At 52.6% G+C, this 138,443-nt stretch overlaps 5 protein-coding genes, 1 long non-coding RNA gene and 1 other non-coding gene across 16 annotated transcripts in view; 3 read left to right on the top strand and 4 right to left on the bottom strand.

The window, feature by feature from the left end:
- Positions 1-14,740, top strand: part of ASAP3 (ArfGAP with SH3 domain, ankyrin repeat and PH domain 3) — an 18,920-nt gene extending 4,180 nt beyond the window's left edge. For both annotated transcript variants that reach the window (XM_074925894.1, XM_074925895.1), the window contains 23 exons: positions 1,786-1,860; positions 2,166-2,215; positions 2,475-2,601; positions 4,831-4,916; positions 5,708-5,783; positions 5,893-5,979; positions 6,292-6,401; positions 7,320-7,389; positions 8,542-8,629; positions 9,045-9,093; positions 9,197-9,384; positions 9,479-9,612; positions 10,212-10,306; positions 10,600-10,780; positions 11,053-11,138; positions 11,264-11,379; positions 11,474-11,541; positions 11,684-11,791; positions 11,918-12,161; positions 12,263-12,551; positions 13,086-13,230; positions 13,443-13,565; positions 13,816-14,740. In XM_074925894.1, the coding sequence (XP_074781995.1) occupies positions 1,786-1,860; positions 2,166-2,215; positions 2,475-2,601; positions 4,831-4,916; positions 5,708-5,783; positions 5,893-5,979; positions 6,292-6,401; positions 7,320-7,389; positions 8,542-8,629; positions 9,045-9,093; positions 9,197-9,384; positions 9,479-9,612; positions 10,212-10,306; positions 10,600-10,780; positions 11,053-11,138; positions 11,264-11,379; positions 11,474-11,541; positions 11,684-11,791; positions 11,918-12,161; positions 12,263-12,551; positions 13,086-13,230; positions 13,443-13,565; positions 13,816-13,890 (2,670 nt within the window). In that variant the 3' untranslated portion in view covers positions 13,891-14,740. The remainder of the gene's footprint in view (positions 1-1,785; positions 1,861-2,165; positions 2,216-2,474; positions 2,602-4,830; positions 4,917-5,707; positions 5,784-5,892; positions 5,980-6,291; positions 6,402-7,319; positions 7,390-8,541; positions 8,630-9,044; positions 9,094-9,196; positions 9,385-9,478; positions 9,613-10,211; positions 10,307-10,599; positions 10,781-11,052; positions 11,139-11,263; positions 11,380-11,473; positions 11,542-11,683; positions 11,792-11,917; positions 12,162-12,262; positions 12,552-13,085; positions 13,231-13,442; positions 13,566-13,815) is intronic.
- A 942-nt stretch (positions 14,741-15,682) lies between these two features.
- TCEA3 (transcription elongation factor A3) lies at positions 15,683-23,138 on the top strand. 2 transcript variants are annotated; one of them, XM_074925971.1, is made up of 14 exons: positions 15,684-15,973; positions 17,658-17,720; positions 17,841-17,946; positions 18,285-18,453; positions 18,773-18,841; positions 19,057-19,125; positions 19,211-19,294; positions 19,591-19,668; positions 19,770-19,924; positions 20,334-20,395; positions 21,344-21,493; positions 22,046-22,192; positions 22,299-22,370; positions 22,505-23,138. In XM_074925971.1, the coding sequence occupies exons 1-14, from the start codon at positions 15,905-15,907 to the stop codon at positions 22,511-22,513; spliced, it is 1,302 nt and encodes a 433-aa protein (XP_074782072.1). In that variant the 5' UTR covers positions 15,684-15,904; the 3' UTR covers positions 22,514-23,138. The 2 variants fall into 2 exon arrangements, with proteins under 2 accessions (XP_074782074.1, XP_074782072.1); XM_074925973.1 differs by lacking the exon at positions 17,658-17,720 and having other exon boundaries at positions 15,683-15,973.
- Positions 23,139-40,352: 17,214 nt separating this feature from the next.
- OPRD1 (opioid receptor delta 1) lies at positions 40,353-51,219 on the top strand. 2 transcript variants are annotated; one of them, XM_074926247.1, is made up of 3 exons: positions 40,353-40,630; positions 46,204-46,553; positions 47,252-51,219. In XM_074926247.1, exons 1-3 carry the CDS (start codon positions 40,428-40,430, stop codon positions 47,782-47,784), a joined length of 1,086 nt encoding a protein of 361 aa, XP_074782348.1. In that variant the 5' UTR covers positions 40,353-40,427; the 3' UTR covers positions 47,785-51,219. The 2 variants fall into 2 exon arrangements, with proteins under 2 accessions (XP_074782348.1, XP_074782347.1); XM_074926246.1 differs by having other exon boundaries at positions 40,353-40,645.
- Positions 51,220-56,341: 5,122 nt separating this feature from the next.
- RCC1 (regulator of chromosome condensation 1) lies at positions 56,342-64,266 on the bottom strand. Its single transcript, XM_074925984.1, has 10 exons — positions 63,901-64,266; positions 63,121-63,205; positions 61,925-62,112; positions 61,451-61,630; positions 61,268-61,364; positions 60,091-60,213; positions 59,719-59,874; positions 59,253-59,372; positions 58,684-58,836; positions 56,342-57,779 (listed from the first exon to the last, which is right to left on the bottom strand). The coding sequence occupies exons 2-10, from the start codon at positions 63,191-63,193 to the stop codon at positions 57,604-57,606; spliced, it is 1,266 nt and encodes a 421-aa protein (XP_074782085.1). The 5' UTR covers positions 63,194-63,205; positions 63,901-64,266; the 3' UTR covers positions 56,342-57,603.
- Positions 64,267-67,538: 3,272 nt separating this feature from the next.
- Positions 67,539-68,924, bottom strand: LOC141969970 (uncharacterized). Of its 2 annotated transcripts, none has more exons than XR_012635124.1 (4): positions 68,859-68,924; positions 68,583-68,631; positions 68,116-68,158; positions 67,539-67,929 (listed from the first exon to the last, which is right to left on the bottom strand). It is a non-coding gene; the product is annotated as an uncharacterized LOC141969970 (long non-coding RNA). The 2 variants fall into 2 exon arrangements; XR_012635123.1 differs by having other exon boundaries at positions 67,539-67,912.
- On the bottom strand, positions 68,284-68,488 carry LOC141970070 (small nucleolar RNA SNORA73 family). Its single transcript, XR_012635150.1, has one exon. It is a non-coding gene; the product is annotated as a small nucleolar RNA SNORA73 family (small nucleolar RNA).
- Positions 68,925-69,191: 267 nt separating the features above from the next.
- On the bottom strand, positions 69,192-137,801 carry PHACTR4 (phosphatase and actin regulator 4). Of its 6 annotated transcripts, XM_074926121.1 has the most exons (15): positions 137,752-137,766; positions 112,750-112,796; positions 110,872-110,942; positions 84,862-85,038; positions 84,340-84,420; positions 81,035-81,199; positions 80,558-80,917; positions 76,667-77,267; positions 75,766-75,986; positions 75,157-75,307; positions 74,454-74,509; positions 73,542-73,603; positions 72,634-72,771; positions 71,261-71,337; positions 69,192-70,659 (listed from the first exon to the last, which is right to left on the bottom strand). In XM_074926121.1, exons 4-15 carry the CDS (start codon positions 85,001-85,003, stop codon positions 70,644-70,646), a joined length of 2,070 nt encoding a protein of 689 aa, XP_074782222.1. In that variant the 5' UTR covers positions 85,004-85,038; positions 110,872-110,942; positions 112,750-112,796; positions 137,752-137,766; the 3' UTR covers positions 69,192-70,643. The 6 variants fall into 6 exon arrangements, with proteins under 6 accessions (XP_074782222.1, XP_074782220.1, XP_074782223.1 ...); XM_074926119.1 differs by lacking the exon at positions 110,872-110,942 and having other exon boundaries at positions 137,752-137,801; XM_074926122.1 differs by lacking the exons at positions 110,872-110,942; positions 112,750-112,796; positions 137,752-137,766 and adding exons at positions 135,588-135,679; positions 137,045-137,096.
- Positions 137,802-138,443: the final 642 nt, after the last annotated feature.

The raw sequence follows: 138,443 nt of genomic DNA, 5'->3' as shown, positions 1-138,443 counted from the left end.
CGTCCTCCTGGCACGCTGCCGAGATCAGGGGGAGGATTTAACCACCCAGGGGGGATCGCGGGGTTCATGGAGTCTCCAGTGCAGCCTCAGGCTCTTCTCTGCATCTGGCTATTGCTAAGCCAGGGGAAATCTCCAGGATCCATCTGGATTTGCAAAAACCACCCAGTGCAGCCCCACTCCTCCCAGTTTAGCTGCCCTCTACCACAGGCAGCAATCCCCAGCTCCCATCCCGGGCTCAGGAAAACACTCCCAGTGCTCCCAGGCCATCTGATACCCCTGTTGCTGGATTTACAGCTCATTCCCAGCTCTGCTGGGAACACCAGCGCTGGGATTCGATGGGCGGTTGGAGCTGCTATTTTCTTTTTTCCCCTTTCTTTCTATTTTTTTTTTTTCTCACATCAATTGCATCTCTGATCTCCTCTGCCAAGAAGCAAATCAAAGCCACGCCGAGCTGCGCAGCGGGGCCTTGGGGAGCCGCGGCCGGGCGGGAGGCAGGCAGGCAGGCAGGGGCGGCTGCGAGCTGAACCGGCAGCACCTTCCCCACCACGGGAATGGCTCCGGCAGAGGAGTCGGCTCCTGGAGGGAGCTGGGTCTGTGCACGCCCAGCGGTGAAGCCCTTGGGGGGTCCCATGCTGTTGGGCCCCTCTCGCTGGGCCCCTCTCTGGTCCCTTTCGAATCCCTCCCCAAGGGGTGTTTTTGGCTGCTGGCTCTGCTTAAGGAGGAGATTTATTTCTGCTGCCCTTCCCCCAGCAAGAATTTCAGATTTCGGCGCCTTCCTCTCCCAGTTACCCCAGTCCGGGCCTCCCCGCTCCTCCCTTTCCCCATCCCAGCTGTCCCAGCCCGGCCGGACCCCCGTGCTCTGGGGGGCTCTGCAGGATCCGTCCTGGTGGAGGAGTCAGACCAGTGCCTGGGTGAAGGCAGTGCTGGCCCCCCACCTCCCACCCCACTGCTGCTGTCATGTTCCCCCTGCTCTCCCCAGAGCGGGATTATGTGCTGGGACCTCAACCAGATCCGAAAAGTCAGGTTTTCCCTCCCAGAGTCCCCCTGGAGCTGTCAAAAATGGGGTCCCCCATCCCCCCCAGGAAGGGGAGTTCCTGTCCCCTCACGTTCAGGGCTGGACCCCTGCCCCAGCACTGGGTTTCTCCCTGGGTGCTTCTGGGGACCAACACCTGTGGGAGCCTTTAAAAGAAATCTGGGTGCAGCGGGGAGGTCCCGCGTGGGCGCTGGAGCTGCTCTCACAGCTGAAGTGGGGTGCTGCCCCGTGGGGCACACAGAGGGACGCCGGGACCGGAGCGGGCTCGTGCGTCCCCACCGCAGACCCCTGCGTGGCCCTGGTGGGGATGGCAGTGGCTGCGCTGCTGTCCCCAAACCCCAGGAAAGGGAACGCTTTGGGAAGCCCCTTCAACATCGTGGCGGGGGAGTTCTTTGCATCTCGGGGCCATGGAGGGGGCTGGTGCCATCACCGGGTGCTGGGCTGTGGGGGGACAGGGACAGGGACGGGGTGGCAGGGGGAGGAGCAGCTTTGGCTTTGGCAGCCGCGGCGCTAGTGTGGTTTGTGGGAAGGGCCCCACGTCAGACATCTTGCAGCCAGCTCCAACAAGCCCCGGCCTGCCCTGTGCCTGGATCCGGCCCTACTTCCAGCCTCTTTAACCCTTCACGGGGTAGCGATGGACCTGGGGAGGGGGACACACGTTCCCAGTGCCGGGAAGGAGCTGAGGCTCCTGTTCCTCAGCCTGCCCTGAGGTGGGCACCCCCATCGGGTAACCCCATCTCTACCCTTCGCAGGTGCAAAACCTGAATAACATCGTCTCCTTCCCCCTGGACAGCCTGCTGAAGGGGCAGCTGAAGGACGGGCGCCTGGTGAGTCCCCTCCAGCACTGTCCCCAAGGCTCTGGGGCTGCAGGTCACCAGTTTGGGGACACATTGCAGCAAGACCCCCCACTAATGGGCTCAGCTCGTGCCTGTGGCACGAAGGAGGGAGCAAGGACCTGGGGCTGGATGGCAGCAGTGAGGGTTGGGAGTGACAGGGGTGAAGACCCGGTGGGGACATCCCTGGTCCCCAAGGAGCAGGGCAGGGCGCAGTGATGCAGAGCAAAGCCGCTTTGGTGCTGTCGGGTCTTTTGCCTTCCCTGAGGGCTGTCATCGCCTCTCTGCTTTTGCTGCAGGACTCCAAGAAGCAGATCGAAAAGGCCTGGAAGGATTATGAGACCAAAGTGTAAGGAACCTGCTGCCTCCAGCAAAATCCACCTAATCCCACTCTACACAAAGGTGTTTTGTCCTGGGGCCACAGCCAGCACCACTGGTGCTGGTTTGCCATCGGGAGGGCTCTGCTTCAGCCTTTTCCAGCTCCAGAGGCTGGAGATGTTTCTCCTGATCCCATCCCCACCATAGCCCTCCCCCGCTCCCTGCCATGGGACACCCCTTGGGGCAGGGCTGTCCCCCCCTCCCCAACCTGTCACCATCCTGTCCTGCAGGGGGAAGATGGAGAAGGAGAAGGAGCGAGCCCGCTTGGCGGGGGTCATCCAGGCCGAGCCGTCCGCAGCGGAGGTCGCTGAGGACATGCAGAAGGAACGGCGGCTCTTCCAGCTCCACATGTGCGAGGTAGGGGCTGTGCCAGGGTGGGGGGACGGAGGCTATTTGGCCCTGGGGGGGACACAGGGGACCTCTCTGCTCAGAGCATGGGGAGGTCGGAGCCTGTCCTCATCCCCACATCGAAGCAGCCCTGCGTGGGCGCAGTGCGGGACCCTCGGCCATCCCCATCCCCTTGTGTCCCTGCACGGTCTCAGCTCAGGGGTCCCTGTCCTGTCCCTATCGTGGGGTCCCGGTGGGATGTGGCTGTGAAGGGCACCCATGGGTAACCCTGCAGCACCCACATCCTCCCAGCCCTGCTTCTACTTCTCCTCTGCAAAACCAGAGGCTGGCGTTTGGGGCAAAAAGTGAGATTTTTGGATAATATCCCTGAGGTTGGCTTTGCACTTTTGCCCCATTCTTAAAACTGCTCTTGGTTTTGGTTAGGGGGGCTTGTGAGCAGCCCCAGATCCCTGACGGTCCTGGGGGTCAGTACTCAGGAGGTGAGATGGAAATAGGTGAAGGATGGAGACTCAGTGTCAGACCCCCGCAGCGAGGAGGGACCCAGGTGTCCTGGCTCCAGCCACCCCAGCAGCCCCGTAAACCTCTTGAGAGTGACACTGAGCAGGGGGCGAGGCCCCAGCACGTTGTCCCAGGGGGTTCCCATGTCCCCAAGGGCCAGGCAGCAGCATTGGAGGCTGCTGCAGCCCTGTGCCCCCCCCCCTGTTATAGGGCAGGGGGTGTGGGGAGGAGGCTGTGCCTGCCGCAGTGGGGCTGGGGCTGAGCATGGGGCCGGGGAGCTGGGACCCAGCCAGATGAGTCAACTCCCTTGAATAGCACCACTGTGAAATAAATAACAGCACATGGAAACGGCGGAGCTGCAGCCCGGCCGGGGAGGGGCCGCTGCCGGCAGCCCCGCAAAGAGCGGCTGCGTGTGAGCGGGCACATGTGTGTGCTGGCGTGCACAAAGGCTGCTGCTGCTTTCTTGGGGAGGCAGCCTGGAAATGGGGGGGGCAACTCTTCTTGGGGGCTGGCCAGGGCTGGGGCGGGTGTGTTGCGTGTGGGTTTATAAGCGGCTGGTGTTTGCTGCTTCTTGGGGTGGGGGCACGATGCGATTTCTCCCCAGGGGTGACGTGTGGGGCGGTTGCATCTCCCATTGTGGGCCGCCTCACACCCCCCCAACCACACAGCCGTGGGGTGGGTGGATGCAGCTGGACCTGTACCTTGGTGATGCTGGGAGCATCCCTGTGCTCGTGGGTCTCAGCCAGCCGCTGGCTGTGACCCTCCTCTGCCACCATCGCCCTGGGACGTGGGTAACAGGGCAGGGAAGTCCCGCAGGAGCCGGGCACTGGTCGCCTTTTCCAGCTGGGACTCTGTTCAGGGGGTGCAGCTGGCACCAGGCACCCTGGGGCTCTGGGTTGGGTGCTACCTTGGCTTTACAGCTCCAGTTTACACGGAGCAGTTTAACATCCCTCCCCAGCCCAGGTGACCCCTCCCTGGGCAGCGGGGCCCAGAGTACCCCAGGGCACCAGGAGGCTCCATCCTGGGGGCTCTATCCTGCCGTGGTGCTTCCCCACCACAGAAAGCCCTCGGAGCTCGGGGCTGCTTCCCCTCCCCTCGCCTGGTGCTGGAAACCATCCTCCAGCAGCTGTGCGGGCCCGGGGAGGAGCTTGCAGGGGGAAAATTTCTTCCCTCCCTTATTTTGCTCGGGGTGAGCAAGGCTCTGGGTCTTGCCTTTTCTGCCTGCAGCTGATGGATGGGTTTGATGCAAAAAGCTGAAATTCCCCATCCCACGGGACACCTCCGCGAGGACGGCAGACCTCCGGGGCTGATGTGCCGCAGGCGCTCGCTGCTTGAAAGCTGATTTTTTGGGAGCAAAGGGGTCATGTCTTAAAAAACATTTGGGCTATTTTTTTTTTTTTCTTTGCAAGCTGCCTTGGGTTTTGGTTATTTATTAACTCCAGAAGTAATGAGCAGCGGGAGAAGCATGCTCGACTGGAAACCCCGGGGGCCTGCCTTGGTCCTTGAACTTTTCAGGGCTTGGAGGACTTCCAGAGCCAGGTTTTCTGAGGGTGGTCCCCAGTGAGCTGCTTTCAAATCCAGCGTCGTGACTCGACTTCTTGAAACCCAGCCAGTGTTTTAACCCTCCTCCCCATGCCGGGAAGAGAGGCGAGGGCCGGGCAGGATCTTGCTTTTTCCTCCAGGGTATTTTCAGCCGGGCCTCATCTCCATCACCTAACTGGGTGTCTTCTCCTCCTCCAGTACCTGCTCAAAGCCAGCGAGTCTCAGATGAAGCAGGGACCAGATTTCCTGCAGAGCCTTATCAAGTTTTTCCATGCTCAGCACAAGTAGGTGCCACCTGGGTCAAGATGGTTCATCCCCGGGGTCTGTTGTCACCCCTGGGACATCCTGTGAGGGTCTGGGGGCACCTTTTCCCATCCCAGCTCCATAAAGCTGTTGGTGAAGGGCTGGGCAGAGCCTGTCACTCTATGGTCTTAGCTGAGGAGTTGAAACGTGCTTTGTTGGCTTGAGGAGCTGTAAATGTGTCCATGGGGGCTGGAGGAAGGGGGTTGGCTTGGGATATATCCGATGATTTGGTTTCTGGATAGATTTCCAGGGATGAGTTCAGCCGAGCAGCTCTGCTGTTAGCCGTGGGGCTCATAGCGAGGGCGTTCGGAGCAAGGATTAACATCCCCTTGCCTTTCCCGTTGCTCCATGAGGCTGGAGTAGCAGGATGTGGGTGTCATGTCGTCTTCTCCAGCTCTCAAGTGGGGAAACTGAGGCAGGGAGGGGACAGTCATGTTTGCCGAGAACATGATCCTGACTGTGGCTGAGACCCAGAGACCCCCAGGATCTGGCCTCCAAAAGGGCCGGTCCATAATGGGATGAGCTTGCATCAAACAAGAGGCCAATCCTGCATCCCAAACATCCCAAATATTTGGGGTATCCAGACCCCATGTGCTGCTTTTGGCCTTTGGTGGGATCTCTCCAGGTCCCAGAAGCATCAAGAGCAAGAGCAGCTTCCCAGGGGGGTTGCTATGGTCTCCTGCCACGTTTTCTCTAAAAAAACCTCTTTTTTTTTTTTTTTTTTCTTCCATCCTCCCCATCTGCATCTTAATCACATTAAATAAATGCCCAGTTTCTTCCAAGACGGCTGGAAGGCTGCCCAGAACCTCTACCCCTTCATTGAGAAGCTTGCTGTGTCCCTCCATGCGGTAAGGCCCCCCCGCCTCCATCCAGCGTCGCTCGGACGTGTCCCCCGAGGTGCCAGCCCCTGAGAACGCCCGCATTCAGTGCAGTGAGGGCAGCTGCCTCCCTTTCCAGCTCCACCAAGCACAAGAGGAGGAGGTGAAGCAGCTCACGCAGACCCGTGATTCCCTCCGCAGCATCCTGCAGCTGGAGAGCAAGGAGGTGAGAGCCTGGGGTGGGCAGGGGGGAGCCGGGAAGGAAGGTTGGGAGGGTGCTGGGTGCTAAGGAGGGGTGAGTGCCCCGCGGTTAGTTAGGGCACGGGGAGCAGCAGGGAAATGGGAGGTGGGGACCAAAGGGGACATCCATGGGAGCAGAGCAGGAGATCTGGGTGGTACTCAGAGGCTGGGAGGGGATGGGGGTCTCTGGCATCCTGACGGACACTGCACCCACCTAAGGATGGGGGTAGCAGCCGCCTCTGCACCTCTCGCTTTCCTTTTTAAATGTTTTTTTTTTTCCCCCCCTGGGTGAGCTCAGGAAAACCTGAGCAGGAAGAACTCTGGCAGCGGCTACAGCATCCACCAGCACCAAGGGAACAAGCAGTATGGGACGGAGAAGTCGGGATTTCTGTACAAGAAGAGCGATGGGTGAGGATGAGTGTTATTTGTCCAGAGAGCTCCCGGCTCCGTCCCAGTGTTGCTTTGGGCTGGGAGAGCACCATGCTGGGGGGAGGCCCTAGGGCTGGGACATCCCGAGGTGGAACTGTTTGGGTGAGTTTTTTGGTTTGTTGTTTGACAGGTCTTTGGGTGAAATTGGCCCCATCTGGTCTTAAGCATCCATCAGCGCTTGGGGAATGTTGGGTTTTTTTTCCCCAGGCTGGAGGAGACCTGAGAGCTGGTGGTCAGGGGTTGGTGGGTCTCCAACTGCAGTTGGGGAAGGAGGAGGTTTGGAGGTGGTGCAGGGGACCTTCCCCCATGATGCGTTGGTGTCATCAGCCCCTTTATCTGAATGCCCCTGGCAGGTTCTGATGCCTGGGGTGCTTCTCCTGGGATGCTCTCCTGGGCTGGGCACAGTGGCTGGTGTGGCGTGGGTGTAGCATCCTCAGATGTGGGTCTTCAGGAACAGCCACCCAGTGCTTAGTTCACCCTGAAGAGCTGTGTGCTGTGCGGCTGGTGGGAGGGGAAGAAATTCCTTGTTTCTTGGGCATGGAGGGAGAAAGCATCCTGGTGGGATCGTCTAGGGTGAAAAAATAAAACCCTTAAAGCTGCAAGGAGGATATCTCCACCTTTTAGTGGACTTCAGGGTGATGGGCACCAGGTTTTAAGTGGATGGTTATGTGATTTGCTGAACTGGGGCTACCAGATCTGTGATGCTGTTGGCCAGCATGGCCCGTGGCCAGGCCGCTCAGCGGGACAAATTGTGCTCTGTGGGTTACAGGAAGCAGAACCACACGTCCAGACAGCCATCAGGCCTCTGCTGAGGGCTGCTCAGAGTGGTTTAGGCAGCGGATGATGTGGGTGGTCAGGGCTGTGCAACGTGTCCTGAGTCCTCCTCTTCCTCCTCAGGATCCGCAAAGTGTGGCAGAAGAGGAAGTGCGGCGTGAAGTACGGCTGCCTGACCATCTCCCACAGCACGGTGAGGAGCAGGGGGGGGCTGCAATCTTGCCCCTTGGAGTCACCCTTTGAGCCTTGGTATCCGTTGGATTTCAGGTTTAGTTTTGCCCAAACTGGTCACAGATTTGCCTGGCTTAAAATTTAGTATGAGCTGGGACTGGATGTATGGAACGGGGGTCCCTCATGTTTGATAGGTGTCAATGGGAGGGGATGGTGGGTTTGGCTGGGGCAGCGAGGTGGGCATTGAGGTACCAGACAAGGCCAAAGGGGCTGGGGTGGTTTGGGAGGGGGTTGCTGCCCCTTGCTGGTAGAGGCTGAGAACTGCAGCAGGGCCAGAGATGGCAGCTCAGGGACATCTCCGTGTCCTATCCGTGCTGCAAAGGGTCAGAGAGGGTCCCGTTCACGTGGTTATTCCAGGATGGACCCTCTGGGAGTAGTTGTTGTCCCACCAGAGTTGCTGTTGCTTGGTGATGCCAGTGGAACAGGAGCCAGCAGTGTGCCCAGGTGGGCAAGAAGGCCAATGGCATCCTGGCTTGTGTCAGCACTGGCGTGGCCAGCAGGGACAGGGAAGGGATCTGAGCCCTGGGCTCGGCACTGGGGAGGCCGCCCCTCGCTGACTGGGTTCAGTTTTGGGCCCCTCACCCCAAAAAGGCCATTGAATGACTCGAGCGTGGCCAGAGAAGGGCAACGGAGCTGGGGCAGGGTCTGGAGCACAGGTCTGCTGGGGAGCGGCTGGGGGAACTGGGGGGGTTCAGTCTGGAGAAGAGGAGGCTGAGGGGAGACCTCCTGGCCCTCTGCAACTCCCTGCCAGGAGGGGGCAGAGAGGGGGGATGAGTCTCTGGAGCCAAGGCCCCAGCGCCAGGCCCCGAGGGAATGGCCTCAAGCTGCCCAGGGCAGGGTCAGGCTGGCTCTGAGGAAGGATTTCTGTGCAGAAGGGGCTGTTGGGCGTTGGAATGGGCTGCCCAGGGCAGGGGGGAGTCCCCGGGATCCCTGGAGGGGTTGAAGAGTCGGGCTGAGCCAGCGCTGAGGGATCTGGGGGAGTTGGGAACGGTCAGGGTGAGGGTCATGCTTGGGCTGGAGGAGCCTCAAGGGCTTTTCCAACCCAGATGATTCTGTGATTCTGTCACACCCCTTCCCAGTCCTTTAACCTGCCTCTTGTCCTCGCACCTGGCAGATAAACCGTCCCCCTGTCAAGCTGAACCTCCTCACCTGCCAAGTGCGGCCCCATGCCGAGGAGAAGAAATGCTTTGACCTGGTGACGCGTGAGTGCCCGGAGCGGGATGCTGGAGCTGGGGTGGCTGTGTTTGACCCAGAGGTGGCCAAGCTGCAGATGGCAGCTCCCTTTTTGGAGGAGAACATCCTGAGCAGGTTTTCCCAGAGGCCGGCTGGCCCTCCGCCAGCCCTGCCACAGCACCTGGGCACCCTTTGCCCTTTTAATCCAGCTCTGGGCATCTCCCCAGCTGCCTTTGTGGAGGAAGGACCAACCTCTCCAATGAGATCTAGCAAGCTCAAGACAAAAAGAGGTTGCAACGGGGCTCGGGTGATGGATGAGTGACATGTAGTGATTTGATTTTATTTTAAAGCAGCCTCTTTAGAGTAGTTTCAGCCCCTTCCTGTGGTCTTGGGTATCCCCAAACCCCCCTATTCACCTTCTTCCCCATCTCCCCATCCCTGCAGACAACAGGACATATCACTTCCAAGCGGAGGATGAGCAGGAGTGCGTTGTGTAAGTGCCACAGCCCATCCCCACTCCTTGCGGTGCCAGATCCTGCTCTGCCTTCCCCATCCTCCTCCTCTGCCTCCTCCTGACAAGGCTCCCTCCTGCCCAGGTGGGTCTCAGTGCTGCAGAACAGCAAGGACGAAGCTCTGAGCAACGCCTTCAAGGGGGAGCCCAATGGTGGCGGGGCGGCAGCGGGCAGCGGGGCGGACGGCGGCGTGCAGGAGCTCACCAAGCTGGTCATCGGCGAGGTGAAGAACATGCCAGGAAACAAACAGTGTTGTGACTGCGGGGCCCCGGGTAGGTCAGGGCTCAGCTTGTGTCCCCTCCGGGTGTGGGTTGGGTACCCTGGGCTGGGTGGTGATGCTGAGCCCCACGCCGCTCCCCCCTGCAGACCCCACGTGGCTCTCCACCAATCTGGGCATCCTGACGTGCATCGAGTGCTCCGGCATCCATCGCGAGCTGGGTGTGCATTACTCCCGCATCCAGTCCCTCACCCTGGACGTCCTCAGCACCTCCGAGCTGCTGGTAAGTTGCTCTTCGAGCTTGGAGATCACCCTCTGCAGCTCCCAGACTTCCTGGGACACAGCGTTCATCCCTCCTGCTCCATCCCTGGAGGAGGCTGCCCAGGGAGGGGGGAGTCCCCATCCCTGGGGGTGTTCAAGGGTCGTTTGAATGAGCTGTGGGGGGATATGGGGTAGGGGAGAACTTTGTAGAGTCAGGCTGAGGGTTGGACTCACTGATCCCAAGGGGCTTTTCCAACCTGAATGATTCTGTGATGATTCTGTCATCCCACCTGTGTCCAGTTTGCTCCAGTGCTCGCAAACTTGCCTCAGTTTCCCTAGTGGCAATTAGCAGCCCCCAGTGCAGTGGTCTGGGGGCTCTGCAAAGCCTCTTGCTAAACACGGGGGGGGGATGCTGGCAGCCCCTCAGATTTGCTCCCTTTTAAAACAGACTTCCCCTGCCATGAAAAAAACATCATCCCTGGGGCAGATGCTGCTCTGGGAGGGTCCTGGGGGATCCAGTGGATTCCTTCCCTCTGCCTCCAGGATGGGGATGGGGATCTGACAGGGGCAGGGTGAGTGTGGCCGGGAAGGCTCATCTCCCCCATCCCTCTCTCACCACAGCTGGCTGTCAGCGTCGGGAACACCCGCTTTAACGAGATCATGGAGGCCACGCTGCCCGCGCAGGACTGCCCCAAGCCCTCGGCCAGCAGCGATATGTGAGTCGGCCGCTGGCCAGGGGGCTTGGGGTGAGCTGGGAGGAGGAGGAGGAGGAATGCACAGTGCATGGCCTGCCCTCGTCCCTGTGCTGCTGCCCATCAGCTCTGAGACAGCCTGGGAATGGGAGACAGGGGATCCTACTGTCACCGCCGGGATTTTGGTGGAGATCTGCACCTTTTTTTAAGGCTTCCCCCTGATCCTGAGGCTTCAGGAGGAGACAGGAGCCCAGGGTGCCTCCAGCTGCGGTGGGGATAAGGGGGGGTCTGGTCTGCATGCCTGTCCCTTCCCGCAGGGCCGCCCGCAAGGAGTACATCATGGCCAAGTACATGGAGCGGCGCTACGTGCAGAAAAGCGGCCGCGACGATCCCCACCGCCTCTGGGAAGCCATTCGCGCCCGCGACCTCCTGGCCCTGCTCCAGGCCTTTGCCGAGGGCCACGATCTGGCCAAGCCCCTGCCCAGCCCCGAGGGCCAGGTGAGCTCCATGCTGCCACAGCCACCCTACTCTCTCTGCTGGGCAGTGTAAATGGATTTTTTCCCCCCTCTGGGTGCCCATGCTCAGGGTTTTCCTGGCCTTTGGGTGGAGATGTGCCCTTAGAAAGATGAGCATCCTCAGGCCCAGCTCTCTTCTTCCCTCCATGTTGGAGAAGATGAAACATCCTTGGGTCCAGCTCTCCTTTCCACTTGTCTCAGGGGAGATGAAGCATCCTTGGGTCCAGCTCTCCTCTCCCTTCCATCTCTTGGCAGGACCCAGGTGAGCTGGCGTTGCACATGGCCGTGCGCCACGCCGACAGATCATCCCTTCCTCTGGTGGACTTCATCATCCAGAACGGGTGCGTCCCCAGGTGCTCGCAGTGTCCCCTGCCCGCTCCCCTACAGGGAGGAGGTTGCACAAATGCGGGAGACTGATGCTCGTGGGCTCTTGAGCCTTGAATTTCTTGCCACTGGCCCTGCGCAGGGGGACACTGGACCGGGTAACGCAGGACGGGAACACGGCGTTGCACTACGGCGCGCTCTACAACAAGCCCAACTGCCTCAAGCTGCTCCTGAAGGGCAAAGCCGCCTTCACCACGGGTATGGGGTTGGGGTGGGGGGTTTTGGGGCTCTCTGGTGGGAGAAGAGCGGCGAGGCTGTAACCTGGATCTGGCCCCTTTTGTCCCTCGGGCAGTGAATGCGGCGGGCGAGACGGCTTTGGACGTGGCGAGGAGGCTCAAGCACACCGAGTGTGAAGAGCTGGTAGGTGGGATGGAGGGATGGGGGAGATGCTCAGGCTGGGGTGAGGGGACTGGAGCACTGGGGGAGGGCTAGCATAGAAGTGGGGGGCTGTCAGAACTTATCCCCCGGTGCTGAGACCCCCCTGACCTGCCCTGTCTGGCAGCTGGAGCAGGCGCAGGCAGGGAAGCTCTCCCTGCAGATCCACGTCGATTACGACTGGGACCCCCCCCAGGAGTTCCCCTACGACAGCGAGGACGAGCTGGAGGAGAAGGTGCCTGGGGGATGGTGGCAAGTGGGGGGACCCCATGTCCCCAGCAAGGGCGCTGGGGGGGTGCAGACCCTATTGGGGGGGCTGGCAGCAGCGGGGGCAGCCCTGGAGCCAGGCTTCTTCCCCCAGGTGAGCCCCCTCCAGCGATCCTTCAAGGGCACATCGCCACTGGCCGCCAGCCCCCCCCCCGCCTGCCCCCAGACCCGCTGGAGCTGCATGGGGATGGACATCACCAACAAGACCTACGAGAGCATCCTGGTGCCCTCGCGCCCCGCGCCCCGCCGGGCCCACAGCGAGGAGATCCCCCCGCCGCTGCCCCTCAAAAACCCCACGCGGGGCGGCTCCCGCCCCAAACCCGGCCACAGCCCCACTGGTGAGTCAGGGCGTGGCGGGGGGGGGTGTCACCCACGGTGGGGCTGTCCCTTCACCTGGACATTAGGTTTATTGTCCCCATTCCGTGTGTCCCCCTCCCAGAGCGCCCCGAGCTTCCCCGGCAGGCGTCGGAGCCACATTTCCCTGGGGTTGCGGAGGCTCTGGCACTGCGCAGCCCCCTTTCCGCCGGCAGCGTGGGGGCCCTGGATGGCACCGCCGGCCCCCCGGCCCCCGGTCCCTGCAGCCCCAGTGAGAGCCGGCGGGCAGCGTACTGGGAGACCCGCTCAGAGACGGAGACCAGCAGCACGCGGCGGGGGACGGAGCTGAGCCCCCCACCCGGGCAGCCCCCACCGAGCAGCATGGCCCCTGACATCCCCCCCGTCAAATTTGGGTAGGGACACCTCCCCGCCCTCCCCAGCGTGGGGGTGCGCTGGGTGTTGGGGAGTCATTGTGTGGTGCTGGCAAATCAGCTTCAACCCCTGCTGGTCCCACCCTGGGTGTGGAGAACCCCAAATTGTCCCTGGGGGGCGCAGAGCAAAAGGGTCCCCACCCTGACCTGGAGTCCCCAAGGAATGCTGACCCTGGGACAGAGGAGGGGGACAAGAGCAGCTATGGGGGTGCTGGGTTGTCCCTTGAGAAGGTGACACAGATTATTTGGGGGTGACCGCAAGGTCAAGATCCACTGCAAATTATCAAATTGGTTTTTTTTTTTCTCTTTTTGAAAGTTGTGGTGGGATGGGCTTGTTTGAGGAAGGATGGGTGCTGGGGCCCTTCTCCACCAGCACCTGGGGGCTGTGGGTGGGACCCTGCTCCTTTGGGTCCCATGGGGGAGCCCTGACACCCCTGAGACCTCGCAGGATGGGGAATGGGGCAGGAGAAGGCACCAGCAGAGAGGGGATGACACTGTCCCCGCTGTCCCTGGCAGCTCCGAGAGCACCCGCTCGTACCGGCGCATCAGTGGTGTGGTGGGCAAAGCGGGGTCGGCCGTGTCCCCCCAGAGCCCTGGTCTCCCCGAGGACCCTGTGCTGAGCAAGGTGCCCCCCGTGCCCATGCCCAGGAGATTTGCTCCGGTAGGTCCTACGACTCGGGGGGGTCTCAGAGGGGTTGCAATGGTGTGTGTCTGTGTGTGGGGGGAGTCACCCTCTGCATCCCCAAGCAACCCAGCTCCCCATATCCTGCGGTGGTGGATGGAGGGATCAGGGGTGTCACATTCCCTCACTGCCCTTGGAGGTGGACTTGCGGGGGGTCTGTCACCCCCTCGCCCACTCCTCTGCTCGGGCAGGCCAAGGGGAGGCAGAAGCGGGTGAAGGCGGTGGCTGACTGCAAGGGGGACAAAGCGCGAGAGCTGACCTTCTCCAAGGGAGAGGTGATCGTGGTGACACGGGAGGAGGACGAGCAGAGCTGGGTAAGTGTCAGCAGGGCACAGATGGGTGCTGGGGTCCCATCCCTGCTCCCTGCTCCCCCCAGTTTTCTTCAGGAGGAGGCTGGGTGTTCATGGGGGGCATAGATGGGTGTCCCCTGCCCCATCTGTGCATGGAGGAGGTCTGGGGGGGCTCCTGCTGAGGCATCACCATGGCTTTGCCTCTCTAAATCCCTAAAGCTGCCCAAGATGGGACTCCTACCCCCCCTGACCCCCCCACTCTCTGCACCCCCAGGTTGGCTTCATCGAGGGTGACGGTTCCCGCACCGGAGTCTTCCCAGCCAGCTGCGTCCACCTCTTGCAAGACTGACTGGGTGGCGGTGGCCCCTTTTATCCCTGTCCCCTTGGCAGAGCCAGGCTATGAGGGACATGTGCCCGAGACCCTGGCATGGGACCATCCAGCCTGCCTGGACACTGCTCTGCAAGGCGGGGTTCAGAGACACCCCCCCTGAGCTGGGAATACCGGCCATGGATGGCAGCTGGGGAGAGCTGAAGGGTAGGGCAGAGCACAGACACACTCGCTGCACTAGTGGGCTGAGGTTTCTGTGCTGGCCCCCTGCTCCCACTGCTCTCCCGTCCCTTCTGTGGGCTCTGCCCATCCCCGGGGCTTTCTTCTCCCCTGTCTGCAAGGAATTGGCGATGGGGGACCTGCACTTGGTGCCCCCCACCCTCCTCTGCTGGGGAGCCATGGTCCCCCCTCTCTGTCCTGGGCCCTGTGTTCCCCCTGGCTGCCTTTTCTACCCCAACTGTGAAGCCTTTGGGATGGGCAGGGAATAGGAAAGGGCTTTTATTGACCTTGCCTGGGGGCGGCTGGAGGGTGTCCGGTGCCCCCTGGGCTCTGGGAGAGGCTGATGCTGGTGGGGCTTGGGGATACTTCAGAGCTCCCCCAGAGTTGGCTGTTTCCTGATCTGGAGAGGGGCGGGGGGGGGTTCAGGTGGCACTGCAGAGCCCCAGCCCCATGTCTCTTGCCTGGGGGGGGTGCTGGATCACCGCCCCAGCCCTGGGGGTCTCTCCAAGGGGATCTTGCAGATTTTTCTGGGACCAATGTCCCCCCATGCCGGTGCCCCTCAGGAGCCACCTGCCTCCATACCCTCCCCCCAGTTTACTCTCTCCCCCTTCTCCTTTGTGCATCTAATGTTTCATCTCAAAAAATGACCTTTTTTAAAAAAATGTTTCTGTCTCTAGTTTCTAATAAAATCATCATTTTTGTAAGCGCCTGGGTGGATGTAGAGGTGCCCCAAGTGATGCTGGTGACAGACCCCAGAGGATCCTGGGCATGGGGGTCTCTGTGACCTGCTGGTGCCCATCGGGGAGGGGACCCTTGGCTTTGGGGGGGTTGTGTGTGGGGAGCACTATTTTGGGGGGGTTGTGTGTGCGTGTGGGCGCACCAGTTTGGGTTTTGGGCAGCTGTGTGGGCCCAGGCTGGGTCACAGGCATCCCCCATGTGTGCACAGAGGGGATTCCTCACCCTATGGCCCCCTCCGTGGGTGGTGGCGCAGGGACAAGTGAGGGTGGCACCCTTGCTGTCACCCACCCACCCCAACTGCCTGTGCCACCTGAGACTGGGGACAGCATCCTCACCGCTGTGCCCCCCCCCACTGCTGCCTGTGCTGGGGGGGGTCCTGGCACCCAGCCTGGGTGGGCACACTGTGCACTGGATGCTCCTGGGGGGCTCAGCAGAGCAACCACTGGTGCAGGCTTAGCCCTCGCCTGGCTTAAGGGGCTGCAGGAGGTGTTGGGGTGTCATTTGTCGCCGCAGGTTGTTTCCCCAGGGAAGTCGCCGCCGCAAGACGCCGGGTTTGGAAAGAACAACCCCCGGGCCTGCAGCGTTTGCCCCCCTGCCCCTCGGGAAGCCCCGGCTGAGCCATCCCGGCGGCAGAACCACAGCCTGGGCCCTCTCCCTGCCAGCACCGGGCTCCAGCCCCGGCACTGGCAGCCGCCTCGGCACCCCCGGGCTCCCCTCTGGCGGGGACGGACGCGCGTCCCGGTGCACCCCAACGTGCGCCTCCCCCCAGCTCCTGCAATCGTGGCCCTGCCCGGCGCTCTCGGCTATATTTAGCCCTCCCCCGTGCTATTTTGCCTGCCTGGCAAGAGTTTATAACTGGCCGGGACAGCCCCACCTCCTTTCTGCTTTCTCTCCCTTCCCTTTCTTTTCCCCCTTTTTTCCCTCCTCTCTGCTCCTTCCCAGCCCGGCCGCTGCTTCGCACCCGGCTGCCCGCCCGCCCCTGCCCGCCCCCCCATGCCGGCAGCGCCGAGCTCTGCCTGCTGCCGCCTCGGTTGTGCTCCAGCGGCCGCCGAAGCCCGGCAAGCCGCGAGCCGCCGGCATGGGGCCCGCTGAGGAGCTGGTCCGCATTGCCAAGAAATTGGATAAGATGGTGGCCAGGAAGAGCACGGTAAGGCGGCTGAGCCCCTCAGAGCGGGTGTGCAAATTTGCACACGCGTGCTTTTTTACATGCGTGTCCATATTTACATGCGTGTGCTTGCGTGTTTGGATCTCGCAGCGTGGCTCGGGACAGGGGAGGGAGGGAAAAGGGGGGGGGGTGTTCTTTGCACCCCTTTCCTGTTGCTTGTGGTTCTGGAGGGGCTGAGCAGGTTCAGGGGGTGCTGAGCACCCACAAGTGCCACCAGCACCCCGGGGTGCTGCCTGCGCCGCCCCAGCCCAGCCTCGTGAGGTCGGGGCCAGCACCCAAGGGTACTTTATTTTGCTTCCAATTCGGGGCGGTCCTGCACCCCATTGCTCCTGGCTGTTGGGATTTGGGGCAAGTGGGGGGAGTCTGTCCCAGGGGTGGCAGCTCTGGGCACCCCTCAGCAGCGCAGGACTGTGGGCAAACGGGGGCGACAGGTGCTTGGCCACCAGCCCGGCCACCAACACCCGATCGGGGCCGGCGCTGGTGCTGCGGGCTCAGCCCCGTGCAAGGGAAAACTCCTTGTTGGGGACCAGGCTGGGAGGGCACAACCCACCCCCCCAGCCCCAACCCCTGTTGCACGAGCGTGTGCAAGCGTGCGAAAGGAGGGGAAGGGCCCGAGCGGTGGCTCCCGGGTGGCTTTGGTGATGGCGTGCCAGGGGGGAGCCAGGATCTGGCCCTGCCACCCTTTGCACCAGGCGAGGATCCATCCGGGGATCCCGGTGATCCGGTTACGCATGGGCGAGCAGAGCTGAGCCCAGCCCTTAAAGTTAATATTTGACCATTTCCACCGGCCTTTGCCCCAACAAGGTGCAGGCTCCCAAGTCGGGGGGGGGGAGCAGCACTTTCATGCCCCCAGATCTGGGGGTTTATTTGGGATGACAGTGCTTTGAACTGAATCAGACCCCCCGAGAGCTACACGGGTTCTGCTCCCCACCGGGATTTACCCCGGGGTCAAGGGACTGATCCTGCTCACCCCTCCTGCCCCGCACCCCCGTGCTTGTGCTTCGGGGAGGGGGACAAGGCAGGGTCTGGCTGCAGTGGGGGGATGTCCCCTGCACCCATCGTATTGGCAGGACCCGATCCAGCTCCTCATGGTGGGATGAGGGGGTCCAGCCTGGCACGGCGCTGTCCCCTCTCGTGGGAGGATTATACCTGTGAGCTGGGGTCTGCTCCTGGGCCTCTAAAAATACCACAGAGGAGGAGGATAAGGAGGAGGGCACCGTGCCGGGGCTATGTTTAGCCCTGCAGCCACCGTGTGTCTGGGGGTCAGGCTGAAAGCCCGGGGTGTGTGTCCCACGGCCCCTCGCACCCCTGTGTGGGGACACTCAAGTGTCCCTCAGCTGTCCTCAGCTCCCCACGGTTTCGTTACTGAGGGGTTTTCCCCTTTTAAGGGGAAGCTCTTGCTTCCCAGCTGGGAGACGTGACCCCATGGTGGGACGATCTGGCAGGATTTGGGTTTGGGATTTTTCTATGAGCGCATCGCTGCGGAGCGTCAGGTGTTCCCCGGGGACCGGCCCAGGGCTGCTTTGTGTCCCCTTGGGGTGCCTTCCCCTGCACTGCCTGGTGCCAGCAAGAGGAAAGGGGGTACATGGGCTGCCTTGGCACAGCCCCCCGTTTCTCTCTGGCTCCTCAACTCCTCAAGGGCCCCCATGGCCTCTCCCCACTCTAGGAAGGGGCACTGGATCTGCTCAAGTCCCTCACCGGCTACACCATGACCATCCAGCTGCTCCAGGTGAGGCGGTCTGGGTGGGGGACAGCTGGTGGGGGGACACCCCATGGGCTGGCTCGTCCTGTCCCCTCCCTATGCCAGCTGGCACCTCCGTAAGGCCACATCCCTGCCATGTGTCCCCAGACCACACGGATCGGGGTGGCTGTCAACTCGGTGCGGAAACACTGCGCGGATGAAGAGGTGGTGACATCGGCCAAAATCCTCATCAAGAACTGGAAGCGGCTGCTGGGTGAGCGATGCTGGGGAGAGGCAGGAGCCCTCCTGAGCCCCAACCCTCCGCAGGCTCTCCTGGCACCCCAAATCCCTGATGCTCTCTGGGTGGGATCAGTGCTGAGCTGGGACGGGCAGGCCCTGTGTGTCGCAGCTGCCGTTGCCCGGTGGTGCACGGACTTGTTGGATTTTCCAAGGGCTCGTTTTTGGTCTGGGATGGAGTAGAGTGTAAATCAGTTTGTGTCCCCGCCAAGGGCTGAGCATCCCCCCCAGCCATCCCCCCACTCCAGGGTGCAGCTCCTCACGTGCCCTGCAGTGGTTTGGGCCATGTCTGTGACATCCAAATCTGTCCCCCAGAGTCCACCACCCCAAAAAAGGAGAAGGATGTGGATGGGAAGAAGGAGAAGGATATGGATGGGCAGAAGGAGAAGAAGGAGAAGGGACTGGATTTTCCCAACTGCCCCAATGAAGGGGTGAAGCACCCCAAGAGCTCGGCGGAGAAACACAGGGAGAAGCACAAGGAGAGGTGGGGGCTCCTGCCCGCTGTTGGGGTGCACCAATTGTGTGGCCAAGGCATCGGTGGAGCTGATATGAGCCCACCCTCTGCTTGCCCCTTATTAGTGATTTGGTTTATCCATCTCTCTCTGTCCATGGGTGCCGACAGCACCGCTGGAGAACCAAAGGGCAGCTGCCTGCAGCCAGGACAGCACTAGGGCAGCTTTCAGAGAAGGGAGAAATGGCGCTTTTTTTTTCTTTTCCCTTTTCTAGGGCTATTTATTTCCTGGGGAAAGCCTGTTTGGACAGTGCTCGTCTGACCCTGCCCCACTCTCTCTCTATGTCCCTAGGAAGCCCAGCAAGTCTGGCTCTCGTGTCACCAGCCCCCGGGGCCACCCTCCTGACTCCATCCCAGAGAGGTACCTGCCGAAGGGCACAGCGACCCTCGCGCCAGGCTCTGCCGGGCTCTGCTGGGCACTGCCAGCCTGGGGGAGGCTTTGCTGGCAGTCTGGGGGCTGGTGAGGCTTTGGGGTGACTTGGCCGAGGATGGGGTGTGCAGATGGGCACAGCGGGGGATGCTGGGGCCAGGCTCACTGAGAGCATCTCTCCCTTCCTTTGGGCTTCTGCGGTGAAGAGAGTCCAGTGACAGCCGGAGCCTCGCTGCGTACTTGAAGAAGTCACCTCTGGATGGCAAGAAAGAGAGGTGAGTGCTGGGGATGGGTGGGGATGGGAGAGGTGGGACCCCAGCCCCTCGCTGGGGAGGGCTGACACAAGGCTCATCCTGCCAGGAGAGACTCTGCTGACTCGAAGTCCTCCACCACCTTAGCCGTCTCCTCCTCTTCCTCCCCACAGAAGAAACCATCAGGGGAGAGGTAAGGAGGGGGAGTCCCTGGGCAGTCTGGGGATGCTTTGGGGATCCCTTTGGGGATGCTCGGACCATGGGACCCACGGCTGGGGTGGGTAGAGATGGCTGGGAGCCCTGATCCTGCCACGTGCACTTCGACATTCCCCATCAGGAGCAAATCCTCTGCCCCAGGGAGATTCCTGTTGCCTTCTCAGCACTCCCATTGATGTGCTGGTGCCTGAGATCCTGCCCTCAGCCCCTGCCCCCTGTCCTACCTGCCCCATCTCTGTGTCACCCCCGCTGTCCCCCTCATGCCACCCCCAGGAGAGCCTCTGCGGGCACCAGCCCCTCCTCAGCTCCCACCAGCTCCCGGAGAAACTCCAGCGACAGCAAAGAGGAAAGGTAAAGAGAGACCCATCCCACTGCCATGGGACCCCCAGCAGGTCCCTCGGGGCTGTGCCAGGACCCTGGGACCCACCCGTCCTCCCTGTGTGCCCCTGCAGAGCCAACAGCAACAAGGCCAAACCGGAGACACCGCGGACCCCCACCACCCCCACCTTCTCGCCCAGCCCCTGCCTCCTGGCCCCCTGCTATCTCACGGGGGACTCGGTGCGGGACAAGTGCATCGAGATGCTGACAGCCGCCCTCCGCATGGATGGTGAGTGAGTCTGGGGGGGCGCTGGAGCCCCAACGGGGTTGTTTTTCCTATGGGATAGCCCTAATAGAAGCAACCCTACAATAACAAGCAAGGCTCTGTGTCCTGGGGCACCCCCAGCCCTGTGACAGAAAACTCACCCTGGACTTCCAAAATAAACTGGAGCTGTAGTTCACAGCTCAGTGTTCAGCCCCAAAATGAAAGAAAAGGAGGTTGGTGGGGTCTCTGATAAGATGTGGGGATGGGGTTTTTGTAAGGTTCAAGATGGATAAAATTAGGTTTTTTAGAGATCAGGTGCCTGGGACAAATTGAGGGGAAGAGGTGAGATTTTTTTTGGGGGGTTTCTTGGTGCATGGTGAGACATGGCTGGTTTCACTCCTGAAAGTCACCCCCTGACCTCTCTGCCCTTTAGATGACTACAAGGAATTCGGTGTCAACTGCGAGAAGATGGCATCAGAGATTGAAGACCATATCCTTTGGGGGGGCTGCGGGTCCCCAGGCTCCATCTGCTCGGGGACACACACGTGGGTTTAAAACTGGTGGTGAGGACAAGGACAAAGGGTGACCGGGACGAGGACAGAGGGTGACGGGCTCTACTGTCCCCGTTGCCTGCAGAGGGAGCCCAGAGCTCAGTTAGAGGCCGATGCTGATGCTGATGCTGAGCAGAGCATCCCTTGGGCATCTGCTTTATTCCGGGGGTCTGTGTGTCCCCCTCAAACCCCTTGCTCAGGGACCTGCCTTCATCCCTGGGGAAATAAAACCCAAACCCAGCCAAGGTATCTTTTTTGACCCTGCTGTGAGTGCCTGTGTCTTTTCCTAGCCCAGCTCCATCGCAGTGCCTGGGCTGTGCCATGCTGGCAGGGAAGGAGCCACTTCTGTTCACCCCCAGCTCAAGGCTCGGGGTCTCCTGGCAGCCCCCCGAGACTGGCACCAGCCCCAAGGTGGTTCCTCCTCCTGGGTACAGTTGAATTTTTGGTGCATCTCAAACTGTGGCCGTGTGTGCCTGGGGCCTCATGGGACCCCAAAGCTGCCACCTCAGCCTGTCTGCCCGCATCCCTGCAGGCAGCCAGCAGTTTCAGGGCCAGCCTGGGAGGAAGAGAGCGGGCCAAGTCCTTTGTGCCTTGAATGTGGCTTGGTGACAGTCCCTGTGCCATGACAGCCTTTGGGTGTCGCAGCAGGAGAATGCAAAAAATTGTTTTCCTCCCCATATCTCAAGCTGTGCTTCATCCTACGGAACCTGAGGAGGGAGAGACTCCCCTACACGTGGTCCCCAAGGGAGCAAAGCCCTGTCGAGATCGGCCACCTCCATATGTACATGGCCACTGGCCCTGGTGACCACCGAGCCCGGAGCAGCAGCGGGTGCCCACAGTGCTGCCATCCCCCCACCTTGCCCCTTTGATTCCTTGACAGACCCCACATATCTTCCAGGAACTGAAGAGCACGGACATGAAGTATCGCAACCGCGTGAGGAGCAGGATCAGCAACCTGAAGGACCCCAAGAACCCCAGTCTGCGGAGGAACGTGCTGTGCGGGGCCATCCTGCCCAGCCTCATCGCCCGCATGACCGCCGAGGTGGGCAGCGTGGTGGGGGGCACGAGGACCGTGTCCATGAGACCTCCCCCATCCTCTGCTCTTGGAGGCTGTGTTGGTGCCCAAGGGCTGGCTGGGTCTTGGCTTGGTGGTGTCCACGCTGGGCTTGTCCCAGTATCTCCCCGTCCCACCCTGGGGCTGGCTGGGCCACGGGGAGCATCAGGCACAGGGACAAAGCAGGAGACACTGTTTGCTCCCCCCAGAGCCCATCATGGAGCTGGGTGTGGGATATCATACTGGCAGGAGTCAGGCTTGAGGGTCCCCATTCCTCCTCCTCCTCCTCAACCCAAGTCCCCAAATCAGGCTCCTGTGAGCCCAGCTCCATCTGCAGGGAGCCAGGTCCCTGCAGGCAGCAATTTTGATTTGAGGATGGGGTGATTTTTTCATCTGGATGAGCCTCAGCTCTCCAGCAAGCCCAGAGAACAGGATCAGTCCTGGTTCTGGAGAGGATGGGGAGGGGGATGGACCACGGTGGCTTGCACCCTGTGCCGGCTTGGACCACAGCTGACCCTGCCGCGCCGGTGCTGGTGGCAGGAGATGGCCAGCGACGAGCTGAAGGAGCTGAGGAACGCCATGACCCAGGAGGCCATCCGGGAGCACCAGATGGCCAAGACGGGTGGCACCGTCACCGACCTCTTCCAGTGCGGCAAGTGCAAGAAGAAGAACTGCACGTACAACCAGGTCAGCCCCCCAAAAACCCCCTGAGGCTTCCCCCTATCCCCAGCAGAGCCCAGTTTGGGGGATGCTGGGGGGGTCTCTGCTGATCCGGCCGCCTGCTCCATCCCAGGTGCAGACGCGCAGCGCCGACGAGCCCATGACGACATTCGTGCTGTGCAATGAATGCGGGAACCGCTGGAAGGTCTGTGCCCAGCTGGGGGGTCTCCAGGCACCCCAAGCCTTCCTGGCCCTGGGAGGTGGCAGAGCCCCCTGAAATGGTGCCAGGAGGGCTGGGTGAGGGCTCACTGCCCACCCTGGGCTCTGCTTCTCCTGCAGTTCTGCTGATGGCGCCCGGCGATGGGGCTGGAGGGAGATGTAAGACGGGATGCTGTGACGGCCACATCGGGCAGCTGGGGTGGGGAAGGAGGGTGACGAGGCAGCACCAGTGCCTGCACCCTGGCTCCCTGTTTCCTGGCACTGGGCTCCCTTGAACATCCCGTGGAGCCAGGCAACAGGCGGGTTTGCTTGAGAAGACCCTGGTGAATTCAAGCAGTTCCTTGTGTGAATACCTGCCCTTTGCTGGGAGCCCACTGGGAACAGACTGGAAAGGGAGACTGGTCTGACTGGGGCAGCTTGCCCTTCCCTGGGGGAAACCTGGACTTGGATGATTTGGGGGCAGGAGGGACATTGCCCTGCGGACACGGGGCTGTCCTGTGGGCCAGGGGTGGGAAAGGGCCAGGTTTTAACCCAAACACATTCTTCCTCACCTAAGTGCACACAGTGGGAGGACACAGAGGGAGGTTGCAGGGTGTCCAGATGCCGGTGGGATGCCACTGTGTCCCACCACTCTGTGACACATGGACCATCCATCCTGGCTTGAGGGCATGGTGTCCCCAGGAAAGAAGAAGAGATGTCGGGGAGAGGAGTGGGGAAAAACCCTCCAGCTAGAGCAATAAAGGTGTGAACTGTCCCTGTGGCACAGACTGCTTTCTGAAGGAGGTTTAGGACTTTTCCCCCCTGGCTCAAGCCTCAAGGTCTTCCTAGAGCCCCCGGCCAGCTCCAACACGTCTTGAATCCACGAGCCCCCAGTTTGGAGATGTAATGGTGCTTGATGCTCATCCATCAGCTGCCTGGTGATTAAAGACCTTTAATTAAGGCCAGAGTGGTTCCCTGGCTGGGTCTGGGTGCTGAAGGCTGGTCCATGTGAGGGCAGCACCTCCACTGACAGCCAGGAGGGTTTTCCAGGAAAAAGGACATCAGGGACGGGCCAGGAGATGCACCTTTGGGTACAGGAGATGTGGGATGGAGCCTCATAGCACCAAGCTCATCCTTTGTCACCACCAGCCTCTCCCAGTGGCTCCGTTTGGAGGCAGCAAGACATGACAGGGACGCAGGTAAGGTCGTGGTGACCGTGGGTGTCCGTGGTCAGGGGATGAGGGGGCTGCTCCTGTGCCTGCCTGAGCTGACAGGCAGGAGCGGAGGAGGAGGACAGTGGAGTGGATTGTTAATCTTTTAACCTTGGGCTGAGGTGCGAATTTTTTTCCCCCAGGAAGAGCTCAAGGCAGTTTGCACTCAGATTTGGGTGCTAACCCTCCAGGCTCTGGGGGTCCTGGTGGCCCAGGGAAGGGTCAGACACCCCCGAGCCCCCTGGGAGGGCTGCGGTGCTCGTTAGCAGGCCAAAGTCAGGAATAAGCCTCCAAGGCAATTATTTACGCTTGCAAAGTGCGTGTGGCTGCAATTAAGGAATATAGTGGATTGTGGGGGATGAATAAAACATCAGCGTGACCTTGTGCAGCAAGAGGAGGGCAGGACCGAGAGGACCGTGGCAGCAGTGTGCAGGACTGGGGCTCCCGCTCTGTCCCCAGGATCCGGCCCCCACGGCACAGCGGGTGGGTGTCACGGGGGCAGGGGACAGGGAGGGGCTCTCTGACATCCAGCTGTTTTCAGGGGTTTTTGTGGGTTCTGGGTGGCTCTTGGGGACAGTCCCCAGGGCTGAGCCTTCACCCCGTTCCCCAGGGAGCACAGAAACACACGTATGTGTTACAAAAAGCCAGTTCCCAAATTTCCAGTCCTCAAACTGGGGTGGCTGATGGCATTCAGGGTCTGGCTGAGTCCCCCTGGGAGATCCCACCTCTCCCCCCAGCCATCAGCCCCAGAGGTGCCGTGTCCTTGGGGCTTTCCCTTCTCTCCTCAGATGATGGTCCCCTCCTCCCCTCCGCATCCCCCAGCCTGTCCGGGAGTAAGTGCAGGCAAGAAATCTGGCAGCTGCCTGTCTTGCCAGCACTCAGCCCAGAAGATCTCTCTTGAACTTTGGGGGAAGTGGGCACTTCAAATCTGATTTTTCATCAGTGCTTGAGAAGTGTAGCCAACACTAATGCTGGTTCCCTCCCCTGTACAGCCTCTGCAGGCAGGGAGGCTCAGACAAGAGCCCTCAAGAGCTCTGGGGCTCTGGCGCAGCCCTGGCTGAGCTCGGCTCTTAGGAGCGGGTGGCCCAGCTCTACCTGGGGCTGTTTGTGACCTTGTAGTGACGGAGAGGCCTGTACGGTCCCTGCTAGGGGTTGCTTTTCCCCCGCCTGGGGCTCCAAGTTTTGGATGCTCTGAAGCTGCAGCAGAAGCTGGTGCCTCTTTCTGACTGTCCCTGCCTTGCCCTGCACAAGACGCTAAACCCTCGATGTGATGGAGGGGTTCTTTTCAACCTATAACCTGCAATGCTTTAAACAACCCCAGGGTGTGCCCCTCCCCAGCCAGATCCCCCCAGCCACCACGGTGCCACGAGACCCCATCCCTTCCCCATAGCCACCCCCGCCGAGCCACCCCCAGAGGACACTTTGTCCTGCACTTGCAGAATCCAGCACATAGACACCTGAGCATCTACGTTTTGCTTTGCAATCCCGCCTTGCCCAAGGTTCAACCCCCCCACACCCCAGCCCCCAGACTCGCCCGCGTCGCGGGGCTTCGCTGCTGCCCTTCTCCCCCGCATTTTTTCCAGCCTTGACAAAAAAAAATCAGTGCTTTGCTGTTCAGTGGTTTCCTTGGCAACCCCATTTCCCCATCCTCTCGCTTGATGTCTCGCGAACCCCCCTGGCCCTGGTTGCTGGCCCCCAAAGTACGGCGGTGGGTCCCTGCCAACAGGGATGGAGTGAGAGGTGGTGGGTCCTGACTCCCCCCCATCAGAGCTGGTCCTGAGGGGGGGACCCTTGGTGAGGGCTTGCCGAGCACCTGGGCTTCTTGGAAAGGGGATGGAGCGGCTGGTGGTGAATTGTGGTGGAATCAAACCAACTTAATGCAGTTCTGGAGCTGGCCTTTACTCCTCCATGCAGGTCCCTGGGCTCCCCCCACTCTGGGCATCAGCACTGGGGAGGGATTGGGCCCCTCCAGACCCTCTCTGGGGTGCTGCTGTGGCTGCATGGCCCCCCAGGAGGGTGACAGCATCTTGGGGGCTACTTCTGACCCACGGGAGCATCTCTGGATCTGCCAATGAAGCCTAATCCTGTGCATGCCTTGGACTGTGGCATCGCAATCTAGTGCATGTCAGGATGCCTGAGCACACATCCCTCGCCAGCAAAGCCCGGCACTGCCAGGTTTTCAGTCCTGGGGTGAGGAACTGGGGGACAGTGGGGCTCATACCAACCTCTCACCAAGCCCTGGGCTGGGGCATCCAATGTGGAGCTGAGTGTGGGGTGCTGGGCTCACCCTGCACCATCAGAGCTTGCAGATGAGCCCTGGACCATGGCAGAGCCCTCAGCTCCAGGCTGCACCCAAAGAGCTGCATTTGCCAGGAGTCTGATCCTCATTAGGGCTGCCCTACAATTAGCCAGCAGGTCCTGCCGTCCCTGAGCCACCCCGCCGGCTCGCATGCCTCGCGGAGGCTGGGAACCCGAGTGATATTTATCCACAGCTTCATCAGCTGTTTTGTTTTCCCTCTCCTTAAAGGTCAGGAGTTCTGCCTGCTCTTCCCGCGGCAGAGCCGTGGGGATTGTCCTCTCTGGTCACCGGCACTGGGGCAGAGCAGCCTGTCCCAGTGACAACCTTACTCCTTGCCCCAGCGGCGTGGGAGCTGGCCACGCACCCAGCTTTAATCCTGCTTCGTTCTCCTTCACTTCAGGGCTGCTTGAATTTGCGACAGGGGAAGGAAAAAATGCATTAAATGGATTAAACTGACCCTCCGCTTGTTCCAGGCTCAGGGAGACGAGCTGAAGGCGTGCCCAAAGAAAGGATTTGCCTTCAAAAATCAGAGCAACGTGCCAAAGCACGCTGCAAGGGCAGAGGGAAAACCTGAGACAGCACCGGCAGCCAGGGGGTGCACAGGATGAACAGACCCCAAACAGTCCCCGTTTGCAGGGATGGCCCTTCCCCTCCTAAGGGAATATCCCCCCCTCTTGTAGCCAGAAGGACTCACAGATGTTATTTCCACACCTCCAGCTCCTCGCTCGGTGCTGATAGCCCAGCTCTTTGGCAGGGCTGAGCAGATTCCCCACTGCCCATCCCCACGCCGAGGTGCTCACTTTGCAAGCTGAGCAATCAATAGGTAATTATCCACCAGGCACAGGCGCTCGCTGCCTCCCCAGACCTCAAAAACCACATGCAATATTTATCTGCCTGACAGGCGTGGGCTCTCGGCATGACCCGCTTTGCTGTTGTCAGTAGACAGGATTCAACTCTCCTGGGAAAACCGCCGCGGCTCTGCTGGCCACATCTCTCCCGCCTCCGAGTGACGTCCCCAAGGCGATGCTTGGCATGGTGGGGACCGTGTCTGGTGTGGGGGACAGGGGAAGGGGCCAGCCCCTGAGCTAATTTTCTTTAAAAAGCTGGAAAATGCAGCACTAGAGTTGTTCAAGGGGGGAGGAATGATACTGAGGGTGCTGAGCAGGGAGAGAGGAGACCAAAAAAACTCCCCGTGCCCCAGTGAGCCAGGAAAGTGTCCCCCAGTACAGGGATGCAGCAGAGCATTGCTGGGCTCAGGGACACCGACAACGGCTCCCCAAATCCCAACAGGGTTGCTTGATACCCCAAAACCGAGCAGACTCGGTTCCGGCTTTGACTTGATGCTGGATGAAACCAAGAGCTGTAAAGGCTCTAAATTTTTTAGGGGACCCATGTCTACTGCATCACCTTCGAGCCGTGGCTCAGTCGGAGCCTTTAAAGCCCTCAGCTGCTCTGCTGATGGGCTTTTTTTTCTCAGCTTTTTGTTTTAATTAAACCCCAAAGCTCTGGTTTTCCTGAGCACAAGGGACATGGGAAGATGGAGTGTGCGGGGATTTGGGGCTGGATCCAATGGGTACGGGCTGTCAGAGGATGTAGAGGTGTGGTGGGTTCCTAAATATCTGGAGGAGCTGGGCAGGGGCGTACGGGGCAATCACAGCAGGACACGCCAGGTGCTGGATAACACACAAACAGCACTAAAATAGGGGGAAAAAAAATTGCTGAGTCTCAGTCCTGGTTCCAGCTCCAGGCTAGGATGCAAACTGAGCAATTTCCTTTCTCCTTCATTGTTCTGTGTTGGTGATTCAGCTGCTTCCGAGCAGCTCTGAAAACAATACAGTGATTGCCCAAGCCAGCCCTGCGGCCCAGCCCAGCTCTTCCCCTTCCCCAGCCAAGCCAAAATACTCGGAGCAAAGCCATGGATTTGGCCTGACTGGGTTTTTGTTTGTTTGTTTGTTTGTTTCCTGCAAAACAAGGGGAAAATAACAGTTTGTTACCTGCAGTGTTTGCAATCCATGCCAGGGAAATGGTTCACTGAGTTGTAGGGGTGCAATCCCACAGTGTCCTAAGTCATCCCCCAACCTCCTCACAGGTTTTTTGATGATTAAATGCATCAAACGAGCCCAAACCTTTGCTTTTAAAACGAAAAGTGTTGTATGGAAAACTGCAGAAAATACTTTTCCTAAAGAAAAACCCATGCCTTTTTGTTTCCTGGATGAAGAGGTTTGCTGAGTCTGCAGAGCACTTTGATCTCAGCCTTCCTAAAATCACAGCACTTGGCAGGGACCTTTTTTCCTGCATTAGCTGAACAAGCAGAAGAGGAAGAACTGAGCGAAGATCTCCCATTAAAAGCAAAAAAAAACCCATCACAAAAACCAGTCTTTCTCGTCATTCAGCTGGAGCTGTGCATGCTCTTCCCTCTCAGGGCCAGCATGGAGGAGATGCCAGGGAAAACACCCCAAGAAATGCTTTTAAAACTACCTCCCACTCCCCCAGACCACATGAATTCCCATCCCCGTGCTTCCCACATCAGTAAGTCGACCTAAATATTATGGAGAAAAAAAAAAAACCACACTGACTTTTTCGTCTGACACTTATTTTTCTCCCTGCCAGGAGCTCTCGGGCACTCGGCAATTAGGAGCGGCAGATTAATCTTGAGTGATATAATGAAGTGCCACACAGCTTGAGGAAAGAGCTGTGAGCAGGGGCGGTTTTCTCTCTGGATTAGCAAGTTTAGGCCAGGTTTGGGTGAAGGCAGAGCACCCAGGGTGGGAGGATGGTGGGAAAGAAGGGGCTGGGGAGCTCAGCTCCGTGTTCAAGGCTCATCCCCACCCCCTGGTCCTCTGCATCCCACTGCACCGATCGGGCAGGATTTGCATTGTGGAAGAGAAATGATATTTGCACATTTTCTAACCCCAGTTTGTTTGGCTGCAACATCCTCAAATAATCTTTCCACCCTCCCAGCCTCTCCCAGCCACACGCAGCCCCTGGCTGATGATTTCCTTGAGGAAAAAAAATCCCCCCGGATGGCAGGTTGGGGATGTGCCCAAGCTTCTGGTTCACCCCAGCCATGTCTGTGCCTCCTTTTTCCAAGTTCCTTGCAAGCCCGAAAGCTGAGAGCAGCTGGCACCGAAGGCCACATTCTTCCAACAAGCTGCCTTGTCTTTCCAAAGTGAAAATATAAATAGCTCGTCCTATAACGAAGTGATTACCCAGGAGCTGTGCCACCACTGCCAGCCGCTCTTAGCAGACCCATTACCCACAGCAGCCAATTTACTCCCAAGTCTGGCAGGGTCAGCAACCGTCAGGGAAGCAAATGCTAATTAACTGCACTCTGCAAAGCAGTCTGGCCGAGCGGGGCGTGCAGTTAGGGAGTTAACTGCGACCGCCACCGTGCTGGGACTGTGGCTAAAGGGGTGACTGAGCTGCCTTCGGCCACGCTGGCGAGGGACCCGCTTCAGCTCTGCAGCAGTAACTCGGGGTGAGGGTGACAATTTTATGGCCGGGGACACATGTGTCACGCTGCCAACATGGGCATCGGCGAGGCTGCGTGTGTACGTGCATCCCTTCGTGCATCACCTGCCCTGCTCCAGCACCCGTCCCCATCACGAGCTGTCCCCTCCGTCAAGAGGACGTGCCCAGCCATTTTGCAGGTAAATGTGATATTTCCCTGGGGCAGGAGAGCTGCTCTGAATATAAAACTCCTGGTGATGGGAGATGCAGAGCCCCGGGAGGAATCATGTGCTAATGCCCTTACAGCGCTGCCGCGGTGAGTCATCCAGGCCTCCGAGGATCCCGGCCGCGCTTGGATACGGAGGACGGTAGAAGCACAAGGCGAGAGGAAAAATTACTTCACTCATAAGATATCTTGGCTACAGCAAGGAAAAAAAATTAAAAGTCCCCTTGCCATCCACCCACAGCTTCAGTCTCAAGGCCACGAGGAGGAGGGGGTTTAGTGTTTGCCGTTGGGTGGACAAGGAGAGAGGCTCACTTAGCAGAGAAACGGGAACATTAGCCTGGGACCGCTTCAAGTCATTAACAGAGTGTGATTGTAAGTGTTTTTCTTCCCCACAATAATTCCTTGTGGGAGGGAGAAGGATGGGTCTTGTCATCAGGTGGGAAAAAAATCCATCCTGGGGTTGGAGCAACACCTTGAAGGTGGTTACGGGCAGATGCTGCCTCCTTTCACCCACGGTAGCATCGCTGCTCCCGCCACATGGACACACACATGTTGCTGCCTCGATGGGGACAGGAGGGTCCCCAGCTCCGGGGGACCACGGCCACCCTTGACAGAGCTTTGCTCTCTGCTGTGCCATGGGAGATGCGCAGCCATGTTTGCATAGGAAGGACAAGTTAAAAACCCAAGCATTTAAGACAAAAATCTCTTAAATCAACAGCATTTCAGCTAAGTGAACACCTCCATGAGCCAGAGCTGCTTCCCAACATGGCTCCACCTTTCCTGAGCTGGGGAGTGAGAAGGGATTTACACATCAAATACAACCTCCTCCCCCAAAACCTGATGCAGCCAAAACCTTGGGAGGGGGAAAAAAATGTCTGTTTCCATCGTCCTTTCCTCTCCCCTGTAAATAAACATCTCCTGTCAGCAGAGCGCTTCCTTCAGCCCAAGGGTTTTGTTAGGCATCGGTCATGTAATATTGCTTTTAAATACTTGTGTTTGGCTCTCAGCCGTTTCACCTGGCTCTGAGCAGGGATGCTGGCGTTTTGTGTTTAGAAAATATGTCTATATTTAGATAGGCAGACAGATAGATATGGAAGAAGAGCTGTTCCAATCATTAAACCACTGCTTTCAATTTTTCCTTATTACTCTTCTTTATTTAACCACAGGCTGGGCTGGCCAACTGCTCTCCGGGGACAGGCCAGCTGAGACCTGCAGGTTTGCAGCCCTAAGAGAGTTCTCCAGAAAAAAAGCAACCCCAATCATCAGAGAAGAAATCTTCCCTGAAATTGCCTTCCCAAGGCTGCAGCCTGTGGGAAGGGGACAGGGACGTGGCCAGAGGGCCCAGGCGGGTGGCCCGGAGCTGCATCTGTCCCCAGCTTCGTGCCAGGCTGTGATGGTGTTGAGGAGGAAGAGTGGGAGTGAGAGGGAGGAAGAGCCTGCACACCTGCAAGGTGCAGGGGCAGATTTTTTGTGCCTTTCAGGAGAAGAAAGAAAAGGGGGAGAGAAATCACTTTCTGTGATCAGCTGTCTCAGGTTTTGCAGGCTGGAGAGACTGGAGGAGGGGAAACTGCCTTTGAAGCTGGGAGAAGCACTAACAGGTGACGCAGCAGCCTTCACTGGCACTGCTCCTCTTCCTCTGGCCTCTGGCTGCTCCCTGCCCTTGCCCATCCCCAGACTGGCACTGTGGTGCTGGCAGTCCACCCTCAGGACAACCAAAACACCCGTTCAGGGGTGCCCAGCATCCTGCTGGAGCCTCAGTGGCGCTCGCATGCCAGGCGCTCACCACTCCAGGGATTTCCTCCAAGACCTGTCACTGATGGGATTCAACTCATAGTTTAAGCCACCCCAGCTTGGATGTGAATGGGTATCTCCTCTCTGCTAGTAAAGACCAAAACAGGGGTGCCAGCACCCCCCAAGGGTCCCCCAGCCCTCACTGGCATTCCCACTCCTTTCCCTGACATCACTCACTTTTCCCCGGATAACAGCATGGCCACAGAAGAGCTGTGCCATCGCCCCCAGTCTCTGGAGGTTACCAGTGCTGGCCAATGGACTGGGAACACCAGCAGCAGCTCTGCCCCACGGCTCAGCATCACTCCCGGCAGCGGCGAGGGAAGCAGGTGGCTGTCTTGGAAAAATATGGCATTAGGCAGCCACCATCTGTGTCCCTTTGGATGGAGGAGGTGCTGCCCTCCCCAGGTGCTCTCCTGAGGCCACTGGGACAAGCCAGGACAGATGGCAGCGGGCATCTGATTTTATCAGGCTGGGAACTGAAGCAAAGCAATATCCATAATGCTGGCAAAGGGCCGGAGGAGGAAGCCACCGAGGCAGAGGTGGCATCGCCATGAACACTGACACGCATCTCTGCAGCAATCCAGTGGGGGTGGGAAAGTTCTTCACTTTTTTTGAAGCTTTGAGGGCAGGTTCTTGCCTCCTGCTCCTCACCAGGCACTTGCACATATTCACAGAGTCTGGGAAAGGAGGATGCACAAGTGCCACCACCACCAGAAATCGGGCAATCCCTCGCCTTACAGCTGTGTTTGACACCCTGTGGGGCTGGAGAGACTGGTCCCATAGGCACGGAGCTTTCTGTGAGTTCCACTAGTAGTTGCAGTTCTCAGGGAAGAGGCTGGGCACCTCCAAAGCCCCAACCTGCAGTAATTTACTTGAAGACACAGGTAAGATTGGCACCCACAACCAGATGCCTTCAGTCCTCAGCAGCCATCGGGGAGATGTGTGTGGGTACACAGTGGTCCCTGCGCCTGTGCTGGTCGAGGCACCCTGGGGCTGAAATGCCTCCTGAAGTAAGGGGGATATTTCAAAAGAAAACACCCAACCAACAAGTGATGTTGTTGGCTCTTCTGCCAGAAACCCAGCTTGGACAAGCCAGGGATGAGCTGGGTGGAAAGCGTGTGTCTGGCTCGTGACCAAAGGGCTTTACTTGGGCTCTGGCCAAGCTTGCATTCAGCCTGGCTTTAGCTTATCCTAACTCCTGACCCTTCAGAGCTCAATCAAAGTGTCAAGAAAAAATCCTGAGCTTGATTTTTTTCAGGATTTTTTTAATCCCCCAGCATTAAACTGACCATCGTCACTCCTGACATCCAGGACCGAAGCCATGCAGGTGAGGGATGCTACAGCCTGATTTCCTGCAGCAAATCCTGCCTTCAGAACCCACTGAGCACCTTTCAAAACTTCCCAGGATCCTGCCACAAACCCAAGCATCACTTCGGGACACGGCAGAGAGGACATGCTGGTCCCTGTGCTGCCCCACAGCCAGGCAGGCACCCTGCCCTGACCAGGCACTTGCTGGGTACGGCGAGCAGGCTCCCAGCCAGCCAAGAAAAGAGCCTTAATCACATGTATAAAATAGCCTGTAAACCACCAATGCTCAATCAGATGCCGTTGCTTCCCTGACCTTCATGTCTTGGTGCCCTGAAGAGGCCGACTGGTGTGAAAGCAAAGTGCCAGTCAGAGCTGGATGCTCCTTCTGCAGCTCCTGGTGCTGATGCCTCCAGGTCCGAGCCACCCAAATCTCCATCCTTCAGCCCAAACACAAACCTTAGCCAAACCCTCCTGTGCTTTTTCACCACTGAGAGAAAGTTTCCTGTCCTTTCCCAACTCCAAACCACCTCACCCCATGGACATTTGGAGGAGCACGAACAAGTGGAGGGGAGAACCGAGCTCTGCGCCCCAAGCAAGAGGCACCGAAGGGGCGTCGGCGGAGAGGAGCCGGGCTGTGCCCTGCGATTCGGCACAGTCAGAGAGCAGCAGGATTGCAGCTGGGTGAGCGCTGACCTGGATTCACAACTTCAAAGGCAACACCCGCTTCCTCCCCAGTGGCTCTGGAGCCCTCGGAGGAGGTGGATCAACGGGCTGAACACCCACACGCCTGTCCCGTCCCGGCACCGGCTCCGTGGTGGATAGCTCAGCTGTGGGGACCACAGGTCGTGGCAGGAGCATCCCCCCCGAGCCAGGCGCTGTGGCAGGAGGATAAAATCTGCAGAAAAAGTAAATACTTTACATGTTGAGAAAGAAAACTGCCCCCTCCATGACTAGGGTGGTCAAAGGTGGCCCAGGGGGTCTAACCCAGGTCTGGCCTGGGTGTAACCCCTCTCATGCTGGTACAGCAACAGGTGCCAGCAAACCACCTGATCCAAGACCTGTGGGAGACAGACAAACAGACGGACAAGCAGGAAACCTGGCTGTAAAACTCCTCCCTGTCCCTTGGTAGTGCAACATGTATGTCTGCACACACACACACATGCACACGGGGCCCTTGTCCCTGCAGCAATAGGCACCAGGACACGCAGTCCCCATGTCCCAGCCTCAAGGCACCTAATCCCTGCCCAGGAAAACCCAGCTCCAGCCCCTTCAGGGAGCCCAGGGCTCACATTCATATCAATTCTCTCCACCAGCAGCTCAAAGCTCTTATTTTTCCATCACAGCTCCATCTCAGAGCAGCATCCCACCCTGGATCCCCCCCTTCCCAAGATGGTTCATTTAGAAGATGACTCACAGGTTGTTAATGCCTCCGACACGCAGCCGATGGAAGGCAAGTGATGCCACCTCTGAGAGACACTCGGGGGGGGGACACACACAGCCTGGGCTCACAGCTCCCCGAAATCCAAGGAGACGCTGCCAGTTCCCAATCAAAGCTCCATTGTCAGACAAAGGCGGCACCGAAGACGGGGGGGAAATACCTAAATAAGCAGCAATCAGAAAAAAAAAGTCTCCTGTGGGGCTTGAGTCCCCGGGGTGGGGTATGGTGCAGAGTCCTTTGCTGCCAGCACGGCCCGGGGAGGCTGGCGGTGCCGGTGAACCATATGCTGGTTCCATCCCTGTCTCTGCCATGGGGCCAGGCACAAGCCTGGGTGAAGGAAAAGGATTCAGTAACCCCTCAAAGGAAATAATTGTTTTGGAGGCATTTTTCAAGGAAACAGGACGAACCAGCTGATGCACCCACCCCGTATGTGTGAGGACCCTCGGTACACCCAGCCCTGGGTGGGAGCAGGAGGCTCGGAGCACCATCACCAGCTTGAGCCCAGTGAGGGGACAGTCCCCCTCCTGTCCCGAGGACACTGAGAACACCCTGGGGACGCTGGTGGCATCACCACCCCCCCAGGAGACTGCTCATCTCCGAGAACGGGATTGGTGCCTGCAAAGTGCTGAGCAGAGATTTCCCAACCCAGGTCCCTCCAACCCCGGTCATCTCGCAGCGGCGCGTCCAGCGCTCTGCAAACACCCTGCCCTCGGAGCCAGCCTCCCCGCACACAATGCGGAGGAAATAACGCTGCAGAAAACCCTCCCTCTCGCCATTCAGCCACGCATAATAGCAAGGCAGGGAAGGATCTCATCTGATTTTAACTCCCCTGACTGACGGGCTTTGTTCTTTCCCAGCAGCTGCCCCGCAAGGTATGAAAACACTCAGATCTGTTGACGTGGGAAAACAAAACACACAAATCAGCCCATTTTCCTCTTCAAGGCCAATTTACCAGGAGCTGTCAGTGGAGGGAGGGGAAGCCATGAGCCGCGGGGAGCTGGGGGGGAGCAGCCTGGACCTGCAGCTTGGTGGGTACCGGTGCGGCTCTGCTGATGCTTGTGGAGCATCTGGCCTATTCTCTGACTTTCTTGCAAGCCCCCAAACATCTCAGATACACAGAAAACAAGACGATGTTTTCTGCTGCAGTTCCCCAAGGGGTGATTCTGTCATCCTTCTAAACAAGGAGAGATGGGTGCAAAAGGAGGCCCTGCAAAAGCGATTCACCACAAGCTGGGCTCCCTCCACTGTACGGACCACTTGGGTTTCTCACAGATGCAGTGAGGGAGACAGAAATCCTCCAAGCACCCCCATCCAACCCGCCTGGGGGGGCTGAGCTAGGGTGGGGTGAATGAGGGCCTGAAGAAGTGTAACAGCAGCTCGGAAGGGAGCAGGTGGGGTTGGTAAGTCCCACCTGGCATATCCGTTATGTAGGGAGAGGGATGGGTGGGTGGATGGACGGATGGATGGATGGACGGATTCCTGTTCAGGTCATGCATGCAGAACCACTCTCACCACCACATAACCTTGTCACTGCCTCTTGCTGAGGCTGGTGCTGGTCCCAGCACCCATCCCCTTCCCAGGATGCTCAAATGGGACCCGGGGTCTGCAGGGACCTTGTGGCTCTGGTTGTGTGGCCAGGGCACAGCCACACTCAGTCCTGACCTGTCAGCTTCGTTAATCATGGAGGATTCGTTTGGGCACTTCTCGGCTGCTTCTTGTGCCTTGTTTTCAGTGCGGCTCCCCCGTGGGAGGCTGCAGGCTGGTTACAGCCCGTTTGCTCTCTAACTCGGGGAGGTGATGGGCCAGGGTCCATCCTTGGGGGGGTTTCAGGGCAGAGAACCCCACCAGCCCTCCTCAGCACCCACCAGCTGCACACACAACCCTGCTCTTTTTGCAAGTGGTTTTCTGGGTGCTGCAGCACCCACCTGGATTTCCAGCCTTGTGGGAGACTAGATCCCATCTCCATCTTCCCATCTTTGACCTGGAAAACCCCAGCGGCTCAGCTTCGAGGCTCCTTCTGCAGCAGAAGGAGCTATTTTAGCTCCCTCTGCTCTGCCCAAGTTGCTGTCTGCCTCGTTTAGCCCAGCTGCCTCCTTGAATGATGATCCCCCCCCAGCTCCTCTTACGCATCCCGCTATTTTTAGGCTTTGCCCACAGACCCTGCGACGGGTTTGCACCCCTGAGGGCAGGCGGCTTTGCTGAGCAGAAGGGAAAGGAGCTGGTGGGCTCGACAGGAGCCGTTGCCTCCCCATACCACGCTCCTTCCTTCCCCGCAGGAGGGGTTGCATTTGCCTCCAAGAGCAAAGCCGTGCAAATAGAAGTCCTTCTCTTGGCAGGGAGCAGATGAAACATTCAGGAAACTTTCCAAGCAGCATCTGATTTTGACTTCTGGTGCTGTGGATTTGTTGAGGGGTTTATTCATTTTCTGCCACACCAGGGTTATTTTGGCTCTTCTTGAACACCTGAGGATGCGGCGCTTCATCGACAGAGCCCCACAAAATGCTTCTGTCAAAGGCAAGTGGCAGGCAAAGGGATGGAGAAAAAAAGGTGCCCGCACATGTGGTGTGTCCCGGCACTTCCAGCACTGGTTCATGCCAGGGCATTAGGAAGGGTCACGGACAATGATGGCACCCACGGTGGCATTTCAGTTGGTCCCCCATCCCCGCAGGATCGATCGCAGATGCTAAGCTCCAGGTCTGAGTGATATTTGCTTTAAAAGCAAAACCCTGCACAAATAAAAAAACCTGCTTGTGTAGCATCAGGAGGTGAGAAAGTGGCACACGAGCCTCGATACAAGCCAGGGAAAGCCCATGCATCCAGCACCTGGGGCTGCTCGTCTTGCCAAAAGCAACCCTCAGCCCAACTAAAAACCATTGTGCCCCACAGCTCTTTCTTCAAATTTTGGGTAAAAATGTGGTAAAAAGGGAAGTCAAGCACCTGGAAGGGGAAATAAAAATTGTAGCTTCCCCTCTATGCATCACAGCCCTGAATTGTCACAAGCAGGACTCAAGCTGGCTGCCAAACTGGAAATTATGTCAATATATAAATATTTATATATATTTATATTTAAGTTATAGTTAGATCCCTGGCAGAGCTGCCCTGGTGACCTGGCTGCCCGGCTCACACCTCGGCCCTGCGGCCATTGGCACAAGACGCAGCCCTCCGCAGTGCCGGAGCCTCGGACCACGGCAGGATGAGGTGAGCAGCACGTACAGAGGCTCAGTGTCCTCCTGAGCTCCTGAAAATCTTTGGGGAGAAATCGTCTCCCCTCCTTTCCTCCTCCATTAACCTCCAGAGATTCCCATGGATTCTGACTCGAGTCCTGCCAGAGCAGATTCATAGCTCCTGCATGTTATTTTTATGGCCATTTTAATTAAAACCAATAAACTCCGGAGAGGAAGAGGGTCTTCCCATGGTGAAATATGTTTTGTCGAGTTTGCAGCCTCTGAGTAAATCAGGATGCCGCCGTTAGCAGCAGCAACTGTAAATCTCCCTGGACGGACCCCAGCTCGCCAGGCAGATGAGCAACATGAATTTTCCTTTTTGACAGCCTCAGCATCGCTCTCGCCACCTTGATTTGATTTAACTCCTCTTCTGCACAGGGGCGGTTTGGAGGGGATGGGAGAGGCAGCATCCCCTCGTTATCCAGGGTGGAGAAGAGAAAATACAAGCTAAGGCAATGCCATGGAGGACTTCCTAAGAGAAGCAATCCCCATAGGAGAGCAGGACTCGAGCCAAGGTAAAGTGGCACCGATAAAACTCAGGGTGCAGAGAGAAGTCGCAGCTCCCGGGGCACCCTCACTCCTGGCTGGGGACCGACCAGCACCAGCAGTGGGGGTCAGGACTTGCAGGAGCCATCACTTCCCTTCGCCTGCTGCATGCACAGTCCTTGGGCTCTGTGAACCGTAGTGGGTGATGCTCTCCCCTTTGATGTGACCTCCCTGCCTCAGTTTCCTCAATTTTGGAAACTACATCCATGGCAGCAGGCTGGCTCGGCAGGCAGAGCAGCAACAACCGAGCGCAGGCGGATGAACAGCAAAGCCCTTTAAAGATTTTCCATTTGTTTTATGTATCCGCTGTGTTTATTTTTAACATTCCAGCTGAAAAAAATAAATAAATGCCAGAACTGAGCCGAAAGGACATGTTTGCTGGAACCTGCCAGGATGATTAGTCCTTTGCAGATGACTCCCTGGAAAAGGGTCAGTGTGGGCTCCCCGGCCATGCCGGGAGCCAAGCGAAGGAATGACCCCCCTTCCAAAGAGCTCCTCAGCCACACTAAAAGCTATTTTGCGCTCCCTGACCTGACGTTTCCCTCCCGCCAGGAGCAATCCGCAGCCAGACTGCGTCAGAGCTGCACACAGCAGAGACTTGCCACCTTACTCTGGGCCTGGGAGGTTGTTTTCACCCCGGGAAGGTGTTTAAACCCCATGTCCTGGAGGACCCGCACGTGCAGGACAGAGCCCTGCCTCCTTGCAAAACCATCACAGGAGTGGAAACACCCTCCAGAGAGGCTGGTGCGCTGTATGAGGATGCAAAGTGCAGGACCCAGGGCAGATACAGCACATTAAAGCCATCCCAGTTCCTACCCACACCCATCCCACCAGCCCGCCTGGACCACGGCCACCAAAACCCTCGCTCCGTGAGGGCAGAAACCCACCGCACGTCGTTGCTGCCTCCTCAGTCAGTGGCCAAGGACCTGTTTACCATATAAAATCATCAAATGAATGAAAAGCTCTTAATTCCCTCCTAAGCATTTTGATGAGGCTCTTGATGAAATATCTGGATGCTCTGACACTGCAGGAGTTTTATGCTGGCAGAGCGCTACGCAGACTGAAAACTCCATCTCCAGGGTTGAACAAGCTGCTGGCCTTTGCTCCAAGTCCTGTGTCCCCTGCTCTGTCCCTCCTGAGCCAAAAGCACCCAAAATTGCAGCAAACCATCCTCCCTGGCTGAGTCAGCTCTGTCCCAGGGGCACAGGACAATGAATGAATCCATCCCCAAAGCGAAGAGGTGATGGAGGCACCCCAAACATGGGTTCCCACAGCTCCCGCTGTGGTCTCCAGAAAAATAAGGCTCCTGCCTCTCTGCTTTGCAGACCCTGAAAGGGGCGACCTGCCAGAGGAAGGGGGGGGGTCCTGCCCCAAGGATGGTAAGCATCCTTGGTAAGGGGAGGGTGACCCTCAGCATCCCACCAAGCCCAGCTCTGCTGAGCAGGCGGTGCTGATGGGTCTGCGTTTGCACCCCCACCCTGCAGCATCCCCCTAAATCCCTCTCCCTCCAGCAGCATCCCCTTATCCCCCCCCCAGCAGCCTTCTAAGTCCCCCCAGCATCCCTCCTTATCCGCTCCAGCAACCCTTGTAACCCCCCAGCACTCCTACCCAAGTCCCTTTTCAGCATCCCCCAAACCTCTGACCCCACAGCAGCCCCCTAGATCCCCCCCACCTGGCCAAATCTCCCCCTCCTAGCATCCCTCCAAAGCCCCCCAACATTCATCAGCACTCCATTTCCCTCCTCCAAGCCCCCACCTCACAGCATCCCTCCCCAATCTCCCCGCAACATCCCCCCCAACCTCCTCAGCACCCTCCAGATCCATCCAGCACCCCCGAAAGCCCTCACCCCACAGCACATAGGGGAAGAGGAAGAGGGGGAGGAAAGACACAGGGCGGGGGGGCATCAAAGAGACCCCACCTTTGGTTTGGGGACAAGGAAGCTGTTTGTCCCCCCCTTCTTCCAGACAAAGAAAACCCGAAAGAGCCATAGCGCCGAGATACACCGCACCCCCCTCCTCAAGCCCGGGGCCCCCCGGGATGCTGGGGGCCGCCCCTGCAGCCCTCGCCGGCTCCGGGGGAGGGGGGCAGGCAGGGACCGGGGAGGGGGGACAGACGGGGATTAGGGCGGGGAATACAGGCAGGGAAGGGGGAGATGCAGGGATGGGGCGGGGGGGGTGTGTTGCAGGTAGGGACCTGGATGGTGAGAAAGGAGGCAGGGATTGTCGGGGGGGGGCTGTCAGGCAGGGGCTGGGAAGGCAGGAACGTGGGGGGAGAAAGGCGGGCAGGGAGATGGGGGACAGATAGCGAGCGGGGGGGGGATAGCAGGCAGGGACGGGAGGAGGTGCAGGCAGGGAGCTGCTGGCGGGAGGGGGGAGGCAGGCAGGGGTGGGGGCAGGCGGGCGGGCAGGGCCGCCCCCGGCCCCACGTGGCGCGGGGGGGGGACACGCCGCGTTTATAAAGCGTCCCCGGCCGCCGCGGGGGTGCGGGAGGCGGCGGCGGCGCTGGCCGGGAGCGGGGCTCGAACCCGCGGCGCTCGGATGCTCCCGGCGGGGCCACGGCCGCCCGCGGGCCATGGAGCTGCCCACGGAGCTGCCCACGGCTGCCGGCACCGCCTGGGGCAACGGCAGCGCCTGGCTTCCCCTGCCCGGCCACGGGGCCAACGACACGGGGCCGCAGCGGGCCAAGAACGCCACCTCCATCCTCATCGCCATCGTCATCACCGCGCTCTACTCCGTGGTGTGCGTGGTGGGGCTGCTGGGCAACGTCCTGGTCATGTACGGCATCGTCAGGTGAGAGCGGGGGTCCCGGAGGCGCCCCACGCCCCGGAGGGTGCGAAAAGTGCGAGTGAGGAGGGCTGGGGGGGAGCGTGAATCACTTGTGAGGTGGCAGCCGAAGCCAGGGTGGGTGCACCAGGGGTGAGTGTGCACCACATGCAAGGTGCAAGACGGTGGCAGGAGTGAGTGTGGCCCGGGATTGGGTATGCACCAGGGGCGAGTGTGCACCAGGCATGAGTGTGCACCAGGGGCAAGGCAGCAGCAGGAGTGAGTGTGCATGAGGGGCAAGTGTGCATCAGGAGTGAGTGTGTCCCATGTGCAAGACAGCAGCAGGAGTGAGTGTGCCCCGGGACTGGGTGTGTGCCAGGTGTGAGCCAGCAGCAGAAATAGGTGTGCACAGGGTATAAGTGTGCGCTGGGTGTGAGCCAGCAGCAGGAGCGAGGGTGGGTGTGCACCGGGCGCTTGTGAGCCGGCAGCACCGAGCCGGGTGTACCCGATGGGTGTGATGTGAGTGTGAACAGCGTCGGTGCGAGCACACACATGTGTGGGGGGGTGTCCAGATGCTGTGCAAGAGGAAAAAGCAACGACTGTGTGTGCCTGGAGGTGCACGGGGGGGTCCCTGGGAGCTGGTGTTTGGGGGAGAAGCTGGGGGACACACCCCGGCCCCCCCAGCCTCGCCCTGGCGTGGGGAATGGGGTAAGAGGAGCCGCAGGGCAGGTTTGGGAAAGGCAAGAGCCTGGCGGGGTGTTTTATTTCTAACACACAAACGTCACCGCTCAGAGCTGCCCTGCTCGCAGGGAGGGTCCCGAGTCCCCCCAGCCAGGGGTGAGGGGCTGGGGGGGTCCCACTGGGAGCCACCCCAAGCCGTTGCTGGGGCCTGAGGTGCTCGTTCCTGGCTCCACGAGAGCTCGTGTCGGTGCCGTCGGCACCTCCCGCAGCCGCCCGACTCCTGCTTTTCTCTAACAAAGAGCAGGAGCCGCATCGCCCAGCCCCAGCTCGCACCACGGCCGAGCTGTCCCCCAGCCCCCCCAACACCGGGTACCGGCTCCAGCAGCTCATGTCTTGGGGGACCCTGAACCCCACTTTGGCTCTGTCTGGCATCACCGTGGGAAAACAGACACCAGGGCGGGACCTTGGAGGCACCTCTGCCGAGGCTTTCCCGGGGCAGGGAGAGGGTCTGCTGGGGGTCTGCACCCCAGGACAAGCAACAGGACCCCAACATTCCCCCTTTCAGTAGATAAGGCACGGCGAGACGCTGCTGTACCCAGCCTGGCGCTTTGTGCCAGGGTGCAAAATTTCCTGCCCATCAAACAGCCCCTTTGTCCGAGACGCTGGTTGGCCCGAGCTGGGTAAGATGGGTTGACATGGCCAAAGCTGCTGTTAATACAGGACAAGAAAGCCACGTCTGGCAGGCCACAGGGCCACCACCGGCAGCGGGGACTGGCAGAACCCTCCGTGGCCCCCAGACCCTGCTGGCAACGGAGGGAGGAGCCGTGCTTGCCATCACACCACTGTCGGCGATGGCGCAGAGACTTCACCACCCCCAGCCTGGCAGGAGGGAGCAGAGGTCTGGTTGGGTGCCTGGGCTTCACAGCCCCCCCTCCCACGCCAGGACCTGGAGAGCCCAGGATTCCTGGGGTTAATCCCAATTCCCATCACCCCAGGGGTTGCTGTAACCCCAGTCTGGGCCAAAACCCCTGAGTTTGTGGCTGGATTTAAGCAAACCCCCCCCAAATCCCTATTTTTAACCATTTCCATTCCCCCCTTGCAGCACTTTCAGTCCCTGCGGTCAGTACAGGAGGTCAGCACGGCCCGGCACTGCCTGTGCATGAAATAAATGCAGTGACTCACTACAGGGAAGGAAACGAGCCTGAAACGTGCCCACAAGCCACGCCGGGCTGCCCATCTCCCTCGAGCCTTGCCCCCTGGTTGCTGGGTGGCTCTGCTGTGTATTTTTAACCATGCGAGGGATGGGGAGCAGGATGGGGGTGTCACTCGCTGACCCTACCCGACATCGGATGGGATTTTTCATCGACTCAAAGCAGCTTTAATAAATCAGCCCTAGACTGAAAAAGCAAATCAAGGTAATTGTTGCAGAGACATACGCCACATACGGTGTCACGGTGAAGGATGAGCGTTATTAGACCCCCTCCAGCTGGTTCTGCTCTGTGAGAGGAGGGAAGGCATTTTAAAGAGAAAGCTTTAATGTGCAAACAACATCCTCCCTGTTTAACTCGCTAAGTACCCTAACGTGTTAGCTGTGCTTTGGAAAGCCTGACTCTGCAGCATCCACAGATCCCCACACTGTGGTTTCTAGCCCCCCATTTTCCGGCCCACCAGCTGATGCTGGAATGAATCACATCTCCCAAGGAATGAACAAACTGGGACAGGAGGGGCTGCGGACACACAGCCCCAGCACGTGCTCGCGTGGCTGAACCAGCCGGGAGTTTCACAGGTCGCATTGGCGGAGTTTAGGCCAGGACTAGGTAGGCTCCACAGGGGAAACCCATGTCCACGCAGGATAGAGCTGTGAAGTGGGATCAGCTCAAGCTCAGACCTCGCTGCTGGGGCATTTGCCTTGTGGCCCTGGGGACATGTCCTGGTGTCACCTCCCGCTGCCCTTGGGACCCGGGCGAGATGCACATCCTGTGGGGCTCGGGGACCTCGGGGTCCCCAGGGATGTGGCGCTGGGGATGCCGCAGAGCCTGTGCGTGCCAGGGAGCAGGTACAGGCAGGACCTTGCTCCACCCCCCGAGCTGAGCTCCCCGAACGGGCACCCAGCACCCCAGAGAGCCGAGCAGAGCCAAAATCCAAAGCACCCAGAGGGAGCTCAGCCTCCCCAGCACACTCCGCCAGCTCTGATGGCGACGGGCACTGCAATTACCACTGCATTGTCAGGAGCTTTTAAAAATACCCCTGGAAGCAATTTGCAGCTGCGAGCTCAGGCTTGCGAGTGGCCACGTCCCCGCAGAGCCCATCAACCCCCCGCCAGCTCCCGCACAGGCTGCAAGGGCAGCCCTTTGCTGGGCGCAGGATTTGTTGAGCCAGGCTCTTCAAGGCGGTGGCTTTTAGGAGCTGCAGGAGTTTTGCAAGTGGTTTCTTTCATTCATTTTCCGAGAGGTTTGGAGAGCTAAGGGGTCCCTAGCTGGGAGTCCGGGTGCTGGCATCGCCCCGCGCTCACTCCACCCCCTCCAGCCTCATCTCTCCGTCAACACCTTCCAGATTGTTTCGTTCAAGTGCGTAACTTTCCAATCAAGGCACTCGCTTAATTGCGATGAGGTTTGGCAGCCCGGGGAGCTCCATCAGCAGAAGCGGCCGGTTGGCTCTGCTGCGGGTGATAAACCTCTTTCCTGGAGCAGTGGTTTCGTTTGCACCATCCTGGTGACCCCCCCGCCCTGTACAATGGGTTTGACCCTCAGCCCAATCCTGGAGGAAGCTGAATCCTGCCTCAAAACCACAGCTCCGGGGGCTAAACTGTCATCCCCGTCATCCCAGTCATCCCCATCGCTGCTGTGCCCTCACCAGCACAGCCCCATCCTGCCCGGAGAGGGGGCTACAACCCCAGCCCCCCACCCCCAGGACATCTGGCAGGGGGTTGGGGAAGCATTCACCCAGCGTGGCCAAGCGCGCCTGGCAGAGCATGGCGTGAATAACTGATTTTTTTCCACTTTATTCAGAAAGCAGAGATCAAAGATGTGTGAATCTACCTGAAATGACTATTTTTTTCATCGAGGTGAGGCAAAAGCTGACAATAACACAATTCTCAGTTTTTTGTTTAGCCTGAAACGAAACTTTTCTGAGAGATGCATTTGCAAAAGAGGTTGGAAAATAACACTAAAGAGAACTGAAAAGGGCTTTTCAAGGAAAAGACATTTTTTTATGCCATATTAAAAAAAAAAAAAAAAAATTCAACTCAAATATTTCCACCCTTGGGCAAGGGGCTGCCATTTCCAGGCAAGGTGAATGAGACAGGAATGCTGTTGGAGCTGGGTGCTGGTCTGAGCTGCAATTTTCTCCCAGAGGGAAACGGTTTTTGCAGCCTCCGTCTCCCAGTTCTATCGACAGTGTAAGTCAGTGGGTCTCTGTCCCCTCCTGACCCTGCTGAGCCAGAGAAAAGGATAACGTGAAGGGAACTGATATTACCATCTAGCCCAGGAATCTGTTTCCTACACCAACCCACTCTCCCGGACTCCAGCAGAGCAACAACCATCTGAGATGGCAGCTAGTCACTCCCCTCACCCCAATTTACTCCGTGTACCCCCTCACTCGACGGGGTTCTTCTATGAGCTGTGCTAATTATCTTTTCATCCAGCAACCAAGGGGTTGTCTCCCCCCATGCACCAGGACCAAATTCAGCCCTGCGCTGTGTAGGGCCAAACCCCACCCCGGGGGTACTACGGGCAGGTTTATAATAATTTTGTTAATTAATTAGGGTGCATATAAATGATTTCAGGGCTGTGGAGGATGCTCTGAGCAGCGGGGACTTGCTACAAGGGAGCGCAAGGGAAGGGTTTGAGCTGCTGGTGTAGCCCCGACCTCAGCCTAGCAAACAACCAGGGGCTGCTGCAGACCCACCCGGACCCCACCCCAACCTGTTGCCCTTTGGGGACCCCGACAGCCCCCCCCGGCAGCAGGAATGTGAATCCATTTCAAACCAACCGCATCATTCACAGCATCACCTTGAGCGACACATGCAGGGCTGGCTGCTCCGAGGACACACACCCATCCCTGCCAGCCCCGGCACGCACCAAAACTGTGCCCCATCCCTTCAGGAAGGGTTTTGGCACTCAGGACCGGGTGTTTCTCTTAGCAGTGATGTGACACGGATCAGAGCTGGCATGCCAGCCACGGGGGGCTGCAGCCCTCGCCGAATGCCCTGGGGGAAGCGGCACCGTTCCCCTGAGCCACGTGTGGTGGCCCAGGCAGCCAGGCTTCCCCAAAGGCTCTGGAGCTCTAGCTTGGCTAATTGGGCTGCTTCCAGATGGCCTGTTTCCGGGGGTAATCGATCCAATTTCTGCAAGTAAACTCGACAGGGAAGCAAGCTAGATAATCACGATTTACTGGGTGGAAAATCAGATAAAGGAGGTTTCGAGAGGTAAAGGACATTGTGCAACAGATTCAGGGAAATGGAGTAAATTGATTTAATTGGAGAAGTGACTTCTCTGAAAATTTCTTCAGATTTCCTTTGAATAAAGGCAGGCATGGGAATGGGTGTCACCTCCCTGGTCAGGTAAGGGATAACCACTTCGGCAGAGTCCAAGCCGTGTTCTGCAGGTGCGTGGTAAGATCCCAGCTCAGCACGTGTGAGCGCAACCCCGTGCTCAGCCACCAGGACTTCAACACACACTAAACCCATGCACAATCACAAGTACTTTCTCAACGTACTCCCTGGTCCAGCTGGAAAGGTGCTGCAGAAGGGCAAGTCACATCCCCCCAAGGGTGATGGCACCTTGTGAGCAGCTGGGAAAAGCCAGGCTGTGCCCCCCCCCCCATATTGAGTGTGCACACACGTACTTGGGCATGGTGAGCCAGACCTGACCGCCAGTAATGGCTCCCTTCTCTGCCATCTCCAGGTACACCAAGATGAAAACAGCCACCAACATCTACATCTTCAATCTGGCGCTGGCTGACGCGCTGGCCACCAGCACGCTGCCCTTCCAGAGCGCCAAGTATCTGATGGAGACCTGGCCCTTCGGGGAGCTGCTCTGTAAAGTCGTGCTCTCCATTGACTACTACAACATGTTCACCAGTATCTTCACCCTCACCATGATGAGTGTGGACCGCTACGTCGCTGTGTGCCACCCGGTCAAGGCCCTGGACTTCCGCACGCCGGCCAAGGCCAAGGTCATCAATGTCTGCATCTGGGTGCTCTCCTCCCTCATTGGAGTGCCCATCATGGCCATGGCGGTCACCAAGTCAAAAGGCAAGTAGCTTCCGGGGAAAGATCTCCTCCTGTCCCATCTGTCCATCCTCGGGGTGACCTGGCAAACCCAAGGCACCTGGTCCTGTAGCAGGTTTGAGCACTCCTCCATGGGACAGTAACCATGCCCTGCCATGGAGAAATCATCACAGTGTTATTGTCCATCATGGCTGCAGAGGTTGGAAACTATCCCAGAAATTGTCCTCCCCCTTCCCCCTCTCCAGTCCAACCAGTGCCTCTCCCCAGCTCCTGGGGTGCAAATCAGATGCCTAAAACCACCCCCAGTGCTATTGCAGAGTCCCCAGCTGGCCCACACTGAGATCCACAGCTCCTGTGTGAGGATGCCAGCCCTTGGCTCCTAGGAAAGCTCTGGGCGTCTTGAGGAAGTGGACAGGTTTCAGTGGAAGGTGATGTGTCCACCACGGGGGTTGGGAGGAGACAGCACAGGGATGGCCCAGGAGGCTCTGCAGGGAACAAGTCCCTGGGTCACTGCACCCACTACATCCCCTCAGCACCCCGTGGGCAAGGGGCTGGTGGCACAAAGCTCCTGGGCAATCTCTGCAAAGAGCTGGCAGGTGAGCGTGCATCTTCTTGTGTTTTTAACGAGCGTGGACACACCCAGCCACAGCTGAGCAGAAAGCAGACAGTATCCATAGCAGACACTCCACCGGCTCCCTCTTTGATCATCTTCTCTCCCGCAGACGGGATGGTGCTGTGCACGCTCCAGTTTCCTGATCCTCCCATCTACTGGGACACCGTGACCAAGATCTGCGTCTTCATCTTCGCCTTCATGGTCCCCATCTTGGTCATCACCATCTGCTACGGGCTGATGATCCTTCGCCTGAAGAGCGTCCGCCTCCTCTCAGGCTCCAAGGAGAAAGACCGCAACCTGCGGCGCATCACGCGCATGGTGCTGGTGGTGGTGGCAGCCTTCATCATCTGCTGGACGCCCATCCACATCTTTGTCATCGTCTGGACGCTGGTGGACATAGATAAGAAGAACCCCTATGTGGTGGCCAGCCTGCATTTCTGCATCGCCCTGGGTTATACCAACAGCAGCCTCAACCCCGTCCTTTACGCTTTCCTGGATGAAAATTTCAAGAGGTGTTTCCGAGAGTTTTGCCTGCCTTTCCGAGCCCGCGTGGACCAGAACAGCTTCTCCCGCGCCAGAAACACCACGCGGGAGCGCGTCTCCACCTGCACCCCTTCCGAAGCCCGCAACAAGCCGGCATGACTAGACGTGGGCAGCCTCCAGCGGGGCTGCCAGGGCCATGGAGGGGACGACCCACGCTCAGAAGTGACCCAGGTCACCACCACGGAGCTCTAGCAGAGTGGTGGCCCGGGTGCTGCTCGATAACGCCGCTGGGTTTTTGTTCAGACTGACAGCAAGTGATTGCAAAGACTTTTTTCATCCTGGAGAACCAGGGATGGGGGAATCAGGACTCACCAGGCAGTGTAGGGAGAGGACCAAAACAAGAGGCAACCTGGGCAAAGCAGCTCTGCTGCTGCTCCCACCATGGCTGGGAAGAGCTGGCAGTCCCTTTCTCCCAGCCAGGGCTGTCACCCTCCAACACACGGCAATCAGCAACACCCAACCATCCTGGGACACCAGAACTGCAGTGACCACGGGCTTCTCCTCCTGCACGGGCCAAGGTGGGACCACAGCCTGTGGCGAGAGGGGAAACCCTCCCATGTCAGGTGGCAGAAGGGGACTGTGCTGGATGGTAATGCCATGTCGTGGGGCCTCACTCCATCCCCCCTCTGAGCTGTGTCCAAAAAAACAGCCAGAGATGGGAAGAGAAAACAACGCTGCTTCAGAGACATTGTTATCAAAGAGCTCCAGATCCATAGTAAAAATTTTACTGAAGTCCTTCAAGCCAAGGCTGCCCCTGGAGAACAACTTCTTACTGTTAATGTCATTACTGTGTTATTTAGAGACCTCTGACTTCAGCCAGAGCAGCCCTAGACATGGATGTGATGCTGGGAGTACAGATAAGGCCAGGGGATGGGTTGGGGATGGAGGAGGGAATGTCCCAAGTCACCCTGCATCCACGTGCCGACGCCTGATTCTCCTGGCCCAGCACCCATCAGGGTGTTGGGGAACTGCTCCTCACCCATCTGCCTCCGAAGACATTAAGCTCAAGAAAGAGCTCTTTAAGGGAGAAATTTATGGGGACTTGAGGAGTTTCTCACAGTGCTAAAGCAATTAGGATGGACTAACGGGCAGCAGTGAAAGGGCTCTCCCTGCCCTGCCCCTTGGGTGAAGGGTGAGCAACAGCACTGCCCAGATTTCCTTTAGCAAAGCCAAAAAGAGCAGCATTTTACTTTTTTTTTTAGTAGAAGATGGGGAAAATAATCATAAATTCATAGCTCCCCAAGCAGGAACAGAGATCATGCAAGCACTGAGAAAGGACCCCCAGCCCACAGGAGGCAGAGGTTTTGGGGTTTCATGCTCAGCACTCATCTGGATGGAGCATCCAAAGAGGTGGCCAAGCTCGAAGGCGGCACGTGCTGGAGGAGCCACCGGCCAGGGACCTCTGGACCACACTATCTGCTGCTAAACGGTGACTGATGGATCCTCCCGGCCTTCTGCTCCTGGATCCCCCCTGCCAGCCCCACGCTGGCTGCGAGCAGCATCTGGGAGCCATGACTTTTTCTTCCTCTCACTTTCCCACCACTGCAGCTGTGGCCAGGAGGTCAGACGGCCTGAGGAGGAGGAGGAGGAGGAGGAGGGAGCAGTAATAGCATTTAGTGGACAAATTGATGCAGCTGGAGGAAGCAGGCGAGCGCCTGGGTGCACCTGGGGCTCGTGGGCTGGATGGAGAGCCTGGGTTGCGTCTCTGTTTTTTCCAGTTGCATCAATTTAGCCTAATAAAGGCCATTACCTCTCCTTACCAGCCCTACCTTTCTCCAGAGCCTGTGGAAATTGCAGCCTGCTGGTTAGGAAGGCAGAGTGGAGGAGGCAGCCAAAACAAATTTCTTTTTCAAAGGAACCAAAAAGGGTGAAATTGCCCATTCGGATCTCCAATCAATCGCCACCGAAGCGTGCAAGTGATCCTCCTCGCCTGCCTGCACTGTGACCCCCCGCCCCGAGCAAAAGCCTCTTGCTCAGTGTTGCATCAGCCCGGGTATCTCCAGCTCCCACCCAGGGCTCCTCAGGATCCCTTTTCAGGGACAGATGGAGTCCTGGACCACAGGCAGAACCACGCTTGGTCTCCTCGTCCCCTGTCCCCACAAGCCTGGCTGTTCATGGAACATTGGGTATGGGAGGGAGAGCAGGACCGGGCAGGAGTTAGGGGAGGAAAACCCCCAGGGTCCCAGCAGGCTGAGCTTCAGCTCCATGAGAAGGGAGACTAAAGGGTCCAGCAGGAGTTGGAGACCACCCTTCAGCTCTCCACCTCCACCCACCCTGGGGGCAACACCCTCAGCAGCGTGTGGTGGGAAAGGCTCTTGGTTTGGAGCTGCTTCGTGGTGAGGTCTTGGCAAGGGTGGGATGTCCCAACAGGGCTGGATGTCCCTGCAGGGCTGGGATGTCCCACGCTGCGGACCAGGACATCTTGGGTTTCACTCCAGGCTTCAGCATGAAGCTGAATTCTGGCTTGATAGCTCGATTTGGGGGGTACCCCCAAAAAATGTGATGATTCAAAGTCATTTCTCTCTTTAACCCACCTTAGCCAGTGCCTCAGTGTCCCCTAGAAATACCAACCTGTGACCGAGGCTGGTAAAGGCACGAAGGGGAGCAGCGTTCCCAACTGCAGCAGCAGTGGCTGCTGAGAGCACAGCGAAGAAACTGGGGGACACAGGGGAGGTGAACCCCATTATCTGTGGAAGGGGCATTGCTGCCCCAGTGCAGCCCCTTTGAGGACACCCTGTCGTGTTGGGAAGGACTGAGCCGCCAGTGCTGGGGGCTTGGAACTCCGTGAGCAGCTCGGCCACCCCCCAAAGCTCAGCCACTCCATTTCCCATCCCCGCGGGATCTTTCTATCTGGGGGAGCCCTGCCAAATTCCCAGCCTGCTGGGAGATGTGCCTGCCGTGGCTTTAAAGCGGGTTAAAAGACTTCAAGTCATTATTTTTTAAATGCAGCCACGCTTGGGCAGAGCTCAGCAGCCGGGACACAGTGAAGATCGTGACTTTTCTTAGCTTAGGTTTTGCTGAATTAAAAAACAAAACAAAACAAAACAAACAATATCCCTGGGGAACATAGGACTGATGGCAAACGCCTCACCACAGCCCTTGCGACGACATGGACCTAGAGGATCACCCACCTGCCTGTTTCAGCAGCACCCCAGGGCAGATCCAGTTTCTCCCCACAATGGCACCCACTCAAAAACCAGCTCCACCAGCTCCTCGTTCGGGCTGGGAAACGGGGGTCAAATCCTGACCCAGAGAACCACCGCTGGGAGTTTGTGTCTGCCCATGCAGAGCCATGCCGCAGCTGGGGTGCTCGAGGGCGCTCTCTGGGTACTTTATTTATATATATATGTATATCTCTATGTATATCTCTCTGTCTATAGCTGAGGCCACCCCATCCCACCCCCCGCTATAGCAGCCCCCCACGACTCAGTGCGTGGTGGAGCTCAGGCTCCTGCTGAACCTGTTTGCGGCACCAACTGGGATCTCGCAAAATGCTTCTGCCACTATTTCCAGCTCCAGCCTTCATGATTTTGGGCTTTCAGCAGCATTTCTGTATAGGAACCACGCTTTCTAAAAAAAAAAAATAAAAAAAAAATAAAATAAGAGACAGAAAGCAGTTTCCAGCTCTCCTTTGTCTCTCAGGTACTGAAAATGAGCAGGGTCCGGCTCAGGGTGGTGTTCTGGGGAGTGATGGGAGAGGAACTACTTCTAGATTCAAATTGTAAAAACTCTCCCGTAGTGGGAAAAACCCACCCTCGTAGAAGCCCGAGCCCCTTTAGCTGAGGGTATTTTGCAAGCCCTGGTAACCAAAAGCCTTTTCAACGCACCAGTGGCATTCGAGGCGTCCCCCTGCTGCCGGCCATCAAGATACAGTTTTATTTTAATAGCTCGGCAGCTCAAACTCCGGCCCAAATTACATTTGTAATTTAAATGCAAATGAGGATTTAGTGGAAATGCAATGGAAAGGGGTGTTGGAGCCTGTAACTCCGCTCTTGTTTAATGAGACTTTGGATTTTAAAGTATTTATCGCTTCTGCCGTATCAATTTGTGAAGTGTTTTATGAGTCCCCAAAGAATGGGAAAAGCATAAAAAAAGCACCGGGTGGATGCAAAAAACAGATTTCCAGCTTTGGGGGTAGTTTCTAGCAGGGGCATTGCTGCTCCAGCACCACTCCAAAGCTGCTTCCCAGACCCTTCTCCATCACCCAGCGCCCTCAGAAAATGAATCCAGGCACCGACTCCAGCAATTTCACAGCCCAGTTAAACCAGCATCCAGCCCAGTGAATAATGCAGCAACGTGTGCCAGCACATGGGAGCTGCCACGCACCTACACGCTATTTCCAGGGACCGTCTTTGCAGTCTAATAACATATTTGCTACTGGAGAAAATGTGGTTTTTTTGTTTTTTTTTTTTTTTGTTTTTTTTTTTTTAAATTAATCCACCAAATAATGATCCTAATGTAACAGGCTTTATTCTTACACGTGTGATTAATTACGAAGCCGCCTGTTTCTTTGTCTGCACCGCAGGTTTAGGCTGACTTTCTAATTGCATTATTATGCATATGGAAATGAGTAAATCCGGCTTTCCTGGCGAGGATGCGGACGATATCTCCCACCACCCTTGCTCTGGAGCAGCCCGGGGTGGATTCAGGCTCTCAGCCCTGAAGAGACGCTTCTTGACTTGCAATTCATCATTTAAAAAGAAAAAAATCCCACCACTACAAATAATTACTTGGACTTTTTTTTTTTTTTTCCCTCCCCTTCCTTTCATAGTTACAATTTCTGCTCAACCTGTGCTGTTTTTTTCCCAGTGCAAGTGGAACTGGGAGGAACACGCAGCACCCAGGGACTGGCCATGGGGGGCTGGTTGGTGGCCCAGGGGAGCACTGGGGCTCCTCCATGCAGGGAAGGAGCCGGACTCCTGTTCCCCAGCTCCAGAGGGATATTCCGGGCTGGGAGAGAAGTTTTCCCTACTCTTGAACCATTAAAGGAGATGAACCAGGACTTCAGCAGTTTTGGGAGGGGGCAGAGCTCGCCACACATCACTATTTGAACCCAATTCCTGTCCCCGGGAGACCCAACACGCTCCTCTACCAGGAGCCACACCAGACCATTGCACACCCCAGTTGTACTGGGATATACTGGCCAGGTTCCTGACCTTAATGCCAGGACTCAGGGAGGCGAGACCGCCCGGTGCAATGACCAAACTCTCTCCTTCCCTTGCAGCCCCATCATTAAAGACCTGCACGACCCGACACGCTGCAGCAGCCTGTTTAATTAGCCGGCTCCCAGGGAAAACCACACGGCCCTGCCACCAGGCAACTTGGCAATAATTAAAGCTCATTTCCTCTTTGAGGCAGGAAAAGGAGGACAAGAAATCAATTCAGTATCCCCCAAACCCTCTTGAAGACGCAATTTTCTCCCAGCAGATCTTGCATCAGCATTGCATAGGTAGATTTTTTTTTTTTTCATCTGAAAAACATGTTAAAAACCAAGAAAACAAAAACCCCACCCATTGTTCAAACAACACACAAGGTGCTTTTATTCCAGAGACAAAAGAGTCTCACAACACCAGAGCTCATCCTCCAGGATGCTAAAAGCCCCAAATCCCACGTTCCCATCTTTTGTCTGTAAATTAAAAGCACTTCGAATAGCAACAGATGGTGACCGGGAGCGCGGGATCGGAGCTGCGGGGACCCTCCGGCAGCGGGGGAAGGTCCGGCTGTGCCAGCGGTGGAAAACCTCTGCTGTGCACCGAGGTCAGACCCTGGCACAGCCAGAGGTCCCCCCCGAACCCCATCACAGGACCCAAATTGATGCGCCTCAGCCCCCAAAACACCACCGCCTCCCTCTGCCGGCACAAAACCTCATTAATGAGACGTTTCCCTTTTCTCAATTAAGCTGTTTTCCTTCGCCCACTCTCTCCCCTCTGCGCGGGGGCTCATCCTTCCCCCAATTTCCAGCAACTTCCCATTGAAGTGTCACTCTGGCTCCCAAGACAACGTCAGCTGATTCATCAGCTCTGAATATTTTAAACTCTATTGTTCTCCCCAGCCCTTTTTTCCCCTCTTTCTTGAAAATACCAATGGGCTCCCTAGTCACAAGGGAATGTTTCCCCCTTCCCAGTAGCAGGACCAGCTCCTCGAGGGCGGGTGGATGGAAATGATTCCATCCCATTTGGGAACGATCAGGGTTTTGTCCCCAGCTGCAGATGGAGGAGGGCAGGATCTGGCCCTGTGGGGACCATGCAGGATGGTGCCACCAGCCAGGTGCTGCTTGTGCTGCAAGAAATTGCCCAAACCTGGGGGACAGATGCAAAAATCTGCCCATGCTAAGGGGATGGAGAGTTACTGGAAGCACTGGGATAGGGATTCCTGGGAGGTTGGGCAGGACCAGCATGAGCCATCCCCTCCATAAGGATGTCCCTGCCCCAGAGTGGGTGTGACCCAGAAGGGACAAACCAGCCCTTGGCCAAGATGCTGGGCAGGTGTTTCCTCTCAGTTTATCAGCCGCACTCAGGAAGCGGAGCCCAGGCAGTGTGAGAGGCCGAGGCGACAGGGGATGACTGAGCAGGAGGCTTTTGGCAGCCAAGGAAAGAAGGAAAATCCCGCTTGGCAAAAGGGAGGAAGAATCCTCTCCATCCTCCCAGCCTTCTGCTGTGTGCCTGAAGGTGCTGCACCCCAGTGGGGACATCCCGGTCCAGAGGGACAGGAGCTTCTTGGTGCAACCAGAGCAACCGGGCCAAGTTCTCTGGGGAAAAGCCTCCCCAGGTACCAGCTTGGCCCCTTGCACTGGCTTTTCTTGGTTCAGCTGTGCATCATGGAACTCTTCCCTGTCCAACAGTGGGACTGAGAAGGAGGAATTGGTAAGAGGTACCCCAAGCTGATGATGAGAAAGAAGCTGGGAGCGGAGCTGCACCACCGGGGATGCCAACCCCAGGGAGTGGCAGCCAGAGGGGTGACAAGGAGGGGACAGCCAAACCCCAGCCAGCCCCAGGTTGCTGCTGACAGGGCGGTCGCCAGGATGTGGTGCCTTGACCCGGCTGGTTGGGTCCCTCGGGTCTGTGCATCCCCTTCCCCTCCGTGCTGCCAGCAATGCCTCGGGGGGGGGGGTGGGGTGGGTGGGTGTGTCCAGCCCTTACCAGGGTGAGTTTTGCCCTTCCCAAAATAATTTTCCACAGAATTTTGAACAGCACATCACCTCCAACTTCTCTGGGAGACATTCACACCACCCAGAAAATGCATCGAAACCCACATCTCAAACTCCCCAAACCCCAAGCCCGGTTTAACTGACAATTTAACCCCTTTGCTTCCATCCTCAACCCCAACCCAGATGGGGACAGAGCCGCCTCCTTCCACCCAGGCACCAGGAGCCCCGCAGAGTGAGAGGCTGTTCCTTCCATCCCCGTGGCTTGACAGCATCGCTCCAACGCTGGAGAAGTCCATCTCCCTTTTTTATGTCTCTCTGCCTTTCGTAACTATAAATAGGGCAGTGAGGTTCAAAGCAAAGGGCAGGAAGATGGATGAAAAGCAGCCGCCAGAGCAGGGCTTTGCAGAGCCTAGCACAGCCCTCTGCATCACGGAGGAGTCGATGGGCTTGGAAAAAGGGTGGCAAAGCAACTCAGACTGGGGTGGGTTTTTTTCCTGGAAGGGATATAAAAGTATCAGCGCTGCTTTTTGAAAACTAGGCATTAACGTTGAGCTCATCGCTGGGAATCAGGCCCAAGACAAGGAGGAATTTCCCCGTTAGGTATCCAGCATCAGCAGGTCACATTTGATGGAGGAGAATCAAATGGAGGGTGATGGTCCCCAGGGAGCAGCATCAGCCACGATATTAGTGAACGTTCGCCCATCCACAGCTTGAGGCTTATTAAGGAACCTGCTGCCTCCCAAAATAATTAAGAATAAACAGACACCGGGGCTCCGGTCACACCAGGATGTGGAAATTTGCTCTGTCAGTGCCAGTTTCTGTCCAGAGCAGACACCTGCGTCCAGCTCAGCTCTGAGTGCCCAGCCCGGGGCAGGGACGTGCCGGGACACCTTCCAACCGTGGCCGTGGGCTCAGCTGTGCCTCGGGAAACACAAATTTGCCAGGAATAGGGGTCCCACGGGGACAGCGGGGATCCCATGGGGACCATCCCTTTTCCCTGCCCCACTTCTCCCAGTCCCGAGGTCCCTCTGTCCCCTGCTCCTGCTGCCATCCCGCGGCCGCGTCCCACAACTGCAGCGTGCACCCATATACACACGCCTGGAGCCACAGCAGCACCCAAGGGTGGCCCCGCACCCCTACAAAGCAGGCACCCATCTCGCCCTGTCCCCAGGCACCGTGGCCACAGAGAACTGGTCCCACACCACGGTCTAGGGGTGGCAGGAGGCCGAGGTGTCCTCGGTCCATCCCCCTCTCCCCACCGTGAGCCTCCGCCAGCCCTGGGCTCCCCTCCCCAGGGCCAGCACCGCGGCTCCCATGGCAGCTGGGGGACAGGAACGGGTCGGGATTGACGGAGGGAGGTGGCAGGAGGGGACCGAGCAGCCCTTTCTGGCCCCACCACCCTCAGACGGGATCCCAGAGCAGGCCCGTGCCCATGGAGGGAGGGCTGCCCACCCCTCCAAACCACAGGAAGCACCGGGGTTTATCAAAACTCCGTTTATTCCAAACGTTAAAAGATTACATTTTTTTTCCCTCTCTTCCTCAATCAACCAAAATACTTTACATTTTCTTTAAAAAAAATTTAACCTATTCTGAGCCATTGTACAAGTCCCAGCACCCCGCCCTGCACACACACCCCCCCTTCCCTCTATTGCTGTAACTTAACATACAAAATTGAACCTTCACAGACCCCCCTTCTCAGTCCAGGCACCCAGAAGACAGCACGGAAAGAGAAAATGGGGCAGGCCGGGCACAGGGAGCCAGACCAGTCAGATCAAGACCGCAGACACTGGGGAGGGAGTCCCACTGTTTCGAGCGATTTGATGCATAGCTGGGTTTTGGTTGTCTTCTCAGCAAGGCCCTAACAGCAAATGAAGCTTCTTCCTCAACAAAGGAAAGAGGAAAAAATTCAAATAACAGAGTCCCCACCCGTGGGATGGATTCTGTTGGGTTTCCAAAGGCAACGGGAAAGAACAAGAGTGGCTGGGACTGCAAAAAGCAACGCTGGAAGCAGCTGCTCCGGACAGGAGGGTGGGGGAACCTGCTCCCGGTGCCACTGCCTGGAGGATTTTGGCTCAGATCTTTAAGTGGTGACGGGTGGGAGGCCGGAGCCCCCCTGTTCCAGCAGCCACAGCTCTGTGTGTGGCACAGGCCGGGCATCGTCCAGCAGCGTTCCCCTGCACAGGTGCCCAGCCATGAGCGCTGGGGGTGAGAGGAGAGAGCACCCCAAGAAGGAGCCCAGAGGGGTTTGGTTGGCGGCAGCAGAGAAATCCAAGCCCAATTAAGAGTAAAACAAGAGTAAACCTTGGTAATTTACCAAGAGGTAAAAGATGTTTAGGTTCAGGGGATGGAGCAGTGCCCAGAGATGGGGAACACAGGGACCTCAGAAAGACTTTTGCATCAGGAACAAGGCCCTCAGCTTTGCCGGGCCAGAAAATATCAAAAATAATCAAAGAAGAAGTGGAAAACCCATCCAGCCACGGTACTGAGATCAGTTTAGGACCAAGCCAACCCGGGGGAGCTAATAGAGCACCAGGCACCACGGGAAGACAGACACACACTTGCGGGGAGAAAAAACCACGAGCGTCCCTGAAGAGCCTTGCTCCAGCCACACCCGTGCCGCCGGGGCCTGGCTCCGGGAGCCTCCTGCCCTCCCCACCGCTGTCGGCAGGAGACCAGAGCTGGAGACCGGTCGCCCGCCGCGGGTGGAAGGTGTGGGGGGGTGTGCGGGGGTCCTGTGATCCCGCTGGGCTCGGCTACACGGTGTCGCTTCATCAACTCTGCTCCTTGTCCCTGACCAGCAGCGCCGTGTGCTGCCCGCCGCTGGACACGGCCAGGACCGTGCGGTTTTCCAGTTGCTTCCCCGTCATCTCCACGGGGCTCCAGACGTCGTCCTCTTCCCCTGTGCCCAGCTGGTAGTTGGTGCCCATGCCCCAGGCAAACGCTCGTCCTGCAATGGAGGTGATGTGGAGTTTGAGGCAAAAAAATGACTGTGGGGTGGGGAGGGGACGCAGCAGCCAAACCCGAGGGAACTTCACACCCAGGCAGTGGGGGGGGAAGCGATGGGGGCCAGAGAGCCAGGCAGGGGGGCCAGGAGCCACACTTGGCAACTCAGAGGTGTTTCACCACACAGCCACAGCAGCGTTTCAGCCCCAGGGAGCAAACCAAACCCATTCGCAGAATCACAGAATCATCTGGGTTGGAAAAGCCCTTGAGGCTCCTCCAGCCCAACCATGACCCTCACCCTGACCATTCCCAACTCCCCCAGATCCCTCAGCGCTGGCTCAGCCCGACTCTTCAACCCCTCCAGGGATCCCGGGGACTCCCCCCCTGCCCTGGGCAGCCCATTCCAACGCCCAACAGCCCCTTCTGCACAGAAATCCTTCCTCAGAGCCAGCCTGACCCTGCCCTGGGCAGCTTGAGGCCATTCCCTCGGGGCCTGGCGCTGGGGCCTTGGCTCCAGAGACTCATCCCCCCTCTCTGCCCCCTCCTGGCAGGGAGTTGCAGAGGGCCAGGAGGTCTCCCCTCAGCCTCCTCTTCTCCAGACTAAAGCCCCCAGTTCCCTCAGCCGCTTCTCATTGTCCCACCACAAACCCTCCTTCCCACAGCACCAGAGCACAGAGGTCTCGCAGCAGCAGAGTTCAGGGTGTCAGGGGGACCGGGAGGCCAACGACCCCCTCCTGATCAACACCCTGTTACAAACCTCTCTGCCAAAGGCCCACAAAAATATTTGAGCAGCTGCTGCCCAGCTGCCTCCGGGCTGGGTGGTTGATCAGTGCCAGGACCTGGCTCCAGTCCCGGATGGACGAGGGGTGGGGAGGGGACACGGCAGCGTTCCTGCCCCCAACACTCACCGTCACTGCTGACGGCGTAGCCAACCGACGCGCCGCATGCGACAGAAGAGATGTTGGGCAGCTCCGGGATGACTGTGGGTGTGCTCTTCTCCTCCGCCCCTGCCCCGAGGCCCAGCCGGCCGTACTCTGCCCGGCCCAGGCTGTAGGCTTTACCTGGAGCACAAGAAGATGCACAGGAGGTGACTCAAGGAGGGCAGAAGCCCACAGAAGGACCCTCTTGCCCTGGTCTGGCTCCTAGGGGAGCATCACCATCACTCCTCCCTACCACAGCCTAGATCCCAAAAAAAGAGGAGCAGGGTGAGACAGAGACCACTGAGCTCCCCAAAATCAAGACAGTGGGTGGATGCCTGCACAGACCGAGCCTGCAAGAGCAGAGTTCACAAGTAACCCCAAGTTCCTGTCATCCTCCTTGACCTTTGCTGAAAATTCACTCCACTCTTGTTGCCTTGAACACTGAGGATTTGGAGGGCTCCAGCACGTCACCCCAACACCTCCCCAGTCATGACAAGGGCCACGGGGGTCTCCCGCATCCGCCTTTGTGCAACCCCCAGCCTGCCCGTCACGCTCACCCTCTGAGTCGACGCACACGGTGTGGTGCTGCCCGCCGGAGAACCCGACCCAGGACTTGGTGGAGTTCTTGAAGCACGTCAGGTTCTGTGGGGAGAAGCAGGGCTCGGTGCCCTGGGTCCCTGCGGGGTGGGACACACAAACCCAGGCAGGTCAGGTCCCTAGGCACGGGCAGCCCAGGCCAGGCACCGGCATCGAGCCATCCCCGCTGCAACTCGACACACCAGAGACTAACACAGCCCTCTCCAGCCCCCCCCAAATCAAATCTCTGCTCAAACCCACCAGCTGCAGGGGCTGGGATCTAAACCCAGAGCTATACAGGGTGACCCCCCACCCCAATTTCTAGCTCTGGGGGGTGTTTGGTGTTCAGGATCTGGGGAACCCAGCAGCAACCACTCCCCCAGCCCAGGGAAGACTCTGCAGCCAGACCAAGGCAGGAGATCTGGAGGGACGTTAAGCGAAGCTCACCCAGCTGGTGGTAGTTGGAGAGGCCGAATCCATAGATGTGTCCCTCCTGTGTGACAGCAAAAGTGAAGTAAGCCCCACAAAAGGCGTCCTGGAAGCGCATTTTGCCTCTGTTGCCTTTGCCTCTGACAGGGACACGCTGGGGGACCAGCAGGCGCTCTGGGAGCAGGAGACAAGGTGTCACGCAAGGATTAATGATTTACACCCTTTTCCTTCCCCCTTAGATCCAGCTCACTGAATTCAAGGAACCAGTTTACACATGAGCCCTTAAGAAGCAGGGGAAAAAAATTCTGGGTCTCTTTGCTCCTCTGCAAAGCGCAGAGCTGGGGCCAAAGGATGCAGCACCGCACGCCTCCGAGCACCAAAGCAACTCACGCAGCCCCTTCCTTCCTCCTCGGTTGGCAAAAAGCGCCGGCACTCTCCCCAGCTGGCCCTGCTCGCCACAGCCACACGTGAAGAGGTCACCGTCCATCGTCAGCATCACTAAGTGGTCGTTCCCTGGGAGGAGATGAGGGAGAGGAGGGAAGTAGGGAGTCATGCGCTAGGAACCCAGCAAGACCCAGGGGCTGAGATCCTACATCTATAAATTACTTAATTACTCGAGCGTGTCCAGAGAAGGGCAACGGAGCTGGGGCAGGGTCTGGAGCACAGGTCTGCTGGGGAGCGGCTGGGGGAACTGGGGGGGTTCAGTCTGGAGAAGAGGAGGCTGAGGGGAGACCTCCTGGCCCTCTGCAACTCCCTGCCAGGGGCGGGCAGAGAGGGGGGATGAGTCTCTGGAGCCAAGGCCCCAGCGCCAGGCCCCGAGGGAATGGCCTCAAGCTGCCCAGGGCAGGGTCAGGCTGGCTCTGAGGAAGGATTTCTGTGCAGAAGGGGCTGTTGGGCGTTGGAATGGGCTGCCCAGGGCAGGGGGGGAGTCCCCGGGATCCCTGGAGGGGTTGAAGAGTCGGGCTGAGCCAGCGCTGAGGGATCTGAGGGAGTTGGGAACGGTCAGGGTGAGGGTCATGGTTGGACTGGAGGAGCTTCAAGGGCTTTTGCAACCCAGATGATTCTGGGATTCTATGTAAACCTCTCCAGCTTTCTAGAATTCAGTGGGGTTTACTGCACTGAATACCATGACACCAGCTTCTGGCACAACTTAAAACTCCCTCTTTCTGATCTGGTTCCCCAGCTGAAACTTCAAAGAAGCTGCTCTGGGAATGTTTAGGGGCACAGCCCCTGCCCCAGGCTCACCCTGGACAAGTTCCCTGGGTGCTCTGCTCAGCTTCTCTAAGTCTAGAAGCAGGCGAGTGCTCTGACCCCATGGGGTCACAGTCAGGGCACTCTCGTAAGGCATTTTCCATTGGATTAGGTAAAATATTAACAATACCGTTGGGGCAAGGAGAAACACAAGGTCTGTTCTCTCAGGAGCTAGAGGAGAGCAAGCACACCCTTGTACCTGGCTCAAAGCAGCCAAGAGGGAGGACAAGGACCTTCTGGACCTTCACCTTCTCCCGAGGGTTGCAACAGCCCCAGGAACCAGCCTGACCCACGCGCACCCCGGGACCAGGCTCACCTGAGACAATTTTAACGACGGGTGCGCTGAGCTGGAGCAGCACAGGGACAGAGCTCGTCTTCATGGGCTCCAGCAAGCCAATCACCCCGTTGTTATCCTGCGTGGGGAGACAAGATGTGGGGACATGAGCGGCAGAAGCAGCAACCACCAGCAGAGCTTTCAGCATCCGAGAACCCAACGTACCCGGAAAGAGCCCCAGACAAAAACCCTGCCGTCGTCTGTCAGCGCGGCTGTGTGACTGTCCCCCGCAGAGACCTGCACCACCTTTTCCTGCAGCTCCACCAGCCCTGGCGTGGTCTCTGACCCTTCTGCCGAGGTGTCGCGCCCGAGGGCACCTTCATCGTTGCAGCCAAAGGTGTAGATCTGTAGGGAGAGAGAGTGGGCTGGTCAGGAGGGCACCCGGAGGGGCAACAGGTTGAGTGTGAAGCCAGGGGACAGGGACCCACCAGGCTGAATTATCCCTTTGACCACCTAAAAGTGTGTGGGCCGTGGCACGGAGACCACGCTCATGCCCAGAGCTAGAGTCAGCTCCACGCCTGGGCAGAGCAGGGTCTAATTCAGTCCCTCAGCTCCAGGACACATCCCAGAGCTTGCGGAGAAGCGCAGCTCAGCCTCCCCACACCCCCCTGGGTGCTGCCCCCTCCTCGACACACTCACTTTTCCTGTCTGGCTGAGGCACACCGTGTGCATCCCTCCAGCTTCCACCTGCACCATCATTTCTGGCAGTGGCACCAGGGCTGGCTTCTTCCTCTCCATCACGTCCTCCCCCAGGCCCAGCTGGCCGACATCTCCCTGCCCCAGAGTCAGCACCAGGCCAGGCTGCGTGTGGTGGGACGGGTGGCACACTACAGGGCAGAAAGAAGACAGATTTGACAGTGGGATCGAGCACCCTCAGCACGTTTGCTGACACCACCGAGCTGTGTGGTCTGGTCACCCGCTGGAGGGAAGGGATGTCATCCCGAGGGACTGGACAGGCTTGGAGGTGGGATGTGCCAACCTCATGGAGTTCAACAAGGCCAAGGGCAAGGTCCTGCCCATGGGTCGGGGCAATCCCAGCACAGACACAGGCTGGGTGCTGAGTGGACTGAGAGCAGCCCCAAGGAGAAGGACCTGGGGGTGTTGGTGGGTGGAAAACTGCCTGTGAGGCAGCACCGCGCGCTGGCAGCCCAGAAAGCCAACGGTGTGCTGGGCTGCACCCAGAGCAGGGTGGGCAGCAGGGCGAGGGGGGGATTCTCCCCCTCTGCTCCGCTCTCGGGAGACCCCCCTGCAGGGCTGGGTCCAGCTCTGGGGCACCAACAGCAGAAGGACACGGACCTGCTGGAGCGGGGCCAGAGGAGGCCACGGAGATGCTCGGGGGGCTGGAGTCCCGCTGTGAGGACAGGCTGAGAGAGTTGGGGGGTTCAGCTGGAGGAGAGAAGGCTCCGGGGAGACCTTAGAGCGGCCCCCAGGGCTGGAAGGGGCTGCAGGAAAGGGGGGAGGGACTCAGGGGTGTAGGGACAGGGTGAGGGGTAACAGATTTAAACTGAGAGAGGGGAGATTTAGATTAGACACAAGGAAGAAATTCTTCCCTGTGAGGGTGCTGAGGCCCTGGCACAGGCTGCCCAGAGAAGCTGTGGCTGCCCCCTCCCTGGAAGGGTTCAAGGCCAGGTTGGACGGGGCTTTGGGCAACCTGGGCTAGTGGAAGGTGTCCCTGCCCGGGGCAGGGGGTTGGAACTGGATGATTTTTAAGGTCCCTTCCAACCCAGACCTGTCTGTGATTCTACACACCATACAGAACACACTGGGGGAACAACCCTTCCATTAAAGCAGGTCGCTGGGAATGGGGAGGGAAAACTCCCAGGGGTTTTTCTCACCTTTAATTCTCTTCCTTCCAGGAGACTCTTCCTCTGGCACCGGGCTCCTCTTTGCAGTGCGTTTCCCTGGCATAGCGCCCCGGACCTAAACACCAGAGCCACCCCGCTGGGGTCACCCATGCCAGCTGTTCGGGGTTTACCCCTCCCACCCCGCTTTAAAAATCACCTCGGATCACCTGAGGGACCGATGACTGAATTCAGATTTGAGCACCGATCTCGGCTCCCGCTTTGGGGGAATGCTGTGGGGCTTTTTTTGTCGCGTGCTTTATCCACGGTCCCCATTCTCACGTGGACATGAACCCCGCCACCCTTCACGTCAAGGCAGCCCGGGGAATGACACCAGGGATGGCTCCAGCCCCTGCTTGTCGCCCCCCCAGCGCTGAGGCCGCTCCCCACGCAGGAACACGGCCCCGGGGAGGGCGGGGGGGGGGGGGGGAGGCCGCAGCAAGGAGCACCCCGCTCACTGCCCCCGCTCCCCGCCCCGAGCCGCGCCGCCACACCGCGTGTCCCACCCCCACGACCCAGCGGGGCTCCCCCCGGCCCCTTCCCGCCGTTTGAATTCCCCGCGCCGCCGCCCCCCGCCCCACGTGGGGCCGCGCAGGCCCGCGGCCCGGCCCGGCCTTTCCTGCCCGCCGCTCGCCGAGAGCGGCCGGACGCACCGAAGGCGGCCCGAGGCTCGGCAGGACACCCTCCACCTTCTCCGTATGTGCCCCCCCCGCGCCGCTCCCCTCGCCCCCCCCCCGGCCCGTCCCCCCCCCCGCGGCCTCCCCGCGCTCCCACCTCCGCTCCACCGCCGGCCGCCGCCGCGCGCCCTCACCGCGCATGCGCGGGGGCCACGCCGGGCCCTCGGCGGGGAACAGCGCCCCCTGCCGGCCGGCGGCCCCGCGTGTCCCCTCCGCGGCGGGCGGAGAGAGGGGACGGGAGGGCAGGGGAAGGGAGGGCAGGCAGGTGGGGAAGGGGAGACAAGGGAGGGGAGGCAGGAGAGGGGAGCGCAGGCAGAGCAGGGGACAGGAGGGCAGGGAAGGGAGGGGAGGCCGAGCAGAGCAGGCCAGGGGAGGGCAGGCAGCTGGCGCTGGGCAGGGAGGGGAGAGGAGGGCTGGCAAGGGAGGGCAGGCCGCTGGCGTAGGGCAGGGAGGGGAGAGGAGGGCTGGCAAGGGAGGGCAGGCCGCTGGCGCAGGGCAGGGAGGGGAGAGGAGGGCTGGCAAGGGAGGGCAGGCCGCTGGCGCTGGGCAGGGAGGGGAGAGGAGGGCTGGCAAGGGAGGGCAGGCCGCTGGCGTAGGGCAGGGAGGGGAGAGGAGGGCTGGCAAGGGAGGACAGGCCGCTGGCGTAGGGCAGGGAGGGGAGAGGAGGGCTGGCAAGGGAGGGCAGGCCGCTGGCGCCTTGGAGGCCCCGGCACAGATTCCCAGTCAGCGCGTGCCTGGGTCACTGTGTAAATAACCTGTCCTGCAGCCCAGCGATTCCCGCAGGCAGCGAAGCTCCGGGTTCGGCGGGAAGGCCACAGATCTGCAGCAGAAAACAGCGTTTGATACAAGGAGACTAATTGGATGATGATTGTTAAGACAGAGTATTAAAATCCAGCAGGTCCACACTCCAAGGTCTGGTAACCAGGACCCCAGCCAAGATGCCACCTAGCAGCGGTGTTAGAGAAGCCTCTAACAGAGGTTGTTCTTGGGCTATTTAATGGAAAACACAAACTTATAAAACTTCTTTACACTCTTTGATCTGTTTGGAAAGCTTTGTGTAAAAGCAACAAGTTTAGTAGCACAGACGGTCCTTGCGGTGCAGGGAGATGGTCCAAAGTCACCGATTCTGGGTAGTTAAACTGCGAGTGAGTTGATTTCCAACTGTGAATCTTTCAAAGCATCTAGTGGCGTTTTGAACCATTCCAAGCGTAGCAGAGAGGTTTGTAGCAGCCTCCTCCAGTCCAGAAATGGAAATAACGGTTGCACAAGTTGAAAAACTGTCAGGTTTTCAAGAGCAACTTAATTTTATTACACATATTTGACCCAAGCAAACTGTTCGATGGGGTCAAACGTTGTTTGGACAGCAGGTTTCCCAGCTGCTGTCAGTACTCAACCATTACTTTGTCAATTTTAACGAGTGGAATTAGGACCGATGAATTTGTAGGGTTTTTGGCAGCTTGTGCTATTAATGTCCATTTGTTCAAAGAAAGTGTCACTCATAATCACAGACTCATCCTCACAACTAGACTCCTTGGAACTCCTCAGAGTCCAGTTATTGGGCTTTTGGAACTTTCCGGTCCTTGAAATTACCATAGTTACAATACAATTATCTTAAGATAAAGCCAAAAGCTTTACCTATTTGGCTTCCCCTGGGGGTTTGCTGATTGTTTAGGGAACACCGGGTGCGTCCCCACCAAAGTTTTCCATCCTCATCTTTTTTATAGACTCCTCCACTTTTCCCATCATTCTACTGTTTTAGAAGTGGAAATGCCACTTTTATTATTCAAGTGGGAACCAGACTGAGTTTCTCCTGGCAAAGGCAAGGGAGCAAACCAACAGCCCATGCCTGTGTCCTGCTGCTTACCTGACAGGATGAATCTTTCTTATTCCACTCATTAGTTCTCATTAAGACCAAAGGGCTACGTAATCCATTTGGCATTTAATAGCCGTTTTTTTTTACAGAAATCAAGTTCCTAATTATGTACAAATAGGCCAGCCTCACGCACTCTTGTGTAAGCAGATCCTACTCCTGATCTGCCCAGGTGACCAGAAAACCCTTCCAGGAGGGGCACAACCCCTTATTCCAAACTCCAGTTTCCTGACCCTTTCCCCCTGGAATTCAAGCAGGGCCAAGGGCAGAATATCCAGCCAACTGCTGGGGGGTGGAAAGAGGCAACTAATCAATCTGCTGGCATTTTAACCCTTTAAGCATAACATTCCCCTTTGCAAAGGGTGCAAGAGTGATCTTACCACTCCCCCACAGCAGCACAGGTGTGGTCCAGACTGCATTAACCCTTCTGGGTTTAAGCCTTAATGGCTGATCTAGAGGTTACTCTGCCACAAGATGATCCAAAACCACACAAAAGGGTTATCATCTGCTCCTAATCCAGCCCCAACAGGTAGTAACAGGGGTTTGAAGTGAGTTTCCACGCCTTTCACCATCACACCCTGCAGAGGACAGATGAAGAGCACACACAGGAATCCCACTTGTCTCCACACGGGAGGCACCAACAGGAGTGTCTGGGATTTCCTTCACAGTCCCCAGAATAACCAAGTGATGGCTCACAAGGAAATGCACACCAAGCAAAAAAAAAGTTTATTTAGTTCTCCACTGCAGCTACAGTTTTAGAACCAACTGATACTTTATTATTCCAGGTAACACAAGATGCACAGCTGACTGCTCTCCCATGACCCACCCCTCCATTACCAGCCCCCCCCCGACTGTCACCACACATGGGGTTGACTCACATCTTCCCCAGCAGCTGCCCGGGGCTGTGGCTCCACAGAGCAGCAGATGCCAAGGCCAAGTCCATACAGAGACTCTGTGGCTCCTTTCCCTTACTCCTTACACCCCAGGCCACTCACAGGCCTGCCCCTGACTCTGCAGCACTTTTCAGGTGTGCGCTGGACAATTCCCCACGGCTCTACCCCCATTTCCTCCTGGGTAGCTCAGCCCCAGGCCCCACTGCAGCCCACCGCAAAATTCAGCAGTTACACAACCCACCCTGCAACCGGGTATTTTTCTTCCGGTACAGGCCAGTCCCCAACGTGAAGCACAAGCTATCAAAGGCCACCGAATGCAGATTATCTTGTTTCCTGCCAGTTCTGACCTCTGTGGCTACATTTCCACTGCACAAACTGAACTTTAGCTATCAATTATTTGGGCCGGTAATCTCGATGTGCTCACCCTCTCCCCACTAGACACGTGAATTCTTCTCTGTTGTGAGCATCTCATCACAATCACTCACCAATATTTGCAACAATTTAGAAAACCAGTAGAATTAAGAAACCTTACTGCTTAGCAAGCAGCACACAACCCCGTAGCTATGTGCCGATGAAGTCCAGCCACGTGTTCCCAGTCCTAAAACAGCGTGCCACGTGCCTTCCCCCAGTATTATCCCAGTGCTCCACCACCTGCCTTAGTGGGCTAAAGTCTGCTCTGGGGCTGATTAACGTGAAAGAATGGGGGATTACAGGGGTCTAAGCCGAGGCCTTCATGACTTTCCACCAAGCTTGTTTCTGCTCTTTTGTGCAATTCCATTACTGCACAAATAAGGCCTCAAGCTACTCCCAACAAATACTGTTCCCCTCCACTTCACCAGTGATTTTTTTCCCAGCTCCCTTAGGGGAGTCAGGAATCGACCCCTTTTCCCCATCCATCTGCCCCCAGTCCAGTGTCAGGGGAGGCTTTCGATATGATCCGTAGAGCGAGATTAAGACACAAATGAGACCAAATGCCATAAACCCAAACCAACTTTTATTATCAAAAATAAAAAAATAGTAGCGATAGAATAAAAAGGCAGAAATCAAGCAAGCATTCAGGATAGAATTGCAAAAATAGTCACCACCATGGATCTACAGCGTCCTGTGGGAGGGGTTCAAGTCTCACTGTGCTTCAGCAGTGAGTGATCTCACCGTGGCTTGTCTCAGCTGCCCTTTTTTCTTCCCATTCTAGGGCTGCAGTTTCCATGACAACACCATGCACCTGCACGTCTCCGCCCGCACGTTTCACCCAACTGCCACATGACTTACCGGAATGTTTTTCACAAACCGGAGGTCTCTGCGACCTTGTAGCCGTTCTTACCGTGTTCAGCAGCCGGAGGAATTTTCTGCTTAGAGAAGCAATCTGTGAGACAAATGTTCTACAGTTCAGTCTCACACAAATCTGCATTGGTATTAAATGACTTTAAGCTGATCCAACTCAGTTTCCATAAGCCACTTAAAACTACCTCAAGCTTATCTGAAGTATAAACTATTAGGAGAACCACGTAACTACGCACAGCCAACATTACATTAGTGCAATATCACTCACCTTCCAAATCACTGCTCCACTCCAAAGCTTTTCAAGTTTAGAACTGGAAAAAGCAAAGAAAATGTATTTTAAGTTAATTGCTATGAAGTTTCTTTTTCCCTTTCTGCCCCCCAGCCATGCAGACTGGCACATGTCCTTCCCCACCCCCACCGCCATTCTGCGTGGCAGAGCTGTTTCCTGCATGGTTTATCTCCTCTGTCACCGCCCGAGGGCTCAGAGAAGCAGTAGGAATATGCAGGCTGCAGACTCTAGGCCCGGCTTGATCTCCAACGTCGTGGAAAGGGACCATACGTCACGGGCCCGAGGGCCTACGCTCCCATGCGCCACACGGACAGAGCCGAGAGAGAGCAACTTCTCCGGATATCCACGTTGGATGAACGATTAAAAGCGCTGTAGCCACCTTCACCCCCAAACCCACGTTCCCCCTACACGCGGCTCACAGACGTGACCCCACGAGAGATACTCACGGCAGGAGGGAGCTGGATGGGGCCAGGCCGGGTCAGGCGTCAGCACCGCCTGAGGAAAAGAGGAAAAGACGGTGAGGGTCAGCCCAGGGCAGCGCGGCCCCAGAGTGTCCCCTCAGCAGCACCGCGAACCCAGCGAAGGCCGCTCGCGGCTTCTTATTACCACGGGGACAAGGGCTACGAGCAGCGTGGCCCTTCGCAGGGAGCCCACGGCACAGCGCGGAGGGGAAGGAAACGGGAAGGAAGAAGGGGGGAGGCCGCCGCCGGGCCCGGGCCTACCTGCGCCCGCCGCCGCTCCGCGCAGAGAAAGAGAGCGGGCGCTGCCGCGTGGCCGCATTTATAGAGCGGGCGGGGGCGGGGCTAGAGCGCGCACGCGCAAGGGGCGGGTCGAGCCGCGCCGTGCGCAGAGGGCGGGCGCGGGAGAAGCGGTGGCAGCTGGCGCATGCGCGGTGGGAAAGGCGGGAAGGCGCGGGGAGGGGCCGCCATGGCGGCGCCGCCCCTGAGGGCCCGGCTGCGCCGCCTGTGAGGTGCCGGTGCAGAGCTGGAGCCACGCACCACCATCCTCTTCGGTTCTTCTGCTGAGGCATTTAAAACACCATCACGAAAGCAGACTGTTTTTTAAAAAAATCCTAAAATACTTTTATTCAATAATTAAAATCTGTTGATGAGGAGACTGATATACAATGCAATGATTTAGACTACAGGCATTAATGTACAGGGGGAAGCTGTGAGGGAAAGAGCCCCCCCGCCATCTCCCACAGGCAGGGCTGGGTCTGGCCACGGCCCTGAGGCAGCGGCAGCCCGGGTGTTGGCACAGCGAGGCCCCACCCCGAGCACAAAGGAGACAGGTTTGGGAACAAGGCAAGTCCTCCTCTCCCTTCCCACACCCTCCTCATCCTGTGATACTCCTTTCTTCACGTTAAGTGGCATCTCACACATGGGTTAGGTTTTGTGCATGGTACAGCAGTGGCAGATACCAGATTTTTGTAAAAAAACCCCCACATTTAGGAAGAACTCATGTTCATTCTCCAAAGAGAAAGACTATCTTTTTAAGGTCACTTTTCAAACCTCTTCTTCCCCTCCCCCTTCCACCCACACAGTGAAATTATCAAGTTTCCAGTAGGTTTAGCTGTAAAAATGAGACAAGGCAAGTTTCACCCTGATTTGGGAGAGTAAAAAACATCTGGGAGGAAGCCACAATAAAAATTGACTACTCTCACAGCTTCCCCAAATTAAAAAGTTTTAAAAAGGCAACAGTCATTTCCCGGTTCTGTAATTTGTTAAACAAGCCTAAGTATCTCAAGACAAGATCTGTTAACATCTCAGCAAGTGTGAGAGAGTGGGGAGGGAATGTTTTACACATTTAAGTTGTCTTTTGTTTGTCTTTTTTTTTTTTTTTACAAAAAGATGCAGCATATGTTAATAATATCTATACAATTCCCTTCCAGGACAACAAACCATTGGTCAGTAGTGATTCAGTACATTGAAGACATGACAGAGACACAAGCAAAACCAAAAAATTACAAGTCACATGTCAGTTGTCTGCCAGGTCAGCATCTGCACAGGGTCCTCTGTACACAGCTAATATACACACGTGCTTCCTAGCACACCCACTCTCCATTCCTCAGCTTTCCAACACTAGAGCTGCCTTTTTTTTTTTTTCCTCCCCTCCTCTAGAGAAGGAGGAAGAAATGAGGGAGTTGCATCCCAAAAGGAGTATGTACAGCTGAAAACTGGGCCTGTCCAGGCTGAGAAAGGGGAATGAACCGTTGATTCACATGTGGATGCTCTCCTGGCAGGGATGCTGGCGCCGGAGCAGGGGCGTATTGCTGAGCCGCGCGAGGTATAGTGTTCAGTTCCAGCCTGATGGCACTCGAGACGTGTTTGTTCCAGTGAAATGCTACATTCAGACAGGATTCCCCTTCCCTGGCCGAAAGCCCTTTTCTGGATATGTTTTGAAGGCAAATCTTGGAAGAGCTGAGGTTCTACCCTCGCTGTATTGCCTAGGAGAGGGACGCAGAGAACTTCCAGTCTTCTCGGGTCTCTTGCTCCCTTCTTGGAAGATTATGGTCGATGGTACCTAAAAGCCAAGTGAAAAATCTGAGTCTTGGCCTTGGAACTCAGGTTAAATGGTTACTGAGACACTACACGTGACCAAAACCAGTAAACTGAACCACCTCTAAACTCCCAGCCCTCAGTGAAGCTGTTCACAAACGATTTCACCTCTGCCTCAGAAAGCACTTGTGCTCTGCAAACAGCCACACAGAGCAACTGTTGGGGGTGGCGGGAAAATCACCAGGGCCACTGCCCACAGGTCACTTTGTAGATAATATCAGAGCCAACTACCAAGGTGTTTTGTGGCTGTGGCCTCTGCTGCATGCATCTCTAGCCCCAGAAAACCATACTCCAGCTGCACAGTCACACTGGTTTCAGATACACCTCAAACCAGCCACGGGTCACTTTGAGTTTCCAGGCTCAACACCCCAGTTTAAGGAAGAACAACCCACTTCATGTTTGCTACTCCTCCAGTCATCCAACACCACCAAGGCAGAAAGGGGCTTTACATCTCCAACTGCTGGTCATTTTTTCTAAGGTTTTAATGCTTTACCTCTCAGAACTACCCCTCCCTGCAGCACAACTCTCCCAACAAGACAGAAACTGAGTGACATGATCTTGCTCACCTTGTGAACTGCTTGCTGTCCTCATGGACTTCCATTTCACAGCTCTTAAACTCATTCAGCTCCTTCCGGATGGCAGCCTGCAGGAAGAGGGAGAGATCTTTATCTCCTGCTAAGGCATACATACATTTCCCTCCCATCTCAAGTGAGCTCAGACATGGCAAGAGGGTGCTGTACCTCCAACATCAGCTCAGGTCTGATCTGTATCACCTTTTGGTGGTGAAGAGTTTAGAGAGGTTTTGATATGCAGGGCTGAGTCCCACAGCTCCTTTGGTAAAGGAAGGAGCTCAGACAGCAGCAACCATCCAGCTTTCGCAGTCCATTCACACTAAGCTGAATTTAATCTGCCCCTCGTTCTCCTCCCCCCCCCACCCCGAGGGCTGGGCAGTCCCCACAAGAACAGGCACTTTCCTGCCAGCTTCTCGCTGAGGCCTGCCTCAGCCTGCACAGGACAGCGCTCCTCTGACCAACGCCCTGCGCCTCATCCTCTTCCCTCCTGGGAAAGCAGAGGCAGAGCCCACGCTGGCATGCAGACTGTGCCCACTTGGGCTCCAGGTCACAGAATGATTTTGGTTGGAAAAGCCCTTGTAGATCCTTCAGTCCAACCAGGAACCTCACCCCGACCGTTCCCAACTCCCCCAGATCCCTCAGCGCTGGCTCAGCCCGACTCTTCAACCCCTCCAGGGATCCTGGGGACTCCCCCCCTGCCCTGGGCAGCCCATTCCAACGCCCAACAGCCCCTTCTGCACAGAAATCCTTCCTCAGAGCCAGCCTGACCCTGCCCTGGGCAGCTTGAGGCCATTCCCTCAGGGCCTGGCGCTGGGGCCTTGGCTCCAGAGACTCATCCCCCCTCTCTGCCCCCTCCTGGCAGGGAGTTGCAGAGGGCCAGGAGGTCTCCCCTCAGCCTCCTCTTCTCCAGACTGAACCCCCCCAGTTCCCCCAGCCGCTCCCCAGCAGACCTGTGCTCCAGACCCTGCCCCAGCTCCGTTGCCCTTCTCTGGACACGCTCGAGTCATTCAATGGCCTTTTTGGGGTGAGGGGCCCAAAACTGAACCCACTCATCGAGGGGCGGCCTCCCCAGTGCCGAGCCCAGGGCTCAGATCCCTTCCCTGTCCCTGCTGGCCACGCCAGTGCTGACACAAGCCAGGATGCCATTTGCCCTCTTGGCCACGTCACCATGGAGCAGGCAAGAAGCAGGGCTGGGTACAGCACACAGGGGTGAAGGGACGCTGGTGGTGCTTGGTGGGTTGCAGAGGGAAAGATGCAGAGGTGAAGCAAAAGGAACGGAGCAAATCTCCTCCGCTTGTGCTCTTTCGCATGGGACCCCCTGATCTCGCTCCCCTGCCCACACCTGGGGACAGCACATTCCCTGTTACCTTGTCAGCTGGCGTTAGCTTTGTCCACGGCTTATCTGCTCGCCGGTCATAGTCTTGAGCATCTGTTACCTCCACATATTCGTTAAACCTCAGGATCTTCCTGGCCTGCAGCTCTGCCACTGTAGGCCTTTGGCTAAGCTGAACAGCAGCAAGAGCAAAGAAACTTAAGTTTGTGTCTTGTCCACAAAGCAGTTCAGAACTGAACAAAACTAAACCCAGTCCCCTCACTGGGCCCGAACCACAGATACTACGAGGTCCTGCTCGCAGCCTGCAAGGGACTAGACAAACCCTCTTACAGATGCTTTGGATCACAAGGGCGGTCTAGGGCAGAACCAAGGCCACGCCACCAAGGAGAAGACAGACACTGAGGCACCTGGGTGAGCCCTGTGTGACACCCCTGACCCCAGCAAGCCCATTCCCCGCTTCAGCAATGGCAACAATCACATTTCATACCCACAGGCCCTTGGGAAGTTTCTCCCAGCCACAAGTAACTTGGATGTAATAGGTAAAAGCAGCTGTTGCTCTGCTCAGCTTCTCCCACACTGCTGTTACTTTAGAAATGGATTTTGGGGAGCCTGGTGTGAAAGTCGTGGCCACTGAAGGACTTTTAAAACAGCCAGGCCAGTGCCAGCAAATCTTTCAAGTGCCAGGTGCCAAATTTAGTTCTCATCTAGCTTGTTACGCTTGATGCCAGCTCAGATCTATCCCCGACAAAGGGCCGCAGTGCCAACGGCTCACCGTTGGTGACAGTCCACGTTCCAAAGTCGCTGCAGTCAGAGGGCACTGGGGACACTTACACAATAGCCCCGTGACTTCACCCACAGCAAGGTATCTACGATGTGCTCATAGCCACCACCATCCCCGACAGCTCTGCCAGATGGCCATCACAGCACGGAGGCCAGCAGTACCTTTCTGGTGAGCCTGCGTTTGATCTCTCGCTTCTCAGCTTGACGGTCAGCTTCATTTTTTGCTGCCAGGAGAAAAAAAAAAAATTCCTGTAAGCATCACAGCCTTTGAAAAGTGCTTTCTGGACTCAAACAAAGGAGAGTATCGAGCTATTCTCAGATTATCTACATATCTGAAAGCTCATTGTGGTACAGGCAGAGAGCACAGTCCGACTCAATACCCTTAACTCGCCAAGCACCCCCTGACAGTGGCAATATGGGCCTTTACACAACACGATTGAGTCATTCTCTCCAGCCCTGTGTCTGTTAAAGATTAATGGCCATATTGTCAAAATACATCCAGGGCACTTTGCAGATCGCTTCTCCCCAAAGCTATTGTACTAATAGTTTAAAGAGAATAACAGCACAGATAAATATTTTAAATGGAAACTTCCTGAACTGACATTTCCCCTTCCTCAAGATGTTTATTTAAAACTTTTGCAGAGCAAGGTATGGCCAAGAGAAACACCACTGACTGAGCAATGAACTGCTGTTTTTTGGATCATGCAGTACAATGCTGTAATGTCTGGACCACAAATAAAAGTCCAGCCCAAACAGAAACACCTTTAACTGTCCTTGCTGTGTAACATCAGAGCCTTAACCAGTTCACATATTTTTCCCTGAGGTGTCAGGCAGGGGACAGGTACCCTTTCTATAATATGATATTGCTTAGTACTGCTGCTAAAGTCTGGTTTTATCCAGAGCCAGTTTCTGATGGTGACAAAAGTACTGGGAAAAGACAGCAAAACTGCTTTACTCCAGCTTTACCAAAGCACAGTCCTCCACCACTACATTTCAAGCACATTCTCAGTCCACTTGGACTAAGATGTTCAAGGCAAACTTATTACTTAGGACCACTAGAGAAGCATTACTCACGCTGAAGTATGTTCCTCTGCTCCAGTTCTTCTGCTGTCGGTCTCTGACTCAGTCGCCTAAAGAAAAGTGAGACAAGTGTGTAATGTTTTATCCAGTCATTCATCAGTAGGGGATGAAGAATACAACTGCTTGCTTTCAGTGCACTGGAAAGCCTCCTCGATGCCCCTTATTCACCAGTGGAGATCACTGCTGCCCTGTTTTGCACTGTCCTCCGCTCAAACAGCTGTTCACCCCAGGCACAGGTTTGGAAAGTGTTACAGCCCAGGTTCGGAAAGTGCAGCAGCCTCTCAAAAGCTCAGAGGGAACTTTGCAGGGAGCTCAAGGAGATGGCAGACCCTGGAGTGTCAACAGCCCAATTTAATCCACCACCCAGCCTGCATCTATCCACATCTTTCCAATCTATCCAATACCATCTGTATTTTACAACAGTAATGTTTCTGTAGTCCTTGAGATTTTCTCCTCCCAGCCCATTTAACCCCTGGAAGCAGGGGCCTGTCAGGGGATATTGCTCAACTCCAGGAGGAACTTCCAACTTCTATAACCAAATAGGAAAAGCAACACTTCACCTGGCAGCAGCAGCGCCCAACCACCCATCGTATTCCAGCACAGGTTGCTTAGACAAGGCAGCAGCTTTGTCCACTCCCACCCCTCACACGCTGTGCCAACGGCTCAAACTTAACACCCTCCCCTCCACTCTTCGTACCTGATCAGCGTCGTCCCAATCTGATGCCGAATTTCATTCCACTCCTCCTTGCTCTTCCGAGGAAAGACAATCTTCTCCTCCTGTGGCGCGGTCGCGTTCCCCAGCTTTATAGCGAGCGTGTCTTTCCTCTTCACTTTGTTAGCCAGCGTGCCTGTGGGGAGGAGAGCAACGGGATGCGACTGAAGACTGCAGTGCCTGAGCACAGCGGTATCAGCCACGTGCCCCTGGCAGTTGTGCTCTCCCCTGAGGTTTGCTTTCCAAGCTCTTCACTACAGCTCCAGAGCTAGTCCCTACAGCAGCTGCCAGCATTCCTGCGCGATGTCCACACGCTCACCTAATGCCATCCCACCTGAAGGGGTGGGACAGCACAAGCTGTTGCAAGAGCCATCTGCAACTGGAGGTGGCGGGGGGGCATCTCAACGGATGAGCATACCAGTTTGGCTGTAGAGCCTTTGAAAAAGCAAGGAAGAGGCCATGTGGTACATCATGAAACCAAGAACCAGCTGCTTTGAAGCACTGTGTGAACTAGCTCTTTGATCCAGATCTCAATACAGCCAGGCACAAGTTCAGCAGAGGAAAAAAAAGCCAGCTGCAATGTCAAAGCCTTACTGTTATGGCTTTCATCTTCTTCCTCATCGTCATCATCTTTGTACAGGATGGGCCCCTCCGAGTCAGAGTCGCTCATCCCTTCATCTCCTTCCTGCTCCTCTGGCAGGACCTGGGGTACCAGTTTTGGGATGACTGTGACAGATGGCACATCTCCAATATACACACGAGGGCCCAAATTCTGCTCCTCTTCCTGGTCATCTTCCTCTTCCTCATCGTCTGGACTAACGAGAAGCACACTATTACATCTCTTAACACATGCTACAGGGGCTGGGGAACACCCCTGAGATCACCACCACCTCCTCAGGTCTGTGGGTAGCTCAAGAACCAGAGATGCTAGAGCAGCCCCACAATCCTTCACCATCGCCTTTCTCCAAAGCACAGGGAGCTCTGGCAGAGGAAATGCCAGAGGCAGGTTCTTTGCAGAACCAAAACAGCCCTCCCACCTCCTACTTTGGGACTTGCAGGTTCAACTATAATACAAGACAGTCCTTTTCCCACTTATGCTTTGCAAAATGAAAGGCTAGGGAAGGCCATAAATGGATGAAATCCAGGACCTTGTTTTGTCTCAGTGCAATTAAAGGCAGGCCTGGATTCCTGGCATCGGCCTGTGTTTGTAGTCTGGAACCCATTTTCCTTTGTAAGCAATAAAATCCCAGAACCAGGGCTAATTTCACAGGGAAGATGCACTGGCCCCCTAAGAGGCTGAAACCCAGATTCAGCCAACAGGCAACATGGTTTCTAGGCTGTTGCAAAAACCAGCCAAGAAACCAGCCCTGCTCACAGCCCCTCCTCATCATCACAGCCTTGCAGAAGCAGGGAGCACGACACCAACGTGTCGGTGCCCAGCGTGACCCCCAGCACTACTAGCTGTTTACTCCATGCGTGTCCAGGAGGTACTCACACTTTCAGCATCTCAATGGTGACAGGCAGGGACCTTGTCCTGCCCAGGGTGCCACTGTCTTCCCCAAAGCCATCGTTCTCGAAGAGCAGCGAGTGAGCCCTGTGCGAGCCCTCGGCAGGCGGGGTGACAGGCAGAGGACTAGCCAGAGCCTGCTGGATACGGATGTGCAGGGGGATTTGGGGTAGGCGAGGCAGCACGTGAGGTTCACCAAACCCTTGCTCTGCCGCCCTCTTCGACACTTCCAAGGCCCTGAAGTCTTCAGGAGGAGGAGGAGGAGGAGGAGGAGGAGGAAGAGTCTCTTTGGGTAGATCCAGGGAACGCGGAGGGTCCAAGATGGGGGTGGAGGCAGGCAAGGGCATGCGCGGAGGCTCGGGGGGGACGTGTGTGGGCAGCGGTGGTGAAGGTGAGGGCGGTGGGTAAGCAGAGGCCATGTGCGTCGGCAGCAGTGCGGGGCGGTTCGCTGTCGCCGTCCTGTCGTTCAGGGGCTTGGAAGGGAGAGCTGCCTCTGACATGTTGTTAGGCAGGAGGCCTCTCTTCGGTGGGAGAGGAGGGGAAGGCTTGGACAAGCCTGTACCACTGTTCATTGCTTGAGAAAGTTCAGCTGAAAATAAAAATATAGTGGCTTTTGTGGTTTAACAGGACATTTTCCAGATATCCTTCACCAGTGTGGAATGAGCACGGCAAAGCACTCAGAGCCTTGGACCGAGCAGTCTCTGCTGCTTTTCTGCTAGGACACAGTGCCAGAAATAACCAGCTTGTGAGCCTCTAGTCTGTCCTTCCTGCAGCAAAGGTAAGACTTGGGAGAGCAGCCAGAAACAAGCAGGCTGGGAGAGGTCTGTGCATCCTGCTGCTTGGGAGAGAGAAACAGCACCAGCCCTCAAGTGTCAGCAGATGGAGCTCACCCAGCTCAGCAGGCTGCCTCAGCCAAGGAATGCAGGTATGTAGGGCACTTTATGGCTATATTTACAGCATCAGTTTGGAAAGGAATCTGAGACATCCAGGACACCCCAGACTCCAGTTGTGTTAACAGTTCCCTTGCACATTAAAAAAGACTTTCTGGAAAGTCTCAAAGGCAAAAGTCAGCAGAACTGCAAGCAGCAATGTGCTCTCCTCATTTCCATTCATCTGCCAGACTCAGCCCAGGAACCCCCTTGCTGCCAGCAGCTCCTGCCTCTTTCAGGAGGAGGTTCTGCTCTGCTTCCTTTGCACTCTCCTCCTGAAGCCCCATATAAAATTCTCTGCAACTACAAAATAACTATCAAAACCTCTACAAAAACCTTAGAGCCTTGAGTCTACACAGAGTTTATCTGTTGTGTGATGGAGGAGAGAGGGAGAAATGGAGATCGTGTCCATTTGGACATGCCTGCAGCAGACAATCTCAGGTTCCTCACACAACCCCTTGGTTCCTAGGGGAGCAGTTGCACCAGTGAAGACTGCTCTTGCTTTAGGAGTTTGTAGCCTTTAACATTTATGTATCAACAGCTTCTTGGGCACAGAAAGGTTTCGCTCACCTGCTTGAAGGGGATCAGATTTATTGCACATTTCACCTGGAGTGGGTGATGGTCACACAGCGGTGGCCCCAGTATGGGGCTGGGAGGAATCTGCAGGACCAGACACCACAAGAGGGTGCTGCAAGTGTTTCACCGAGATGGCAGTAACTGGAGAGAGGTGGGTGCATTTTTGAGATGTTTAACATTTTCAGACTTTCCCCTTGTAGATTAAAGGCCAGATTGTGCAAAACACTGAGTGCCCTCAGCTCCCATCAGCTCAGCCCAGAGGGATTCCAATATCTCCTCAGCAGGGCTCAAAGCTTGGCAGGACCAGTCACCTTTGGGCAGTAACAGATTTTAGAAGGGACCAAGGATTGGCAGAAGGAAGAGACAGAAAAGGGCTAGGTGCGTCTCAGAGCATCCTCCCGAGCCAGCCTGACTCCCTTCAGTGCCACAAACCCAGCGCACTGACGTGCCAGACCCAGTGCTCCAGCAGAGGCTACGGTGACCACAGCTCCTGAAACCTGTCAGCAGGCCCATGTCAGCACGGTTTGCCCTGCTTTTTCAAGCTGATGCTGATTAAATTCCTCACTCCCCAAAAGCAAGTGTTTCCTGAGCTTTATTTTCAGCTACTGCAAACACACCAGAACTGCTCAGAGAACGAACATAAGGGACCATCCTCCCGAGGGCACAAAGGGGCAGTCTGCACCGTAACAGCCCTCCCCGCCTTAGGCTGGGATAGCAGCACAAAAGCCCACGCGGGCCCTAGTCAGAACATGCATCAAAGACCTGTGGAGAGCTCACGGAGCCAATTCCACTGCTGCTGTTTATCCCCAGCACCAGATCAAGGCTCACACAGCAACGACTGCACGTGCCGCAGCTACAGCTCCACGGCCGCGGATGACATGGCCGAGCAGGGCTGTAAAGCCTCTCTCTGCATCTGCATTCTTATCCAAGAGACAGAAGAAGGGCCGGCTGCTCTCCTCTCCTCCCCTCCGCACCCCCGGACCCGCAGGGGCAGAGCCCAGCCCTGCGTTGTTGCAGAGAGACCGGCTGGGTCTGAACGTTGACAAACTGCTGTCTCCAGCCACATTTTTTGTTCCACAAGTATCTCCTGCAATTAGCGCCGGGGCATTTCAAATACCATCTGTGATGTGTGCAAGCAGCTTAAAGGAAACAAGAAAGTATTTCAGGCATGGTCAGACTAATCAAGCTGGTCTGGTGGACAGAGTGTTTAACACCATATCAAGGTAGCTTGCAAAACCTGCTAGAGCAAGGAGAAGCCCCAAGCAGAATAGAGATGCAGTTTGTACTGAAAGCAGTGGCCCAGGTGCCTTCAGATGGTAATTTGCACACAATCTAAGCTTCTACTGCTGCCTCCCAAACCACAGCTGGGTGATGCCTCCAGTTTCTGTGATAACACTGCAAACCTGTCCGATTGATCTTCCCAGGAACCTCCGTCCTGTTCGGTACTAGCCTCTGCTAATCCAATCCAAAGATTAGCAGGTGGCCGGTCCAATGTGACCAGGCCATCAGCTAGGTGGAAGTTGTCTCATTCACTCCACTAATGTTGCATCTTTAAGACCTCTAAAATTCCTAAACAGAACAGGGACTCATTCAGCTTCAAGAAACTCTCCCCACATCATCTGCTTTTTTTCTAAGAGATAGAGACATTTAATTAAGTGGGAAGATTCAGCTCAAATTACAGTTCAGCTAATTTATCCGTGGGACAAGACTTAAGGACAAGACTAATAAGACACTACCCCAGCCACAGACCTTTTAGAAGGTGCCAGGGTATAACCCTGCCAGCTCCTGGCCTCTTTGCACTAAGGGGAAACCACATGGCCCAGCAGTGGCAGCCAAAAAAGACACTGGTGGGACATGGATTTCCACCCCTCCCACCCCCCAAAGGCCAGCTGAAATTATCAATTCTCACCGACCATAGTTTCACAAAGCAAAAATCTCATACACCACCCACCAGTCCCAATCCTGGCTGTCCACAGCTGAATCCCAGCCCTCAGTGAAGCATCAACATCCAAAGACACTGGCTGACAGTTGACAGAGCAATGCCTTCCCCTCTCCTTGCACCATCCCCACTCCTGCCAAAAGCAGGCAGGGATTCCCTCCTGCAGGGACCTGCTGGAAACACGCATGTCTGACAGATTGGATGGCTCACAGCAGAAGACTCCAGTAATTACGTTGTTCTCAGCACACGTGTGCCCTGGCTAAACACTGACAGATCTTCTGAGTCCAAACTGGACTGTATTCAGGAAAGATGGTCAGATACCCATGCTACAACATTCACTACATCAGACTAAAAATACTCTCTTACAAAGAGACTCTCAGAGCAAGGGCTCCAGAACATCTAAGGGTACAAAAAGCAGCTTATGGGGGCACTTACCTATTACTGAGTTGCTATTTCTGTTGATGGGTTTGGGAGGAGGGACAGGAGGCTGTTTGGCAGGAGCTGTGCTGGTTGTACTCGTGGGAGCAGTAGTGTTGGCACTGGCAAGAGCAGGGGGCAGAGTCCTGGGGGCTGGGGAAGGGGCAGCTGTGGAATTCACTGTCTTTGCTGCAACAGGGGCTGTGGTGGAGGGTGCAGTTTTTGCAGTGCTGCTGGCAGGCGTTGGATCCTTTGCCTGCGCTTCGTTTCCCTCCTGGGAAGTGGAGGGAGGTCTTTTTGGAGGAAGCAAAGGCTGCCTGGGAACATATGGCTCCTGAAGTGGTTCCAGTTCAGGCCCAGAGTGGCTGCTGGAGGAGCCTGCAAAGTGAGACAGCTCGGTTTAAGAGACTGGAGTGGGAAGAATCAGACGAGAATTCAAAACCAGTCCCGGGAGAATCTGAAGCAACCGATTTTTGTGCACATCTGGTTCCTTACCCTGCCTTTTCTTTGGTTCCTCAGCTGGAACAGGCTTCCTAAGGCTGGATGACTTTGGGGCCTCTTCCTCCTGGCTGGCCAGGTTGCAAACCCCAGGACCACCAATTGGGACTGTGTGGCCATTCTTCATTGCAGGTGGGTTCAGCTTGTCTGGTTCTTCACCATCTGCAAGGGGCCGGGAGGAGAGAGAAGCAAACAGAAAACACTCAGGAAGTGGGAGAAGATATGGCTGAGCTGACTGAACTGCCATCGATCCACACCAACTTCTCTCTGGTTTCTGAAACAGCTGGTCTTCAGTCTACCACAGCAACACCAACTAGCTGAAGCTGAGAGCCCTTGATTTTATTATCAACAAGCAAAGCAGTACAGCACTGTCTCCCATCAAGTGTGTTTCTTCTTCAGCAGCTTCTTAAATCTACCATCTCCTTTAGAAAGAATGCTACTGCATTTAAGACTAGTATTGCCCAATGCTGTGCCACAGCCCAAGGAAGCTGCAATTGCAGGTAAAACCCTCCAGATGCTTTTGTATCTACCCACCATTACAGAGCACTCACAAATTCTCCTCTGCAATACAAATTCCAACACTAGGTAAGTAATCTACTGGACATGCAATAATAGATTTTGATAAAGTCATAAAATTAGTTGAAGCATCTCTTTTCCTTCTTTTTCTACCCTGAATTTGGCACAAAAATCATTGTTCTACCCAAAACAGCAAGGCATATTTCCTCACGTTTTTACATTTGTTTTAATTAGCTGTAATGATACATCTCCAGAATCTGATGTAGTTCATCTTGACTATTTCTGCCTTTACAGATTCCAGCATGGTTTCCCAAACGTTAGAATCAAAATCTCTTCTGGAAAAACCAAATCCCCCATGCTTTTGAGAGCACTTAAAGCTCTAGTCACAATGAGGAAACAATTGCTTTCTGCCTCTGTAATTGCCCTGACAGGACAAACTCTTGGTAATATTATTCCCAAAATCAGACTTAGCATCCACTCTAATGGGGTGTTGCCCATTTTGCCTGCTTTCCACATCAAAAAAACTTGAATAAATACATCACCAATTTGATTAAAAATCCTTAGTGTTTTCAGCCTACCCTTTCTCAAGCAATTGCCATGCATGGCATCATGGGCCCCCCAGGGTCAGACCCCAGCATGCTCTGTTTCTCTGATTTTTGATTATTTATTCTACTGTTCTCTTCACCTCTCCTCTCTCCGCTGCCAAGGTATTACCTCCCCTTCCCTAACCTGGTGTTATTCAGAAGTTGAAAGTGAAGATGCCAAGAAGCCAGAAGCTCCCCAGGCTTTCTTTTCTGCAAAAAACAGCCTTGGTTCCTGAGAGGCAATGGAAGACTACGCTGCCTCGCTTGCTTAGCTGCCCTTCCCTGAAACGCAGGCAGTTCAGACAGCAACAAGAGGGAGTTTCCTCCCTAGCCAGGGCTGAAACTCAAGAGATGAGCCAGAGTTTTTTTTATAGCAGTAATTGCCTCTGGCTAGCTGAAGTTTTTAGCAAGAGGGATAAGAACGGTATGATCCGTCTTTCCTCACCATTTAAACCTTGCACGGTCTCTCTGGCAGAGCGCTGCAGCACACACAGAACACTCCTGACGGGCTTCTCGCACCACCTCACTCCTGACTTCAGTTCCAGCAACCTCCTTCAAGGTCAAGACAGTCCAAGGCCATCTTCTCTCCTCACAACCTGCTGACTGCCAGCCCAGAGAGCAGCAGGGCCTCCTCTCCAGGCTGCACTGGATTTGAAAGCCTCCACTACACCTCTTTCCTACTTCCTCACTTATTCATCTCAAAGGGTTTCCAGAATTTTTTTCCCCCCTAAGAACCTGCCTAAGAAAATTAACTGACCTTGTAAAGAGCAGGGTTTAAAACTGCAAGCGAACACAATAACCTACCAGCACCGTCTTATGACTGCCCAAGTGTCTTAAACTCATAGAAGGGATTAAGATAATGTTCTTTCTAATCTAACCCTCCTGACAACAACTGACTGCTCCCTCATACCTTGGGTTTGCACTTTGTCCAGATTACAGCCATCTTCTATTTCTTAAGCCAGATCAGATGACTCAAAGCAGAAAATAATTCCATCTCAGCCACGCTTCTGTTACACCCTTACAGTTTGGACGATCTCTCCTGTGTCATCTCTCGTTGGAAGTTTGTTACCCAAAGCCTTTGATCTCTTTTCCACAGTTTCATCCTGTGACCTCATACACTTTTGTACCCCAGTGAACTCTTCCTGCAGCCCAGCATTTACACCCTCGGGTAGTTGTAGATGGATTTCATTACAGTGTAGCTGCAAACAACTGTGTTAAGACTTTTCCTCGCAGTTTTGCTTTCAATGGTTAGGTCTGAAAACCACTTTTTCACCTCCGCTTTTCCACTCTGCATCTTTCTTAGAAGAACCCTGAAATTTGCATAAGGTTAAGGCTGCCTCCACAGCGTGTCTTTTGAGGTGTAATTATACATTGCCCTAAGCCAAAGGCCACGCTGCCACCCAGAGAGGTGGGCTGCTATCCCACCACCCATTCCTGCCCCCTCCCTTGTACCCACATCACCCGACATGCAGCCAGGTGACTCGATGATGAACTGATCTGGCTGAGAAGTTATTTTGACAGGGTGGCCCCAACTCAGGAACATCAGGGATGACAGAAAAGGGAATAAGACTTCTTTGACAGCAGGGCAAGCTTCAATAAGCTTAACTGTGACTAACTATGACACCATACCATGAAGCATCTCATTTATAACTCCTTGAGGAAACGCCCCTACCCAGGCAGCTCAAAAGTCATCAAACGTTTTGTTGGGTTTTGTTTTTTGTTTTGTTTGTTGTTTTGGGTTTTTTTTTCCAAGCCTGAGCCCCCAGGCCAGCGCCACTCCCGCAGCAGTTGGTGTGCAGTCCAGAGTGTGACCAGAACAAGGCGGAGATGGTGAGTGCAAGTGTGACAGAGGAACTGAGCAGGACAAGACAAGGTGACTGGAGCAGGACACATACAAGAGGGAGAGGATAGGCAGTGACACACAGAACACCCTCCCCGCTGGCAGCAGACAGGAAGATGTCCAAGACAGGCGTCGCACCTTCTTAGCAACATCTTCCTAACTGTACAAGCTGCCTTCCCTGGCAGGTGTAAGAGTCAGACGAGAGAGCATATGGAAAAGCACAAGACAGACAGGAACCGCATTAGCAAAGAGCCCTTAAATTTGTCTCCCAAAAGAGTGGCTGCAAGGGTGAGGTTTTGTCAGAGGAAGATCAGCTACACAAAACACAGACAAGAGGAGGAGAAGTTCATTTGCAGACTCACCCTGCTCAGGGTCTTCCAACAGAACCCCTCTTTTTACCAGCTCCTCTCTTGGCTTTCGCATAGAAATCTTTCGTTCTAAAACTGATATTAAATTGAAAAAAAGCACTCAGAAAACAGGGTAAACTGGAAGTTCAAGATGATACTTTTTTAAAGGGATCCTCTGGAGGAAATAAAAGGGCTTCAAATTTCAGTGTTTTTGCATGGATTAAGAGGGAGGAGGGACTGCACGTTCAGGCCTGCACTTCACACTACACTGGTGATCGTGGAGCAAACCCTCCCTCCCCACAGCTGCTTGGGGAGGTTCCTTGCAAGAGAGGAATTAATTTGTCTGAAACTACTGCTCCATGGCAAGGTGTTTCTGGAGAGATTGCAGGTGCCAGCCCATCACCAAAGTCACATTTTGGTTCTTATGCCTGTCAGCACTCAGGCTGGTAACAGCAATCCCTTCTTGCTAGCCAGATGGCTAATGGCAGGAAGGGACTCCCCCACCACCACCCCCAGCCCCAGCCCCAATTACTCTACCTTCTGAAGTCTCCTTAAATTTGTCACTGCTTTTCTTTTTCCTCCACTTCCAGGGTTTGAAGATCTTGCCGAAGCTTGAGAACTTGCTTTTCCTCTTTGTAGGCGGTGTGGTGTCACCCGATTCCAAAACATCTACCCCCATGCCGGCATCCGTTGGGGGGTGATCCACCTCTTCGGCTACACGGAAAAGAATAAAAAAAATTACTTTTGTGCTGCAGAGAGAACAGCTGCCATCTCCCACCAGCCTGCCCCTTGCACACTGGGAAATGGTGGCGCACATTCATGCAAAGAAGGTAGCAAGAGTCCATGCCTTCACGTAACCCATCAGCATTTCACACTAGCTTGGGGAGACAAGAGTGGGGTTTCCAATGTTAACAGTGCACAGGGAAACCGACAAGAGGTTTTCTAATAAAACAAGCATTAGTTGAAGTTTGTGGTGTCACAGCTTCACCCAAGGAACACAAATCCCTTTGCTGCAGTTTCTCATCTTCAGTTAGAAGCAACTGGTGCTAGATGCAAGTAGTTACACGAACACAAATACCTTCCAGACTGCAGAACCGACCTGCATGACTGTCGACACACACTGAAATTACCATTACAACAGCTGTATGTGCTAGAACTCAGCCGTCTCTGATTTTCCCCTCTATAAATAAGGCCAACAAAGCTGGCCAAGAGCAACAACTACACAGGAAAGCAACACAATACAGGCCTGCACTCCACCTACTGTACTCAAAGTCTCTGGAGAACAACACAAGAAGGACACGGAGGCGGGAAAGGACATGCAAAAAACCCCCCAACTTGCCACAACAAAAAAAACTCAAAAAGAAACAACTTGCAAAGCAGAACCAGAGCGTGAAACACTAAGCTGGTGACTGTCGAGTCTGGCTTGCCTGGTGTTGCTGTTTTCTGGGTATTTGATGAAACATAAGGGAACACTTACAATCAGCAGAATCTAGCAATGCCTAAAAAAAAAAATAAAATCAGAGTGCACACAACCTAAGTGAAGCCAGCTGGTGGCCTGCTTCATGGTCTTAATTTACAGACCGAGAATCCCTTGGCTTCAGCACTGCAAAAGAGAGGAGCACCCAAAGCTGTGTTGCAGAACTCCATGAAAACATGCAGTATCAAGAACAGAGCCTCGAGACTTCCTACAGGCCTAGGCCACCGTCCTGCCAAACACCGCATACCACAGGCTGAGGTGCTGCCTTACAAACTGCACTTGCGCGTCTTATTTTTGAGCCTCTAAGTCAAATGTTCTGGAGTTTGCAAGCCTTCTGGGATCACAAAAGACCTTTTAGTCAACTTCAGACAAGCCTGTATGACGTGCCTGCAGAAAAGACAATACCCCGTAGGCCACGCAGCAAGTTCAGCCAAGAATCCCATCTCCTGAGGCTAGGAGATTGGGAAAGGAATTTTAGGGAAAAGCTATTTTGCACATAGGACAAAGAGCTAATAATGTATCTGCCATATCCTACAAATATCCACCAAGGATACAGACCCAGATATGAAACAGCAGATTCCTATCAATGTGGGGAAGAGCAGATTCAAGACAGGGCAAAAAAAAACAGGAAAAAAAAGAGCTGTGTGTTGGTGAAGCTCTACCTGCAGCCCTGCAGTGCTTCCTAGCGTGAGATTTCAGACCCCAGGAAGCCTCAAGCACGGGAAGCCCCAGCCACGGGCTCCCAAGCGGGCTCAGGCTGTCACTGTGCAACACTGCGGGACAGACAGACCTCAATTTTTCAGTCTGAACACAAATGAAGTGCAAGATCGGTGAATAATATGGGAGAACAGAGAAGAGCAGCACGAGGGAAACTGGAGAGTATTTCAGTAGGAGGATCCAGATCACATGCTCTTCAACCAAATGATGAAGAAAACTAGCCCAGGACTCAGGTTTACCAAGCGGCTGGAGTGGTAACGGAGCACCACTGTGCTAACCAGCAAGAAAAAAAAGATTTTCAAAGCTGATTGTGGTCATTTTAGACTTCACCTCAAATCCATGATCCTTTCAGCTCTGTACAGGTTTCTTTCTCTCCTCTCTGCCACAGGACTCCAGATTTCACACAGTGATGGTTGATGGGGTTTGGTTGTTGGTTGTATTTTGTTTTTTTTTTAAATCAGCCCCCTAACAGAAAGTTCACTCAGGACCAGTGAAAAGCTGATGCCAGCCAACATTATTTGGAAAAGCAAAATCAACTCAGCATCTGAGCTGCTTCTTAAAAAAATCTGCTTCATAACCAGAGAGAATTTGGGTGGAAAGTAACATACAAGATGTCAGCACCGATCTGTGATTTTCTGTGGCTCTATTCTGTGATTCTCTGCTGGGAGGGAGGGTGGGTGGGAGGAAGAGAGGACAAAAAAAAAGGCATTTCAAGCTCCCAGAAACCTAAGACGAATTGTCTGGATGTTTAGAGGCACTTTCTTCAGAGACTAGAACATTAGCCCTGGAGTTGTACATGTAATTTTAAAAAGCAGTATTCACTTTGTTCAATAGAGCATTCCCGAAGTTTACAGGGCAGGCAAGACTCCTTGCCAGGCACGAGCTGTGGACTGAATTCGGATCCCAAGCGCCACACAAAGGCACTTCCCTCACCTTTCCAAGGAGCAGCAACAGCGCTGAAGGCAGTCGTACCAACTCACTCCATACACATCCCTTCTCTCAATTGCTCTGAGGAATGTAACTTATGTGCTTCCTGCCACCCAAGGTGTCAGAGTGCTGCACTAAGCAAAATAATTTATTAAAAGAAAACTCAAGCACAGATTAACGGAGACCTCGGCAAGCTGCGATGTCTCCATTTCCAATTAGAGGGAGAACGACAAGCATTCCCCTGCCACAGTCACCTCCGAGCAGCTACAGAGGAACAGTGGACGTGAAAGGATGAGCCGAAACTGCAGGAGACACACGATATCCCCAAAGCAGGAGCAGCTAAATGCAGGGGGGGTGCGGGAGAGCCCACATGCAAGTTTTCCTCCAGGAGGAAGAACCTTTCAGCAGCTTCTGCAGTCCAGGTCTGGCTGTCAAACCAAATACCATCTCAGGGTGGAGTTTCACACCAGACTGCCATTAATTGCAATCATGCAGGTTAATACAACAGCTAGGTTTCACAATGACATTCAGCATCGATACGGAATAACTCAGTTCTTGCTTCTCTGCCGTGCTACCAACTGCTCATAGGCTTGTGCTATGCATCAGGTCTTGTCCAACATTTGGTTTTGCTGTTTTATAATCAGTTCGGCGTCTAAAAACAGGCACGCAAGAGGAGGAGACAGGCATACCGTGTACCTCTTCACAGCATGAAACCACAGTCCACATCATTTTCACCATCCCTTCTGCTCTGCGTAGAATAAAACTCGATACACATTATTAAACAGTGTGAACACCCAAGACGACAGCCCACAGGGCAATACTGATGCCATGAAAGAAAATTTCCCTCCCTGATAGAAAATGGGATCCATTCTGTCTGGTTCTGCAGCACAGGCTGCTCACAGGAGAGCTTGTAGTGCTCTTCCCCAGCACTCTTCCTTTTACCATCCATAATTACCACACGGACACAGACATTTAAAACAGTCTGTTGTGATGCAATTATGAGTTACATTTACTGCTAATTAGCGGGTGGATCAGCAGCTGTAGGTGTGCTTTACTGATCTGTATTTTAAATAACCTCATTGTTCAGTGATTGTTCACATTAGATAATGCTCATACTCCCTCAGAAAAGGACCTTCCCTTCCATTTCCAGCTCAGATTTCCATAAAATGGTGCAGAGAACATTACTTGCCCAACCTGCCTTCACTATGAAGTGAGCCTTGGCAAGGAGGATTCTCTGTGCTTCCTCTTGCTTTGCTCCACAAGGTACAGGAGGGTACCTGAGCCACCTTGCAAAGCAGGGCAGAAACCCCTCCTTATCCAAGTCATGCACTGGAAAACTGCTAAGGAACAACAGCACAGTGCTTGGGGAAAGAAACTGGGGGAAAAAAAAAGATGAACTGGACTAAGTGAGGGGTGAGAAGCATCAGGAAGCTGATGCCCTCACCCAGCCCCGCTCTTGCTCAGCACCACAACTGTTTACCTGTGTGGCAAACCTGTGTCTAAGAGACTAGCCTCACCTTCTTCCCAGGCCAGAGAAACCATTTAAAATTTATGAAAAAGGTTAAATGAGATCATGCAGGTGAACCCAGGGGAGTCCTCAGTTGGAAGGTCAAGAGCTTTCCAATTAAGCAGGTTCCTAATGTGCCCCCATGCCAAAGCACACCCTTGTTCAACCTTTCTGCAAGAGCTACATGAAGTACCCACTCCAGAAAAGTGACCCTGAAGCAGTGAGGGCAGGACAGAGCCCACCCTGGCACCAGCACACCGTGCCTAACGCACTGCCCGGGTTGAGAAAAACTCCAGAATAAAACATCTACTACAACTTCTGCACATGGACCCAGGCAATCATGGGTGCTTCTCCTGGAGCAGATGGCCTGGAGCACTCAGCCTGCCAGGCCTCGGACAGACCCCCGGGACCCAGCAGGTCTGGGGAGGGAGGTGTGCCCTGGCTCCTACCTCCCAGCTTCCCATCCAGAGCCTGATGCCATTTCAGATCTTCTCTCTGAAACACTTAACATGTCCTGATCCTGTTCCATCAAAACAAGCAGGTGAATTTGAGCTGTTTAAACAGCAGATTTGTGTTAACCCAAAATGTTTAGACTGAAATAGTCTAGGGAAACGTCACAAAATTGGCACAGCCTGGAGACACAAGAAGGCAGAAAGCTCCAGCAGTGCCAAGGAGCTAGGATGCAATTCTCCATCAGTACGCTTGGCCAGCTGGTCTTTCAAACCCTCCCCCTGCAGACTGCTACACACATTTACACTGAACTCTTGCAGTTAAAACACAGACAGAAAAAACCCCTCTTCTCCCACTGCACCTTGTGGTAGGTGCAAACTGTTGTGCAAGAACATGGGTGGTGGTGATCTACTGCTGTAATGTCTTTTTCCAGAGAAGAGAAACCATTTCAGTGGAAGATGGAGACTCGCAGTTGGTCTCCAAGCTTGTCACACAGTCAGCAAGTGGCTGCGGTGCTGCATGTGTCATCTGCTCCCAAAACTTTCCTCAGGCTTGGGGCTGCCATTCTCATTAAAGATGGTAAAGCTTTCACTTCTACCACTACGCTCAATGATCAAACCCACAGAGCCGGGATCTGTGGGATCAATTAAAAATACCACACGTGTTCACACCATTGCTGTGCACACAGGACACTCACAACAACAAGCAGCTATCTAGCTGTCCTTTAAGAAATACCAGCATAGAAATGTAATGGTTTAACGGTCACACCATGGTCCAAGGGAGGAAAAACCATCACATGAGCAAATACAGTTAATCCCCATCTTCAGAGATCAAGCCCCAAAATACCTTTCTGCACAGCAATGCAGAAACCAGCCTAGAAAAAGGCACAGTAGAGAGTTCAGGCACCAACACGAATAAACAAAAAGCATTTCTTTCATTAAGGATCATCTCTCTTAGGGAAGATACCTGCAATAGTACATGAGACAGCAGCACCTCTGATGCACACTTTAAAAAAAATCCTAAACCCAAGCTGCATCAAGTGCAGGTCATTGCAGAATTAGCGCTGGTGAATTTTTAAACCATTTTAGCTCGGGCCACACACCATCAAAAGCCTGTATGGCTATGGAGAAATTTTATTTTGTTTTTAACTGGCACATCATTACATAAGCTAAAAATCACTTCAAGATCCGAGTTAGAGACCCTAACAAAGCAAGACTGAAGGCTCTGAAGAAATCAAAGAATTGCATCCCAGATGCTGACAATTCACATTATATTGCTATATGCCTAGGAGGGAAACTACTGATTTCTAGTGTTCATGAAGAAAATGGCACAATCCTTTAACCATGAATGGTCAGTGAGCCCCAGGACAGGACTACAGATTGAAGCTGTTAGGAAAAGACTGAGAACATGCTGCTTTTCTCCCTAAAATATCTCCGCAGACATCCAAGAGTTGGTAGAACAGACTAACTCCAAAGGAAGATGTGTTTCACCACTGCCTGCACTACAACAGGCTCTTTGCCCCAGTCCTTTTCAGAGATGTAAGATCTGTTAAATTCTGTCTTCGCTAAGACTCATCCTCACAAAGGAAACGAGAAAGTATCAGTATTTTGCTTTGTAACCAGACTTGCATAGCATGTAAATCATGAGCTTAAGCCAGATTCTTTCCATCTGCAAACCACAGTTCACCCAGAACCTGATCCATCTCTTACCGTAGTAGTTACTACGGGATTTCCACAAATCCCAGGAGTTTCTGGTCATAAGGAGCTCACTGGGCATTTGTCTCACAGTCATAGCCTCAAGGCTCACATCCAGACACAGCTGCAGCAGTGAGACTGTGCTACAGCAAAAGACAGTGTAAACGCTTAGCTGAGAGCTAAGAAGCACTCTGACAAATGGGGCACTTCAGTGCCACAGCAGCAACTCTGACCACTTCTGCTCAACCGCCTTTATTTTCTTGAGTTACACACACACCTGAAGTTGTGTGGCTATCACACCAGCCCTGAAGGTGTACCAGGAATTTCTGCCGAGGACGTGGCTGCTCATTACACACCTAACACCGCATGTTTTGTGGTAGTCTAGACCTAAGGCTACAGCAGGACCCACTGCCTCGCCACATGGAGCCTGCGCGGGATCCTTGCTGGCTAACAAACCCGCCCGTTGCCAAAACAGTGTTGATGCACAGGCTGGAGAATAATTCAGCTCCCTTGTCGCTTTGTTGTGCCGGGCAGAGCAGTTAAGAATCCAAAAAGCTTTCAAGCAAACAACTACAATTCTAAAAGCAAACGAAGACTCCTTTGAAGGAAATGTTGTTAAGTATCAAAAAAACCACTTTAGGTAAATGTTTCTAAGCTTCCTATAATAGCTTTAAAAACTTCATGTGCATTTCCTGAATGGTCCAGGGAAGACATGAATGCTGACTTTAAAGCAATAAAAGGCTGTGGTCACAAAGCAACCTCAAATAGTCCCAGCCTTCGGTTTCCCTGTCTTCTGTAGGTTTCTAATCACCGTAATCTTCACAAGACTTTTCAACAGCATCCTGCCAAAGTTAAGGCGAGAACCACCTCTTCAAGTTCACAATTTATTCAGCAGGAACTATGCAAGCTGTGCCATGAAAAATGACTTCAGATAGCAAATGACCAGTTGAGGAAACACCAGGTCTGCTGGCCTCGTCTCTGGCAAAGGACAATGTCATTACACCAAGCGAGCCCACTCCCCTGAAAATTAGCACCATCTCGGGTGCTTGATGAGAGAAGGAGCCCAAGACTGAAGAGGTCAGCTTCTAGCAGCACATAAATCCAAGGAGATGATGTTGTTAGTCTCCCATGGACAGTACGAAGACGACTGAAGTTTTACTTCTCCCTTCCACTCTCTCAATACCACTTATTTTTAGCAGCTCTTGAACAAGACTAGCTGGAGTGAACTGGGGGTGGGGAAAGGAGAATGACTGGTTTTATCTGAGCCCTAAAAATACTTGGTAGGTTCAAAGTTATAAAAGTATAAAAGAATGCAAAAACCCACTGTATCTCAGGGAGCTCTCCATGGGCAAATGTCAAGTGTTTCTCTAAATCAGATAATTTACTTTACAGATGAGAGTAACTCAGCCCAGACAGCTGACAGCAAGTCGATATGAGATAAAAGGGAACAGCACGATGCGTAAAGTCTCCTCTTATAGTCAGTGCATCGAACAGCACCGAAGACAGAGACCTGGAAATAACACTGACCTACACACAGCGCTCTGGAAGTAGTGCTACTGCCAGGACTTAAAGCAAGGTTGTGTTTGCTACAGCCTGCCAGTTACTCAGATACCTCGCAGAGCAGGGAGAGAAAACAAGCAGGAAGACGACTGCCAAGCTTCTTCTCCCCCCAAAACTACTATAGCTGCCCCCAAAAGCTGGGTGGCATTACACACAAGGAGGCAATCCTGGGCAGCTCCAGTCCAGGCAGACTATCAGGGCTGGCTCCTACCCCACTAAGGTGAATTTTAGCGCTGTCCAAGTGCTTTGCAAAGCTAGTGTCCCTGACCCTGGCTGGGCAAGACAGAGGCTATCCCTAAAAACGGCAGCTCGGAGCCTGTCTGAAGATGAGCAGAACGTGTTGCACAGCAATTGCATGTGACATGAGTAAGAGAAAGGAAGGAAATGGAGTTATTTCTCTGGTTTCTCTTCCCAGCTCCTGAGCTGGGTGCAGGTTACACAAGCTCCGCATTCCACTCCTCCCAACTCCTCTGTTTCACCTGCAATCCTGCCCTGCCGCAGCCCCAAAGTTTCCTCCGTCTCCCTTTCCCTCCATTACTCACCAAAAGCAGCTGGATTTACCGGTCTCGAGAAGTGCGGCTGCCCCATTAGATTCTTTTCTAAGCAGCTCTCCGGGAGGAGGCGGGAGGGGGAGAGAGAGGAAAAAAAAAAGTCTACCCTGAGAGAGCACTTTAGTCCTTTAAAATGATAAATCCACGCTTCGGACTAGGAAAGAGCCCGGCGAGCGAGGCGGCTGCCAACTCTCAGGCAACGGCATGGGTGTCCAGTGGACCAGCGCAGGTCCTGCTCTCCCCGTACCCCATGGCCGGGCACTTGAATCTCATAAATAGGCAGCCGTGCCAGCTCCCTTCACACAGGAATGCCTGTCATTCCAGAGCCGAGCTGGCTAGGGCCAAAGCTCAGGAAGGGGAGGAGACAGCCAGCCACGCTCCAGCCACTTAGCTGCATAATCCAAATCATCAACACCCCTCGCTCCTTCCTCGCATCAAGTTTAGCAAGAAGAGAGAAAAGCCGGGAGAGAGGAGAGAGGGAGACCGGGGTGTTTTGCTCAAGGAAGGGCTTGGAGAAACCACGCACGCCAATGCACGGAAAGGTTTCACCTCCCAAACGGGATCAAGGAGGTAAGAGCGTACCTGAGCCTGCAAAATACAAACCAAGGCCGTCATGAATAAGCAAACGTGGTACTCTAACTGTTGTAGGAGCTGCACTATCCCGAGTAAAGGGAATTTCAAGAAGAGTGCCTGAGCTGATATGCATCTAGCCAGACATGTAATAAAAATACAATTTCATAGCAATCCCTCTCTCTGCTAAAGTTACCAGGAAGAAAGTAGGAGGCAGGGAGCGTGTCATCTTGTTTAAATTAAATTTAACAAAGGAAAATTTAAATTCAACACGGAAAGTAAGAGTTTGTTTATTCATGTGTCACATCTTGACGGTTAAGGTAACAAAAATCCCCCTCAACATTTGCATCACAGTAACAAAGATCTCCAGAGTTTATGTCCACTTGGATTCTTGAATTTTTCATCAAAATTTATTACAAGACTTCAGTGAACCTACAGATTATTTCTAACCCCATAGCACAGAGGAGTGGAAAACCTTTAACCATCCCGAAGCTTCATTTTAACTCAGAGGAAAAGGAAAAACAATTTTCAAAAACATACAGGAATTTGCTGCAGCATCACGCTAGTGAACCCATCTGACACAGCCAGGTTTGCTCTCTCCTACTGTAGAAAAAAGCAGTTTTAAACACACCAAGATTTGCTGCAGCTCTCGAGGTCCCTGTCCTTGTCAGGCCAGCAGCCGCAGTACTTCAATATCACCGAATATCGCTCAGGCAGCCAGAAAGATTTCAGGACAAGCTCACTACTGCAGCAGTCCCAATAGTAAAAATCTTCTATTCTGGGAAACAACAAAATCCAAGATTGTGAATTTGGGCTGGTGCAGCTGGGAACAATCAATGCTGCACATTAGTCAGAACAGACACCCAAAGCGAACGCCCGCTTCGCAGCGGCAGAGATCGCCGCTCACAGCCGCGTGTCGCAGTGGGAGGCAGTTCTGCAGCCAACACACCCCAGGAGAGGGAAGGGGGTAGTTTTGAAATCTAATAAAACTCCACCTAAACCACAAACACACCTGGAAGACACTGATGCTTTTAGTTCCTCTATTAAGATATTAGACAAGGCATCGGACAACTTGGCAAACGCATGCCTCTCCTCCGAAGCACAGCTGTGAAAACACAGGAGGAAGCAGGACACTTCTGCACCTTCTCCACCTGCACCCGGCTCGTCCCTATCCCTGTGTGCTGAGCAGATAAACCACCATCCCCACGGACAGCAAGAGCACGGCGGCAGGAGCAGGTGGAGGAGCAAGGGATCAGCAGACACACGGGGGTGGAGGAGCAAATAGCACTCTCCTCCCTCGCACAGAACACATGGACGTTCCTGAAAGCGCTGCTCTTCTCTGCCTCCCACCACCAGACATCTCTGTGCTTGGAAGAGGAGCCTGCGTTTCTGTCTGGTCAGCCACTGCAGTCAGTCTTCCAAGTACTTTTGATTTTCATTGTGGGCAATTAACATACTGATTCACAGGCATGCTCCACCTCATTTAAGACTCTTTGCTTTGAAACAAAGAAAAAGCCATTTTAGAGCCATTTAAATATGCTGCCATCTGGCAGAGACCCACAAAGTTCAGAGATAGAGGCTGGAAGACTTCTCCAAGTCTGTAAATCAGCTGTCCAGCTTGGAAGGAGGTCTGGAAAAAATATTCCTGCATCTGGGAACGCTACAGAACGCTAAACACTGCATCTAGACTTGCCTGACTTCCAAGGAGATTAAAGCCGTTGCATTGTATATTGCATTTTCTGTGAATTAAGAGTGCACAAAGCTCTGCTGCAGAACAGATGACACATGGTAGGTTGTTAAAGCACAGCAGCACAATCACATGCCTGACCCCTTATTTCTACATTAGTAAAACATGAAACATTAACTTAAATTTCAATGAAAGATTTAAACGAATGCATTTAAATCCACAGCGGCTGCAGTCCAAGAACACACAGGGCAGTTACTCTGGCTCTGGTGCCACACAGGAGTTCACTAGGCTTGGAAACACAATTATGAAATAAAGTCCTTTCACATTTCTGTATCATTGATCAGGCCTTACGAACCATCATGAAAAGAGTAACAAGACTATTTGGCAAAGGCACTTGTAATCAAGTTTGTACCAGAAGTATTAATATTTGCTTCTGAAACAGGGCTGCGATGCTCAAAGGAGCAAAGAGATACAAATCTGCATTTCAAACTGCAATTAGCTTTGGACTTCAAACACCCTTTAGGGGTATCAGCCACAACTCTCTCCGCTTTTGGGGTATAAAGAACCAAAACCCCTCCAGAAGAGGGGTGACAAAATGCAGAAAACAGCAGAAAACCAAAACAAAAGTACCACTTGGTACCATCATTCTTTTCAAGGTGGACTCCTGGCCTGAAAAACCTGCCAGTCCATCCTTCAGTTCCATCTCTGGAAAGAAAGCTGAAAACTCTGCAAGCAGATACATCCCCAAAAAATGTTCCTGCCTCAACTCCAGCCCAAGGACAAAGCAAAAGAGCAGCCATACTTACTCTGCTTTTAAGTAACCCTTTGCATCCACAGTGCTTTGTTTCACAGTGGGGGAAAAATATGGGACAAAGCAACCTGGCCAAGTTCCCTGCCAGCAGTACTTGAAGAGCACAGAGCACCGACACAGGTTAGCACCCTGTCTAGCAAGGTTGCCTCAGCCCTACCAACAGCAGCGAGACAAAACCTCAGCCTCCATCCAGCTGGACATCTAGGATAAAGGAAAATCCACGCTTCAAGCAAGGACAAGTAATGGATGTCCAAAATTCCTGTTGTAACGCAGAAGGGCCATCTGACTTAGCTGCACAGCAACCAGAAAGAAACCAGAGCGAAGTCTTTACTCCTCAGGGACAGGTGAAGACTTTTATGAGAAAGAAGAGCTCAGAATAGCAAAGAGCTTCCTACAGGATATGCCTGATAGTCCCTTCAATGTTTTCTTCTAAAAATGTAACCAAAAAATCCCAGTTACTTGGAAATTTTACAGATTTTCAGGAGAGTCGGATGGAGTGGTTAGGGGCAGCGAATGCCCAAGAAGCAGGGTACATCACTTTCCTCTGAAGTTTCATTTTCTCTCCATCCAGAGCAGCATCCCATTAAAAACCCAGTATTCACACGTTAATAGCCTGTTTATATACATTGTAAAAGGAACTCTTCTAGATTGTTTCACTTTAAAATCTAATGAAACCCATAATGAGCACAAATATTAGCTCCTCTAATAAAAACACTGTTGCTCACATTTCAGTTCACACCAACGTGAAACACCACATTCATCTACAGTGACTCAGACATTTATGTTCCATGATTCAGCCACAGGAACATTCAAAAGGACTCTTGCATTATCCCATCTGTGCAGACGGAGCTGTCTATTTAAAACCAGTGATACTGGGCGTTTTCCTTTAGAGCCCATCAGCAAAAAAGTCAGCAGGAGCTACAGGACATTTAAGGCTCTTTCCTTGCTGGAGATGCACCCACCTGAAATACTAACACAGGCCCATGGTACCACCTTACCAGGAGGATTGCCAAGGAGAAGAAAAAGTGGCAGCATCACAACTCTAGATGCGTTTCACCACAATCTGCTTGCTAGCAATCCTCAGCAGCTTTGGCAGAACAAGGAGAGTATAAAAAATATATATATATATACTTAACAACTCTGGCTGCCTACAAAGATGACCATTTCTGGGCTGTGCTCTGAAACAGAGTATGTGGGAGAGTTGCTTCTTTCCCACATTTAACGACGACAGCAGACCAAGGGGAAAAGTGCAGGTAGGAAGCTGGGTAGTCAGTCTGAAAGGTCCCAAGCCAACACAATGTGACGTTCTTCCTTTCTCCTCACATGGTATCAAAAGTCAGCCCGATACCCTGTGTGGAAATGGAAAATGGTTTATTTATAAGCCAGCTGGCATCGCATTGTTTAGGTTCTGTATACTTTGATGAAAGGGCGCTGGTTCGGATGAGACAGAAGAGTGAGGTAACCACTCCTAAACCACATGATTTCCTCCATGCTTCCTGTGACATTTCCAAGAGGGAAACTCCTATTTCCCAGAGCATTCCAGTCCCCTTGTCCCCACCAATTAGTCAGCATGGTGATAGCGCCTGCTCCATCTCAGAGAGCAAAGGGCAGCAGATCCAGCACACCAGGGACTGAGCTGGTGCCACCACATATGTGCTGGAGGCCGGGGGAAAGGGGGGGAAAAGCAACCCATGTGCTCCAGCAGCCCAGATGTTGACCGGGATGGAGCACAGCTGGAGGAAGAGCATTGCTCTAGGGTCAGCAGCAGGCTCTGCCAACGAGCTGACTGACAGCACGTCCAGCCTCACGTTTAGGAAGGGAAAAATAAAGCTGAGGACATGCTCCTGAAAAGCCTCGTGATCACAGCGGGTGGCTGGAACACAAGGAATCGCTTAATTGCCTCAAAGACCAGGCTAAAGAAAATTGTGTGGTAGGTCTTGGGGCCAAGAGAAGCTTAAGGCCAAAATATCCCCTAGCTTTGTTTTCCAGCAGAGGAAGTGCAACTTTCAATGAGAGCACATTTTTGAAAACGTATCATCTTCAATGCCTCTTCACCATTCACTATAATTATAACACATGCTAAATATTTTCTTGTTTACTAGTGAGGGAATGCTAAGGAATGTAATCCTGACAAAATTAAAGATTCTGTCACATCTTGGCTAACTTGATCACTGTGGTGACTCATGGCTATGCCATCTTGAGGCAAGGGAATCTCCAAAGCTGACAAACTACTTTTTGGAGCACCTTGAAGCAGCATTAAAAGAAAACTGGTCAGAAGCCAAATCAAACACAGATATAGGACACATTCCAGCGAAGCATCAGGCATCAGCAAAGCATCAGCATATTCCCAACAGTGAAGCACTCGGAGGCAGGATACCCATCTGCCACTTCCAGCTATATTATTAGGAACGCATTAAGCAAAAACATGGAGAAGAAAATTACATTAATTATTCCATTGTTTAGGGAAGAAACAGGCATGGCATTTAGCTTAACTCATTTAACCTTCTCCCGCAGCAAAAAACTAAGATACTCAGAGAAGAACGTATAAACTGACATTAGCTAAAGCTTCCCACTGCAAAACACAGGAGATAAAGAATGACAAAACTAACAGAGCTGCAGCACAAATCAAAAATATATCCCCCTCCTTTCAAACCACTACTCAGCATGTGCTTTTAGGACTGGCACAGCACAAATACACAGTGCTCTTCCTAAGCCAGTGGCTGCAGTACAGATGTGCTAGACGGTCACATCCTCCACATTTACTACCTTACTGGAGAAGCCTAACTCACACAAGACTTTACAGCTTTATACAGACATTATTCAAAATAACCAAGTCCTTTGGCAAAGTGGTAAGCCCATCTATGCCACCTATAAAACTGATGGGACAAACTCTGTTAAGCACTGGAGACTGCAAATTAACAGCAAGAATAGCAGTAAATATTAGACCTCTAAGATTAGATTAAATTGAAATTAACCCTCAGGGGTAGCACTATATTTAACTCTAGAAACTAGTCTGCAATGTATAGGTCAAGGTCCACAGGCTCCGATTCATTAAAAGATTCATGATCCCAAATTTCTCTTCCTACAAGATGCCAAACTATAGCTTAAGCTGAAAGCCTCTCTGCCTATGCACTAGCTGAAAAGGCAGCAAGATTTCTCTGTAAGTCTTATTTCCTCTTTTTAACGTCTCACAAAAATCTCAGCAAGCGTACTTGTTCTTTGTATCTGAAGATGAAACTGCAGCAAAACATTTGAGTATTTCCTCTGCCATCCCAAAGGGCTCATTGCAGGCACACCGCCCCAATAAGCCATATTATCCTTCAACACCTAGAGCTCTTCAGTCTGAAGTTACATTTTTTCCAAATTACTGCACAAAGCCAGCCAGTGCCAGGGCATCCTACCATCCTTCACTCACTTGGCTCTGCCCAGGGAGACTTACAAAAGCGCCTTGGTTTAGCTTTTGGGGAACACCCAACTTCCCTACCGCACCTGCTCTGCTTTAATTATTGACTAGGCTAGAAGCTCCTTATTAAAATGCAAGGCAAGTTTGGCACGCCGTCTCAGCTTCTGATCATCTCGAGCAGATACATTTGGAAGAGACACCCAAATTCCCTGCCACAGTTCAGAAATTAAAAGAAACGGCAGATAGATTTGGCTTAAGGCACTTAAATTCAACAAGAAAAATACTTCTTGCAGCCATACCACTGAAAACTCCCATAAAATTTGAAATTTTAAACTACAACTTTAGATTCACACACAAACATCAGGTTTAAAAGCTTCCTTTCAAACATACTGTGTTTTTACAAGCCATTTCTACCTGAGTGAATCTAACAGGTAATTACAGGTTTGACCTCCTATTGCACAAATATGCCTTTTGAAACAATGTGGATAAATATTTGCCCAATACAAGAAGACAACTCCAAGAGGAACCATTCCAGTTTATCAACTTTGTGATTCATGTTGATACAAGCTTTATTCTCTATTTAAGGAACAAGATAAGGCTTAGGAAGTTCATCTAGTCAAATACATTTCACAGATCTACCATGGGCCACCCTAAACAGTGGCACATCCAGACCACGGGTCACACCCAGACAAGGGCCATCAGCAAGACAGTCAACCTCAACTCTTCAAATATTTACTATTGCTCAACCACCAAGGTGTCTCCAAGCATCACCGAGGCTGAAGATTGAAACATGCCGAGTATAAGATTGCTGCTAGCGTGATGAAAGCAATGCTTGGGTTTGTGTTGTGAATCACCTCCCTCCTTACCCCTTTGGAACTGGCTTGCTGGGGAGAGAATTATGGAGGCCCAAGGGAGCTGAAAGCAAAATGTGAGCACCCTATCTAACCCCCTTAGGCTCCTCCCAGAATCCCAGTCCCTGCCTTGATGCTCCTCTGTTTTCTGCCAGCGTCAAGAGCTCTTGTGAAAATAAGATGGTGGCAGACACGAGCACGAAGAGCCATCCCAGACCAAGGCACACAAAGCAGACGTGACAACTGCAAACAGGTAGCTCATGTCCCAAGACATATACAGATCGGGTCCCCAAAACCAAATGCTGTTTACACATCACATTGACTCACACAAGCAGCAGAGACAATGCCATGGCAATTGTTTACAGTGTCAAGGCCGTTTCATATAATTAAAGGAAACATCAAGAGATGAGATAACACCAACAGTTCAGAAGGTACAGCTGGTCATAACCTCGTCAGCAGCCGTTTCTCCTGGAGTTGCTCCCCCTCTTGCAGATGTGACCACACATTCCCAGAATCTTCATTTCACATCATTTCACCTCATTCGCTTCCTTCTGCATTTGTTGAGCACCAGCAGTGACCTTGTTTAGGAGCAAGTAGCACCATATCAAAAGAGTGGCTGAAAACCCTTTCTGACACTATCAAATAACTCTCCCATCTACTCACACTCGGCACGGTCGCATGTGGGGCTGCAGACAGTCTCTGAGCACCACTGCTGAGAGGAAATGTGGTTAAATCGAAACAGGACTGTTTCTGCCAGTAAGAGGTTAGACTGTAGCCCAGCATGACCACTGCAGTCCATCAGGCCTGGCTCTGAACAGCCAGCTCAAATGCCAACAGCCATGAGCTCTGCAACGGCAAGCTACTCAAATATTTACTCACCTTCTCAGACAAATTTTGCAGCATGAGGAGTTATAGCACACTACTATTTCAAGTATGTAAGCTAACAAGCTTACAGCCAACCCAGGAGGGCTTGTGGGAGTCCTACCTTCACTTGAAATGAAGATAACCCCCCCAGTCAGTGGGCCAGACAGAGCAGCGTGATTCACCTGGCTCCTGCCCCTGGCAGCCTTTGTAAGCCTCACACCTCTGTTAAACACCTTGAGAGAGGGGCTCAGATCAAAAAATCACGTGGCAGAGATTAGGCAGCCACAGAGCTCCATGCCACATCCCATGGCTCCGTGAGGTTACAACATACTTCCCAATGCTCAAAGAGGCCAACGTTGCTCATTAGGGAGAAAGATCTTACAAGTATCGGTACAAATTCCCCACCACGGCATCCACCAAAGAGTTCCCTCCTCAAGATCCATTGCACAGAAGACTAAGCAGCACCAAAACTCAAGTTCAGGGGTTTTCAGCTCGCAGGAATAATTAGCTAGAGCTACCTTTAAGGGGTCTAAAGAGAACCCACCGAGAAAACCAGGTACATTTGGATTAACTAACTTCACAGGGGTTTGTGCCTCCTGTCAGACGATGTTCAAACGTGCACAAATGGAAAGTTGAAAACCAGGGCTCCGAGTAAGCACATTCTTCAAACAGTAGTTATAGCAAGGATACGTTAGAGCAAGCAATCGAATTGGTGCACAAAATTTAGGGTGTGCAAACAAGCATTAAACCATTCCTCCAGGTACTTTAGGTTTGAAACAGGGAGTTTGTTCTTGTGCTAGATTCCCATCTGAAGAAGCATGCAGAAGGCACTCTTGCTGTAAAAATGCCATCCCAGGGCTTTCCTCCAAGCTCCCCTGAAATTACAGGTTGTGACAACACCACCTAAATCCATTACCTTATCAACAGCAGGGCTAGCTAGCCCCTGGGCACTTAAACTGAAACCCAGCTAGTCCAAAATGCTAGATGGCCCCTTGGCTACACGAGCCCACATCTACACACAAGTCACTAGCAACGCTGAAGCCCATTTCTGCTGTAAGGGAGCTCCTCGGAGCTTCCAAAGCAATTCTCACCTTTGTCAAGGGAGTGGGGGGGAATGGGAAAAAAGCCCTCACCAAAAAATATGCAGTTCTTAATGAGATTCAGATCAGCCTAAAAAAAAAAAAAAAAAAAAAAATCAAAGCCTGGAAACTAAAAGCCGACTGACCCTGTAATGGAACTTTCCCATATTTATGGAAATTTCTGGTTTGGCACAAAAACATCTGCTCATTTAGTGGGTGTTGTAGAAATCACTTCTATACTGTAGTGATGCTGAAAGAAAGAGGCCCGTTTTATTGTTAATTGAGCCTCTGGCTACAGAGCAGAGAAAAAACTGTTTTCTCTGACTCTGAAACTCAAATTGTAATTCTCACCACGGTGTAGGTCTTTACCTCTCGCACGATATGCAGTAGTCTGATTTCAGTCCATAATGACAGAACCGTAAATCACTATGTTTGGCCCTGCTGCAACCAAGGACATAACTTGACCTGGCAGTGACACCACCACTGTCCCAGCTCATGACAAACCCTGTGTAAAGGTCAGGCCGCTAAAACACCTCCGGAGGTGTGTGGGCCCAACAGGAAAGCAACCCTGTCTGTAATGAACATTGGCGAGGGACTGAACATGCATTAGGGTTTTTCTCTTTCCTCCCTACATGATCATTCTGGTTCTTGGGTTTTCCTGCCATTGGTTACCTTGCAATTTATCAGACTGCTAAAAAACAAACTCAGAATAATCCTTTGTAAAACCCCACCAGTTACTTTTGCTTAGAACAATTGCTACAGGCTATCACAGACACAAAATTAGGCTTTCAAACCAGAACTGATTATACTCTGCAAATATGATGGCCCGGGAATGGTCTCCAGCACAGGAACTCACTCAACTGCAGATTTTTGATGCCAGGAAGGCATGACAAAGGGAAGTCTCTTTTTATACTTGTCCTTGTTCTTCAGTTCTTTTCCTAAACATTTATTTAGGGATGGGCTCAAGGGATCTTTGCTGTGGAGGAGTGAATGGCTTCATAAGGCAACAGGGTGCTCATTATCAAACTCATTTTTAAAAAAAGAAAGAGAAAATCCAGGATCACTGGAAAACAGTGCCCTAGACACTGTCTCCCAAAATTAACTCTAAGAAGACTGATCAATACTTTATCCTGAACAGGAAAATAAGAAAAAGCCCTGAACAGATAGGGAATGTCAAGGGTGCCAGAATGACTAGTATAATCCCATTATAGAGTTATCCAGAGCAAGCAGTTTGCTCAATATTTGAGAGATAACAGGATTAACTTCATGTTCAACATCATTTCAGTCTAATAATTGCAGAATCACTCCTAAGGCCCTAATGTCATTGATTCAACAGGGGATTCCCATCAACCCCCCACCAGCCCCAGCTTTGAAAGCCCCTTCATTAGCGTCAGCATCTTAAGTTAATTACTTTGAGAGATTTTTCCTTTCCTCCCCAGAGCAAAATGTAACTTAACCCCTGCAACGCACAATGCTTGAGCAGAACAAACTTCTGTCTTCCCTCCAGGAAGGGACAGTGTTTACTTTCCTAATCACCGTTAACATCTCCAAGATTTAACGTTCGGATCAAAGGGCTGGGGAGGGGAGGCAGCTTTTCCAACAGTTTGGTTGAATTTCAACAACAACAAAAAAAAAAATCTTTGCAGAGGCCGGTTATAGTCCTCTCAATGATCAAGGGTCAACCTCAGACGTCTGCCTAACTCTGCCTTCCTGAGATGGGGAGAGGGTGTTGATCGAGCCTTTGAGAGGGGAACTACGAGCAGATCCATCCAGCGAGGATCACCACCGAGTCACCAGGAGTTATTTTCCTTGCCAAGCCATGACTCACTGCTCGCCCAGCCTTGGAAATGAGTCCCTTACTGCAGCCCTGCCGGGGAAGCCAAGGGAAAACATACACAGCAAACTCTACACAAGCACCGTTTCCCAGCCGGTAGGAGAGAGCCGGGGAGAACCACAGGAAGCGGGGCCGTGTTTTTCTATAGGATTCTTAGACGGAGAACGGAAAGTTATTAAATTCCACCTTTTCAAGCGCAGGGGGAGGCTTTGGCGTGGACTCGCTACAGCCATTCAGGCACCCGCATGATTTTGCCCCAAGCTGATGCAATGGCAGCTTCACCCCCTGCTTCACGGCATCCCGCTGGTGAAAGCCGACATCCGTGGCCGGGGCTCGGCTGCACCTTCAGAGTTGGGGACGGACGGGACTCTGTGTGTGTGAGTGTCGCCAGTAGAAGAGAGGGGGGAACCCCAGGGCTCTTGCGGGGAGGGAGGGCTGTCCTGCCAAAATGCAGCTTTTATGGGAAAGCGCCCAGGCAGGGCTTGCGGGCACGAAATCCCCGTCTCTCGGGGGTGAAGCCATGGCGGGCAGCGACCGGGGTGGGAGGGGGGGGCCCTGCTGAGCGCCCCCCCCCCCGGCTCCCGCCGCCCGCCCGGTACCGCGCGCCCCCTGGCGGCCGCAGCGCAGGGCCGCGGCGGGGCGCCCCCCAACCCCCGCGGGGAAGCGGGACGGGCCCGGGGGGCGGCGGCTTGCGGGGCTCGGGGCCGGTGTCGGTGGGTGCCAGCACCCGCCGGCTCCCCCGGGAAGGGCAAACTCGGTCCCATGCAGGGCCCCGGGGCAGGGAGAGGGATTTGCCGCCTTGCAGTGCAGGCCCGTGGTCAGCCCGTGGTCAGCGGCTCCCAGGAGAGGTGCTGCTCAGATCTCAGCACCGATTTGACATGGTTTTTGCACAATTTGCTTCTATTTCCATCTCTAGATTTCTCCAGCCTCCACGCTGGACCTCCCAGGTTAGCAGCAGTGACCCGAGATGAAAGCAGCTTTCCAGGCCAAAATGGAAAATACTGACAAAAGGACCGAGATGCTGCAAGGAAATCGTACAGCTGAGTTACCCCAGTGTGTAAAGCTTCATCTTACACAGCCTTAAAATAAGCTCTAATCAGCACCAGGATCCACTGCAGATCCGGGATCTGCAAAGCCCAGCTCAGGAACAGAACAGCCCGAGCACCAACAGACTACACAGATCTGTAAGTGGAATTTAGTAACTCCTATAAATACTGTTTTTCACGTACAAAGAAGTAAAAATTTATCATAACGCAGCGACTAAGTCCTTCAGAAATCTTAAAATCTGTGCTTCACAAAGAAAGACAAAACCAGGCTGGGTTGAAGAGCAATATTCTTCCTGAGTCATGGTTATCGCTTGTCCCATCGTAGCTGGATTGGTCCAATCTGTAAAAAAACCACACCAGATCTCTGGTTTCTTGTTGCACCGAAGTGTTTTAGGAGACAAAAAGACACCTTCAGAAATCAGAGCCGGGCTCCTTTTCAAGACAAATGAGAAAGAAATAGATAAAGCAGTGACGTCAGCAGTGACAACATACAACTGTTAGTAGCCCGACTGCAGATCAGCACCAGCCCTGCAGCCCAGCGGGGCCTGAGAGGCAGCTTTGTTAAGCCACAGCTCAGCTAACACTATTTACAACTCACAAGGGCCGCAACATTAATGAGAACATTCAGTATTTTGTTTTTCAAAGGCCAGGTTTGCCGTTCAGCCTGGACACATTGCTGCTGCGTGAACTAAGAAAAACAGCAACAACAAAAATCACTTCATTTATACCAAACCCACTTACCTCTGGTTCCAGGCAGGCTCCTCTTCTACCCACAACCCCAATAAAACCAGCTAGTAAAATCCTTTGACAGAATTTACAGGCAGCCATGTTCCAGAAAACAAGGTGAATTTAAGGTCCAACAAGTTGAGAATGAAAACTAGAAACTCTCAAAATCCGACCCTTCTGCTCCATGCCCTACTTACCGAACCACAAGAACTCCACGCTCACTATTTTACAGTGAGTCAGCCTGAATTATCCGGAGGATTGATTACATGTCCTACAAGGTCTTATCTCTTAATACAAGGAACAAGATCATTCAATTCAATCATGAAGCACTTCAGCAGATACATTTTTTTTCACTCAACATCAGCCTTTGCTACTATCTTGCCCCAGCCAGCCTGGAGGCCAAAGCATCTTATTCCTAGCACATCCTCAGCTTAGCCACTAAACCACAAAACCAGCAAAATTAACCTCCGCTTTCCTCCCGGCAGAGCTCTCTGTAGAAACTGCATGGCCATTTACTTCAACAGCTTTAAAAGTCACTTGAAATGGGGTACCATGGAATTACAAGGTCTCTGGCAGGTCAGCAAATAATCTCTGTAAAACACTTGGCTTGTAGATCAGGAGGGAAAGGCAGCAAGAGTTCAGACACCTACTCAAATCACAAGGGGCTTGTTCACGGGGGAATTTTTGGGATATTTATTTTCTTAAATGCCACACCAGTTAGTAGCTGGATAGCTGATATGAATCACTTGCAAATACAGCAAGCAGAACAGCAGCCCTGGCATCCCATTAACTGCCCCAAGCACCCTGACACCACTCAGCACGTTAATTACAGTAAGAAGGAGAAAGTTCATCACAAATTTAAGAACAAAAGGCTGTCAGGATAACGTCCCAAAGTATTTTGCTAACTTGCGAACTGCACTCGACTAGATAAGCAAATGTCATGTACAGCACCTTGTTTAAAAGTCAAACGGTCTCCACTGAGATCAGTTCAACCCTCTGGTAAATCTGACTAAGGAACAGTAGGATTTTGCTTTTCTGCATGCTTGCAAATTAGCACACATCAACTGTAATTAAATGTTTAATCTCAGGCACTTTGACCACTTTGGCTTGTCTATTGTATTGTACAAAGCAGTTATATTGCTGTATACATAATATACAGGATCTCATAAGGGAATTGCAGCTTCTGTGTCTTCCTGGAAGAAAAACCTGTTCTTTTGTTCTGGAACAGACATTATAAAGAGATTTCCACTGGCTAGTTAACATTAACTGTTCTTCAGCAGACTTCAGAGCTCTGTGACAGTGAAGCACTCTTAATGCTGCAATGCTGTCTGACTGCAGATCAAACCCAGAAAACAACAAATGCCATCTCCAGCAGCCTAGTTTAAACCAAGAACCAAATCGTCAAAACACTTCAGTTCAACATAAAAGTGCACATTTGACAAGTTTTCCCTAAATGCTGCTGAATGGTTAAATGTCTGTCCTGGCAGCAGCCTCAAAGCAGCTGATTTCCAGTTGAAACTTAGTCATCAAAAGGGGATTCCCACCCAGCCAGTCCCCAGCACGGGCAGCAAGATGAGGAACCCTGGAATCAGAGACTGGCCTTTCATCCAAGTTCTTCAGCAAATGCAAAGCGCCCTCCACCCCACCCTTTCCCTTTCTGCCCCTACTTGGACCCTTCCCTTTTTGAAGTGCGTTACCCAAAGTACCAGAATGACTGTCTCAGAGACCTAAACCCTTGTTAGGTTTCTGAGGAACAGAAGACATGAAGAGCAGGACGTATTTCCTCCTCAACCCTGACACCCTGTGGCAGTCACCATCAGATCAGAGGGAGGTTCAGGTGGAGACCTTCCCACGCTGGCAGCCGTAGCCCTTGCAAGGTCCTTATCTCTGCCACCAGTCTCCGATCCACTCCAGAGGCACATGATGGGAACTCATACTCATGGTCTCTCTCCTCAGGTTCAAACTAACAACCTACAAGCAAAACATTTTACATCCTAGCAGCCACTCCCTCCGCTTTCACTGCTGCTAAACACAAAAGGATTTATAAAGAAAGGAACAGCAAGAAGTCAATAGGTGAGACACCTTTGAAGCACAAAAACTGGTTTTCCTGAGCAGGTTTTGTTTCCTCCTAACAGACTTTGCACAGTCGTAGTCTTCTGCTTTTTTCTACGTGCACATGGTGCCTACCCAGAGGAGCTGCTGAGTTTGGTGGCCCTTGGTAAAGAGCAGCAGCACGGGGCCCTGGCAAGAGGGATCTCACACACGTTCCACACATCTGCCAGCAGCCATATGAAAACAAAATGTTATTTTCAGATACCACGGCTGATTGAAGTCAGTGACTAAAGCATCTTTGGGACAGGTCATGGTCACTGCACCTTTACCACTGCAGCCATCTCCCTTCTGAGCATTAGTTTTTTGAAAGGCAGCAATGCCAGAACCTGCTGGGACAATCTAGCCGTGGAACCGCTTGATAGGTCTTTTTGACCTCAAACTTCCTGTCAGACAGCAGGGCGGCTAGGAAGTTGGCAGCAATGGATGTATACTAAAAGGTATTGCTTCTACAGACATGCTTTCAACCAGAAGTGATCCAAAAATCCATTCCCTATGCACATGCAATGATCATACCCTCATTTCCATAATGGTTTTGAACCTCTGAGCATCTGAAGGTATCGCTCTCATTTTTAGGGATAAAAATGGGAATTGGGTAGCCAGCCACGCATCTTGCTGGGAACAAGTAGCAGAACTGGTGGCATAAGAAGCAAGTACTCACATTTCTAGCCGTTTCCTCTGCTCAGACTATATTTGGTGTCCAAGTCTCCAAAAGCAGCAGATTCATATCACACTGGTTTCCTTATGAGGCATGTAGCCCAGAAGTCAGCAAAGATGCTAAAACAAATTGCTTCTTTGTTTGCACAAAGGTTGAGGACTCAAAGAATATTTCCTATTTTTAGAAGAAAAAGAATTGGAAAAAAGTAGCACAGCAGGAGATAAAGGAGATGGAAGTCAAAGGGGATGAAAGTCAGCCCTGAATAAAGAAATCACTGCAGAAGATTCTTAAAACACCCACAAACTTAGTATTTCAAGTGCTATTCTAAAAAAGCAGCTTTGGGTAAAGGCTTGTGTGTTCAAAAGCTACTTCACTAATTTCCCAAAATGCTTCAACAATTGTCCCACAGAGATTTAGACCTTTTAGGGAAGTGACTAAAAGGTTCATATCCCAAAACCTTGCAGAAGCAGCACGTAGCCACAAGAAGAAACTGTAAACAGACCACTGAAGTACAGGAGGTCAAAGGACCCAAGAGCAAACACTTCTCTTGAAGAAAGGTATTGCCATGCTCCCTCCACAGTTATTCACGAATTACTAGCTCAAACATTACTGGGCAAGTGAACTGCAGGCCTGCTTCCACCTCAGGTCTATCCAACACCACAGCAGAGCTTTCAAGGAACCACAAACACAAGGTGAGACTTGCCCAGCCCAGCCCAAAGCTCCCACTTCTTCAATATTTTGCTTTTTTAAAGATCTTGCAGACTTACAGGCAGATGAAACGCTAGATAAGACAATCGTTTGACTAAGAGGCTCAAACCCAGCTCGTATCGTGCTAAGATAAGGCAGTGGTCTTTGGGAGGGGGTCTGGGCAGCCACAGCGTGGGCAGTAGATGGAACAGCGGAAACAGGCTCCGAAAATAGAGTGTGATCCTGCACCCGCACGGCAGGAAGGATCTGAAGAGGGGAAAGGTATTCCCGTGACACTTCCCTTCAGCAGATCACTTGTGTAGGTGGGACCTTGGAAAGCAGGGAAACTCGGCCCGATAACGCGTGTATATTTAGATTTCATTTATTCCTCTCGCTAACCTCCGTCCTCCCACCTGCCTCACAGCTCTGCTGACGACTCAGGGGCAGCACTCTCCCTCCAGCACAGACTACGTAGGGCTGTGCCCCGGCCTCACACCGAGGCACAATCCATCGCCACCACCTCTCAGCTCCTACACAGAACCTTGCAGCTTCCCACCGCTTCAAAACTTCTTCCGTCTCCAGGAGGTTTCACAGCACGAGTCGGTAGCTGAGGGCTCAGGCTGACGAGTTGCTGCGACTTATAGCAGTTTATGCATTGGCTAAGCCAACACCAGTCACACAGGCACAGCCTACAGCAAAGTAATTCAGTTTTGCTTAAGTCCAGCATTAGAGTGAAAAATGAAACCATCTGATGCCCTGCAACACACACACATCCAAATTACTGCAGATAACTGACATGTGGTTACTTAAACTATAGTCACTTGCTCAGGGCTGTGTCCCAAGGCTTGCAAGAAGTTTCTGTATATTCTTCTCTATACTTGAAAAACAACACAAGGTAGGGTTGAGAGCAAATTTTAAGTTGCATACCTGTTCTAAAATAACTGTGTATAGAAACAGCTCTGACGCTTCACTGCAGCTGCCTGGAGACCATGCTTCCACTAGTCTTCAGGGATGAGCATGAATTAAAATCTGAAGACAACAGCAAATTTCATTTTTAATTAGCCGGGGCAGCCAGCCAAGGAGGGCTCCCCCACCCATGACTAGTGAAGCCTGACAGCTAAAAAGGATTTATGCTTCACTGTGCAGTCCCAGTGGCCATTCGAAGCACACCAACTCTGAACACGTGCCAATGCAGTTAAAACAAAAGCCAGCCATGCAGTATTGTGAATGCAGTTAATATACAACCAGTTAAGGACAGCAATACATCAAAAAGCACCAGGCTTTGAAGGAACAAAGGGCACTGACTTCAGCTCAGCCCCTGCACGCAGCTCTGCCTTACCTCATCTCCAGTCTCAGTGCCGGGAACAACCCAGGAGTCCTGAGCTTAGCAGCACTTGGAGAATGAGTGTCCTTAAAAGCAAAGTAATTTTAAGGAAATAATAATGAAAGACCCATCTGCTTATTTTGCCTTTCATATGGGGCTCTTAGCTCCCAGCACTAAGAAGGCAACACATAAAGCTTCACAACCAGCTGTGTGGGGTGTCTGTGCATGCAAAGATCAAGTACAGATACTCCATCCTAAAATTGCACAGCTGAATTTGTTCAGAGGGAAAGGGGAGGTAATTTTACTTAAGTTGGCAAAATGCAAACAGAACATAAAGCCTTTAACATCCCAGGCTACCAGCGCTGCTCAAATCAGGAGTCAAAGCTCTCAGTAACCTCAACAGGCTCCAATCCCATATCTCACTGATCTACCTAAAAAATGGAGTTCAGCTGCATGTAAAAAGGGACAAAAAGCTTTGTGATACAAACACAGCTGGCTGCTGGCAGTCCCAGCAGAGGCCGAGTCCTGGTGAATAAGCAGAGCTCAGTGTTGCTCAAAGCCATCCTATTAATACAGGCTGGAGAGATGGAAAAACTCGCCCTGCTGCTGTCTGTGCTTTGTCCTAGGGTTGAGCAGGGAGCTGTCATCTCCACAGCCATTGCTTCAACATCAGCTGCCAGAGCCACACTCCCTTTACCCATCCTCCCCCTCCAAAAGTCATCATTTGGGATTAGTTTGCCACGAGCAAATCATAAGGGAAAGCAATCACCACAAATTAAATGTGCACCTTGCAGGCTAACAATTAGAGGGCACAGAGGCAATTTTTGCCACCAGGATTATAAGCACGACATGTTTTTATGCATGTGTTCTTGGCTCGTAGCTGTTCCAACCTGGCCACTGGGCTCCAACAGACCAGCTTTGTATGAAGCCAAAAACTGGCCTTCAGCAGACAGGCCCGGTACATCTGCCACGCCAAGCACACCACACTGCTGAAAAATACATCCATTCTCAAGTTTTAAGGATGGCGTCACCTAGCTGCACAGGAATAACCTAGAAATAACATTATGGCCACAGAGCTGCACTTCATTACAAGTTAGAAGTCACCAACTGCAACATCACAGCCCACAAGATGCAAGGTCAATATGCTTAATAGAGACTGCCTTCCCACGGGGCAGGCAAGAGCCTTCATGCAAATCTCATTTCAACAGGAGGAAAAAAAAATGGCCATTTAAATCATGTCTTCCATAGCCATTTTAGGCAAACAGATGGAAAAGCTATTCAAGGCAATCTCTAAGCCAAAAATCTATGAGTTTTAGTTGCAATCATACCCTTGCATCAGTTAAACCTAACAGTGAGGAGTCTGCTTGCCTCAGGGCAAGTACTACACAGTGCCTAAAGCAAGAACTTTAAAGCCACATTTTGCTTAATAAAAAAATCCCGTATCTTCTGCAAGACAGAGCAGCCTAAAGGAATAAATACAGAAAGTGAAGTCAGGAGCTACCATGAGCTGATCCTTCTTTATGGCTTGCCATGTGCCTTGCTCAAATTGCATACCAGCTCAACACTTCTAGCCTCCTACCTATTAAGAAAGGGGATGTTATTTGTTTTCAAGAGCTTGGGGTAGCAAATAGACTTGTATTCCAGATTTCACAGATGGGAGATTCCAAAAAAGAACTTCCAGACATGCAACACAGCTTTAATCAGGTCTGGTCCACACCACTAGTGCAGTACAGTTGCAACTGATGCATCTGCCAAACCAGCTTATTTTCTAATCACCTTCTACATTTGAATCAAAGACACAAAGTTTAAAGAAATATGGTTCTTTACGATGCTTAACCAAGGAGGAAAGAACAAGTCCACAACCTGTGGTAAGATATCCAAGATTGTACTCACCAGTGTTCTCTTCCATTCCTCTTGCACACTAGCTTTCTGAGCAATTCCTACAAAAACAGGAAATAAAATTGACACACAAATTAAAATTCCAAGCATGACCAAGGCTCAGGTTTAGTTTCACTTCTCTGTCAGCTCTGCTGAGTCAACACAGAACCAGCATGGAGGGAACCTAGAGCAGAAATCCTGCCCTTAGCAAACTAGGAACCAGAGTGTGTGGCAACTTCACCCCTCTTTGAAGATATCAGTAGCCTCGAATCACACACATGCTGTGTTGGAAAGAAAAGGGAAACAAAATTAAGGTGTAATAATTACAAAGCATCAAATGCTTGTTCCCAGGGAAAACGTCCCACATCTGCCTCTTCAAGAAAGCATGTGCCTGCTGTAAAAGGAAACAGCTAATGCTTATCTAGCAAAGGCAGAAGAGCACAGGAAGTATTTCAGATGTCACACAACACCAAGACAGTTCTGAACATACCAGGGAAGAAAGACAAAAAGGAGGAACTGGGATTTTGGTAGCAAACCCGGCATTTCAGAACTTTCTTCAGAGAGAAGAAGCGCAAGAGGAACTAAGTTTGGGGAAATCAGGAGAAACATCTTGATTCTGATATATTATATAGCACAGTAAAAACATGCTCATCATTTTAGAAAAAGGGTGCTCCTGTCCTGAGGAGCTTGCAGTTGAAACTAAGACAACCACAGTAGGAAATGTCAACAGGCACAGCATGGGGTGATTGGGAAAGAGCTACCAAACAAGCTTGTTTCCAGTACTGAGAAGCCAAAGCTAGCTTTTATGTGTAGCCCATTTCAGCCTAACCCTTCACCACTGTCTAGGCCAGCTCATCACCACCTTACCTCCCAACAAAGCCCAGTTTTCTTGGCTGTAATGCAACATCAGATCAAAAGGATCGGCTCCATCTGATAATTTGCTGATTTTACAGCACGTGCTCAGTTTGCACGAAAGCATTGGAGCATCACAGGGCTGCCGTGGCAGAGGAGATAACCCTACCACACCAGCACTGGAAGTGTGCCTGAACAAGCTATCGCCAGCAGGGATTTTAAGCTTTGCTTTGCTGAACTGTGTGGGTGAAACACTTCTTTTGATCAGACAACCATGCTCCAGGCTACTTCTCTCTGTTGCAGCTAGAATACCATTGCAGCAATATTCTTAGATGGGGAGAACACCTCGACAAAGCCATTAAATTCTCAGAACATCGTGGGCAATCCCAACATTTAAACAGCTTAGCAAAGAGAAGCGCTAGCTGTGCAGATTTCTGGGCAGCAAGTCAGTTGCCCAAGAACATCAGATGTTCTTCATTTCAGAGGCAGATTACCATTACTTGGGAAATACCCTCAGAATGCCTCCAGTTTAATCCATTAACACTGTTAAAATACAGCTAACTTTCACATGCATTTTGGATGCATGATTTAGTGCATCCATTTGATGTGCCTAAAGGCTGCATCAAGGACACCATTTGCAAAAACTAGAACGAATGCTCACCACTGAAGGCAGAAGAGCCGTCGTGATTTTTACAAGTAGCATTATCAAGTCAGCATCTTCACACAAACCCAAACCCCCAGTTAGTAGCAACTCTGCTGTACAGGGTGTTTGCAAGTAAGGTCTCCCTGTCTGCCCTTGCCTTCTGGGAAGGAAAAGCAAAAGAGATACAAAAGCAGACACCTCAAAACCTACTTGAACCTCAGCGTAGATGACAGCAACCCTCCCACTCCCCCGGAGCCACCAGGGAGTTCAGTTTAATTTGCCTTTCAAGGGCATTCCTGCACAGGCTGCGCTGAGCTTTGCATATTACAAGGGGCACATTTGTGCCTGGAATACTAATCCTGGCAGCCCATCGCTGCTGGACACTCACTGTACACACCAAGGACATCTGTCATCGCCTGACAGCACGGCTGGAAGCACCGCAGCCTGCGTGGGGAGGGATCCTTCTGAGCAAAACACGAAATCCACAATCATCTAATTATTCAGAGAACAAGCATAAAAGGCACGTTGGAAGAAAAAAAAAAGAATGATGCCAGGTTAGAGCAAGAGGGAGCAAAGTCAGGACTCACAGCATTTCCACAAGGCTGCCAAAGCAGGAGCGCATGTCTCTGCCTGCACTAAGAAACAGGCACTTTCTCACCAAAGCAATGGATTAAGTAGTGCAGCTCCTGCTGCCAGAATTAAGTAGGACTGGCTAATTAGGAAGCTGTATTCTGCAACGGACAGTTTGAGATAACCTGCCCCACAGAACAGAAAATGCCTTTTATCCCCTACTGTCAGATGTTTCCCAGGTATGTAAGCCAGAGAAAACTTGGATTTTGCATTTCCTTTAGCATGACACATGCCACAGCTCCTCTGAATATTCATGTCCTCAGAGTGCTCACACATTCCCCGGGCCTGACAGCTGTGTGAAATTCCTCTGGTACCAGCACAGCTCCTTTCACCGCTCGGGATACACCGCTTCGCAGCCCTGCTGCCTGCCCTTGCTGCTGCGCAGCATCGCAGTGAGCAGAAGCACGGCCTTTGTCTGGCTTGTTAGTTCAAACACTTAGGTGGTGTTTTCCCCCCCCCCCCCCCAGCTCTTCGTACCAATCTACGAATATATTCTTATTCCAATATATTCTTGTTCCATTGACCCGTCTCTGAACTTTCAGCAGCAAGGTGATGGCTTTTTTCCAGCTAGGCAGCTAATCCACACACAAAAGAAAATGACTGCTCTGCAGCCATGCTGTAGTATTTTCTATGCTGTTTTCTACCATTTCTTCAGTCTTAACACGCTCTCTGCTGAAGCAGGAATTTCATCTGTCCCAGCTTTGCCCATGCGCTCAGCCCCGCATCTTCCTGAGGGTGCGGTCCCACAGCAACGCAACCCGACCAAAGTCCGGCCTCTGGACGTCCTGCCATGCCTTGCCACCCTTCCTCACACCAGCACCCATCCAGCGGCCCAGGGAGCACTCAGAGCTGACCCAGATGCAAACCCAGCACTTTGAGGAGCCCACAGAGGGTTGGGAAGGACGGAGGACGGGACCCCAACAGCCCCAGCTCCAAACACCAAGTCACCGCAAAGCTGCTCACTAAGGTGCCACTGTTTTTTTCCCAGCCCCAGGCAATCCACATAGTTCAGCTACCAGCTTTACTGATTACCAGTTTACCCACTTTCTCATGGTCTCATTTTCAGCAACCCTTACCCAGACCTCTTGAACATTACGCTTTCAGCTTCCTCCACACTGAAGCTCATTAGCTGTACCACTGTCCCCACAGGCGTTTCTGATATAGGACTGCTCATCTCCTCCAGTAAGGCTGAACAGATCCCTTCAAAAGACTACAGGATCATTCCAAAAGTCCAACTAAAAAACAAGCCAATGTTGGTTGTTTTTCCCAACTAAACTAGAAAACTGACAACTCTTCCAAACAGAAGTGGCACATTACTTCTCTACAGTGTCTGCTAACAGGCTTGCCTTAGGCGTGGAAAGCCAGTTTCCATGCTGGCTCAGCTCTAAATCACCATTCCAGAGAGGGACACGACAGCAGCTGGGCAGCTACCACAGGGCTCTTACTGTAATGAGACACAAAACCGGAGGCTATCTTGGAAAAGAAGCATGTGGGGGAGAGAAAGGATGTTCTTATAACAGTCTTGAACTATATCCATCAGTTGGAGGGAGAGGGAAAGGGAAGTGTTAACAAACACCCAACAGCCCGAGGAACAAGGTCCTGCATTAATACAGTCCAGTACTGAGCGCTCAAGTGACATATCCATGAAATGAAACCAAGCTCACTTGACAACCTCCTAGAAGATATTTTATTGTGACCTAATATGGTGCTAGCAACCATCAATAAACAAATATAATATTATCATTTATTATGCTAGTTCAGTCCTTTGCTTTACACCATTTTAAAGATGATATTACTGCAGCAGCACCCAGACACCCAAATTCTGAGCAGGTCCCCGCTGCTCAGATGACAGATGAGCCTAGTGAGGGGCTGCTCCTGCCTGCAAGAGCTCACAATTATAACAAGAAAAAGTGACGAGCAAGAATAAGGCTAGCTAGGAGACCGAGGCCAGGCACTGAGCAGCCTGTTCTTCATCACACAGCTTATCCGGGGAGTTTTCATCTGGCTTGCCAACCTTCGCTCAAGTGGTTGAACCAAGCCATCAGGATTCTTCTCAGTGCATCAAATCCAGCTGCAGACATTTCAGAAAGGCTAAACTCACAGCGAAAACCTCCCAACTGCCCCACCAGAGCTGGTTGTTCACCCCTTTTTATAAATACAATTAAAAAAAAAATATCAACATTTTATTCTTTCACCAATCAATTACTCATTCCAGGAAGACAGATGAGCGGATTTTTGCAAAGCTGAGATAAGTCCACCTAATGCTATGGGTATGCTGTCCATGAAGTCCCCAGGGGAAGGGCTAAACTAACTCAATTTTTCTGCCAGTCGTAAGATTAAGAGCATGGTAAACAATATTAAAATTCTGTTCTACAAAGCAGAAGAGCGCAACAGCCCAGAACAGTTCTCCCAAGGGGCAGCTTATAGCATGGGTGCACAGACAAGAGTTTAAATATCACAAGGGAAATTCTTAAAAAACTTAAAACAGATCAACCATGCCAAATGCACTACTATAAATTAGAAGACAAGGAGTGAAGGTAAAGTTAACCTCTTGTTGGACCGAGCAGTACAGAGGGTAAGAGAGATGCACAAGCCCTTCTTTAGGTCAGAAACCAAAAGCTTGTCTGGTTTTCTGACTTCATCTAATATCAAATCAACTCCACCTAAAAACCTCGGTTTGCTCATGTCCTTCAGTTATCATGGTATGAACATAATCCGCTACAAATGGGTATGCTGGTTTCAAAAGCCTCCACGTAGCCTCTGCTGACCCAGCTTGTACTGTGCTAATCACACACAGGAATGGAGAAGTCAACTCCTGTGCATCCTGGAGGTAAAACTGACTATTCCCCCTCAATAAAATGACACAGACCAAACCAAATCGGTCTCACAACCTAATCTGTCAACACGTCAATGAACGGGGTACACCCATAATTAACAGCCCTGCAGTTTTTCTTTCTTCTCAGGGATCCCAACACTTCAGACTGGAACACGGCTTGCATTTCTTCACTTGATGAAAAGCAATTGCTTCGAGCAGGAACAGAGCAGCTGCTCAGCACAAGGAAAAGGTTTTGTGGAAGAAGTGGGAAACAGCAGAAAAAAAAATCAGAAAATAGCATAACAACTATAAATACAATTTAAATAGAATACTAGAATCACTAGGTTTGACAAATCTAAACACTGTAGATATTACAGCAAACGAAACCAGCGGCTTTCCGTCACAGATTTAACATTTGATAACTGGCTCCCCATGCAAACAGCAAATATTTTTCAGCAGCGTGGTAGCTGCCTGTGGGTGGCACAGTAATATAACATTACCAGAGAGAAATTGGAAAGAGAAAGGAGCTGCATCCTCTGTGGCTGCAAGATGTGGTACACGAGTGGGTTTTTTTCATCACTTGTGCAAAGTAAACCTTAAAAATACTCATCGACACGCTGTGCAGAACACTGAAGTGGGACTCCAGACCCACCTTCGCTCGCAGATCTGCTACTGACCAGCACATTGGACCCTGGACAAGGCTCTTTGTCTACCTGTTGTCTACCTGTGCCTTAGTTTCCCCCTCTTCAAGAGGAGATTAACTTTTGTAAAGCAATTCAAAACCAAATTAAAACTTGCAATACTCCATTTTCCACAAACTGCTACCTTATATAGGATTCCCACAGTAGCACCTGGACACCTTACTCAGCTAACAAGCCAAGCACAGCAAATTGTTTTCATATTTCTACTTGAAACATCATACAAAATCTCACAAAGCCACTATAGCCTCACCCAGGTGTTTCAGTTCACTGAATGAACCGTATTTACCAAACCTGAAACAAAAAGCCAGCAGCCTACAGGAAAGCACGGCACAGATGAACACAGCACAGCTTCTGTGCCAGCTCCCAGTGACAAATGTTATTTCTATTTAGCTATCAGTGCGGTAAACACTTATAATTTGCCTCCAGACCTTTTGGCAGCTGATCAACCACTCTGAAGGTGTGGATGCAGCAAGGGGAAAAAACCTCCAGTATGAATATAGCAAACCAGCTTCCCTACTCACTGTCCTTTGAGCAGCCAAAGGGCTTGCCTCTACCAAAACTATCTTCCTGATAAAAGCAGAGGGTAAAATTAAAGCAGAATGGTTGATTCATGCAGAGGACAGATGCTCTCGTTCTTATTATCGTGGAAGCTGACACAGGAGTAAGAGCATCCAAAGGGAGGTAGCAAGGCATAGCTATTCCTCGATCAACCTCCCAGAAGATGGAAGCCCTAAGTCACCAAGAACAAGAGACTATTTACCCTCTGGATTCCTGACAGTCAGCTAGACTGTAAAACTTTTGATTTACCTCTACTTTGAGTAGACGTGGAAGTTTTTCCCTAGAAGGCTTGACAGATGCACTCATCACCTGCAGGTTACCACACGTCTGTGTGCAGCTGGTATTTAGTGCCCCATCCTCACAAAAAACTTCGTTTCATCAGCTGTCTGCCCAACACTTAGCAATGCAGGTTTCAGCTTGGAAAAGTTTCATAAAAGACAAGATCTTAGCTTGGCTCAGCAAGAAGGATCAACACCTAACACTTGAACCACAATACTCAAAACTTCCCCCTCACCACAGCTGCAGAGCAGTTCTACTGCAGAAACCTTCTCAATAGAGGAAGATGTACATTTAATTCTAACACAGAATGAACAAGACAGCCCATTTGCAGAGATCAGTGATGAGAACTAAAAGCAACCCAGGGCTGAAATTTTAAAAAAAGCCAGAAGACCAAGCTTGATATAATTAAAACCAGGATATTAAAGATATTCTAGACATCCAAAAAACCAAAACCCACTACTATCAACACACACAAACCCCTAAAACGTGAGAATTAATAAATTCTTCTACTGAAGAACACAATTCACATGTCTTGCTGTAACACAGAAGTCTGAGCACACCAAAAGAGAAGAAGGAAAAGAACTGATGTATCTGTGGCTTCCACAGAGCATCCTAGTGATCCGAGTCCCCTTTTTCCACAGCGGGACTTTTAAGAAAATGAACCAACTCCACCAGCACCTGCCTCGGCATACTGTAAGCAAAAAACAATGAATACATGAAGTGCAGTGCTCATTTGCCCAAAATCTAAGCTGCACTTTCTCCCTCTTTCCAAAAAGCATGAGGTGACAAACTGAATTCTTGACCACTTAAATCCCATATTAGGAATAACATTATTGCTGCTCAAGCCACCACAGCACCAGAGCATCCCTAGCTAGCTACAAAAATACCAGCTGAGCCTCTGCAAACCTAGGTCACAGCCCAATCTCTGCACCAGAGCAAGGTCTGTATAAATTAATTAGTGCACTAACAGGAAGCACATGGGAGATTGGGAAATGCCCAGAGTCCAATTCACCTTTCAGAGAAGGTTATACTAGTGTAAAGGGAAAGCATTCAGGAGCGTGGTCCCTATTCCTCAGACCTGTGAATATTAAGAACAAAGTCTTGAGATGCCTTTTCTTCCTAAAGGCTATAAAAACAACACACAACATATTAAACACTGAGCATCTAAGACTTAAACTTCAAAATCAGCCTGACTGCCTTAAACCACCCTAAATGCAGGCTACAAATAAAAGGACTCCTTCTCACCCAGATATTTTCCAGCTTGTTGCATTGCCACAAAAACTCTAACCCCAGCTTTTTTTTTTAAGGGAGAAAACATGGTAGACACAGGGCTGCAGGTCTCCCTTCCAAAAGGAACTAAAGGTCAGCTTGCAGCTCCTGTGAAATCCCAGCCCCAGCAGCACCACACTGTTTCAACTCTGGAACTGGCACGTTTCCAGCGTGTCTTTCTGCACAACTGATTTCAGTACAATAGGGCTTGTCAGAAATTAAAATTCCTTTGTGATCTGTACATACCTGCTCTCACAACAGTTTGTTCTTGTACCACACCTCACAGGGCATTTCAATTTACTCAAAAAACCCCCACTAACCCACCCTATCCGTACAGAACCATGGACGCAATTAGAAATGAGAGGATTCATGACTCCAGGGTGAGGAAACTGCAGCAGCCTGAAAGCGTGGGACAGCTTGTCTGAAGCCAAGACCCAACACTGCAGAGCAAAGCAAGCACTCACGATTGCAATAAATACACCTACCGACACGCTGTACACATGAAGTTATATTTTTCCCCCCAATTTTAACAATTATTTTCCACCCTTTTTGAATTTGTGCAGAGACCAATGAAGAATCTCACACCTCTGCCACAAAAGACTGATCAGAGATAATCATCGCATTCATTAGGTCTCAGCACTGCACACAGCACTGATTCAGCGACAAGGCTTCACTGTTTACGAGGAAGCCTACAGCTTTTGAAGTAGCAAAATCTGCTTCTACAACCCAAAGGGACCTCCCAAGAAAAAACTGCATCTAATGAGCAAAATCCTTTTTAACCCGACGGATGCTAGTGAAAACACGAACTCGGTCCTCTGCTTGTAGTCACCTGCTACGACACAAAAGAAGGAGCTTGTCTGGATGTATCAGCAATAAAAACGCTCCATCCTCGACCTACCATTACAGCGTGCAGTTGAGAACTGTGGGTTGCACATATCATCTGGGCTCTATTTAATGTGTGTCTGCATTGCACTGTAACACGCGCCCAAAAGGCACGTAATAACAGGGTTACTTACCTCTGGCTTCTGGGGTAAAATACAAACCACCTTTGCCTTACTTCTGTGGTTTCCATTTTCGTCAAGACTTTCAATGGAAACAAAGTAGCCGAGTACACATTGCAATGCTGTGGTAATGCCCCCGTAATTATGACTCGATAGACTATTTCATTTGCAACCACTATTTCCTCACCAAAATGAGGCCACTCCGGCTCAGCCAGGGCAAAACCAGTTTGCAAAGTGGGTTTTTTTGCCTCTTTTTAAGAGGAGACGGGAATGAGCTTAGCCACTAATAAAACACTAAAACGAATTTGTCAGAAAGCTCACCTGAACTCCAAAAAAGCCAACAGCAGTTGAGGCAGTAGCTGAATTTGCAGTCCTGCCATATGGATCTTTCCCAAGGCACCTCGCACGTTTGTTCCCCGCCACATGCCTGACCACTTCCCGGGATAAACAGACTGAGGGTACGTGCAATCTCATCAAACCCCACGCTTTCACGAGTGCACGCTCGAGTACATAAAACAGGAACCTCTAATCAAATTCCATACTGAAAGGCAATGCAATATTCCTACTTGAAAAAAAAAATGTGAGCTACAGGAAGTCTGTGCTGTGTAGGTGTCTTTATCAACTTAAGGTATAAAGTCGAGTCAACACTCGTTAACTGGACACAGCTCAGCTATTTAAAGTTAAATCTCTTTCTGAATGGACACTCTGAAATCACATCACTACATCTACAGGAGCCTTAAATTCAGTCTTTTGGTTCAGATTTTGCCTAACAGTAAGCAATTCAGGTAGAGTCTGTAATTCAGTGGTAGTCTTATTTTTTTCCTTCACAGCCTCACTACAGTAATTTCTAATTACTTCTGATTAAGATATCGAATTTCCTTAAAGAAACCCTCACCAGGCAATTTATTCTACTTGTGTTCCAAAGCTCCAGCTTTAATAAAAAGGTGCCCCAGCCATAACTAGGAAAACAGAGAAATTAATTCCCACTACTGATCTGGCAAACTCTTTATAACATCAGTACAGGCAGCGAGGCATCCCACCGTGAAAATAAACCCATAAAGTTTCTGAACAAGAACATTTCCTTTAAAAAAAAAAAAATCATTTGTAGTTCTCATTGCTGTGCACAAAGTTTATGAAGCAGCAACACTGCATGAGGATCGTGCTTACTACAGCAGTCTGACCTAACATGCCCCAAGTTAATTCTAATCTCAGCAGAAAGTTGTGCCTTTCCTAACACTCATCCAAACGCTTCTGGGTAGGGATCAATACCACTGCGAATTCACACATCCATCTTTCAGACCTGGTGGAGTTTTTGAACTGATACACTCCCCCAAAACTACAGGACGTATATTCTTAAAAAAGGTGGTGGTGATCTCCTTAAACTCCACCATGAACAGGAATATTTCAGCCTGCTCTCATTCTCCCCTGACACTCTCAATTTAGAGATGACAATTTCCAGCCAAAACACTTAGCTGTATTAAGAGCTCAACAAGCTATCAGGGCTTCTTTTCAGTCACAAAAGGACATTCTACCATAACAATAGCTAGAAAAACACCCAACTGAACAAGCAAATCTCACATCATGCCCTGCAGGCGGGTGAGCTGATCCTGGTGCAGGAAAGTCAACCCAGTGAAAAGTGCTCTTTGACCAACTGTGCAAAATTAAACACCAGGAATCAATTTCAACAGCAACGGGCAGATCAGTGACCAAACAGGACACAGAAGGAGAAAGCATCAAGTGTCTCAAACACATTTCCAAGGCACAGAAGCCGCTAGCTGAGGAAACGCCTTCAGAGGGGGCGGATTAACTGGGAGCTCGGTGAAGCTGGTGCTCTGGTCTGCGTGCCCGGCACGGCGAGGTCCCGCTTCCCCAGCAGAGAATCCCCCACACACACGGGAGATGCCTCGGCCAGGAGTGCTCAGGACCCATCCAGCAGCCCTGCCTCAGGAACCAGCACACCTGGGCGGTTTGTCAGATCACCTTGAATAAATCCATCCAAGAACTAAGCGAGAACCATACCCACCTTGCAAGACTATATAATAAGTCCAATATGAGAAAGAGCCTGTTAGGAGCTTCAGAAGAGAATTAAAACCCACTAACAAAAAAAAAAAAATCCTTTAAAAATGATCAACCTGAACTGTAAATTATGACTTTCTGATGACCTCTCTTGGACACCAGATCCAGCCCTTCTGTTCTGTTCAACTGCTGTGTCCTTGGCCATCAGAACAGTTCGTTAACACACTCCGTGACCCCCCCACACTCCCAAGCACAGCTATCAAACAGCCAGAAACTGCTGGTTTGCTCAGCAAACAAGACCTTTTGATAGGTGCCAGCGAGGAATGGTTACAAAATGACTCCCCATTCCCCCCACCTACACTAGCGCTCCCAGCAAATTTTAAAAAAAGAAGCTTTCTGGGAATGGACTTGACTCTATCAGAACAACAAAATAGATGAAAAGAAGTGAAACTGGAGAAGAAAGTGATTACTTACAAAATGTAATATAGAAAAGGCATATTAAAAGACGTTAACACTAGCAGGACCTAAATCCATGCTGAGCCACATAAACTAGAAATAAACAAAAAGTGCTTTGCTACGCTTTTAAGACTTCAAAGGTAGCTCTGAGTAAGCCCCAGGAGTTAAGGACCTGCATTTGTATCAGGCAGCCACAAGTACAAGCTGACAGCATTTCTGGAAATGTAAAAATATGCTGAAATCATGTTAGGATTGTATCCTTACCTACAGCTGGAAAACATACTCTTTTTAAATGGAAGCTGACATCAGTCGTGTGAAACACACCTTAGTTCGGTTCTTACAGAAGGGAGCAGATGGTGAAATACTCCATTTTAAGGAGAAGAAAGATTTTTCACGATGGCCCATGCTTCCAAGGAGATGTTGGCAGCCACAGGGAGACTGCCCAACACATCCCGGGGCTCACATCCAACGCTTAACCCTGTTAGATGTGTCCACAGAAAGCCACACCAAACGCCCTCTCCATCCCTACCCCAGCACAACGTGCCCTTCTAAGGAACAAAACCCATCGCTCTGCCACCGCTGACAGCCATCTCCAGCACGTACACTGCGACTCGGCACACAGGCAAGGGCACACGTTCAAGGGGCCTGCTGCATACATCTGCCACGAGAGACGAGGAGCTTGGTCCCTGCACATGGGGATTGCATCGCTGCATGTGAACGCTCGGCACACCATCACTTCTCACTTCCAAATGTCAAGCCAAGCTGTTCTAAGGGGACACCTCGTAGTAAGATGGCCAAAGGAAGTGCTTGTGCAGATTACACTGACCTACGGTGACAGGTTTATTAAAGGGAAACTCAGTTCTGCAATAAAAAGGGTACTGAAGAACAGCTATTTTGTTGTAAAAAGGAACTGAAGCTTGATCCAATCTGACCCAGCTTCACTCTGCAAATTAACGATGCCTACAACAATCTTCAGAATCAGTAGATATCCTTTCCCCTCTGACGTAAGTCAAAATTGGACAGATGATGTAATTCCTTTCCAGGCCACAGAGGGTATTTAAGCCAGTTTTGGGGTTTGCCTATAAATGATCTCCTAAATGACTTCATCTGAGGAACACTTCAATTCACAAAGAGGTGTCCACAAAAAACAGTGTTTAGATACACAACGGCAATAAAACAGCTACCCCAGAATACAGCGAGCTGTAAAACGCCCACACACAATCCAGCACAAACCTGCAGCAGCTTTCACTGGGACTTCAGCTAGCAGGTTTACACTTTCACATCCCAACAGCAAGGAAAGAGCACGCAGAAAGCTGCAGGAGCTCTGCCAACTATCAGTCATCTGCTTCATTGTAAATTTATTTGCTGGAACCTGTAACTGCACCTCTCTGCAGCCTCTCCTGTCCCTCCAGATGGGTCAGGGAGCTCCAGGGGAAGGCAGCTCACAGAGCTGTAACTGCTCTGCAGCCGAGACTAGTCAGACCACTCAACCCTAACACTTTCCTACCTCCATCCCAGTTTCAGAAGCCAAAGGGAGTGAAGCGACGGATTTCTTCAACTGCCCTCCCCATCAGTAAGATTTCCTTTCAGTCTTAGATTAGGTCTGGGTATTAACTATCTTGCTGCAGAGACAAGCTCTGAGTACCTTTTACCACAGCACACACTAATGAAGTCTCCATGTCCCATACCTGTATTTGCAGCAAAGAGTGCACCATAAAGAACCAAAACACCCCAGTCTGCCTGGTGCCTTGCAAAAATGTAACACTAGTGCATTTGGGATAAAAAAAGCTTTTTTTTTCCAGGAGAAAAGCATTCCTTGTGAGCCAAAGGAAGGAACAGGCTTCCCACAAAAAATAACAGGCCTGAGTAAAAGCCCCCCAGTAACAAACCACTCTAAACCTGTAGAGTCGAGCGCGGCTCTTCCACGCCTGCAGCATCACAGCTCTTTCGGGTTAGTTTGAACTGAAAACAAATCTGGAGAAACAACTAAACCTGAAAGCTTCCTCAAGGGAGCAGCAATTCAGTGGCAAGCACCAGGCAAGGGCATGCAGGCACAACCACCAAACACGGACCAGAGCAAATGCACTTGAACCCCACGATAGCTCCGCGCAGAGGGCAATGAAAGCTGTAGTTTCACAGGCACTTGGCAGCGCACGGAGCAGCTCTGCCTGCCCTCCTCTCTGCTGGCATCAGGAATCTCATCCAGCAGCTGACCCCAAACAAAACCAGCCTGGTGCAGAAACAGCTGGTTTTAATCCAACTCCGTTCTTCAATTTGTTTGTCACATGGCCCACAAACAGTTGTTTGAGTGTAAGGGAAGGGAGTGAATACACAGGACCTCTTCTTCAGCAGCTATAGCACTTTTAGGGGTTTACACAGCTGCAACCCAAAACAGAGGTCTGACACTGGAGACCAGTCTGCTGTCACAGAGAAAGGGCTAAGATTGAGTTAGGAAGGCATCAAATCAGGCTTCTCATTATCACAAACAGGCTTGAAAAATTTAACCTGAATCATCATTCCTTTTTCTACAGCAAACACCCAAGGAAAGGTGCCATCTATATCTTTCTATGCTGTTGGAGCCACTTAGCTCACCAAGCCATGAGTATTCATGCTAGATACTCTCAGAGCATCTAATATTGTGACAAAACAGGACTGTCTACTCATATTTATAAGATTGAGACCTCTGCTGCAAAACTCTTATTAAAAACTCCTCCGATACACTTCGGAGCAAAAACCTGAAATGCCAACAGATCCCAATGCACCAGGCTCTGCCAGCCCCAGGTTTTGAAATGAGCAGGACCTTGCTGTTCATAACCCAAGGCCAGGCATGACCCGGGAATTCCAGTTCAACCAGTTCCACCCTTTCTGCCCCTCATTCCTCCCATTTTCTGTTTGGAACAACAGATACAAAACCCGACCCCAATCTACCCCGGAATAAACAATTCATTGTAAACCCATGCAATGGAAAGCCACCTGCTCCCCCACACAATTAAAAGCATTTCCAAACTCCAGCTCTCCCTCAGCCAGCGCAGACAGATGGACACAACAGGCACGCACGGCACAGAAAGCCCGCTCCGCTTCCAGAAAAGCCTTTGTACCGCAGCGGTCCGAGACACAAAGCCTAATGGCAGAGTCTGCCTCCACAAGAACTGTTTTGTTAAGGGATCACAACATAAAGCAGCAATCCTCCAGCCCACAAAAACAGCTCAAACTCACAGGCAGGCCAATTAAACTTCCTATCGGCTAAAACACACACACGCTCGGACTTCTGGGGACTGTCTCTCTCGGCTGGCAGATCAGGCCCTGCAATCTAGCTGACATACTACCTGCCCCAGGTGTCCCCACATAGTAACTGTGACTAAATTTAAAGTGCAATGGCTCAGTCACCACCACAGACAGCTACAGATTTTCACTTTCTTGCACACCCTCCTCCCATTCAATACCATGTTACAGGAAGGAAATAACCCCTTTGCAGAGGAAGTGATAGATAGCCCTGAGGGCAGACAATAAAAAGATGAAATGGGAGTCAGATCTGCCTTGCTCAGTCCCACAGGAACTGCCCCCAACAACGTAATCCCTCCAGTCTGCAGGTATTTAGGCTAGACCTGGATTCCCAGCAGGAACAGGGCTGCACTAGGCAAATGGAGCTCCTGGCCACCAGAGACTGGCCATTATTCAAACAGATACTGGCTGCTGCCTTTGCCAAGACACAAAATCGGTGCAAGAGGCCGCTCCCGTAGTGCTCTGCAGCACACACCAAGTACAATAAACACCAGAGACTGAAATCTCCTTCCCTTCTCCCCTGCTTGTGGTCTCTACGCGCTGCTCAGCAGATCAAGCCATCAGCAGTACACTTCCATTTGAAACGCTGGCTCTTGACAGGACTGGATTCCTGGCGTGGCTAATCATTTCCCCAGCAGATCTGAGGCAGATCTGCCACGCCCTGCATCCAGGCACTGCCCTCATCCATCCCCAGCACTGCCCTGGGTGCCACCCTCCCTCTCTGCACCCCAGGGAATAATTTGTGAGTGTGGTGCTGTGCAGCTCACCTTGCCCGAGCACCAACTCTTCCAGCCCCCTCAAGCACTCTGGGAGCTCTATCCACAAGACCCATCCCATCAGCACTGCTCAGAAATGGTTTCTGTTAACTTTTGGCTTTCAACTCAGATTTCTTTGAAGACAAATGTTAATATCCTTTTAAAAAAAGGTTCACTGATCCAAAACCAAAGACTCGTCACTCTTATGAATCACAGAACGTTATTATTTCTCCCGCTCGTCAAAACAGAAATGTCTCACCTTGCAAAACAATTGCTGTGGTTGCCCAGGCTCACAAAAAAATCTATCCCATCTGTTAAAAAGCTGAGTGCACTGAATGAAACTATTTGACAAGCACTCTGATAAAAGACTGCAAACATTTCACCCCACAATGGCTACTTCAAACACAAACAGCAATCGCAAGGCAGCTCAGTATCAGCCAGCAGAAATGCAGCTTTCGAGCAAGTAATTCTTTTTGAAGACAGAGCCTATGGGGAATTTAAGACTCAAGCCTGTAACTGTGAGAAAGCTCCATAAATGCAGGTTTAGAAGATCTCATGTCACAAGTACTACAGTCAGAAAGCAAGGACCAAACTGTTTCTGCCTTCAATGCTGTAACAGAAAAGGCAAATAATCCAGGACCTCAGCCTCACCTGTGTAGAAGGAAAAGCTTCTCTGATCTCCTACTGCAAGAGACAGGCGTGGAAAGGACACCTACAATAACAACACAGGAGCTCACCACCATGGAGGGTGAGACACTAATGTCACTGATGGAGACGAGCCGCATGCTGGCATGTGCCACCCAGCTCCTCCTGCACCACATTCCCAACTGTGTTACCGGCCGTTTTTGAACAGCAGTTTATCCCCAACCTTGGGGACACAGGCAAAAGTCAGCCTGCTGCTGGTGAACCCAGCACACAGTAAGTTAAGCGCAATGATTTTTAACCAGCGTCTCCCTGACAGCCTGTTGGCAATGGACACATTCTCCTTCTGTTTAATGCAGATACAAATCCATTCCCAGCAGACTCCCATTTCAACTGCCCTCGTTTTCAGTGGCAAGTCACATGCCATATCAGAACCAGAATTTTGGACGAGAAAGCTTTATATTTTCTTTCAAAGCGTTCGTGCTCAAAAGGGGTGCAAGGATGAACAAGGACAATCGACGCAGGCAAACAACAGCACAAGGCATCACACTTTCTGGAGAGCTATCACTAACACCAACTTCAGTCGAGGCTTTGTTGAAGCCCCGCTCAGTAGCAGCATGGTCGGCCATCCCAGAAGTGCTGCCCACAGAGGACCCATTCAGCTAACACACCTCTCCAGGATCTGTGTTGTGCTCCAAGTTCAAGAATGCACCATATTTTTACAGGACGCTAGAGCAAGACGACACGTGGCTTTAAATACACAGAGAAACACCATCCACCACATTATCTTGATTATGCAAATCAAAACACTTGCTACTGGCATTAAGAATGAAGGCTCAAATAGCTTCCTACAGCAAAGTCACCTTGGAAATACCTAAGAATTGGAGCTTTCAGTAAGACAGGACTAAACTGCAGCTGTAAAGAGTGTCCCAATAAGTTATGAGACAACAGATAATGTCAAACCCTGAGGGAACAATTTGTGGAGAGCACAAGAGGACTCACCTGCCAGTACATACATACGATCTGGTAGTTCTACTATCTTAAGTGATAATCAAAAGGTAGTAAGCTAAACATCTCGCACCAACATAAGGAATCTCACTATTTCATTTACATAAGGAATCTTACTATTTGCATTTACTTAGCAATGCAGCCACACAGCACGGTACAAACAAACCTCAAGAAATGCTCCTGCCAATTATTAAAAAAGCTGGAGTTGTTTCAGTACTCATTATACGCACCACAAACTCAGAATATCCTTCAACATTGGTCCCTTATAAAAATGACTCTGATCAGCAGAACACATTAATGAATCGGCCACGATATCCACGAAAAAACCTGCAATGAACTGAAAGTGAACTCCACCCTCTTGTTAAAGATTTAACTGCTATAGAAACTATGATTAAATATACAGACCATGAATCAGCTGCCTGAAATGAAGGTACACCTCGGCAACCATGGAAGCACCCAGCACTAGCAGGCAGACTGACACTTCGGACACCAAAAACAACCCCCCAGCATCCCAAAACTGCAGCACCATGCAGACGAGCAGCTTTAAGACACTTCACAGTTCCCATGAACAACCTTTCTTACCTTTGGGGTTGCTCGGTTTAGAGCCTTTCTATTTTTTGGCAGTGCTCAAAGCTGCGTGCACTCATTACAGGAACAGAGCAAACAGCTTCCAAATCCATTTTGACACAACTGGATAAAGCACCTAAAACCAAACCCCAGATGCCTCTGGACCAGATGTGTGTCTCTGCACAGCGTTTCCAATCAAGCTTGCAGAAAAGCTGGAGGAAGATGGCAGGGATTACCAGCAGTTCCCCAGTCTAGGGTCTGAACAAAGTGGATTTAAAAGAGGTTTAATTTTCCCAGAGACTAATGCTCTCAAATCAGAATAAATCCTCCAAAAGAAGAGATTATCCATAAATTTACTAGTTAAAAATGTTAATATATCCAGTGTTTATGCAAGGACTGCTGCTCTCACCATGCGAGAGCATCACCTATACAATTTTATATTAAAGGAGAAACAGATTTCTGCTAGTTTATCCCCCTGCCTCCTTTTCCACACCAAAATGTAGCACAGCAGCTTTATAAATACCACTTTCCAAGACCAGCAGTAATTTACTGAAGAATCAAGGCAAACTTGTTCCTATTACACTAGGAAAGCTCTGAAAAATCCTCCCCTGCAAAGGAACTTCACACAGAAAACAAGATCCACAGGCAGAAAAGCCCAGTGTGAAACCTGGAAAAACATCCCAATAAAGCAAATGCAGAGCTAAAACTTCAAATTATGTGTTCACAAAATACAGAACACGGTGCAAATTAAGAAATTACTTGAACCCTGCTGATTCAACCAGAGCACAACAGCAATACCCATCCGCATCGCTAGACCTACCCAACACATACCTGCTACTCAGACAAATGCTTCCTCCTGTTATTCATATTCTATTTACTAAAGGCCCCATCTACACACTGTACAACACGTAGTATGATGGGACCCAGACCAGTATAACCTGGCTGCTAATTACAGCCCTTAAGGCTGAGATGCATTAATAGATCCCTCTAGCTATGAACACGAGTATGACTATACCCTGACTAAACACATGTAATATTAGAGAGGATAGACAGGAGGATGGAACAGGTACAGGAAAAAGTGACTTGCCTGACATCAAACAACACAGCAGCAACACAGCTGGGAGCTAAATCAGGCCTCCTGTCCAGCCAAGCATCCTTATTTTCCCTGTACTCAGCCTAGCTGATAGGTAGACAGAACCCAGTCATTAGAATATAAATTGAAGGCTTAATTTTGAAGCTAAAAACAGATGAGAAGTAGTACTAATGAATGTAATCACTAGTGTCAAAAGGAGTTTGGAGACCCAGCAGTCTCGCAGCACTCCTTCATTCTTCTTTCCGAGCCTGATGTGTTCACACAGGTTTCTGCATGCCTAATGCTGGTGACCGGACTGCACGCCCCACAAAGTGTTCAAGACACCTCAGCCTGCTTAATAAATGAATCTTGATACATTTCCCAGTTTCTTTCCAGCAGATGCATTCTGTGTGAGCCCACCAACACCCCCCTGACAAGCTGGGTACTTTCCTAATGCTCCCAAAAACCAACTTTGATGGGTGAGGTACAGAAGGAGCCAGCCTGAACTCAGGTCTATCGGCACCAGCGTGAACAGCCCATGCACGAGCAAAGTTTTCCAGCCCAGGAGCTTCTCTCCCTGCAAACCTTATTTCTCTTCATATTCAGAAAAAAAATCCAGTATTTATAAGACAAGTGAAACAGAACCCTAACAACGGCAAAAAACACTTCTTGTAATGTTAGGTGTCAGGTTGAGTTGGCAGGTATGAATTTTCCTCAAGTTTCCCCGCTCTGACAGTGCTGGCCCTCTATTAACTGTCTTCACTTTCTTCTGAACAGGTAACAGAAAAGCCAGATGGCCTAAAGCCATAGCTAATTTCGAAACTGCTGTAAAATAGCACAAGCCAAGAGAGGCTGACAGCACTCATTTGACAATTCCACCCAAAGGCTGATATTACTCTAAAAAGGCACAGCTGAGCCAAGAGAAATCGTGTTTAAACATGCCTGCAATCTCTCTTTTATTCCTGTTGATAATTGTGGGACTGTATGTTAAAAAATGATTTGGAAGTACAAGATCAAAAATTCTATGACCTTGCTCACCTCTGACCCTGATCCACAGCCAGGAGGAACAGGATACAGATCAAGTTAGGAGAAAGATATAAACACTAATTTAACTCTCAGCACAAGGTAAACGAAGCTTCAGTGACCCTACAGGGAAGATGACACTTCTCGCCTGCTACTAATCAAAAAGAAAAAGATTCAAAAAAATGTAAGTGGAAGAGACTTTGCTTCTAATTATTTGTTCTCTCTTTTGGCATCACGTAAACACCCTTTGCAGGGGAACAAACCCAAAGGGACTTAACAGCCCTTTTCCTACTTTTCTCATTTCCCACCTAGCAGTAAATTACACCTGGTTTGCAAAAGACAGACTAGACTTAATATCCCCAACAATAAAAGACCAACCTTGCTGGCACAAATCGGACAGCCTATCACTTATTTCAGTAATTATCTCCTCCTTCTCCATCCCAGCTGATAAAGATAACATGAGCAGCACAAGGTCACTGCATACAGGAGCACAGATCAGTAACTGAAATTCCGTGGGTCCATCCAGATTTCCATTGTCAATATTGCAGCAGAGCAGCTTTAAAAAAAATGCATTTCCACAGAAGTCGAGGATCCTGTTCAGCCAGCAGAGACCGGTCCAAACCCTCTTGACCCTGCTTCTATCCCTGTGTAAACCCACTGAAGCCTCTCCTGCACTAGGATACAAAGGCTTGCTGGTAATAGCAGTACCTGCAAACCTGCTTCCTGCAGATCCTGGCAGCACACCAAACCTGCAAAAACTTCTAGACAGCTCTGGAGCTGACAGTAATCAATAACATACCACCACCAGCACTTTCATGCATCTGCAGGGGAGCTCTTGCCAAGGCAGAAATAATATTGACAGAAATCACACTTCCAGCAGGCACTGCTAGAACAGTCGATTACCCCAGACCTATACCAGCAAATTTAGTCCATGACATAAACATTACTGATTTGACTTTAAGTAGGAGACAAGAATTAGACAAGAGAACACAACCTTCAAAGGCATGTGAGTACGGCAAATGCCAAGTTCCCTTAAAATTGGCTTAGACAGTTACATGCTTTGTTCAAAGCTCAAATTCTCTGAAGGCGACGATCTCTGGCTTTTCCCCCATCCATAAGGGCTTCTGGAAACTTCACCTCCACAAGCACAATCTCTGCAAACCCACTGTGACATGGCTTGTGATCCTAAGCTCCTACCTGAAGGCCATGTCTAGCAATAACCTCTTTTTTTTTTTTTTTTTTTTTGCTAAGACTCCCTCTGCACCAAGGTGTTTATAACACCGGGAGCCCTGAGCACACCCTGGTGCTAAACACTGTGCAGACACCAAACAAGACAGTGCCTCTCAGACTTTGGTCCAAGTTTACAAATCAAGGCTTCTCAGTAGGACCCAGGCCAAATTTTTCTTGCCTGCACCCTTAAAAGCTGTCTTTAGGTGAGAAAAGTAGGCACAGAGATTCACCCCTCCTGCAGACAAGTGTAAAACAATGAAGGAAGCCCAAAAGGGGCTGCCTCCAGTTTAAAATCAATGGTGGGGATTAATGTTGGTTGATTTTAGACCACTAAATCTATAGCAACATATCTCCAATTAAGGGGTTCACTTCTGTGGATTAGTTAACTAAAGGAAAACCCCTGGCTGCTACTACCTGACCTGTCCACAAAGAGGTTCATACTTGTAGCAGAAGCTTTCTGGAGCTGGCAAAGTGAAAAGGTTCAAAACCTCTCGTTTAAGTGCATTAGACTTTTCCAAAGTCCAACGAGCTTTACCAAATCCGTTTCAAAAGGCACACAGCTGGAGTAGACTAGGAGCTTAGTGCAGGACCTAGAGAAGTGCCAGGCTTGCACAAACTGACCTCATCAGTATGCACCTTATTTTGCCCCATGACATTCAGCAGACATGGTTAATTAGTTCGTGATAATGCACTGCCCATCACGACTTCTGAACTTAGCTGTGCAGCTGGTAGGTAAGCAATTCTTAACTGTGTTTTGTAATCAGCATGCCAAAAGCACAAATACAAAAGAATAAAGTTAACAATCTGTTTACCCATTCCCCCCCCCCCCCCTCCATTGCTGCTGCTAGCCAACGGCTTGGGGAGGGAGGAAAATATCTATTTCCAGGATTCAGCAGAGAGAAATCATTTGGACTGCTCTCAATTTTCATATCTTTGCCACCGGTTCTTCATGTTATTTCACACAATTCATTCAGTTATGAGATGAAGCCTGTTCCTTTGACTAACAGCATTAAAAGCCTCTCTCTGGAGATAATTAGTCCTCCCTCCCCCATCTCTTCCTCAGTGCAACGTGGAAAGAGCATACAGTCATCAGTAAACAAAGAAATTCAAACAGTGTGACAACCAGGCTTGTAGCTGGGGAGGAAAGCTGCCTCTCACCTCCATATCTCAGCACAGCTGATAATCAAAAACAAGTCGGCACCACAAGCAACAGAAAGAGCAACACGAGAACAGGGTCTCTAGATAAAGGGCTCCGTCATTTAGAAATCAGGAAAACAGCAATTCCTCATTTGCAAGGAGCATAAATACCAGTGCATAATTAGTCATCGCTAGAGGTTTTGCATGGTCACCTTCCAACCCCGAAAGATTTACCCAAGTCATTTAAAGCTAGCAGATAAGAGCCAGAATCAGGAAATCTGCAGTCTTTTACCTAAGATCCCAAGCCTGTCACTCAGCCATCAGCAAATCACACCAACCTCCACACCTCAGTTCCTTACGAGATACAAAAAGTCCTCCGGGGTAGAGAAAAATTAAGGACAGTCACCATTTGGAAAGCACTTTGAGACCCTCAGCTGAAGAATCACAAAATTCTGTATATCTATATGCCGACTCCTCACCTGGAATCTGCCCTTGGATTTGGGGGCACAGTTTGGAAGGAGTTAAAAACCCCCAGCCAGAGCCAGCCAAGGGTATGACTGCTGGCTGCTGCGCTCACTGCCTGACTAATGCGTGACCCCACTGCGCAGAAAAAACTGGAAATAGTTATCACCGCAGCATTGACAAGTCAGCAAGAGCTACTAATTAAATGATAAAAATAGATCTCTGAAAGGGCTTTTTTTCCCTCAACACAAAGCCGAGGCCTAACACTGCCGCAGTCACACATCCATTAGTTTTCCAGGGCACTCCAAACCCGCCAGCAAAAAAAAAAAAGTTCTCACACTCACAAAAACCCTTCATGCAGCATTTGTATGCAGAAAATTCCCAACTAAACAAAATTCGGGAACCAATTCTGAATGACATGAAGCATCTCTTCACTATGCACACTCCACTCCCACCTTTAATGGAAGCAGGAACAAGATGACATCTTTGCCCCCAACAGCTGTATCAGCTTCCTCGCACTCTCTGTAGCCGAAAGTTCTGGTTTTGCCTGAAAAATGAACATGTTTTGAGGTGACCCTGATGACCCCAAGGATATCTGCAGCTTGCTTCGTGCGTGGCACCACTTAGACCAGTGACAGAAAACTAGTATCAGTGCAGCTTCCATCACTGAGTTTTGCTTTAAGCACCTCCCCCCCCGCCAGACACAGGTTTTGTACCCTTGTAACTGAATATTCATCATCAACTAATAGACCTGCAGGAACTGCAGTGTCAGCGATTTTAATACATATAATGCCCCAACACATGCCAAACACAATGAAATTTGATCAAAATAGAAGCCATTTGTTTAAATACAAGCGATTTGGCTCTCAAAACTGTCATCAAATTAAACTGGAAATCAAATTAACCAGTGATTGAATGAAGTAGAAGGCTGTATAATCACAGATTACTGATCCAGCAGCATGAAAACAAGGATGCAATCACATTCCCCTTGTTTGTGGCAGCCTCTCTGCGCTGCCCCACACTCCCCCAACAGGACTCCCCCTCCCCATCTTCCAGGACTTGAAGATGTTGTGTGCCTCAGACACAGCTCATCCAGCCATTTCTTGGTAGTCCAGAAAGGAAATGTTCCTTAGAAAAACACCCTTTGCGATATTATCCAGTAACAAAGCCACCCCGGTGAAGTACAAGCTGAGACACTTGAAACCACAGTAATTTAGGACAGACCAGCGCTGTCATTTCCAGCACTGTTAGGAAGAACAAGTTTAAACCTACCCTGAACGAGAAGAGGGGTTTGTTACCACCATCCAAGGTATTAACTCTGCGCCAATCAGATTCCCTCAGAAGTGGCCTCATTTGGGCTTTATTTCACCCTTTTTTTGCACGCTCGTTTCAAAAGGAATTTAAACTATGTAAAGGTACAATTTTGGGTCTTGTCTGCTCTTAAAAGTAATTCGGATCCATTTGAACTGTATGTTTGAAGAGCAATAGATATTTACACTGAAATCATAGCAGGCAGGGGAATTCAATTACACTCCCGTGCAACTTCTACGACACTTTTACATCAAGCTAATTCACCTTTTACCCACCAAGAGCAGACCACAGGAAGTTCATCGTTCCCCTTCTGCGAGCAAACCTGATTCTGCTCAGGACTCACTGATGTTCGTATTTTTCGGAGGCGAGCTTCAAGTTTAAAACTCACTCCTATACAATTCAAGGTTTCTTTACACGTTAGAGAAGTGACCACAAACACTCCCCCTTCTCTTTCTAAGCTTGTGGAAGCCCCATTTAAACATCCTAACATTTGAGAAGAGGAGCTTTTTACTTCATTTCAGCCTCGATTAAGCACCTTCTCACATCACTCTGGTTTTTTAGTACCTTCAGCCCCAAAAAGGGGCACTAAGGCCTCACCTACCTTCACCTGGACAAACACAACCCAGTGCAAGGCAAAGAGGTAAATAATTCATCTGCACGCAAACAGAAGGAAAGAACAATTAAACGAGAAAGCACAGCAGGGACGTTTCAAATTTCAGCCAACATTAAGACAAGAGATCAAACAAAGAAATACCAAAGGGGCTGCCTCAGAAAGAAATTACAGAAAGGTGAAAGCGCTCCCACAGAAAGCAACAGGACGGCAACACAGATGAAAAAGCAGGTTTTACTTTTAGTCACAGCCCAAGCACTTCGGAGGACAGCGGTGCCCAGAAACTGGAGCTCCGGCCGGCGCGTCTGGGTTGAAATTGGGTTTATAACACGGGTCTGACCCGTGAGCCGGCTCCCGGCCGCGTCTCCCCCCCCGGCCCCCAGCGAGCCCCCGGCCGCGGGAGGCCCGGCCGGCCCGCCTGTCCCAGCGGGAGGAGCCCCCGCCCCAGGGACCCCCGGGGGTCCCCTGCGGACCAGCCGGGCCGAGCACGGCTCCAAGTGACCCTTCGCCCCCCCTTTCCCCTCGCTGACCCCTCACCCCACACCGGCCCCCCCCAAGCCCCTCTCACCCCCCGCCATCCCTCACAGCCCCTCGCCCACACTCCGCCCCCCCACCCGCAGCCGGCGAGAGGGGCCGGGCCGGGCCGGGCGGGGCCTGGGCACCCCCCGGCGGGCTCCCCCCGGGCCGCCCGCCCTCACCTGCTGCCCGCGGCCGCCGGCTCCTCCGCCGCTCCCGGGCCGGCCCCGCCGGAAGCCTCGGGGGAAGGGGCGCGCGGAGCATGCCGGGAGTTGTAGTCCGCGCCCCTCCCGACACGCCCCCTCGCGACAGGACACGCCCCCCCGGGAGGACACGCCCCCCGTTGGAACGGGGCAGTGGGAGGGAGATGGAGGGGTTGGGGGCCAGGGGGTCCGTGGGAATCTGGGTTGGGGGGTGTTGGGGTGCTGGGAGGGTGTTAGGGGTGAGGATTTGGGGGTGAGGGGGTCTGTGGGAGTTTGGGGGTGTGCTGGGGGGGTATTTGGGGGTCACAGAGTGACAGAGTTTTGGGTTGGGGGTGCTGGGGGAGGTTGGGGGTGAGGATTTGGGGGTGAGGGGGTCTGTGGGAATTTAGGGTGAGGGGTGGTAGAGTGCTGGGGGGGGTGGAGTGAGGCTTTGGGGTCAAGGGGTGAGGGGGGTTGTAGGGGTTTGGGGTGGGGATGATGGGGTGCCAGGGGGTGTGAGGTGAGACTTTGGGGTCAGGGGGTGATGGGGTGTCCGGGGGGGAGGGGGTGGGGAATTTGCACACAGGAAGGATTTGGGGTTGGGGTCAGTAACCAGATGCTGTGGGACGTGGGGTTGGGGGATCTGGGGGCCAAGAGCGTACTGGGGTGCTGTGGGGTGGGGATTCAGAATA

This window comes from Athene noctua, chromosome 24 (assembly GCF_965140245.1).
Source record: "Athene noctua chromosome 24, bAthNoc1.hap1.1, whole genome shotgun sequence".
NCBI classification, from domain to species: Eukaryota; Metazoa; Chordata; class Aves; order Strigiformes; family Strigidae; genus Athene; species Athene noctua.
The sequence above is the reverse complement of the archived record's forward strand: the minus strand, read 5'-3'. Positions and strand labels throughout refer to the sequence as shown.

What these genes read in the sequence shown, in the direction of transcription:
- PHACTR4 (XM_074926118.1), bottom strand. Translation starts at nt 93,244, where the DNA reads ATGGGGCAGCCGCACTTCTCGAGACCGGTAAATCCAGCTGCTTTTG. An exon ending in ATTTAAGGAGACTTCAGAAG is followed by an intron (nt 84,421 to 84,861) that starts GTAGAGTAATTG and finishes ATTTAATATCAG; the next exon opens with TTTTAGAACGAAAGATTTCT. An exon ending in ATTGGGACGACGCTGATCAG is followed by an intron (nt 74,510 to 75,156) that starts GTACGAAGAGTG and finishes ACTTTTCTTTAG; the next exon opens with GCGACTGAGTCAGAGACCGA.
- OPRD1 (XM_074926246.1), top strand. Translation starts at nt 40,428, where the DNA reads ATGGAGCTGCCCACGGAGCTGCCCACGGCTGCCGGCACCGCCTGGGGC. An exon ending in GTCATGTACGGCATCGTCAG is followed by an intron (nt 40,646 to 46,203) that starts GTGAGAGCGGGG and finishes TGCCATCTCCAG; the next exon opens with GTACACCAAGATGAAAACAG. An exon ending in GGCGGTCACCAAGTCAAAAG is followed by an intron (nt 46,554 to 47,251) that starts GCAAGTAGCTTC and finishes TCTCTCCCGCAG; the next exon opens with ACGGGATGGTGCTGTGCACG.
- TCEA3 (XM_074925971.1), top strand. Translation starts at nt 15,905, where the DNA reads ATGGGGCCCGCTGAGGAGCTGGTCCGCATTGCCAAGAAATTGGATAAG. An exon ending in CCTGACTCCATCCCAGAGAG is followed by an intron (nt 18,842 to 19,056) that starts GTACCTGCCGAA and finishes TCTGCGGTGAAG; the next exon opens with AGAGTCCAGTGACAGCCGGA. An exon ending in CAGAGATTGAAGACCATATC is followed by an intron (nt 20,396 to 21,343) that starts CTTTGGGGGGGC and finishes ACCCCACATATC; the next exon opens with TTCCAGGAACTGAAGAGCAC.
- RCC1 (XM_074925984.1), bottom strand. Translation starts at nt 63,193, where the DNA reads ATGCCAGGGAAACGCACTGCAAAGAGGAGCCCGGTGCCAGAGGAAGAG. An exon ending in TGGAAGGAAGAGAATTAAAG is followed by an intron (nt 62,113 to 63,120) that starts GTGAGAAAAACC and finishes TCTGCCCTGTAG; the next exon opens with TGTGCCACCCGTCCCACCAC. An exon ending in CTCCAACTACCACCAGCTGG is followed by an intron (nt 59,373 to 59,718) that starts GTGAGCTTCGCT and finishes CCCACCCCGCAG; the next exon opens with GGACCCAGGGCACCGAGCCC.